Source organism: Pezoporus occidentalis, unplaced genomic scaffold (assembly GCF_034315485.1).
Source record: "Pezoporus occidentalis ecotype Australia unplaced genomic scaffold, CSIRO_AGI_Poc_V1 ctg130, whole genome shotgun sequence".
In the NCBI taxonomy this organism is placed as follows: domain Eukaryota; kingdom Metazoa; phylum Chordata; class Aves; order Psittaciformes; family Psittacidae; genus Pezoporus; species Pezoporus occidentalis.
The window spans coordinates 1,024,108-1,153,764 of record NW_026913104.1 but is presented as its reverse complement, the minus strand read 5'-3'; the positions used below and the strand labels follow the sequence as shown (position 1 = coordinate 1,153,764).

Here is a 129,657-nt window from a genome sequence, read left to right as displayed (position 1 = left end):
GACAAGAGAAAGCAGACTGCCAGACCTGAGAGCTTCTTGGAGGGATTTCTGCAGCCCTGTGTTCTCTCTCAGGGCTTGCTATGCCTGACTGGGATTCTTGGCTATGCTGTAGTGTTTGAGAGGCATTTTGCCTTTGCAGCCCTGTGTGGGGCATGCCCCTTCTCCCCGCTCACCATTCCAGCGCCATAGCAGTGTTTATAGAAACACCTCTCTCGGTGCTCTCTGGAGCAGGACTTAGTTGTTTGTTGCAGAGGCTCCTGGATGAGCCCGGCTTCACAAGCAGATTCATGTGATTCATTCGGTTACTCCAAAGCTTTTCTGTCACCCCAGTGATGCTCCTGGGTTCCCAACAGACCCTGCTGCTGCTGCCAGAAGAACAGAGATAGTAGCAAGATCTTCCTGTGCTTCTCCTTGCTACTTCTTCCCTCCATGCCACTCCGACCTATTCTTAGTTGTGGGGGTATCTTGTGTGTTCTGGTTTGACTGATGCTGCGTGGGTTTAACCTGGATAGAAGCTCTCCGAAGTGGTTTTCTCAAGCTAAATCTATATTTCAGAATAGCTTTTCATAATTCTGTAATCACAGTCAGCATGTTTATCTAAATAAGCAGGGACTGTGATTACAGTTAATTAAAATGTATAATTAGTTCATTAGATGCCATAATGTGGATTAAGAAATAGGCTGGATGAATGAGCTTCAAGGTTTTGGTTAACAGCACTGGCCATGATTTTGTGTCCCTCTGTTGTGAAGGGGAAGAAGGGAATGCTGAGCATACAGCCAGGAGGTGAGTATGGGGAAAATGATGCTGCTGGTTGGCATTTTATTTCTATTTAATGAGTTTATTTTTTATCTCCCTCCTAAGAAAGTCTGTTTTAGTAGCCTCTAATTCAAACATCTTGCAAGGCAAGGCGGGCATCATACCCACCTACTACTGGATACACCTTTTTCTTGCTGAGTGAGAAGCCGCTGAGCTGAGCAATGACACATTTACATGGAATACTGTCAAGTTAACTGAGCAGAAAAGGTGAAAGCTTCCCTTGAGTGCACAGAGTTAATTTTATCAGGTTCTCAGCGGGCTCTAATGAGAGCCAGGAGGCCCATATATCTTCACAGGTGGATAACTTTCTGGCAGGACCTCGATTGCAACTAGATTTTATACCTTCTAGAACCAAAGCCCTGCCAAGGATGTATCCCCAGGGAAGCACTCAATGCAAAAACATCCTGCAAATGCAACACTTCTCTCCTTTGTTAGAAAGAGCCAGAAACGGAAAATTCTGGACTTTCATGACCCCTCTGGGAGCTGAAGGGCAGAGCAGAGAGTGATTTTTCACAGCTATGTCCTGCAGATGCAGCCAGGAGCATCAGTAGCCTTTGTGGATGCTGCAGAGGCAGAGGTGGGCACAAGCCTGGCCATAATTGGGCAATGCTAGCTGTCTGCCTTAGAGATGCTGCATTTCAAACAGGCCCTGTTAGGGAGCTACTTGTAGAGGAAATCAGGAACTGCACTTGTGTTACTAATGTGGACTGTTGGGATAAAATCCTGGTAGAAACATCTCTGGAACAGAATGGAGGCAGGAGAGTAGGGGCCAGGGTTCAGTAAAAGCATCTGCTGGAACTGCAGGCTCTGACAGCTGATTAAGATCTTGCTGACCCTTGCCTCTCCCATGCCCCTTGGGGAGGAGAGGAGCTAATGGGGTGGAAGACTGTGGCAGAAGGCTGAGGGCTCTGCAGGTCAGGCGGATGCTTTGCTGCTGGATTTGTTCAGGCAGCAGAATTCCCTGCAGGAGGAGAGCATGTGGGCTGCAGAACTGAGAAGTATCTGCCTGGGCTAGCTGAGTCAGGCTTCCCCTGGCACCCTGCTTTGGGAGCACCTTCAGGCTGCAGGAATGAGCATCTCCTGTGCTGTAAGTGGTCACTGAAAGCATCACCCTTACCTTTCCCTCCTTCACTTTCAGTAGGTCCGATTTACTGTGTACTTGAGCCACTCTTCCTGCTCCTGCAGCTTCATGGGATGGCTTTGCTATGAAGGTGCACAGTGCTTTGCACAGCAACAAAACAAAGGGAAGAAAGGAGGAATAGGAAGAGTCATTCATGTTGGGATTGCTTTGAAAAACTAAAATCTGCTTATTGGTATGATGGTCTACATTTCTGAGAGCTGGAGAAATGAGTTTTGTTCATTAAAATGCAGTTATTTGGCAAAGGTAACTTTAGCCTGTTGACACTGAACTGCAACATCCTTTGCACTGATGTTTAGTCAGTTGCAGCCTGCAAATGTGCAGAGCAAATGGCACAGTAGGGATCATCAGCTTGAGAAAGAGAGGGGGAAGAGGTGAACAAAGATCCACTGAGTCTTTGTGCCCCTTATCTGCACTTGGGCGCCGAGCAAAAGCAGCAGCCCATAGAGAAATCTAACGGGGCTTGGCCAGAGACTGTCCTCTGCATCCACCATTTTCCCCCAGTCCCAAAGCAAGTTTGTCCCCTTTTTTGTTCATTCTTCAAAGCTTGGTCATGATCTTTCTGCTGGGGATGAACTTCCTGTGGAAAGGAAAGGGTGGAAACTCGCATTGGAGAATCGCTGTGGAAAAATGAACGCGGTGGTAAGGGCTGGACTCTGAAGGACTGCAGAATAAGTAGTTGTGTAATTGCACTGAACCAATCTGGCCCAAAAAGGGAGTTTTCAAAGCAAGTTTAACATATGGTGTCAGAGTCCAGGGGTACAATTTCCCAGATTACTGCACTCTCAAGTTTGTGAAGGGCATCACTTCCGCCGTTAAAGGGACAGCAGAGAAATTGGAGCAAGTTTAAGGGATTTAAAGGAATGCTAAATACTCCTCCTCCCCAAACAATGGAGCTTTTGGAAGGAATTAAGCTATTTACAAATCCTGATCAAATTTAAACCTAATTTTGGTTGAAGAAAAGAGAAGATCATGTATTTTGTGAGTAAATGAGGGCTCTCTGGATAAGAATAGAAGCACAATGGGCTGTGAAAAGTTGTAGCCAGCAAGGAGAGGCAGAAGATGTTAACAGCAACGATGGGTCCGATGGGTCCGTCGTTCATTCTGAAGACAGTGGGTTCGACCTGGAAAAGAAGGGTGGAGAATAATTTCCCCTAAGCCTCATGTAGCCTGTTTAAGTGTAAGGAAGGCTGGCAGGATTGCAGGTTATAGATGCATTTAGGACTAGGAGAACAAACTCCATAGAGAGGAAAAGCTGCTTGAAGGAAAAGGCTATGCTGACACAAGTAGACTCCAGTGTTAAGTGTATGTGAGAAGGAAATGAGGATATTACGAACCACCAGAACTCTGATGCTGTGCTGCTGCTTGGCAGCCTGGAGTCAGAAATCTGACAATGATGATACCTGAGAAAGGGGGAAGGGTGTTCTCTGCATTCCCAAATCATGCCAATATGCCATGCAGGTGGGTTGAAACTGCTTCTGCAGGATCCCAAGAGCCTAAATTACAGCATGCATGGGATATGTATATGGGGGGTGTGTGTATATGTATGCAATCCTGGTCCCAGCAGACAGTGTGTTTAAGGATATTTTTAGGATCCAGTTAAGTATACGTGATCGATTAGCTGCCCTCTCGTGGGATAGTAGCACATGTCCAAACGCACAACCCCATCCTGCTCCCTCATGGCTCTTAGTGCCATCTTATGACAGGGTTTATTAGTTACACATCTGGGTTTCCTCTTCCGTGGCTTTCTGCAAACCTTTCCGGGGCAGGATGTGAGGATTACTTGTCTTTTCTCCTGGTATATTTCAAGCCAAAGCCTATGAAATTGTTGAAGACTTCAGAGCTGGGTGTTTTCTGGCGGTTTGGGTTTGGTTTTGTTGTTGGATTGAAGAGGTTCAGCTCCCTGCTGCAAGCGAGGCGGTGATGCTGTGCTGCAGCAGGCAAGACCTGGCAGCCCTTTAGCCACTCTTACACATTACATCAGGCAGTGACTTCATCTGGGCTGCCAGAGGAGAGCAAGTGGGCACCATATTTCACAGCACGCGTGGCAGGCTGCCTGTCTGCAGCTGCTGGCTGGGACGCGAGGCCAGCCTGGGTCACTGCTTGTCTCTGCCAGGGTTCCTCTGGTCCTCTCTGTGTCATCTTCAGTGGCAAATGGCTGCAGCTTCCAAACGGAAAGTGTTGTGATGCTGGTAAGGGACTGTGAGAGAGCGTTCCCCTTGTGCCTTGCTGAGGCAAACAGCATAGGCTCCTTCAGCTGTGGTCTGAGGGACAGAGTTCCTATTGACAGGGCTTTCTACACTGTGCTGACATCCTGGTCCCTGTAGTGGTCATCATGCAAGGATCAGCCAAGAGTGCTGCGGGGTTTGTTCCATGCCCCAGACACTGACATGCTGACTGCCACCCATGGGGTAAGTTCCCTTGGGATGTACTAAGGCTGTGATTTACTGCAGTGTCTATGGGAACAACTGAGAGAGAAATGATATCGAGACTCCTGCAGGTGTCTTTCCCTCTTCCCTTCCCGGGATTTAGTAGGTCCTCAGCAACTTGCAAGGGCAAAGAGTCAGCTGCAAAGTGACAAAATGAACTGTGTTTGGAACAGAAAAGAATGAACATAATATTAATTGCTCCTTAACAATTGTTCTTCCTTGAGTCATCTCTGAGAAGAACTCCCTGAGGATCAGTTTGTGCTGGAACGTGATACAGCTAATGAAACCATTTTATCCCTGACGTCTTCAAACTCTGCATTTCCTGGGTGATTGATGAGAAACCAGAGCTCAGCCTCTTCTAGCTGCCAGGCCTCTGAAGAAGCACAAAGCCATAAGGACCAAACAGCGTTGCATCTTACAAGTCACCTGTGAGGATGGCAGTCATAAACTGAAGGTACAGAAGATGAAGATGTCCTGCTCAGGGTTAGCCTGAAGAGTTTCCCATCTCTTCTTATAGTTCCAGCATCCAGTAGAGTGAGGATACATTGCTCTCTGCAAGAGATAAAAACAGGCTGCAGAACTTACAGGCTTATTGCATTTCTATGCTGTCAGAGTACTTTCCCAAGCTTTAATTTAGCTCAGTCTCTGGCCTTTTGCTTTATAACCTCAGGATGTCTGATCTGATGTGGGAAGCACAGGGTGTCTGAGGAAATGACAGTCACAAGACCTCTTATTCCCTAAGATGTGGGAACCTGGGAGGGGGTTGAGGGGCGGAATCCTCACCCTTTCCATTAGAAATCTTGGTATTTGCTGATCTGGAGCAGGAGCCTTTGGTTTCCTCATCATGCAAGGCATGGCCTCTGCCCATGCGCCAGACCTGGGGAAGGCAGTGCAGTCTGCAGAGAATTGCCTCTAAATTGCGTCTGCTTCATGTGGTGCCAGCTGCTTTTTAAATAAGTGATTGTATCGGGTTATTATGATGGTCCCTTTGTTCAATTCCTTGTCCAGAGAAACTGGTTTTCCTGAAATTGCCTTCTCATCTCTAATCATTACATAGCAAATTGCCTTGGGAGGGAGGCTGGAACAGAGCAGGGTCCAGCTTCATGCAAATCCATGCTGAGCTGCCCCCAGGATGAGAGCTGCTGGTGTCCTGGGAGCAGCAGGCTGCAGCAGGGATGCTGTTCATGACTCCTGTTCATGCAGGACTATTCACTGTCTTTGGGATGATCACTTCAAGAATAGAGGATATGAAAGAAACCATTACCATGAGCAATATGGTGGCAATGTGTCAAGTTTAAAGGAACAAACTTTTACTCCATGGAAGTGTCCTAATAGGATTGTCAGTTTATATGAAATGTGGAATGACCTGTGGGTCCATTAAACAGGAGAAACACATACAGGGTATCAGTTATCTTCCTTCATGTCACTACAGCCCGCTGCCTGAGGTTCAAGAGTCTTAGTGAATAGTTCCCCACTATGAGGTTTGCCTTATCAGCCTCTTGTGGAACACGATGCAAGGTAAGAGGGATGGTTGCTCAGCTCTCATCTGGCAGGTGCTATTTCTTATGGTGACATGAGCGTGATGTTTTGCAAACCTCAGATGAAACACTGCCGTAAGTGCAACAGCAGGTCTAGGGCAAACTGCTTTACCCTTCTTCCAGAGATATCTAACTGGGAGTAAAAGGGGATCAGGACAGGCAGATAGTGGTGAAAAAGGCTTAGAAAGCACTTGTGGGGTGGGGGGGTTGGGAGGCTCTTTGGAGGTTATTATTAATTGTATTCTCGTGAGCACAGCGTCATTGCTGGGAAAACACACTCCTGACATCCAGGGCTCATTATCCATGATGAAATCTGGCAGGCTGCTTCCAGGATGAGGCAGGTTTTCAGCTGCTGCTTTTGGCCATTTCTCTCATTACAGGCTTACAGCAGCTCCCTTATCTTGCACAGAAGCATTTTTATTAGACAGGAGACTAAAGGGGAAAGAGAAGAAATGAGGTAAGGAAGGAAATAATCCAGCTGAGGGCAAAAGGCTCAGGCAAAGTGATGCTCTGGGGTGGTGGCCATGTTGCCTGTTCCCTCTCTACAGGTGAGAGCCCTGGAGAGCTCTGGGCACAGCCTGCTTAGGCCAAGGCAGGAGCTCACAGCTTAATGCCACTATTTCTACCAAGCAGGATGGATCAGGCAGGAAAACGCTGTGAAATCCAGCTCCTGGATTCAATAAATGATCATTTCTCATGTACTGCCCTCCTCAGCTCCCTGCCCCCAGCTATTGTGCGGCTTTCTGCTTTAGCAGACTCTGAGATTGGATGTGCTTTCGTTCTAGATGAAATGAATCCTGCCTCGCTCGATGTTTTCTTGGCTGCTTTTTATTGGGCCTTCTCTTGCTGAGTTCCTCTGGGATAAGTACTGAGCTTTTCCAGGCTTCCAGGGTTTTGCATTGGCAGTCTACAACTTCACACTTCGGCGCTTCATATGTAAGAACTTAAACGCTGGATCCCCCTCGGAGCACAGAACAGGAGCTCACATATTGTGTTTCAAAAGGCACCTGGTAAGCAGCAGACACTTGAGCTGGGCTGCAGTCTGAGGGACTGAATCCAACAAATATTGCTGGGAGCTCCCAGACCTAATTAAAACTGAAATACTGCTCTGCTCGTAGCAGGGCTGCCCAGCTGTGACAGCCTGAATGGGAGCGCTCAGGGACTGCAGGAAGGGGTTTTAAACATCTCCTTGAGACAAGAGGCAGAACCTGTGTCAGCGAGAGGGATGCTTTAAATCCTGATGAGTGAAACTCATTTTTGTTTGGGTTTTGTTTTTTTTTCCTCTTAGCACTGCAGGCTACATCCCAAAGGAAGAACTCAGCTTTTGCATGGGGAAGGATGGAGCTATCAGCACAGGCTAAAATGACAAATTGAAGTATGCGACATTCAGCAGCTGGCTGTTAAAGCTGCTTAGAAAACTCCAGGTATTGGGCATTAGGGCTAAATCTCACCCAGGGTGAAACCTTGTTGGGAGGAGCCTGGTTCTTGAGTCATTAATCCTGCACGGAACACAAAAGGGCAGTTTGTGATGGATGCTACTGCTCAACCACAGGCAGCAGTTGCAGTCCATACCCATAGAGCCGAAGAGCGGCAGCATCCAGGCACCCCCTTTTCCCAGGCACGTCTGTGGCTGGATAACAGATGGCTGTTGGGCAGCAGGCTGGGAGACCTGTGTAGCAGGGCACTTGATGAGTTGCTGGCTTGAAGAGCCAAGCTCTGGGCTTGTTCTAGATTCATATCCCAGCTTGGAAATGCCCGGCAGCATCTGAGCTGAGCTGGAGAAGAATGCGTGCGGGTCACGTTTAAGTGTGCAATTTTATGTGCCCATAAGTGACCCTTTCTTGTTAATCTCAGCAGAACTGAGTAACTGCAGAGAATTTTTCCTTGTTATTGCACAAGTTCAAAGTAAGTCATTTGATAAACCATAGGCCAGGTCTTCATGCTGCATATAGCTGTGACTTTATCATCTTTGGTGGTACAGCAGCATGAGCTAACATCTGGCTTGCTGCTCTGCAGCTCTGCTCTGCTCCCTATTCTCAGGTGGGAAAGGGAAGTCTATTTCAGTGGGAATAAGTTATAAAAATGACAAAGGAAATGTCTTGTGCTTCACAGTGTCTCTGCTACCTGTCAGGCATTCATGTAACCCAGGGGCATTTCAGTGGTTGTCAATGTCTGTAATCACTTCTGCTTCTTTTGTACTCTGTTTTTCTACAGAACCGCGGAAAAATGATGGAAACCAGGAGGAAAAAGCCACAATGCTCCTCTCCTCCCTACCTTTTACATTGCTGTGTCATTGTTTCATTTGGAAAACACTCTCATTTCAGTCACTGTTTTCTTATTGCAGGCAGGCAGAATTGATACAAATATTGATCTTCTTTTAATGAGTTTTCAGAGGGAAAAAACGAGCATGACTCAGTGGAGAAGTGCTATAGACTGACTGATTTGTCTTCTTTTTTACCTGCTGCTGATGTATATTTTGGGAAGCTGCTGTTTTGTCATTTTCCTTGCATAGCTTGATCCTTGCTTTGTGTTTTGCTGCTTGCAGTGAAGGTGTTTGCGTTTTGCTGACTGCTCACAGCCTGCATCTTCATTTAACTTCTGCAAAGGTCAGCTTACTGAGGCACAGGATGCTCAGAGGGGAGATGACCCGAACTGGTCCTGCAGTGACCTTGGGCTGGGGCTTGGCAGCAGGGAGGAGAAGCCAGGGTGAGTCCATCCTTTCCCCTGAGCCCCAGAACAGGGCACAGCGTTTCTGAGGCTGGTTTCTGCACACCTCGGCTCTTGCCTCACTGGTGCTCTCTGGTCCTCCAGCACCATCTACAGTCCTCTGTACACTGAGGAGATGCTCCAGTGCCACCAGGTACAGCCCAGCCGTGGCTCAGGCTACTGAGCCAAGGTGGTGATCGTGGGGGGATCTTTGCAGCCTTGTCCATTGCCTCTTGGCTTCCTGGACAATGAGATGGGGGTGGTTGCAAGGCACCAGGCTGTGAAGGGAGCCTGACCCAGGGAATGGTAACCCACCCCTCAGCACAGATCCTGAGCAGCGGTGCAGCATGCAGCTCCTGTGGCACTGTGTTTGCCCTCCAGGAGCTGACAGGCATCCCTGCTGCTCGGCACAGCTTGGATTTGTGGCACAACACATGTGATGCCTTTCATCGACAGCCTGAACCTGCGAGACGGGGCTACCATGAAATATTCATGGGAATTTCCTCGAGTAAATAGCATTAAAAATTCATTGATATTTTGAGCAACAAACCATCGGTTGCATCTCTCGGGGATGGGGAAGTGTGTAAATAACAGCAGCCTTTCTTTCACGAAGCAATGATTTACATGCGCTTCAACTACCTTTTGGGTTTGAGACTGAAACCTGTCTTTCCTCATCTTCTCCCAGCTTAGGACGTTTTGTTCCTCAGCTCCCCAGCTTGAGCAGCGTATTCCTGGGAGCAGAGGGACAGGGGAGGGCAGGAGAGGGGCCTGGAACAGGCTCCCTCCATTGTGGCCGCTGTGCAGGGCGCCTGCGCAGCCCCGTGCTGGAGCGTGCAGTGGGAAACCTGAGCTGCTTGGATGAGCCCCGTGGGCTCGGCTCCTGGGCCTCGGCAGCAGGACTTGCTCCAGGCTGTCATGGTGAGAAAGGCTCCCTCGCCTTGGCAGCGTGGACAGCAGGGTCGTGGCTTGTGCCCTGTGCCCTTCCATGAGCGCTGGGCTTTGCTGCTGGACCCCTCTCCAGGACTCTGCTCCTCTCCCTAGAGCCCAGCCTTAGCTGAGCAGTTTCCTGGCAGCCCACTTCACACTGAGGATGCTGTGCAAAGCTGGACCCCGGCAGCTGAGGCAAGGAGGGAAGAGAGGAGGACACAGGCCTCTCTGGGGCACGGTGGGTGAGCATTTATGGGCTTTGGGAGCAGGGGGGCCCTCGGAGTCTTGATCTTCTGCAGGATCCATGGCCTTAGCTCACCTCTTCCTAACATTACAGGCAAAGGATCAGGCAATTCCCAGAAACAGGTGTATAACATCTCAGGGGCTTGATAGTGCTGTGAGACAGGTGAGACCATGCTAATCCTCTCTCCATTTCTTTCTTAAAGGCTCTCCTCATGCATCTCTCCAGACTCTTTGCACCATCAGGAGGCTGTTCCTGCTGCTTGTGGTCACTGGGCTGCTAGGGGGGACAGCGGCTGGAGCATGGCTCCTAGGTCAGTGTCTTCTCCAGGGCAGCCTCATCCTGCAGCCAGAGCCCTGCCACAAAAGTGGCGATGCAAGCTTCTTGGTTGGTGAGCTGTGACTTGGGAGAGGGAGACGTGGCTGTGGTCCCAGCAGCAGGCTCATCAGCTCTGCCAAAGGGTAGTGCAGGATCATGTGCATCCTCGGATGCTGCACAGGCTGAGCGCATCTTCTCCTTCTTCTTTGTTTCCTGAAGTGAGATGCCTGAAGAAGCCTCAGCCAGACCATGGCTTCACCCTGCTGCAGGAGCCAGATGTGACCCCAGTGTGCAGTGATGGTGAAGAGGAAGACCCCGTGGTCCAGGGGGCTCACAGCAGAGGTTTACATCTTTGCTTGCTGCTACACAGGATGGGGAGAGAGAAGCAGCACGCAGGACAGTGCCTGCCAGGGCTAGCAAGGGCAGAAAATACACTATTATCAAGTATCTCCTGCTGATCCACGAGCTTCTTTCAACTGCATTTTGTGATTGATTTGCTCTGCTTTTAAGCCCTGCTGTGTTCCCCAACATTACAACTTCATTGCATGGAGGGATCCCACAGAAAAGGCAACTCTTGCTGGACTCCTCTGCATGTGATCACTCAGCAGAGCTGCCACACAGGCACTGAGAATGTGTGAATAGGTTCTGTAGAGTTTCTAATCGCTTCAAATAGCTTTTTGCTGGGATATTTTGTTTGGTGCTGGGTTTTTTGTTTGCTTGGTTTCCATTAGATGTGCATCCGCTGTGCTGGATTGTCTTTAATGGCATGGCTTTAGTGTCTTTCAGAATAAACATGGCAAACTCCTTACTGGAAGCACGAGTGGAAGGCCATCCCGGCTGGCTCCTGGCATGCCACGAACACTGGAGTCTCTCCCTGGGCACCCTGCTGTGCCAGCAGCTCGGCTATCTCAGGTGGGCATTGCAGAGGCAGCCACTTCCACCCCTATTCACCCTGGTCCAAGGGGGATGAGCTCAGCAAAGGAGGCTGAGGGGTTAGTCACAGCTGATGCAGGCCGGAAAGCAGGGCTCAGACTGGCACAGGAACCTGTGAGAGGAGCTGCAGATCTTTCCTGCCAGAGCAGCAGGGCTGTGGGCTGTTGTTCCTATGGCTGCATTAGAACCCTGATCCCCTAGCAGGTCCCCAGCCCTTTCCTGGGACAAATTACTGTTGCTTCTGCAGAATGGCCCATCAGAAAGGAGTGAACCTGATGGATGTCAAGGTGAATGACACACGGGAGTTTGTTCAGGTGAGAGCCCACCAGGAAGGCAGCCTGGAAGACCTGTGGCAGGTCAGGTAAGGGCAGCTCTGGGTGGAGCAGAGTTTGCTGGTGGGGCTGAACCAGACTATAGAAAACTGTCCTGGGGGTGTGCAGGAAGCGACCCCCGTGGGGACTGGGACAGCTGCCCTGGGGCTCCCTTGGGGCACCAGGGATTTTGGTCCATGTGCACTGTGCCCAGAGGCTTATCCTTATACAGGAGCAGCTGTGAATCAGGTCGAGTTGTGGCTCTGCAGTGCTCAGGTGAGTGGCCCATCCCCTCCTACATTGTGAGGGTCTGGTGCCTAAGCTTTGTCTATTACATGCTCTCCCCATCTCCCTTACAGAGTGTGGGCTGCACCCCAGTGCTGCTCGGGTGGTCGGGGGTGCGGATGTGCCCGCGGGGCGCTGGCCCTGGCAGGTCAGTGTGTACCACGGCTCCCAGCACCGCTGCGGAGGTTCTGTGCTGGCCCAGGAATGGATCATCACAGCAGCTCACTGCGTGCACAGGTACCTCCTTTGCCCAGCCTCGGGGTGCTGAGTGTCCGCTCTTACCCAGGCCTTGGTGCTTGCTGCCCTACAGCAAGAGGCACGCGGTGTCTCTGCTCAGTTACAGGCGGTTTCAGACCTCTGCCTGGCTGGTTTTTGCTGGCGTTGTCAACCACGGCTCCATCAAGCAGGAGGACGGGGTATCAGTAAGGAAAATAATTTACCACCCGCTTTATAACGACAACAGCCTTGACTACGACATTGCTCTGATGAAGCTCCAAGTCCCCTTGAATTTCTCAGGTAACGGGCTGCCGTGATGCTGGTGTGTCCTTCTGCCACCTGTGGGGTTGTCTGGTTTATCCCACAAGTAAGAGATAGCCAAACCCCAGCCTCCTCTCAATGTGCCATTTCAGAGCAGCCCAGTTGGGGTACCCAGCCTGGCACCTGGGAGACAGAATGCACAGCAGCAGGGTGTTTAACTGTGCCAGAGCTGTGAATCACTGGGAAGGTGGCTCTGGGAGCTGGTCTGGGAGCCTTTCACTTCATGTGCCGGACTGACAGCTCCACAGCCTCTCTCTGTGTCCCTGCTCAGCACAGCATGAAGCTGTCCCCACTGGCCTGGCACTTACCTTGTCACCTTCTCAGCAGATGCCATCCGTGCTGTGTGTCTGCCACCCTCACACTGGGACCTTTTCCAGGGCACGCAGTGCTGGGTCTCTGGCTGGGGTTATACCAGACCAGGCCAAGGTAAGCTCCCATCTTATTCCCACTGCTCAGAGGCTTTCCCCTTGCTCCCCACTGTCCCTGTCCTTCCCCTTCCATGCTGCATGTGATCTTGCAAATGGCACTTCCTGCCTTCATCCCACCCTTGCTCCAGCAGCTCTGCACCCCACAGCCATATCTCGGGGCCGGGGGCACTGACTGCTTTTAAACCCATGAAGTTTAAATCCCATCTTTCCCATCTGATAGATAGAGCCCCTCCTGCTCCCTGCAGGTGGAGTTTCCCTCTTGTCTTCTCTTTCTCCCTCTCCAGCCCAGGTTGCCAAGACCCTGAAGGAAGCACTTGTTCCATTGATTGGTACCAAGAGGTGCAATAGCTCATGCATGTACGCAGGCGAGCTCACTGCCAGGATGCTGTGTGCTGGCTATCTGCATGGGAGCGTAGATGCGTGCCAGGTAACAGGAGGGAGCAAATGATGCATGCAAGGTATGTGTAGCAGGTATGGAAAGGATGGGTATGTTGTATGTCTCCAGTAAGTGCTGGGATTTGTGGCAATAGCTTGCAGGAAGCAGTCTTGAGTGCGGTGCAGCGTGGAGCCCGCAGTGCTCTGGTCCATTGATGTCAGGCTGAGATTTAACTTATCTTTCTAGAAGGAAAATGGGAACCTTGCAGGGAGGCCAAGCACTACTTGTACCTGCACCTCAGCTTGCTGCATGGCTGATGAACAAAGCCATCTGGGAGAAGCCAGCCTGATCTGCACCCCAGCTGCCAGGAGGCAGAGCTGCTTCCTTAGTCCTTGCTTTGTCTTGCAGGGTGACAGCGGGGGCCCCCTGGTTTGCCAGGATGAATTCACGTGGCGCTTGGTGGGCATTGTGAGCTGGGGCCAGGGCTGTGCGGAACCCAACTACCCTGGGGTCTACACCAATGTGGCTCAGCTTCTGCCGTGGATTCATCACATCACTGAGGTAAGCTGGAGCAAGCAAAGGTGTGTTCAGCCGTGTGGGCTGCAAAGACAAACCCCAATGCAAGCATCCAATTCTAACTCTTCCCCTGTGCTCACGCTTAATGCATGAACCTCTAGAACAACCTCTTTTATGGTAGTGATTCTTTTCTCCTCCATTTTTTGACTAGGTGTACTAGAAACAAGGCATGGAAGAGACTTCACAGAGCAACCTTACCTTTTCCATGTAGCAAGCGGAGAATGGTCCATGGCTAATTTATCCTGTTACTATACCCGAAGGGAATCCCCAGATACCACCAGCAAAAGCTCTCAGTATAAACAGTTTATTAAAGAAAATAGCAAATTACATTTCTATGAACAATCCACACGAGACAAGTGTTGTTTTCCAAAAGATGTGGGGGTTTTTGGATTGCTGGGTGTAAAGGGGCAGGGATCCCACGAGACGCAAGTGCTCTGGGAACACTTCCAGCCTTTAGATAAATTACTTGGAGGAGAAGAAAAGAAAAAGCTCAAGTTCTAAGTAGCAGTCAGGTTTTGCTTCAGTATCTCCCTTCCTTGCTGCTTTCAGTCTGTCTGCCCACTTGACTGTATTTGTTCCCTCTCTGTGCCAGGTAAAGCCAGGAAGAGGAGGGTCTCCTGGCCACTGCTGTGCCTGGCACATCCAGCAGGCAGAAGGGCCATTCATTCTGCAATGGCTTAGTGCAACGTGGAAGGCAGCTGTGAGCCAGGTCCTGCACAAATGCTTGCAAATGCGAACCAAAGTCAGACAAGAGTGCGAATGAAAAGGATGCAACAGTAGGGAACAGATTAAAACATTAAGCTCTGTGACTAGAACTTTCATAAGTGGGTTGTAAGCACTATACAGTAGGAAACACTTTGTTTGTGTGCAGCAACTGCCCCATCTTGGCCTCCAGGCTATGTCGTAATGAATGCTCTTGGTGAGTTTTTGAACTAATAGAAATGTACCTTTCTCAGTCTTAAACACAGCCTTTTGTAACTTGAAAGATGATGCTATGAGTGCACACTTCACTCCCTTTTCATGTTCATTTACAGTTCTCTATTCTTAAAGGACTATGTACTACCTGAAACACAACAGCTAGGCCAGACCTGCCTAGTTCATACACAACAGAAAGGTAAGGGAAGGCGCTGAACTGGCTTCTGCAGTTGGTAAAGTGAGATAGAAAAATTCTCAGTCCGCTTTAAGACATTTTCCATGAGGAATTCTGCCACTTGTGCAAAACCCTGTGGCTTGATAAACTGTTCACTCAGAACAGGATCTCCTCTCCCCCACCTCCCCCTCCTTTTCCACTCCTGAGGCCTGCTCTTCAGAGAAACCTGAGGTGGGAAAGAGCAAAGTTTGGCACTTTAGCATTGTGTGGGTTTCATATGTAACTTGCATGGACAGAAGAGGTAAGACACAAAGGGGCTCCTGCCCCCGATGTAAAACTGCATAGATAAGGTTCACTATTGAGAAATAAAAATCCTTCTACAAGGCCCTTAAGCAAGCAAGCTTGAGATGATATTACACAGTGCCTTGCATGCAAGGCCCACCTGCCAGCAGTGCCTGATCTCACGAAGAGATGTCAGATACAAGAGTTATTTCCCTATGCTGTGCTTAATAGGAAGATGAAATCCGAGAGAATGGAAACTGGTGAACATCACACAGAGCAGCTCTTCTTCACCACGGACCACAGACCCACCAGTGCATGAAGCAAAACTTGGATCTGGGCAGAACACCTCTGGGGATCACGGCAGGAGATTGAACCTTCAAGGCCAAACTTTGTCTGCCTGGCAGATAGAGCATAAGAAGTTAATGCCCCTGTCTTACCCACCTTTGTTCTGGTCCCAGATGTACAGAACCATCCTCTCTGCCCCACAGACACTGTGCTAGAAAATGCTCAAGTCAAGCCCCCAGGGAAGCACTTAACCTAATCCTAAGGTTTTTTTTTATACCAGTACAAATAAGAACGGTCCAATCCAGAAAGTACTTGAAGACTCAGTTTCCTCTTGCTTTATCAGAAGCTGCAACGTGTAGGAGTGAAGGCAGAGTTACTTAATTTTGGCCAGTGCTGCTGCTCTCCTTTCTGTGTTCTGGAACAAGGCTCGGATCAGACTCTTCACTTCAGCTGCTGAGAATTCAGCTGCAAGAGGTCCCTTCCCATCCGCCCACCTACGTGGGAGAGAAAGAGCTTTATTTAACCAAACTGCACAGAAATGTCACGTTAAAACAAGCCTCCTGAGCACTCATTACAGTGGTAAGTTTGAAGGTAAAACCCACCCAGTTAGCAGCCTATTAGCTCTATGCAACTTGAGCCCAGAATTGTTTAGTGGGGTATATAAAGCAATGGTCTGTGGGGTGAGTTTTGCACTTGTTACAAACTGTACCTTTTCCTTTTCCAAAATAAGCCCAAAGCCCGTCCACAAACCTCCTATTCATCTCCTAAACAACAGGAGAAATAAGTGGTTTATGCCCAGGTGAAAATAGAGTTGGGGACTTTGGTGTCTACCATGGTTCCAACAGCAGCAATGAGGAGGGCAGAGGAAAGCAACTGCTTTCCCTGTGTGCTTTCTCCATGGCTGGTACCTTTTTCAGCTGAGCCTGCTGAGGACAGTATGTTTTCTGGCCATTCGGCTGTATGCATAAGGCAGCTATGAATAGGCAATGTCTGGCTTCCGACAACTCATGCCAACTGAAGTAATAGATGTAATTATGCAAATCCTCATGTATAATTCACATAAATCCTCCTTGTAAGTTAAAAGGAGCAAGAAACAGCATCGAAAAACCAGAGGCCAATCAAGTGGAATGACTGCAGCAGCAAGGCACAGCTAACATCAAAAGCAGCAGGCAAAATGCCAGGCTGCTTACTGTGAAACACTTCTCAGTTTGGAGAAGCCCAAGGGGATGCACAATCACTCTGTGGTTGCCTCTCTCATGCCACTTGTTTTTTACCGTTGCCTTTTCCTTGCAGGAAGTGGCCGAATGTATGAGCAAGCTTGAAATGGACAGTAACTGCTGCAGGGGCTCTTTCTTGGCTCTGTGTTTATCTGGTCCTTATTAACAGTGGTTGCCTTTCACCTGAACAGAGTGCCCTGCTGATGTCAGACATCTTCCCAGCTGCCTTGTATTGGGGTGACGAGCTAACTGGAAAGGAACAAAGGAAGACACCTACTGATCTACAATTTCTTGGAGGTTGGCTTGCAAGATGATCATCAGCTCTTTGAATGTCATCCACTTCTGCACGTAGACTGGAACTTCCTCTTGGTACTTCTTATTTTTGTCATCTTCAGGTAATGGGGTGAAAACTTGGGGTCCTTCCTCCACCATGGTCCTACAGAGGGAGTACAACCTATCTGCATCTTCTGCAGAGATATCCTAGAATAGATGTTAACAGGGGAGCAGTTAGGTGTTTTCTGGAGTGCCAAGAAATGAGTGAAATGAAAAAAGGTGCCTGTGAAGATGAAAGCAGGGGCTTCCATCATGTTTACTATTCTCAGGCTAACTTATCTCACAAGTAGCTATCTCAGCAAGCTCTCAGTGTCTGCCTCAGAACCAAGGCTGTGCTTCTAAGCAGCACATTTTGGTGCAAGAGCAAGCAGTTCACTGTGAAGCAGAGGTGTTGTGATGAAGGTCTGAAGAGTTCACAAGGAAACAGCTCAGGCATTGCCAGCCCAGTGGTGAAAGCCAAGCTTTCTGGCAGGCACAGCCTGAGCAAGTGTCTGTAAACTAGTTGTTAAGGGAATAGAGGACTTACTGGCCTAATGCAGTAGGAAGGCTGTTTACATGTAGACTACAACTAGAACAGATGCACTAATGTATTTCTAACATTTGCTGTGAAAACATACTTTAATTAAGAAATGCAATAGAACAGCTCTGCTCAATCCAAGGTAACCTGACAATCACCTAAACACACTACTGGGAGTTAAGTGGAGATTTAGACAGGTAGTAATTGCAGTTTGAAATGCCACAGGTATTTCAGCATCTAGTGCCTAGATAGGATGGAGGCATTTATTAGAGATGGACAGAGTGAATGGAAAGGGTTTGAGACAACACTTAGCTCCTGTGCCCTGAAAATAGTAAAAGAGATACAGTCACAGAAATGTTTCTAGAGGAATGACACCTAAATCCAAACCAAGACAAAAATCACAGCCACTTTCCTGACTCTCCCCTTGACCAGACCGTCATGGGATCTCTGTAAGAGGTCTCATCTGGATGGGAGTTATTGGTATCTTGAACATATCGGAGAGACAGGGCCACAATTATAAGTTCTGTGAAAGACAACTGCTCCTGGGAACTCCTGCTTCTGGCAAGAACTTCTAGAGGCTACAAATGCAGTTACCTCTAGGGCAGTGATCCTAGTGACAATCTCTGTGAGAGCTGTGTTCAGCAGAGTCCCCATAGCCTTGCAGTACACATTCACTGGGAGGACATCTTGCCAGACTTTTCCCAGTCTTTTCAGCTGATGTAATACCTGGAAGATAACAGCTATGTGTTACCTACGTGTTATCAACAGAACTCTGAGAGATATCAAATGATAAGGTGATTACATATGGTCAGTCTGAAAGAAGCCAAAGGCAATGAAGTGTGCAGCTATCACATGGAACAGACATTCCTGGGGAAGGGAATGCAACATTCTCAGTTTGCATTAAGGTTTATCAAAAGTGGAGCAGATCTTTTAATTGAAAATTATAGATGGACTATACACAGAAGTTCAAGATTAAGCAGCTTTTCCTTTCAACTTGGAGCCAGAGGGACTGAACTTGGCTCCAACTTTACAGCCCAGGGGACAAAATATCACGCCAGAAAACTGTTTAGAGAAGTGCACAGTTCTCAGGACTGAGATTACAAACTCTGCCTTCCCAAGGACAACACCTACAGCCAATGGGATACTTGGCTCTGACTGCCTCACTTACCTGCCTTATTGCTTTATTAGCTGCACAGTAATTTTCCTCATCATCCATATTAGAAAAATTCCTGGCACTTGACAGCCTCTCCAGGATTTCTCCTTTTTGCACTCGCATCTGGGCCAGAAAACACTCCATCCCTTTAGAAGCAAAAACAAGCACAGAGAAGCAATTAAGCAATCAATAAACATCTCGCTGGATAATCAAGTTCTTGGAACTATGTGCTACACAAGAAGAGCTGGGTGTCAAAGAGTTAAGCCTGAAGCAGCCATACTGTCTAGAGTTGCAATGCTCTGTCAAGACTTCCCAATCCAGAAAATGTCCTTGCTACTTGTCCAAAACCCTTAAATGACAATCCACTGCTCGAGTCAGTAGCCACAGTTACATGAAATCATTCAGCAGCAAACAGCAGGATCAATTACCACATCATCCATCAACAGATTTCAATAGTGAAAGGTAAAATTACCAAGTCTCCTAAAACCAGGCACCATGTCTACAAAAGTAGCTGCTCCGTCACACAGGATGTTAGTCAGGCGGTATCGGAACTGGTGTCCCAGGGTGAGCAGGTGGTGAGCAATATACATGCAGTTGTTGTGGTGAATAGCTGCCAGCTGGGGTAATTTCTGGAGGTTCTCCCTGTCCCAGCAAGGAGGCAGAGAAAAGGAAGAAATGTTTTTATTTAGATATAGCTGTGTTAAAAACCTGTCATGCCTATGCTGGAGAAACTCCTGGTCTGTCTCAGATGCTGCAAGTAACTGTGGGCAATGCCTGATAACGAGACCAGCTGGAATAGAAGCGTTTAAGAGTTTCATGACTAGTGAAATGGCAGTTTGGCATCTGAACCATGTGTTACATGCTCATTGTTTCTAGCAGCAGATTTTTGAACAGGAACATACTTTGTTATAGCAAAGTTCTGCTGAGAAAAAGAGAGCTAAGTCCCTTTCGGTAATCACCCCAGTGGTTTCTTACAGCAATGTATCACTTGCAATCTTCACTGCTGTCCTTTCTTTTACAGGGAAAACATCATGAAAAATCTGTGCATCACACCTCGCGTCAAATCAAACTGCCTACAATCAATCACAACTGTTTTAAGAACTGCAATCTATCTCCTTGGCCACAGGACTGCCAGCTCCAAACCTCTCAAGCACCTATTTCACAGCAGGTATGATTTACAAATAGATGAAGAGTACTAACTTCTTGCTGCTGGAGGAAGCCCTTACTAATCTGGGGACAAGTGGGGCTGTTTCAATAGCACTATTCTCTCTCCAAAACAGACACACACAGGCACTTACTTGTGGTATGTTGGCACTACATCATAGAACAGCTGGAATATATTCCGTACAGAATAGAAAAGCTGTATGCAGCTACAAGGCAAATAAGGTTCACATTAGTTTGTCAGTGGAATTAACATCTGGTTCACAAGTGACCCTCAACCTTTTCCAAAACAAGGTTTTGTTAGTAGTGAAGTACTGGCACAAAGAATAGATTGTCAGGACCAACTACAGCAATGTCAACAAAGGCAGCACTCTGGATAATTCACAAAGGCTGTGATGACCTTGCAAGTTCAGTGTGGAAAAGACAAGTTTCAGACCACATGTCAGAAGGGAGATATATGAAACCCTAGGAACAAAGGGGACAGTGTCTCTTCCCCACCAAGTGTGGGTTAAGAGTCATGCCATGGTACATTGAAGGGCATTCAGTATCTAGGCAACTCTCCTCCTCCAGGGCTGTGGTCTCCAGTTTTTAAAGCAGACTGTATGTGGTCCATTGTTTGAAGAGCCCTGACAGATGCAGAGCTGGAGCAAAAGCAAGCAGGAAGTCCTCTGAGAATGGGTGCCATCTTTATCATTTCATGGTTTTGATTTTTCTAAACAACTGACAGCTAACATACAACAAAACACTGAAGCAAATGCTATGGCAGTATTTTTCCCAACTAAAAGACTGAAGCCATGAACTACGTTGTGCACACTAGGGAGTCTGCCACATTTTCACTGATTTAATAGCTAAAATACAGTGAAGCGTAGCTGAGTGTTCCCTGGAAACAGTCCAAAAGGCTGTTTAACCCGAGTATTGCAGGGAACCCTGTCTGCAGCTGTTCAGGGATGCACCCCCCAGCCAAAACAGTAGCTTAAATGACTGATTCTAATTTGAAGGTATCTTTTGTTCAAGTCCTTTTAATCCACTAGCAGATGCTTGGTGTTGCCAAAGGCAGTAAGAATCTGACCTGGAAGAGTTATTTGCTGATACAGAATTCTTACCACGGATCTGTGCTGGAAGTAGCCTCCAACAGTGTCTGATAAGCCAACTCCATCAGTTTCTCCACTGAGGAACTGATGCGGCATGTGGGCAGAGAAAATGTGTACTGGCTCAGTTTAGTCTTATTCTCCAAATTCACCACGTCGTTGTGCAGAAGTTCAGAGGCTTTTGGCATTTTTGAGTGATCTCCTGCCCTGGGATCAGGAAGCTTTGGTAGGGTTACACAGGAATCAGGTGTGATCTAAGGGAAGGTGAGAGGTGTAATATCATTTAGAGCCACAGAAAGGAGACTGCAAGACTACGAAACACTGAATGACAGAAATTTAACACTCGAGATAAACACAAAGGTGCAGAAGTCCCCTAAGACTGCTCGAAGTCTCCTGGCTTATGAATGACACAGCAGGCCACAAAACAGTCCATGTCCTGTTGCATGCCTAGAATCAACTCTGTAAGTAATCTTCTATAATTTCTTATGCTTATTACACTAGCCAGCAAAGCCTATGCAAGCAAACTTCTAATATTTTAAGAAACATCCTGTTTGTCAAGATTCCTGAAGAATCAAAAGTATCTGGTGTGCCACAAACCCCCTCCTATTTGACTGTTCTAGACAAGCCTTCTTCAGGAGCTTTTTTTTTCCACATAAAGTGCACTGCATCAACAGTCACCTTTACAGTATTGTGTATTTCTGAGGTCATCAGGTTCCTGGCTGCCACAATCACATCCTGGCACTTCTTGTTAGCAAAGTGGGAGTTGACATTACGGGCATACTTCAGTAAATCGGTCGTGTCTCCTTTCAAAAACTGCATGTTCTTCAAGGCTTTTTCAAATTCCTCTGTGGATTTAATCACCTGAGAAGAGCAGACATGTATTCCAAATTAACACAGCTTCCTAAAACCAAAGATCAAAATCAAAGTTGGGTATAAACTCTTTCACTTGGCTGAAAGCAATGGATGAAACTGGGTCTTAGAGGGCACTAATGACCCAACAGCTTTTTAGCAATCCTTTGGAAAAAGCTGGCCCAGCTTTTTTCTTCAAGCTGGCAACCTGGCATTTCCTGCCAGGAAACTGCGTGGATCTGAAACAATCTTGAGACCTACCTCTATATACTGCTCTAGTTTGCTGCTATTGGTTGGGATTGAATTCACCAGACAGTTCTGAATGAGGCAGTCTGACAGTTCTTCCCATATCATGTCACCTAGCAGTTCTGCCAGTGTAATACCACAACCCTTTTTATCTTCCACAGGCTGCTCAAGAGGCACATCTGTATGCAAGAGAACAGAAAGGGATGTTAACACACCTGCTTTCTGGACCAGACCCTTTACCAGTTCATTTGATCCCCCCTGTCAGAACAGCATTCATCAACTGCTCCATAGTCTTACACTGGAGGTAAGCTCTTGTGCTGGGTCTATGGAACCACCCACCTGCCCAAAAGACACCTGAATTTGTGTGAACTGAGCCTGCTTTCCAGTGTGTTTGTTTCATGAAATGCTAGCAAAGCCCAGGCCAGTTTCTAGCCAATGTGACCAGCTAAGTCTGGTTTGACAAGGTGCCAAGCTGTCCAAGAGCACAGCATAGCAAGGTAACGTTAAAAGTTGCTTAGATGCTAAGCATAATTCAATATGCTTAACAACCAGATATCACATTAAACTTCACCTCCAATTACGTGAAGAAGACACTGATCTCAGTCTAATCCCGAAAGGCAGAAACTACCTACTCAGCAGGTATTTGTGGAGAACTTCAAAAATCAGCCTGATCTTGTCAAAAACCTCCATAGGAGAGGAATGATCCAAGCTAGGCTCCTCAGACTTAAAACGTAGGATGAACACATCGGACTGTTCCTCTGTGCATGGCTGAAGAGACGGGTATAAAATCAGAGGCTTGAGGATGTGCTTCAGCAACAGCTGGCCTGAGAAATAAAAAACCAAGATGTTTTCCAACAGCAGAAGGCAGGCAGTTTGCTCCAGTGAGGCCAAACCATAACTGCTTTGGATGCAGAGACTCTTTGCATGGTGTGGGAGAAACACTCTCTTGATTAGCTGTACTGGGGAACAGCAAATGAGGTAAAATGCTGGGTCTGGTTTCACTAGGACTTTGATATCTTCCTTACAAGTCTGAACTCACACCCACTGGGCTGTTTTATAGCTATATTCATCTGGATCCACAGTCTGTCTTACCAAAGATTTTAAGCTTGGTGTGCAGTTCTCCCAGGACAGCAAACGCCTGCAGCACAGAAGCAACAGGGGGGCCAGCAATCTCCTCCTCTTTTGATGATACCGTGTGCAAGTGCAATTCTGAATGCAGCACTGACTCCAGGCTGCTGCCTTCTAAAGAAAAACAATCATCATCTTACTGTCAAGAGTGTGGCCAGTGATACAGCACTGAAACAGAGAAACTACTGCATTCCTCTGGTGGCAGCTAAAGCAGTATTGTACTTCTCCCCATTTCCACAAAACACAGCTCTTGTAAAAGAGCATCAGAAGAGGGTAGAGAGTCCCTTGTGTAACAGTGCAGGACAACAGAATGAGAATCAATCTTACAATGATTCAGGTTTCTCATTTCAGTCACCTTGCAACTGAATGATGTTTAGTGACAATCTCTTCTTCCCATTTCAAGTCAAAGGCAAAGGTTTTTCTCCTTTACAGAGGAAAAGCTTGTACTTCAATGAAGGCAGCAATGTACAAACTTCTGCCTTTCTTACAATTAGTTTCTGATCTCTGCTTCAATGTTTTTAAGAAATATGATGGATGAGGCAGATGATTCTTCAAAACTCTGTTTAAAATTTGTGGGCTATATTGGACTGGCTCTGGTAGCACCTAAATGCTCCAGGAGTGATAGCCAAAGAACACTGGCACTCATCACTCACACTCATTAGTTTATATGAATGGCAGAACCAACCTTAGTCCAACAGCATTAACTGTATTTTCTATGTTGTAGGTGCTTGAAACCAGGCATTTCAAACAGCAAAGCAAAGAAAGTGAAACGTACTAGAACTGCGAGTACCTTTTGAAGGAGGAAGCTTCCATACAGCCAATTTCTGCCACTCTTCTCCCAGATGATAGAGCATGTTCTGAGTCTGCACTGTGAGCTCAGTGCCTAGTGCCTTCAGGATCTTCAGCTCAAAGCCCTTGCGGGATTCCAGCAATCTGAGGTTGCTTTGTGCCTGGTGGTAAACGCCAAACACGAAACACAGGTAAGTGTTGCCCCTGCTATTGAACAGCATCTTGTGAAACACACTGAGAGTATAGATGAACAATATTGTCATATGCTTCTGAAGGCATTATTACCGTTTCCAGGTGCTGAGCTGCTGCAACGTACTTCTTTTCCAGCAGGGCAGTATTGTAGTCTTTAATAGCAACATCAAACTGCAACAAGCAAATAGAGCCAATGTCACTGTGTAGCTGCTATTAGACTGCAATTTTTTAAACAGCATGGCTAGAAGCAGGGGAGCTATAGAGAGTGATTCAGGAGAGAGCCCAGGATAATGCCACAGACTGAGTGAGGAGCACAGAGGATGCCTCCCACAGCCCCTCCTCACCTCCTGCAGCTTTTTCAGGATGCTCAGAACCAGTGTGTCTTGCTCCAGCTGCTGCTTCAGCTCAGTAAACTCGGCAACCGCAACGTTCAGATCTCGCTGAACCTGAAATAACAAACTGTAGTTTGTTATTGAACTACAGAATGTAGTCCATTTACAGCAAGCAGAAGTTATCAGACACTTTTCCCCTTTAACATGACAACACCATGAGATTTAAAGTATTTCTGTTAATAGAGGAGGATGAGAGTTAATGAGGAGGAAGAAAGCTCCATCCGTTTTTTCCTTATCTTCTGCAAACACTTTTAAGCTAGTTTTATCTTTTAATACGTTACAGGTTTTATAAGGCACTGTAAGGAAATTTAGTGTCAAAAGGCAGTCAAGAGAACTTCAGTGCTCCTTTAACACAGTCATTTAAAAGGCAAGAATGCTTGAACTGAGCCAAAAGTTAATTCTCAATTAACGCAGCACCTAGGACCAAGGCTGGGCTGGCCCATGACAGCATCCCACTGTACTGCAATACCCAAGGGTGACCCTCCTCTTTCGGAAGGAGTCGTGTGCCACACCTTTCCCGCTGTACAAGGGAACGTGGCCAATCCCTTCATGACAGCCGCCTTACACACCCCAGTGTGACACACACCTCTGCAGGTGGCATCTAAAGGCACCTTCAGCAGCGGCATCATCCAGGCCACTCAAGGTGTGTGTATGGGGGGGGGGGAGTGGGCCCGGGTTCGGGCTGAAAGGGAGCGGCCTCTGCGCAAGGCCCGCGCCGTCACCTCGCTCTCGATGCCCGCCTTCAGGAGGTCGATGCTGCTGCACAGCCCCTCCACCTGCGCCGCCAGCCCCTCGGCGCTCTGCGCGCTGGGCAGGAACTCGTTGTACTTCTTGTTGATCACGTTGCACACCTCTCCCTAGGGAACAAGGCGCGTTGGGGCCCCGCCGCTCCCGGCCGGCAGCAGCCACAGCCCGGCGCCCCCCGCTGTCCCCGCAGACCTCCCCCTTCCGCCCCCGGCCCTGCCTTCAGCTCCTCCACGCGGCGGGACAGCCGCCCGATGCGGGTGCCCAGGTCCTCCTTGTCCAGGCGGCCCGAGTGCGCCAGCACGTCCGCCACCAGCGAGCCCGCCGGCGCCGCCATGCTCCCGCGCCCGCAGCGACACGGGGCGGTGCCGGCGCTACGGCGGCCGGTGAGCGACAGACTTGAGCGGGGAGTTTCTCGCTCCTGCTGGGGACCGCGGGGACGGGGCGGGATGCAGGGATGCTGCGGGATGATGTGGGCTCCCCGGCTGCTGCGGGGTGCCGTGGCTGCAGGGACGCCCTTGGCTGCTGGGGTCCGTGGCAGCGTGTGCGGGGACCACTGCTCTAGGAGGCTTCCCGGCTGCTCGGGGTCCCTGGATGCTGGAGCAGCCGCCGCTCAATGCCAGCCGTCGTTCTCTGTCACTCCATGGCTGGGGTGAGGAGGCAGGCACAGGGCACCTCAGGCATCCTTCAGCTGCCGTGCGAGGGAGGCTCCAGCCCCCGGCATCCGGTACCTGACAAAAGCGGGTGGTGCCTTTCCACGTCCTCCCCTCCGAGCAGGGGAAAGAGCCGCCACGGCTTGGTGCCATGCGGAGGGGAATGGCGCTGGGTGCTTGGGTGCTCCTGGCCAGCCTGGCCGGGGCCAGCTGGGGTGTCCGAGGTAAGTCCCAGCGTGCGGGTCGCTGCCCGCGGGCTGCTGCAGTGAGAGCTTTCCCTGCTCTGGACCATGCTGTGTATGGTATGGACCATGCTGGACCATTCTGGGGTAGCTCCAACCCGCCTTGCAGCAACAGAGCATGAGAAGTTGGGCTTGGCAGTATCACAGTGTTAGACCAAAGCCATGCGCTCTGTGCCCAGTTCAAGTGTGGAAGCTGGAGAGCCTCTATTCTGTACTCAGCAAACAAGACAGGGGACTTACTCTCCATTTAGAGACTGTTGCAACGTGTATGTGCCTCCTTGTTTGGGCTCAGCTCCTGTCTCTGCTGCTGGAAACACTTAACTTTTCTGTTCCTCTCTTGCTGCAGTTGTACTTCAACACCAATGCAGTCTGTATGCGGGTCACGCACATACAGTCTGAATGGAGACCGGGTGACTACCCTATTCCACTTAGTTCTCACTCTAAGAAGACTTGGATCTCTATAAACTCCTCAGAGCTGCATTCATGTAACCACTGGGCTGCTTTTCCACTGGGTTGTCTGCTGTTTCCAGAGTTCTTTTTGTTTGTGCTGTCCATTCCACTGCTCAGGACAGCCTAACGTGATGCTTCCTACACTAGCAATCTCCATCGATGACATCCCTGAGTTCTGCACCACTGTGAGGGTTGATAACGTGCCTGTGAAACACTCTATTTGTCTGCTTCTCACAGGACAGAAGATAACTGTGAAAGAAGCCAGCGGGAAGGTGTTCCTAGAGTGTCCAGTGGGCAGCAACACTCAAATTGTATGGTACAAAGATGGGAATTGGGTAGAAAACGCAACACAGCTGGATTTGGGTGCAATTTACGATGATCCCAGAGGTATCTATACATGTGAAGCAGACAAAGGAAAGAGAAGCCCTCCCTTCCAGGTGCACTACCGAAGTAAGTGTTGCAAACCTGGCTTCTACAGCTGGGACTGCTTGGAGTTTTCACCGGAGCAGATTTATGAGGGAGCTGCTCATTTCCCACAGTTTGCGGGTTGTTCCCCTGGTTTGCAGAAGCCCTGGTGGCTCCTGTGCTAGGTTGCCCTTGGGAACAGCCAAGCTGCATGTTCTGCATCTGGTGTCCCCATGAGAGCTATACATTCAGTGCCATAACCTGGCACTCATACTGGCCCAGGCTATGGCCAAGGGGCAGGCTTCTTGTCATGGCCCGGCTTTCAGTGTCTGTGTCTTTTTGGTTTCCAGTGTGCCAGAACTGCATCGAAGTGGATGCTGCCACCATCTCGGGGATCGTGGTGGCAGATGTCGTCGCCACCGTCTTCCTGGCGGTGGCTGTGTATTGTATCACTGGGCAGGACAAGGGACGCATGTCACGAGGTGAGGGGGCAGCGCACGGGTGGGGACAGGACGTGCCTGGGCATCTCTAGGGGCTGCGTGCCACCAAGGGACTTCCTATCACTGCTCACGGAGCCCAGTCACTGCCAGCAGGGTGTCTAGGGCAGGGACCTATGTGAGCTCTCCAGGTATCCTTACTGCCCCTAGCTCAGCTTCCCAGGAGAAGCCAGTGAATGCACAAGGTTAACCAAAACAGCATCCCAGGAGCAGCCACGGGTGACACAGGAACATCTGAGGCCTTGCAGGGACTTCCCGTCGAGCCTCCCAGAGGATGTAAAAGCATAGGGCTGGAAGCTGCTTGGGTTTGTTTGCTGATGTCCACTGCACTGCCCATGACTCCCCTGATCCTTGACCATCTTCTTTCTTCATTTAGCTTCTGACAGACAGAACCTGATTGCCAATGAGCAGCTCTACCAGGTAAGCTGGGCACTCTTGTGTGTCTGTGTGGGCATGCCTACGGGCTTCATCCCCTGTACCACCCATCCCAGGACTGGACAGGCACTGTTGCAGCCTGTCTCTCCTGTTTCTCCTCCTAGCCCCTTGGCGAGCGTGACAATGAGCAGTACAGCCAGCTGGTACCTGCCAAGGGCCGCAAGTGAAGTGGGAAGATGCTGGAGCCTGTGAGTCCTTCACACCAGGGGTGCCCAACAGCACTGGTACCCTGCCCTGGCACTGCCTTTGTAAGCTTCCTGCTGGCAGAAGACAGTGTGAGTTTTTCCCTGGAGAGCCCTGCAGCTCCTTGCTGGGATGTGCTGCTCACAGCACTCTTCCCTTCCCTTGACCTTGTGCATTTCTGTATCGCTCCTATTAAAGATGAGCCTATCCCCTTGTCTCCCTGCTCCATCAGTTCTGTTGAGGCCTGGGGAGCTGTGCAGTCACAGGGGAAGGTGCACACTGGGTGCTTGCAGAGCCATAGGGCTCCTGCCTGTCCCGATAGGACACTGCTCTGCCAGTGCAGGCAGGTGCTCGTGTCTGTGCCAGGAAGGAGGACAGAGGGATGTTTGCTCTGCATATGCAAGGTTTAGCATCTAAGCACAGTCTCCAAACCACAGAGGCTTGCCAGGACCCTAGCACACAGCCAGCCTATGACTCCCTCGGTGCTTAGGGGAGTGAAGCATGAGCAAAGAAGCAAACTGTGCTGGCTTCCCAGAAGAGTTTGTGGGGACCCAAAGAGGAAATGGGAACAGCAGAGAGGATGGAAACTGGAGCAGAGACCTTGCAAAACACATGGCAGAGGAGCTGGCCAGGCAGCAAAGGCCAGAGGCAGTCTCTGCTCCCTGCACCTCCAGTGTTCTTGGTAGCTCAGCAGCCCACCAGAGAGAGTCTGGCCTTTGTGACCAGGCACTGGCATCCCATATTACAGGCTGAGTGCAGGGTGCAGTGGAGCAAACTTCCAGAGCCTTTCCCAGCTCAACCACTGAGCAGCACTGGGTCTCTCCACCTCAACCCAGCTCCTTCTGGCAAAGTCTCCACTCCCCAGCTCTAGCAGAGACAGTTACTGTGGTCTGGGTATGGCTGATATGGGAGGCAGCTAACAGACAGGATCTGCCAGCAGTTAGAAACCTCAGAAACTAGGTCACCCCCCTTTTGCCCATCGCACACACATGTAGGTGTGGTTCCCTGCTCTTCTGAGAAGCTCTAAAGAGAGCATCAGGCTGTGAATTGCTTCTGACTCGGTGGCATCAGGTAAGGCAGGACTATGAAGACAGTGACCAGCAGACTGCCTTGTGCAAAGCATTTTCATCGACATCAGCTCTCAAAGTAACGAGCAAAGGTGGCTAACTACACCCACAGAGCAGGAGGAACCTGGGGCAGAGCGGCTGGCTATGGTCTGTACAAATCAAAGAGCCAGCAGAGGTAATGTTTACAACTTGTCTAGTCAAAGAAGGCATGACGAAGAAGCGTTTCTGTAGTGCAGCTAAGCACAGAGGCAGAGAGGTATCACTGGATGGGAGCTGATCCCACTGAGATAAGGGGAGCGTGGGATGGCACTGGTTGGGGCAAACATGCAGCCCCATACATGGCAGAAGCACTGGGGTGTAGCTTGAAGCAAAAGGTAGACCTTGTACACCCAGACAGCACTCAGAGTGCTCTGAATTTATCCCATCCCACTCATGGCAATGGGCTGCATGGCTGGGCTGAGCAAGCAGCCCTGCTGCAGTGATGTTTGGCAGAACCTGAGAATGTGGCCCAGGGTGGTTTTAGAGCTGCTGGGGGGTGGTGCTCTTTCTATCTTGCAATCTCCCTCCTAGGTACTTAGGGCCTTGTATGGTAAACCCAGCTGTGCTGCTTTAAAACCACATCCTGCAGGGTAAGCACAGCAATCTGGAGCATGAAGCTTGCTGGTGTTTACTTCTTCATGCTGAAACTCAAGGGTTAAACCACCCCCAGGCCCCATCACTGCTGCTGTTTCCTTTCTCCAGAGCTGTTGCTCTGAAGGGCTGGGGGATGGACAGGTAGGTTTGCATGTACTGGTAGAAATGTTACTCTTTTCTTTAATGAAAGCTGTTCTTTTTGACTGAAACATTTTCATTCAAAGCAGTGGCTTTCTATAAAAATGCATCATTTTGGTTTTAATATGCTGCCTGCCTCTGTCCCTTGTGTTATAATCCTGGGCAGCAAAACGAAGCTAGGCTATGAAGAACATGAGAGCAGGAGGCCAGTCACTCTGAGAAGGACCCACTCTATGCCCACTGGCTGCCCATGCTGGAGCCAGTGGAGGCACTGGGAGCAGAAATGAAATGGGTGAGAAAACCAGAGCATGCAACTAGAGCAGAGAGAGAAGTGTGAGGGGAAAGGAGGCCAGGAACCAGGAGTGAGGCTGCAGTCCTTTAATGAGGAGCAAAACTTCTCTTGCCAACGTGCTCATCAGTTTCTTTTCCCTTATGTCAAACTGAAGGTGGAAAGAACACAGGGTGGGACAGCGATGGCAGCAGACACCTGCCCTGTGTAGTAGCTGCCCTACTCCAAAATGCCAAGCTGGGCAGAAGCACTTAGCCCCTTTGCTGCTGTTTTCCAGCCTGGCGTCAGTGGGAATTTCAGAAGCCCCTGGATTCCAGGCCTGCATACACTTCCCGCTGGCCTTTCCGGATGGGCTGTGGGAAGACAGAAGTGTTAGTTTGGGGATCCTCATTAACACACCCTCAAACAGCACCACAGTTGGACTGGGTGGCTCTTCAAAGGAGTAAAATGCATAAATGCCACGGATTCCCAGCTATGGCTTTCCCCTTATCCCTCCCCAGCCAGCAAAGAGAGACAAAACACAGGTACTCCGTACCTCATAGTCTGGGTTTGGAACGGGGGGAGGACGCTGCATCTTCTGGCCTGCAACAAAGGCAAAGGGAAGTTATCCTTGGTGATAATTCATATAACACAACACAAGGGACTTTCACGGAGATGATCCAAAGGTAAGGCATATCATGGGTCAACTCCATGGCTTTATGATGAGCTTAGAGCTTCTTTAAAAGCAAGTGCTCCATTCAGTGCTTAGCAGACATCATGGAGAGCGGAGACGCCTGAAATGGCTCTTACCTCGTGGCCGACTGCCAGCACCAGCGCTCACGCTGCCTTTCCTGTCTTTGCTGAAGTAATAGACCAGAGTGAGTACCCCGAAGGTGATGAGAAGATCCGCACTGATGATCCCTGTCACTGCCAAGGCATCCAGCTCCGCACAGTTTGCGCACACTGCCGGGAGGAGACATGAGGGTGCTCAGAGGTGGGCACTCTTCCTTTCCAGCAAGCAAAGTCCAGGCCTCACTCATCTGCTTGGTGCTAGCTCCTAATATCCATCACTGAAATGTGCAGACTTTAACCCATACACTGAGTGTTGTTTCACTCACCTTTGGCATTCAGGTACATTTCATACTTCTTAGGACCTGATGAACAACTCACGCTGATGGGAGAGCTGTCGTGATTCTCTATAACGTACTTCTGTGCATCGCTGACTCCCTTTTTCCCACTTGAGTGCCAGGCTATGGTGCCTTCAGTCAAGGGACATGTGATTGTCACTGTGGTTCCAGAAATCTCCACCAGGAATCCTTTATTGGAAGATGGGTGAAGGAGAAAGGAAATCAGCATTACAAATGGCTTTTGAACAGGCTTCCCTGCCCACCCTCGCTCCCACCATGGCAGTTTGCTCTGCAAAGTCTTTGATTTCAGTGTAGATTCTCTGTGAGTGTGTCTTCTGCACACACATTTTCCTTTAGGTTTGTACACTTACTCTTTGCAATACTGAGTAGTCAGAGAGCCTGGCCTCCTGCCAGGCACTCTTCTGTTTATCCATATGCTTGCTGGTCTCTGCTAGGAGACCATTAACAGTAATTGGGGCAACTCATTATAGCTTATTTTTGTGATTGGTGATGGCTGCCTTTCAGTCCTCACCTGTGAGGCACCTGTAGTCTTCATAAAGTGCTAACTAGTTAAGATTATTGGTTAAAATACACTTACCCTCTTGTGCTTCCGTATCATCTGCAAAGGAGAGAATAATGTGTTACTGTTTGTTGCTGTTGGAAAATGCCTAACTCTGCTTGGGGATCACTAGCAATAATGAAGGGCATTCACAACAGGCAGCTGTTCCAAGTCAGTGAGATCAGTATCAATTAATGAACAGTGATGTTTTTCCTATCCTACAGTATTTGCAAAAATTCAGGTATTTCTATTGAAATTTTATTCCTCATTTGTGAAGCATAGTTGGTCTTTTGATCATCAGTAGGCAAGAATGCTGGTAAAATACACTTACCCTGCTGAGCTGTGGCGCCAGCTGCAAAAAGAAAGAATAATAGGTGTTAAGTAGTTCAGCTACTGATACCATGCACCTTTCCTACTTCAAGGAGAGCCCTTGTGAACCCAGCTGCTTGAAAGAGCTGCTTATACTCCTATAATTGTGCTAAAGGCATTAGAAGCATTCTGTTAAGAGAGGCAGGATGTTGTTTTGAAATGAAGTCTTTTCCTTTGGAAGCCATTTTTAACACAGCCTAATGCAGAATGGAAATCTGAGTTATTTGCTGACCCACTTTAGAAAAGGGTTGTTGGACGATGGGAACCCACAATTTTGCTTCATCATCATGGACCAAAGACTGCTGGAAAATCATGCCTGGTCTCTGCAGTAAGAACCCCTGTCCCCTGCAGGACTGTACTCTTTGGAGGATTGGACCCCAGTGCTTGATTTAACACTGAAATAGTTTACCGGTGTGATTTTTCTCTCTTGGTTGGAAACAAGTAGCTCCATTGAAGTCTCTGGAGTTGGAATATTATAGAAACAGTTTTTAGGAGGTGTTAATAAGACTTGTGTTTGCTTTAAAAGCATTTGTTGATATAAATTAAGTACAGGAATGACCTGATTCATGCGTTCACCACTGTTTCATGCCAGGTAATGTTTGCTTTATAATAGGAGTTACTTCTAACAGAGCTGTAGATTTGAAACTCCACAGGCATAGGACTTGCCTGGAGAGAAGGTGGTGTGGTGCTTTTTAGTTTAGATAACTTGAATTTAAAGTGGAAAAAAGAACAGACCATGGGTAAACCGAGTGTTTTCAGGCTTCTCAAAGACCAAGAGCTGGTCTTTGCAGCACATTAGCAGAATAGCTGTTGTTTGATTGTAGTATCTTTTAAGTGCCTTTCAAACTTATCTCTCATAGTTACCAGGTCTTTTATAGTCTTTAGAGGTACTTTGCATTTCGCCCTAGTCTGGCTTTCCAGATGCTAGTCAATTTAAACTGGTAAAGAGGATATTGCTACCACTGCCACGATCTCACAGTAAGTCTCAAGTTATTTACCCATGATCACAAAATGGTTTAGGAAGAGAGCTCGAATAAAATGTAAAAGTAAAATGTAAACCTCAGAACCTTCTGGTTTTCAGGGCAGCCACCCTTCTGGTCCCCATGGGCACCGGGCAGCCGTACTCACCCACACACAGCAGGAGTCCTCCCAGGAGAGGCAAGGACTGCTCCAACCTCATCCTTGTGTTCCTCCTTCTCTTGCTCTTCAATAGCACATCAGATGGGCATCACTGAGGCAGGCTGCGAGGGAAGAAAGCACACATTGGCTTTCCAAGGGCTCGCTTACAAGAAAGAGGCCCAAGCTGTTTTCCCAGAACTGTGACCCAAGTCGTGCAGAGGAGACTCACTGTTTCCACTGCAACCTGCAGGCAGCCACGGCGCAGAACGCGTGTGATGAAATGAGCCCATGTCAGGAAGTGTGGAGGTTCAAACCATCTTCATGGAACGTCACTGACAGCAAGGGGTGGCCGCTCTGCACCAGCCCACTTCAAGTCTCAGGAGTCCTGTTGTAAATGCCCTTGGAGCAGCAGGAGAGAGAAACAAGCCTGGATGCGACCTGCGGTCAGGACCTTCCTAACAACCCTTCACAGTGAGTGTTTCTGAAGTTCAAACTACTGCAAGCAACTTAACACAGCAGGGAAACCAAGGAAGCAGAAACACTTCAAAGAAGCTCAGCACCTAGAGGCACTGTATGGCTCACAGAAATGAGCCTGTAAGTGCCAGGCTGTAAAACCTGGGGGGTTTAGTCACTGATGACACTATCTGGACACAACTTTGGTTATTTTACTCTAATAAAACCCATTTATTCATGGTGCCTTTTCAAGAGTGGTGTTTGCCAGCTCTTCATCCGCACTCTCTTCAGTACACATACTGACAGGGAGGAGAGCAGCGAAGGCTGTGGCTAAGCACAGCGACTTCTGCGCTGCCAGCCTCTGACCTGCCTGCTCTCCGTGCCGTGCGCTGCTGTTAGGAGGAAGCTTGCTCACCTGAGTTGCCTTCTCTCTCCAGCTCTCTTCATGGGCCTGACTCCACTAGATGGGGCTCCAGCCCCGCTCCGGCACCTTCCCTACCCGGACTTGCGCTTGGGGTGGGCAGCAGCCTCCGCACCGCGTGGGACTGCGGCAGGGAGCTTTCCGGCTTTGCTTCCAGCCGGGGTGCTGGCACAGACGGAGGGGGAACACGCTGTCCTTCCATGGCTCTCTGCTGGAAGCCTGCAGAGGTGGCAGCGCTGTGCATACGGCTGTTGGGATTTCAGGGTATGCGTCTAAAGCACAGTGCAAAGCCAGCCACGGGTCCCTCCTTCCACAAGGACACTCTGTGTTTTTGCGCCTGCCACATACATCTCAAGGGACTCCTTTCCAGATGCCTGGAGCTGGCTTCTTGCTCCTTCCATGAGCTCAACACTTAGTGACATGGCTAATAATGGTATTTCATTGCTCTCTTTAGCTGCCAGATCTTTCTTTTATTTATTTCTGTTCCAAAATGAAACATCAGAGAGTTTGAGTTACTTATAAGGGTGCCGAGGACACGGTGCTCTCTTAACAGCTGGAGTCAGCAGGGTTTGAAACAAGATGTTGAAGGTTAATAAAAGAAGGGAGCCCTTCAGAACAGCCAGAGGTTAGGACATCCTTCCCATCCCTGCCTTGGCACCACTGCTGGGAAAATTAGCATCAGGCTATGTTTCAGTAGGATATTTCCATCCTCTGGACGTGTGCCCACACTGCTGCCACTGACTGGGTTGTTTGCAGGTTTTGGCCAAACAAATGGCCCTCATTCCTTCAAGCTCTCTATAAACACCTTCAGGCAAATCTTCTTTTGGGAGCAAATTTACCTCCCACAAGAAGGGAGTGGTTTCAGGTGGAAGCTGGGAGAAGGGATGATTGCAACACAAAAGAGCAAGGGAATATGGGAGGCAGAAGAAAATAATCTTACCTTGGAAGTCTCCCTGTTTTACCCGCAGAGGTGAGCTGTGCTGGCCGCACCTTGCCTTTCAGAGCAAGGCCAGGGAGTGCTCTCTGACTCAAGCAGGAGAGCGCTCACATCGCTTTGCAAGCCAAGCTGAGGGAAAGGAATTTGCTCGGCTGTGCTGGGAAGGCTTTGAGAACCTCGTCTTTCCTCCGGTTATTGAGAAACTGGAACAAGTTACCCATGGAGTACAAAGTTGTCTTCCCGATGCACGGCCCCAGCTGGCTGGGTGCTGTGCTCTTCCTTGGGGTCCAGCTCCGAGGTAAGGAAACCTGGTAATGTGTGGCCTCAGCTGCCATCTTGACTTTCCTCTTCTTGTCCCTTAATTATCATCCTCATTAAGGCAGTGACTTTGTAGGACGCTCGGATACTTGCTGTTGACGATTACTGCGATTCTTTCGGGTCTGGGTTCACTGCAAGTGACACCAAGTGATTGAGTTTCTTTGACAAACAGGTTTAAGTGTGTTCAAGCGGAAGAACAACACTGATCTCATTCTGAGCTCTGGTTACACGTCTTTTCCTCTCCTCCCAGGAACCTGGACTTTACTCCGTGGTGTTTTTTTTACCCTGTCTTTGTTACCAGACAGTCAGGGATTGTTAAGCAGCACTTGGCTTTAGATCCTTTACACAGCGATGACTCCAGACTGGCAATAACCTGGCTTGAATGTTTAGTGGTTTATAGCTGGATTCTAAGAACACCGTGTCCTCCTTTCCCAAACACACCAGCACATGGAAACGTTTCGGAATCTGTCTTGGAAAACGAATTTTAAACTCATTTCCCACAGTTGTTCTTTTGAAGGAGTTTAACATGAAAAGATTTGACACTGAATCTTTGGATGAGAGAGGGTGTCCGCCAGAGAAGTTTATCAATGTGGCCTCCTTCAATGTTTTGGTGTTTCAAGTATTTTCTCCTTTGAGAAAAGAAATTATTTGGCAAGGAAGTCCTGGGTTATAAATTATTTTCAAGTACAGGAAATGTATTGATTCTCTTTGTTATGAAGCTGGATTTTACAACCCCAGATAAATGTTTTTGGTTTTTTTTTCTCGAATCACCCTGGGGGGGTTAACTCATCTTCTTAAAGTGACAGGAGATTATGAATATCTTTCTTTTTTTTTTCGGCTGGGTTAGTTTGACCAATAAGGAAAAGCAAAGTCATGGGAGCACATGGTCAGGAACAGGGGGGGACTGTCCCTTTCAGCAGCAGCAAGCTATGTAGCACAGCACTGCCGTTTGGGGAAACTAACCCACTGAATTCAGGAGCTAAAGTGGGCAGGCGACAAAGAAAGCAGTTGAGGGGGGAAAAAGCAAGAGCCATGTGGGTAGCACGAATCTGCCAGTGATGAACCTGTCTGGAATGGCAGGGCAAGCCAGAAGACAAGGAGGACTCAGGCCTGAGAGGTATCTTCAAAAGCATCTTTCTTCTCTCTGTGTCTTGATGCTCTCTGTCTCACTGCTTGTCTCTCTCTCAGGGTATTATCGAGTTAGCTGTGCTGTCTTATTTTCAACGTGGTAGCTGTGGTGGTTTGGTTAGCAGAGGATGTTTCCTTGCCAAAAATATGCTTACAGATTTACCTTGAGGATTCCCTGCAGAGTGCCTCAGCCTGGCTGTATCTGACTGTAGCTGTCCAGCTGGGCGAACCTTTGAACAGGCACTGCTAACTTCAATAGGAGAAGTTTCCAGCATGGCACTCAGGCTGATAATACAAAGTGTATAAAGGAAAGCTCTAGCAACTGTTTACTGTGGTTCATCAGTCCTAATTTAAAGGGTGGGACTGCTTCTCTGAAGAAACCTGCTTGGGGAATTGAGTGCAGCAGAGTGCTGTCACTTGTGATAATGTGGCCAGGCCAAGCTCATGGAGAGTTATGCATGGTATCTTCAGTGCCAGTCAGGAGCAAGTACATGCTTAAGGAGGAGTGGCATTTACAACAACCTTGCACCTCCTAGATGTCAAGTTTACTCATGCCTGAAGAGAGACATTTCCAGTGAGAACAAAGTATTGTCCCTGTAGGTAAGTCCTTCTCAATGGTCCTCTCTCAACCAGTTGCCAGGTCTGTAAGTGCTTAACCGCAAAGCCACAAAGCTACAAGGAAAGCACTGTACCAGCAGTTCAGATGAAGGCAAACTCCCTTGAAAGCAGCACTGCCCAGCTTGCATATCGTATCAGCTGACAAAATCCATGAAGCCCAGGGATCTCTTGGATTCTGCATATGCAGGATCATCTCCTTCAGTAATTATATCTGTCTGCTTGAGACTAGCAGGTTAAACATTGACAGGGATAGATAAGGCAGGTTTTGCACAGGATAAATGCAGATAAGGAGAAGTGATGAGCTTACTGGTAGACAGTAGTTTGCCTTATCTCTAATGCCTGCTGTTTTCCCTGCAGCACTGTGGCCTGTGGCAGCCATGGAAGTTCACACTTCCAAGGAGGTGAATGCTGTGAACGGCACTAACCTGCGGTTGAAATGTACCTTTTCCAGCAGCAGCCCTATCAGCCAGCATCTGTCGGTGACCTGGAACTTCCAGCCTGAGGACCTGGGCTCTCATGAGCTAGTGAGTGGGACTATTATTGTCCATTTCATGGATGCACAGTTGCCCATGCCATGCCCAGTCCCAGCACTGGGTAATCCCAGTGGTTGCAACAGTTCCAGGTGTGGGTATGGGCAAGCATCCATCACAAAGCCCACACAGTGTGTTGGAATGACAGCTGCCTCTCTTTCCTGTAGGTATTGTATTACCTGCAGGAGCCCTACAATCTGCCTACTGGACGGTTTAAAGAGCGAGTCACCTGGGATGGGAATATTGAGCGTAATGATGTTTCCATCATGATCTGGAATTTGCAGCCCACTGACAACGGGACATTCACCTGCCAGGTGAAGAACCCCCCCGACGCTAATGGGGTGATTGGTGAAGTGCGACTCAGAGTTGTGCAGAAAGGTGAGAGGCCAAGAACCCACCGGAGGTCATGTGAATTTAGCAAGAATTCCCCCATGTCTGGGAGAAAATGTGGAAGAAAAGGGATTATAAAGAGAAAGCATGAGGGTAGTTAATGGGTACGGGGGAAAAGGAGCCTGAGGGAAGGTTATATTCACAGATACAGGTTCCCAGCCCCTGGAAGAGCTTCTTGTGTGTCCCTCTTGTTCATAGATGTGTTTCTCTCCATGCAGTGCACTTCTCAGAAATCCACTTCCTGGCTGTGGCCATTGCGTCTGCTTGTGTTCTGATGATCATTGTGGTGATGGTTGTGATTATCTGTCGACACCATCGGAAGAAAGCACAAGAGAAGAGGATCGAGGGGACAGGCACTGAACTGTAAGGACAGGGGGAGAGAGGGAAAGGCTTCTGGAATAGCTTTCCAAATGTATTTTCATAGCTCTTCTGAACTATTGGGCTTGGACCCTGTGCTGAGCATCTACAATGCAGAACTGCCAACTGCGTTATCGATAATTGTCTGCGTGCATGCAGTCAGAGCAGAGCCCAGGGACAAACAAGCTTTGGAGTCCTCTTTCTGCTCTTGTTCTTCACAGCAGCTCCTCACCCAGACAAGGGTCCATCTTGTTGTAGTGCTGGTTGGTAGACGACACTGTGGTCACCATGCATGTAGCAGGTTTACTGTCTCATCATGTAACCCTGTTATGTGTTACGTGTGCTATACATAACTCAGAACGTGACTGCTGCTCGGGATATGACACTGATTTGGGCTTTCTTTTCTTCCTCCCCTCTTCCTTTGTAACAGTAAAGAAAAGGAGAGTCTGAAGGCGAGAGAAGAAAAGGAAGACAGTCCATTAGAAGATTAGGGGTCTTTGATGGTATCCACTGCAGGTAGCCATTCAAACATTCTCTCATTAATGTCCTGGTGTTTCCGCAGGCCTTTGAAGGCAGTTTTACTTTGGTGTTTCACTTCTAGTCACAATAGCTGGTGCTAACCATAAGCAGAAACAACTGAGACCACAATCACACTGTGCTCCTGAGGAGCCTTCAGACTGACAACCGAACAGGGAGTGGAGACACAACTGCCTCTGTGCTGCAGCTGAGATTTCTCCTCCCTAGTGTTGATGCTTTCCATGCTGTGCCTGCTTTGTGGATAAGGAGTGAATTCATTTCCTTTCCCCAGTTTTGAGCCTGCTTTTGGATTCATTGGCTTTTTATTGGTTTAAAATTGCTACAGGGAGCCTGAGACTGTTTCCACATTTGCTGGCTTTGCGGCAACATTACAGCATGAGTTTTACCCACTCAGTTTCTGAGGTCAGCAGCTGCCTTTCCTGTTTTTGTTGTCTACAATAACCCTGAGCAAGGAATCTCCTTTGTTCTTATATTCTTTCTTCTTAGGTACTTCTAAGGCAGATGCAGAAACCTTGTAATTTCGGATGTTAGGACAAAGCTGAATTCCAGATGCCTCATGCTGGGAGCGTGGTGTCCCCGCTCAACCTGAAATTCTGGCAAGGAAAGAGAATGACATTAACACCAGTTGTAAAACTCCTCCATTGAAGCAAAGCAGGAGGAACTTGCTCCATGAACAAGGAACTTTTCTTCACCTTCACACCTGCAGAACGTGACCAAGTCTGCTCTGACAGAGTGCCACCAGATTGGAGCAGAATGCCGAGCTACCTGACTGAGCAGAGATGCTCGAAGTGCAGGCTCGCACCTTGGAAATCACAAGGTGCCTTTGTGTGCCCTGGTTTTCCTCCCTCAAAATCCTGTTTGACACAGTCTGTGTGAGGAGGAGCCGGTTGTACAGTGTAGTTTAAATCCCTTTGCCACTTCAGATGGGAAGCGTTACACTTTGGGAATGTATGGTGTTCTATTTAGGATAACATTTACTGGTTGGTGTGTGTTTTGCATCAATCTCTTACAGCTTCTGAGGTCACTGCTTTCTGCCAAAGCTCCAGCTGCAGAGCTCTTACAGGATTCCAACAGCACCAAGTCAAAACATCAGCCTGTTTGTTTTGAGAGTATCTTTATGACTTTATAACGCTGTCTGTAATGTGCTGGCCGCATTATCTGTCTGTACGTTGTCATTTTCAGTCTCCTGGGTTACCAATAAACTCGCTTTGTGGAGAGCAGTGATTGTGAGTAGAAGGGGATGTGACAGACGTGCAGGGGCGCGGGGGATGCCCGATAAGCGGGGCTTTGCTCTAAAAAGTACCCAAAACGCAGCCGCGTGGCTCACCCAGACCCGGTCCCCTTGAGCGGGCAGAGCCCGGCGCCCCGTCCCTTGGCCCGTGTGGGCGCGGGGAGCCGCGGTACCCGGGCCGGTCCCCTCCGCTCCCGGTCCGAGACGACCCGTCGCCATGGCGACCCGGGGCCGCCATCTTGGGCTGTCTCCGCCCTCACCTGCGCAGCGCAGGTGAGCAGCCATATTGCGGCCCAGAGCGGAGCCGGGATGCGGTGCGGCGAGGCGGGCGGTGGCTTCCTCCTTCCGCGGGGAGCCCTGCTGCTGCTCGGTAACGGCGCGCTGCGGGACGGGACGGGACGGGACGGGACGGGATCGGGTCTGATCGGGGGGAGCCGGCTCCGGGAGCGGCGGGCCCCGCAGGGAGGATGGTCAGCGGGGACGGGATGCGCTCGGAGGCTCCGGGAAGAGCCGTGCCGGAGCTGGGTGCGGCCGCGAAGCGCTGCGGGCCCCGGGGCCGCTGCGGAGCGGGGAGCGCTGGAAAGGGCAGGAGAACCGTGGGGGGAGCGAAGCCGCTGAGCAGGGCAGCGCAGGGCAGGCAGCGTTCAATGGCTCATGCTGCTGTGCCCCAAACGCGGTACCTTTGGCCTTCTCTGCTGTGCTGAGGTCTGGTCACTTTCACTCGGGATTCCAGGGCTTTCGGCTGGTACCGAAAGAAGCGTGAGTTGCCTTGGATTAGTCTAAAGCTGGCACTTGGCGACTCATCAGAGAGCCAGCTGATTCCATTTCTCGGCTCTTCACCACCCCAGATAAGTATCTGCAGGCTTTTAGTGGTGTTTTCCAGATAAATACTGTAATTTGGGCCAGTTCTGATCCCATAGGGAAATAGGTGAGCAGAGCTGTCTGCTTTTCTTTAAATGTCATTATGGGGAGGTAGTCATCACTGGGCTTCCGTCTTTAGGCTGCTTGACCTGCACATGCACCAGTGCCTTTGGGACACCATCGCTTCTGACAAGAAGCAAATCCTTGTCTTTTGTGCTTGTTCCACAGGGGCCTGCAGTGCTCTTTCCCTGGAAATAAAAGCCAGTGCTAGCGTGCGAGCTTATGTTGGTGAACAGGTAGCACTGAGATGCTCCTTCAAATCCAGTTTTCCCATCGCTGAGAGCCTGACGATAGACTGGACATACCGGCCCGTCACGGGTGGTCAGATGGAGACAGTAAGTGGGACGGCCTCTTTTTGTAGTGGAGACTGACCAGGCCTCTGTGCATAATGAGATTCTGAACATACTTGTTCTGTTTGCTGTGCTGCTTCATCCCTTTGGGTTTGGGACTGTCACTGTCACCTTCTTTCCCTTGTGAAATTGCTTTAGTGTTCTTTTGGTGAAAAATACTCTGCATATATGCATAATAGCATAATGATGATAAAGTAGATGAGGTTTGGGTGTTGACACCAGGGCTGTGTTGTGCACTGTAGCTATGTATAGAATAGAGTGTAAAGCATTTGATCGGAAGCTTTCTTGAAGGCAGCTGGACCCTTGTAGCTCTGTCATGCAGGCTATGGCTGATATTTCTTGGAGTGGCAAGCACATGTGAGTGGTGACAGTCTGAAGACGGTGATGATGACAGCCTCTAAAGTTTGAGGGCTTCTGCTTGCTGTTTTGTGAGCAGCAGTTTGAAACTTGAGTCTGAAAGCTCGCTGAAAATCTCTTCTTCAAGGTGGAAACAGAAAATGCACATCTTTACAGATGATCGGTGCCTTCTGTTGCCTGAAGAGTTTGAACTCTTAGGAGTATCCTTCTGTCTGGAACAATAGGGTGCTTCTTCTGTCAAGTGATGTCTGCTAAGCCTCTACTCATAAGACAGCAAGAGCAAAAGTGCAAGAAGCAAGCCTTCAAGAACTGCTGTGTTCTGTGTTGTATGAGGCAAGAAGCTCACTCTGCTTCTCAACTGAAGATCTGCAGAAGGGAAAAAGTTGGTTAGAATGGTGATGGTGACAGAGAGCTGAGGCTGGTAGATAAAAGCATTGGAGATGTAATGAAATGAGGCTGACTCAGAGTTATCATATGAGAACTTGACAAGGTCTCCTATACAAGAAGTGTTATTTCTCACTTTTAATATGTGTTCATTTCTGTTTGCAATCCGAAAAGTAGTTTGCTTTGCTTTCTTAGACAAGTGTTTTATTGTCTTTGCCTCCTTTTAGATTTTTCATTATCAGTCTGTTCCATACCCAACAACAGTGGGAAAGTTCAAAGACAGGATATCCTGGGTTGGGAATGTTGCCAAGGGCGATGCTTCCATTGCTATTGAAAGCCCATCAATGAGTGACAATGGGACGTTCATCTGCAGCGTGAAGAATCCTCCGGATGTGTACCATAACATTCCCCAAACGACCCTGGTAGTTACTGAGAGAGGTAAGGCTCCATGTCAGTGGCATGTCCTCATCCAGGTGCTACAGCTGCATTGCGGCTTTGTCAGGCTCTTGGAAGTCTGAGCATCACTCATGAAACAAGTTCCCTGGAGTTCCACATTAGAATTTCAGCAAGAGTTACCTCACCCCATCTTTCTGAGCCACAGACATTGAAAACTAGTGCATTTATTGGGGCAGGAAGGGACTGAGGGAGCTGTGATGGTAAAAGAAATCAAAAGCGTGCAATTGTTCAGGAGTTCGGCTCTCTGCATACTGCAGCAGTAGAACAAGTTTAATACTGGTCTAAAAATAAGAGTCGCATCACAAGTGCTGATTCTTAATGTTACTTAATTTCCTCATCTGCCTTGCGTGTGAGACCTGCCCCAATTTTGCAGTTTAGGCACACTGATAGAACTGTGTCGTGACCTGCCTTCCTTTGTAGCTTTCTGCAAATAAAGCACCTGTCTGTGCTGGATGCTTGACAGGAATCCTAGAGATTCAGTGACAAGCTGCTGCAGATCTGTCAGCTCTGTGCTTTGTACTGAAAGCCTCGCAACCTGTGCCATGGATGAACATTTTCCAGAGACTTAAAGGCAGCTGGGCTGCTGTTTGTCTTTTCTGCAGGCTTCTCCTTCCAGCTAACTTCAGCGGTGCTGCTGTCCATTTTAGTGTTTCTCCCTTCCATCATTGTGGTTGTTCTGCTGCTGGTAAGGATGGGAAGAAAATTTGCAGTGCAAAAGGAGAAAAAAAAGCCTGGCTATAAGAAATCCTCCATCGAAGTGTCTGATGAGTAAGTTTTCCTGCATCCTAAAACCTGTATTTCCACTCTGGCTTGTTGACACTGGCCAAAGGACAGTTTCTCCACTGTCCTTTGTTCTATAAGCTCTCAGCATCTGCAGGTCAGTCACTGAAACCTACTTCTCCACTAGCATGACTTGGCCAGCCTTCAGAAAGCTCTGGAAAATCCCCGTGTTTGAGCATAAACTAAGTGCTGTACATCCCCTTTTTGTGTCATTTCGTGCATGGCCATGGAACTGAAGCAGTTTAATGTTAGACGGTCTTTCACTTCTGTAACTGGATTTATTTCAGTCTGAATCAGCAAGATACTTTGCTTATGTCGGCTTTTTTTGGTGTGAAATACCCATAAACAACAAACCAAACTGAATGATGCTAACTGGTTCTCCTCTGATGGCTTGAGCAGAGATGCTAGGTACTGAATGAGCCTTGGAGGCTGAATTCCCTTCTGAAGTGCAGAGGGTTCTGTTCTGGAAAGGTTCAGGATTGAGAACAATCAGGTGATGTGCCTACTGCTGGAGCCATACCTGTTTTGCAATGAATTCAGTACTACAAGTTCTTGCAGAATGGGGTTTTTAATCTAATGTTCTGATTAGTGTTGTGAGATTTGCCAGATGGCAGCTCTTGTGTCCTTCATAGCACTTCAGTGACATATCTGCCTTCAGAGTAAGGGACCTGATCTTTGTTCTTTTTAGTTTTGCTGGGCAGAGTTAAAATGTGGTAGAACTAGAACTGACAGTCCACAGGACTTAGTATGTGTGTTGGGGGAAAGTCCAGCCTAATCCTGTGGTTTTTCTGCAGGTCTGAACATACAGGGACAGGCACCTGCTTGGGGAAACTCGGGGACCGGTGTCTGAACTGTGTGGTAAGTGAAAGCTGGTTTTCTCATAACTGGCTTTTGTCAACTTCGGGGCTCATAAGAGGTGCTGAGAGCAGCAGACAGAGCTTGTCATAACACCTCTGGATGTCAAAGAAGTGTCCCCAGATGACTAGGCGCAGAAGCTGCTCACACTGTGTTACTGGCAGGGGAAGTTGTCTTGAGAGCCACCAAGTTGGTTTTTCATTTGTCTCTGTTGAAATCAAAGCTGATACTTGAAGATGAAAAATGAGAACTTGAAGTGCTAGCTACTGTGTTGTGTAGTTTCTTTCAAGGCTCTGCAAAACTAGTTGGGATTTGCCAGTGCTGAGGTGAGGAGTGGAGGCATAGATCCCTCAATCCACTCTGTTTCTTGTAAAGATGGTAGTGTGTAACCTTGCTCTTTAGACTGGTTTTGTCACAAGGGAATCATGCTAAGCTCTTGATTTGTTTGTTTCATGAAGTGGTGGTTGTTTTCTTGCTACCCTGTCAGCAAGCTTCTGATGATCAGATGTCTTGTGTTGAAACTACTGAATGTGTTTGCCACCTGCTGTACTTGCTTTGTAAAATGGGCCTCAAGTTCTGTGTGCTGGCATTAGCAGCCGCAGCCATAACTGTGGCACATTCCAGAGTAAGCTCATTAATATGCCTAACTTGAGGGTGGTTTTGTTTTTCCCCTGATGTCCTATGGAGCCAGCTTACCTCAGTCACACGTTTACCTGTTTTATACATGGTCTGGAAGTATGTTAAGGAGGATTTAAATGTGTTGCTTGATGCACTATTATAATGCCAGTGATTTCAAGTGTACTAAATTCATGAGCCTTCAGACAAGTGTGTGCTGATGGTTTCTGTGCTTCATTAGATACAGAATAAGAAATGAGCAGTTATGCAAGTTACATGTGAAATGTTTGCAGTTCTGCATAAGACACAACAGTTACAACTCAGCAGTATTGGGAGCAAGAGTTTTAGGAGGTGCAGAAAGCAGAAAAAGCCATGGGACATGGAAAGGCTGCTGCAAGTGCAATGCTGGGCAGCAGGGAGGCACCACTGCTCCCCTTTGGGGGAGATGGGGAAGGATGGGAGGCCCACTTTGAAGAAACACATGGTTCAGACAGTTGGAGGTTTTAGAAATTGAAAAATGTCTTCTTATCCTTTGAGAGAAGGCAAATTTGAATGTTAAAGTCCTGCTGCTTTCATGCTGGGTGTTTTGTTATCTGTTTGACACTTTGCTCTCTGATACCAAAATACTTGGCTTACCAAGAACATCCTGTCTCGCTCCCTTTAATGATTCAATACTTTTGAGTTCTCTGCCCTGTACCTTTTCATGCTTTATGTGTTGCCAAATAATTAAAATTGCAAAGCCAGTGCAAATCTGTTTGGACTGGAAATGGCTGGCAAGTTAGTGAGTTTTCCCTTACAAAGAAGCTGTTACCTTTGAGTTTCTTTCAAGCTGAGAGCTGCAGAGCTGGATGGTGGGGACACCATCAAATGATTACTGTGGTTAAAAGATGAGACAATGGGGATCTGAAAGTGTGTCATTTGTTGTAGCTGAAAAACAACAACTGGACTTTCTTCATAGGGGTTGGAGGTGCTTTTTCAGGAGATGGCTGTCTGCACTTTGTGGTTTGTCTTTTGCTTGAGCTTTAGTTGCTACTTCTCTTAAAACACACTGTGCGTGTTGGTTATGCTGTGGCAATTTGGCTGTGTATCTGTGGTAAGTCAAACAGATTTAGCTGCAAGTGCTTAGAGACTACAAGTTCTAAGGTTTATTGAAGCACAGCAGCATCTTGGAAAGCATTTAAGCTCTTGTCAGAAGCCCAGCAGACTCAAAATCTTGTCAAACTCATAAAGCGGTTCATGTCTTCCTATACAGACTCAATTTCTCTCTCCCATTCTTCCTGTGTAGGACACGGATGAGGAGGATCCATACTGATGAAAGTCTAAAGCTATGGGTAAAGAACAAAATGACAGCACTGAAAATCATGGCTAGATGAGTACGAAGGCTGCTGGATAACCAGTGCAGATTGAAGGACCTGCTCTAATCTTTGTAGATTGGAAGAATAATGCCGATGGGATAGTTCACTTTAAGCACAAAACAATGATTTTTGACATCTTTCTGATTTAGTGGAAAACCAAAACTCTTTTAACCTCATTTCTCCAGTGCCTGCAGAAACCTTGGTGCCTACAGCTGTACAGCCTGTTCCCTACCAGCAGCCTGCCAATGCAGTTTCTCAGTTTACTTGCAGATTCGCTGCCTTTATTATTGTGACATCCCTCCTTTCCTGTGCCCTTGAATCTGAATTGCCTGAAGCACAGGCTGCTCCAGACTGCTGTCAGCTCTCTAAGGTGATAATCATTGGACATTGACAACAATTTCTTCTCCATTTTTGGGGAAGTATTTGCTAAGGATTGAAAACAGTCTTAAGTTGGTACCTGGCGTCCTTTGTCTTGGAGCAAGAGAACCTGCTGCTTTTAACTGTTTCTTGGTTTAATATGCCACTGTTTTGTTCCTATTGTTTTCTGATTCTGTTTTTAAGTCACCAGCTGCAAAGTAATGTTACCTTTATATTGTTGAGTTTTCCCTTTCCTTTTTATTTGTGAGTATTTGTCCAGGGCTGCATTAGTAGGTTCATCTCCTACTTGTAGAAGTGAAGCACAATTCATATAATCCAATTTTTAAAAATCAGAAATGCAAATGGGGACTCTGTATCTGGGGAAACATAACCCCATCTACCTCAACCATTGACTGAAGCAATGTCCAAAGGAATCTTCTGTGTTCAGAAGAAGAGACGTGTTCCTCCTCTCTTCTTCTAGGTGCCTTTTGAGGGTAACGGCCAAACATGCATCATTACTGCCCTCTGAGAGAGAGTACGTCCTCTCTCACCAGCCTTCTCCGGTAATGGATCACAGAGAGCAGTGGAATTCATGTCTGCTTAGCACCTAAACAGTTGCTGGTTTCAGCTTCCTTTCTGTATGCGGCATTGGTCAAATAGCCTCCTTTTACATGTGTATTTAAGTTTACTGTTTGTGCCATTACCAATAAATTGCTTTGTTTCATTCTGGGCTGTGGTTTCCTTCATTTGGCTAAATATAGAGAAATATAGTTGAACTCCTAAAACTGCCAGCCTCAGCTGTTGCTTAGCTATAGCGATTGCCAGATGATGATGGGTAAGAGGTGTTTAGGTGACAGATTTACCCCACTAAAGAATATGGACCAAGTCCCCCCTTAGCAGCTCTCTGATGGCTGCCCACTGCAGGTAGGCTGAAGTTCCCGACTGTGGGGCAGGTAACTGTAGAGCCGTGTCTCCAGATCAAGAAATAGATTTTTCTCCTATTATAAACTAACATATGAAAAGCTGTGCTGGGTGATGAGACAGTGTCTCTCCCAGCTGAGACTTTCCTGAGAAAGGATGTTGGTGGGATATGCAGCCTAGGGGAAGTGGCTTTGTTGTTCCACTTTCAGCAGTACTCGAGTTCCCTGTGAACATGAATGACTCTTGTTTTCTGCAGACTGTTTGCCTTCAATTGCACTCCTTTGCAACTGTGGGCTAGATGAAGGGCAAATCATTCTGGTGCAAAGCTAAACTGCCACCTTGAAGCCAAAGAGACTTTCTCTGTTAGCTGTATGGAAGTTGCTCTGTGTACCATTTAACATGCTGATGGAGAACAGTAATTGCTGTGGTACTCCAGAGGAAGAGGAAGGATGAAAAAGCACTTTCAAAGTGATTGGGGTGTGGGTGTGCAGTGGACTGAAAGCAGTCCATGCTCTGTGTTGGGGTTTAATCCCAGCTGGCAGCTAAGTGCCATGTGGCCATTCTGTCCTTCCCCTCAACGGGATGGGGAGGACAATTGGGGGTTAAAAAAGGTACAGCTGTGGCTTGAGATAAGAACTCAGTGCCTGCTAAAACCAGGGCTGTGTCTTGTATGTGGTTCAAAAGGGAGCAGCTGTCTATGGTGTGAAAAGCATGTTGAGAGTGGCTCTTCTGCCCAGAAGATGCCTGCTAACCTGTGGTCCCCAGCAGCACCAGTACCGAGGCATGGCAAAGCCACCCAGTGTTCCCTGCTGCCTATGCCTCACCAGGGCAAGAGCCAGTCTGCAAGCGTAGAGGTTCTTTAACCAGCTCTGGGCCTTAAAAAATGAGCTAAGGGGGAGCACAGGCTGCAAAAGGGTTTCTTGCCAGGATTCTCTCTGCTCTTGACTTCTCATTTAATGACTGATCAGATCTCTTTGCTGCAATGCAAAGCGTGGGACTGAGCCATGTCTTGCACCCCCGAGGTGTCTTCTCCTTACCAAGCTGTGTTCCCATCACTGGTTCTAAGGCGTATGCATCTATAATCCTCCTTGCCTCTCCTAACAGTTCCTTTTGCGTGCTGGTTTGTCAGTACCTCAGTATAGCTCTTAACTTCCTCTTGCAAGTTGAAAGTGACCACCAAAGTGAACCTGAAATAAGAGACTCGGAAATAAAGACTGGCATACAAGATAAATATCTTGCATGCACAACTTCAAAGACGATTCAGCAACTGATCCTTTCAGGTACCCCAAATTAGTTACTGAGGGTTGATTTGTCCAAGAGAAACTGACTGCCCCAAACCACTCCAGGTGAGTACTTTTTGCCATTGTGTTTGTTAGCTGGTTGTTCTTCCTGAGAAGAGAGCTAGGGGAGCGCAGAAGTGCTGAGGATCCAGGTACCTGTACAAAAGTAGGAAACTCTGAAGGCAGTATGGTTTCCGTGTATTCCCCCCCCTCCCCGTCTGTTTAATAGCAACTCTCCTGTGGAAGGATTTGGAGATGTCAGCACTGTGATTTATATAACAGCCTGGGGGAGTGGGTGCTGCCTTCAGCTGGTGCACGCACAGCACCCACTTGCTCTGCGTGTCACAGAGGGGGAACCTGTACAAATGTGTTCCCATATAGGACTGGAATTTATTCTTAGATATAGGGTAATAAATGCAGGAAGGATTGGATGGAAGTAAGGACCAGAGCCTCAGTCACTCAGCTGCAGAGAACTTGTGAAGTTCTGCATGTAGATATCCCAGCGTGCAGCCTGCTGTGTGCTGAGGACTCCTTTTTAAGCTAGCTCCTATTTTGGTCCCTGTGTGGGGGTGATCCTGGGCAAGCGTAGCTCTGCTTGAGCTCTATGGCTTTTGGCAGCATAGCTGGGAAGTAGGAGGCTTTGGCCTGCTGTGCTGGGAGATGCTGCACCCGCTGAGAGCTTTGGAGCTGAGCGTGAGTTTGCTGTGTTTGCAGGTTATGTGTGCACAAGCAAACGGTGCTGGGGCAGAGTTGCAGACAGCACACTCAAACTGCACAGCTCTCCCCTCCAGCCACAAAAAACCAACCCCCAACCAGGTCGTGTTCTTTGCAGAGCAGATTGGAGAGAATTCCAGAAGGCTTTCTGCCACTTTCTGGGATCATGTTTGTGGAAAGGGGAGAGTGATGAAGGGCAGAGGTGGTTTTACATCCCTGACTGCAGGCAGAACACCATGCACTGACTGGAAAGCTGTGGTGACTGTTTTTCAGCCTAGAACACACTGTTGGTCACCCAGCAGCTAATTCTGGCTCTGCAATCCCTATTTGAACCCATCGTAGGGTGTTTCTGAGCTCCCTTTGCTGAGAAAATGCATTTGGAAAGAAAAACGAATCATCAAATGTCTGTGGCCATGTAAAGAGATGGAAGCTTTCTTAGGGGCTCATTCTTTCCCACTGCAGAAGCTGTTCCTGCTGCTCCGTGTGTGTGCATGGAGCTGCACGTCCCCTCTCATCCCCCCTCACTTTTGAACAGGTGTAGCTTTGAATCATGGAGCAGAGGCACAGCAAGCAGGGTACTGACTTTTGCCTCCCTGTGAACCACGTGTGAACACTGGCTGGCATGTTCCTGACAATGACAGCCAGTCCTTCCTAGGGTGCAGGAGACGTCTGCTATGAGTGGAAGGATGATGTTGGCTTTGTTTGGAGAGATGTGCTGCAGGTCATAGCGAATACAGAGACCAAACATGGCACTGGCTGAACACTTCTCACCATGTGCAGCATGCAGTAAGGGGTCTGTGTTGTTAGGACCAAACATCTCTGAGTACGTAGCAGAAGAATCTCCCCGTTGCTCTCTGAGCAGGGTTAAGGTTTACGAACATCTCAGTTCAGATGCGAGACTCGACCCCCAAACCACCGGAAAGATTCATTACTTGGGGGAAACACAAAAGGGTTTCAGGCTGGGCCCTCCCCCCCAGCTTGCTCTCTTCCTTCCCAGGGCTCAGTCTCAAACCAGTGACATCTGTGCTTCACTCACTCAGCTGGGGCTGACCTGAGCATCCAGGCAGCAAACATCATACCCCTGTCTGAGGACCTGAAGGAAGTCTCTTTGTGACTAGGGTCCAGTTGCACGCTGCTGCTCTCCTGCCCCAGGGGAGGCTGATGCATGTGTCACCTCTGCTGCTCTTTCTAGAAGAAGATGAAGGTGTTGCTGAGGCTGACTCTGGCGCTGACATGGCTGGGTAAGCTGTAAGTCACTCTGGTGGGTTTACTGACCTTCTGCCTTTGCTAACAGACCCACAGGTTCCTCTCTTCCTGCAGCGAGAACCTCTTGGGCTCCTGGGTACCAGTGACTCTGGTCTCTGGGTGCTGCGTATTGCCTTCTGCAGAGCTCACATATGTATAGGCTTCAAATTGCAATGGCATCCCTGGACAGAGTCCCGTGCTTATTCTGCCAGGCTCCAAGGCTTTGAAAGAAGTAGAACTGCTTTGTCGAGTCTAAATACAGGGAAAGCTTTCCAAGGTATTGATTTTGGCTCTGCCAGAGGCAACTGGCTCCCTTGGTCTTCTCTGCTGGCAAATATTTGTCATTTTCAGCCCCACAGCTGGTCAAGACCAGAAGAAACCTGTTTGGGAAGCTGTAGCACTTTGCATTTATTATTCACAGGGCATCAGGCAAGCACTTGGTGCTTGGCCAGAGCCCAGCCCTCGGTGGCTTTGCACACACTGAGGACAAAGCCTACCTGCCTGAGCAGCTCCCCATGGAATCAGCTCACCTAGATCCTGGCAAACAAGTGCCGGAGCCTCAGCCGCTCTGCTTGCAGGGTGCTGCCAGGGCAGGCAGGGTTTGTCTTGACAAGCTCCAGTGGCATTTGCTGCCCCGCTTGTTTCCCCTTCCTGCTGCACGCTTTGCAGCCCGACGTGTCGGCATCTGCTTCGTGAGGCTTATATCAGCCCTGTGCTCTTTGATGTTCCTCTGGTTTGTTTTTGTTTCCCTGTTGTCCGGCTGCTGCAGGAGCCCTAACCAGTAGTTACATGGCCAGACAAGTCCAGGCCCAGGTCTGGAGCCTGTGAGCAAGGGGGAAAGAAGCCAAATGGGCAGGTTGTGAAAGAGGAACTGAGCTGCGTGCGGAGCAGTTGAATTGCCCCTGGCCTGGTACGGATGAGAGCGGCACTGGTTCTCCCAGCCCGTGACTCAGTGGAACAGCCCTGCAGCCGCTGCAGGCTCTGGCTCGGAGACGCAGAGGGCTGGGGTTGTGCTTCCCCACTTCCCTTCGCGTGGGGTGTTCAGTGAGCGCAGCAGCCCCTGCTCCGGTGGCTGGGAGGATGTGCTGCCCCGCATCCCGGGCACGCCGAGAGCAGGGGTCAGGGAGAGCCTTTGCCTGCACGGGCAGCAAAGCCTCCCTGTTGCGCTCTGGGCTGGTCGGTGCCGTTAGCCCCAGGCTCACCTGCAGAGGAGATATCTATGAGGACAGGCAGGCTGCATCTGGCCGTCCTCCCTGGACTCATCCTGCTGTCCTTGTCCCTGGCAGAGCGATGCAGCGGGTCAGCTGGATGGGTGTTCATGGAGCCGCAGCTTCGAGCCAGTGCTGGGGACTCTGTGCTGCTGCAGTGCCTCTTCCTAGACCCGCTGGCCAAGGGCTGGACCATGGCCAAAGTGGACTGGCTGCGCCTGGCAGGAGCTGGCACGCACAAGGTGGGTTGGGATCAGGGGATGGGTGCTGGAGCAGGGAATGGGGCAGGGAGAAGGGGAAGGTGAGCAAGGCAGCTTGCAGGAGCTGTGGGGAATGGCCCAGTCCACAAGAGGAATGTTCCCCTGCATGGCAATGGGGACCTCCACCTTTCCCCGTGGCCCTGCACTGCAGGGAACCATGGTGCCTGGTGCTGCGTCCTGCGGCTTTCCAAGAGAGCTGGGAGCAAACTGGGCTCTTGCGCATGGCAAACACTCCATGGGGAGAGGGAGAGAGCATGGACCTGAGGGCTGTCAAGCAGGGAAGGCGGACAGTGCAGTGCCCTTCCACTGCGCTCCTTTCATCCAGCGCTGTCTGTGCCCCAGCAGGAGGAGATGGTGTTTTATTACTACAGCAACCATAGCATCCCTGTGGGCCGTTTTCGGGAGCGGGTGCAGTGGCAGGGGGACGTGTCCCGCTGGGATGGTTCCATCCAGCTGCAGGATGTGCAGGTGAACGACAGCGGCACGTACGTGTGTGAGGTCCGGCTGCTCCAGCGCAGCAGCATCTTCAAGAACCACACGGTGCTGCACGTCAGCCCCACAGAACAGAGAGGTGCGTGCCCTGTGCCTGCTCCCCTCTCCCATCACCCTGCTCAACCCCATGCAGAGGGGCTCTGGAGGCTCTCAGCCCCTGCCACCATGGCTCTGCATCAGGGTCCCTGTGTGTACCATCCCCTGCACTGATGTCTCCCTAGCAGGACGCGGAGCAGCAGGCGCCCAGGATGCTGCAGCCCTAGGAGACACTGGGTCTTGGCCTCTGGCTGTGGGCTGTGGCTGTGTGGCCGTTGTGCTGGCTTTCCTGGCCGGGCTCTGCCTGAGGAAGAGGTACCAACGCTGGCTTTGGGTTTATGGGGCTGAGCAGAGCACCTCCTTGCAGACCTCCTGCACTGTTCTCCCTGGCCAAGCACTATCCTCACTGCCACAAGCAGGGCTGGAGGGAGGGAACTGGAGGGTTCATCTCTGGGGTGTTGCGCTGCCTGCAGTGGGGTGCAGGCTCCTGCTGCCCTCTAGTGCCACACTGCCCTGCCCGGTCCCCCCCTTTGCTACCAGATCTTATGGGTTCCTGACACTCCAACAGCAGGGACAGCCTGGCCAAGGCATGCACATCCCAGTGTACTGGGAGAGGGCAGGCAGGGCAGGAGGAGCAGGCGATGCTTCTTGCTTGAGGTGACAACACCATTGCCTTCCCTCAAGGTCTGCAACCAACATGGCCCTGGAGAGGACTGGGAATGGTGGCAGCAAGAACAGAGCAGAGGTGAGAGCTGGGGCTGAGCTATGTGCAGGGGAGCGTGAGCCTGCCCTCCCTGGGGTGCAGCCACATCCTGCTGTGGTGGGAGGTGGGAGAGGGGGAGTGATGGGGTGCAGAGGGCTGCAGGCCAGCCACCCCCAGTGAGGGATAAGGCAGCCCTCTTGTACTTGGGGGACCACTCGGCCCCAAGCATCCTGATCTCCCTCTCACAGGAAGCACTGTATTCCTCGATCCCTGGAGCTGAGGTACCCAAGGCTGAACAGGGTGCAGGGAAGAAGAAGAGACCTGAGGAGACCTACATAACCATGGTGAGGAGGAGCTGTGGCAGGCATGGGCAGCGAGTGCAGCTGTAGGGCTGATGACCCCCTCATCACTGCCCCCTCTTGCAGGGTGATAGCATCCAGGCCCTGGCCCCTCACTCCCCGCACTACACAGCAGCATCCTCTGCCTCCTGCCCACTCCAAATGGGCCCCATAACTGCAGCAAGTCTCATGCCCTGTCCTTTGCTTCTTGCAGCACCCATCTCGCTTCCAGGAGAACGGTGTCTACGTGGAGCTGGCCAGGAGGGTGATCCCAGCTGAATGGATGAAAGAAGGGAGACAAGGTGATGGACAAGGCAAGGAACCCTACAGCAGACCAGAGGTGACACTTCCCAGGGCTCCAGAGCAGGAGAAATAGCTGTGCTGGGGGATGTAAGCCCTTAGCCAGCAGGTGTGTGCAAGGCATCTCTGTTCCTCTGGGCAGGCAGCGTTCTGCTGCTGTCAGCCCTTCCTCTAACAAGTGGTGCCACTTCACCGTGTGCCCCGTGCCAGAGTCATTGCTGGAGCACATCCCACCCAGGATGCCTGTGGGGACCAGGGAAGCTGCGTCTCTCTGGCTCTCATCTCCTGGTCTCTGGAGGGGGGAACAGTGGGCACAGCCCCCCCACTGTAGCTTTTGATGCTGGTCCATGCAGCTCCGGGTCCCGAGATAACCATGTCTGAGGAGAGCCTGGCAGAGAGGGGATAGGGGCGGTGCAGCAGGAGCAGTGCGGGCATGCCAATGGTATCTTCCAAAGATAATAAAACTCAGGGAGTCTTCCCTGTTCCTGGCTTACTTTTACCTCCTGCTTAATCGTGTGATGTCCAAGTGTGCCAAAAACTGCCTGGCCCAGAGCCTGCGAGCCCCTGCACCCATGTGCAGCCCCACACATGGCACCCATGGCTCTAGCACAGCCAAATGGGCAGCAAAGGGAGTCCCTTTGCCTGGGCTCTGCAGGGGATAGAGGGGGCAGTGGGTCCCCACGTGTGCGTGCCCACATGCATCTCCATGCAGCATCCACTGCTATGGGTGAGCAGCCCTACGTGCACCCTATACCTGCGGCTCGCTGCCCTGGCCGAGGAGCCCGGGACCCCCCCCATGGCCTCCAGGGCAGCGTCTCGGAGGCGCTGGCTCCTCTCTTGCTCTATATATAGATGTTTGACACCTCCAGGTGCCGAGCATGGGACCACCTCCCACCGGCGCTGCGGATGGGAGACTGCAGCGCAGCCTGCTCCGCTGCAGCCCTTGGTTTCACGTTGACACCCTCCTCTCTTTTCCTGCACGATGGGATTACAGGGGGATCCAGCAAACGGGTCTGGGTTTGGGGCATCAGGGGGTTACATATGACCTCTGCTGTCTTTGCAGGGTTATGGGAGCAGAGCAGAGCCGTGTCTGCCTGCCCAGCGCAGTAAGAAATCTGTGCTGTGTGTGCAGTGAGTGTTTGCTGAGCAGGTTTCCTGTGTTCACCCTGGCACTCCTCTAATGCCTTCTCTCCTGGCTGCCCCGTTTCCCCTCCTGAAGCTGGCCAGGTGGTAGAGCACCTCTGCATCCCTCCCCGTTGCCCTCCCCATCGCCCCATCCCTGCCTTCCCAAAGCTCTGGTGCACAGGGGATGAGATGTGCCCTGGCTCCAGGACATCTCTCAACTTTCTACTCACTAATGCTGCAGCAGCAAACCCCACCATCGTGTGTCCCAGGGCACAAGAACAGGGTGGCTGAGCAGCTGCTGTCCCTGGCTTCATGAAGCAATGTGTTGTCTCCTTCCTGCACCCCTCTCTGCAGCCTGAATCCAGGCTTGGAGTCCTTGAGCAATGGTGCAAAGGGGACAGCAGACTTTTCCCAGCCCTCTTACTGCTGGGCAGGGCCTCCGCATCCCAAGGTCTGGATGAGGAGAGGGCATTTCCCTGGGATAGCATCCTGCAGGAGGAGGTGCCAGCAGTCTGGCACCCCTGGGAAATGAGGGGGCTGCCCTCGCATCAGCATTGGGAGCTCTTCTACCCACTGCCTCCTCCCGGGCACGCTGTGCAGGCAGGGACCCTCTGCTCTCTGCCTGGCATCAAGGGCAATTTCTGATGGTCCTGGGCCCAGCTGGGCTGTCCAGAATGGGAACTGCTGCTGCGAATGGTGCAAGCAGGGCTGGTTGCAGCCTCCAGCCGGACAGAGGTGGCACATCTGCACCTCCCCACTGAAATCAGGGGGCTGCAGGGACCATGGGAGCCCTCTGGGCTGCGAGGCACTGGCCAAGTCCTGGGATGCCGGTCTCCTGTGGGGAAGAGGAGCCCGGAGCGCTGCTTGCTCCAGCGTCAAGTTTGCACTGAATCCCACCAGGAATCTGCTCCTTGGCTCCCCTGTGCTCCGCACACTGCAGGAGATGCTCAGTGACACAGCCCATGGGCAGACCCCTGCGCGCCAGTGCCAGCAGTGCTCTCCTTCTGTTCAGGGGAAAATTTTTCTGCCCTCCCACTTGTGCTGCTGAAATCCACCAACCACAGGATTTACTGGTTTTCGGCTCTAGCACGGCTCCAGCCATATTGGGCTGTAGAAATAAAGCAGCTCTAATGTTATATGTCACCTGCACATAACCCGGGCGTTCGAAAAAAGCCAAACCACCACAACCCACACCACCATCACGTCCTCTCCATACACAAAACTCCATCAAAATGAGCCTGGAAGCCTGGCTCCCGCAGCCCACCTTGTTCCTCACTGGCCTCAGCTTGCTCCTCTCGCTGGGTAAGTGTCATCTCGACCCTTGCATGCACACGGCTGCCAGGGGACAGCACCCAGGCTGGGGAGAAACAACCCTCTGTGGCCAGGAGCCCCCTCCCCGCATCCCAGCCCCTTCCGACAGCGGGGATGCAGCGAGAAGCGCTGTGCCGCAGGGATGGGGATGGAGGTGGTCCGAAGGGCAGCCTGCTCAAACCCACCAGCCAGGGCGACCTGAGGCAGGATGGGGGCATGCTGCGGCTGTATCTTATCCTAAAAGCATGGTGTATCCTGCTTGCTGAGGTTTGTCCAAGCGCAGGGCTCTCTGCATGCCAGCAGGGGTGAGGGCTGCAGTGGGGGTATGGGGCACCTCTGGCTTTGCCTCGCTGGGAAGGACGTGGCTGGTGGGCTATGGGTGGCTTGTGACTGTCCTTTGGTTTGTGCTTTGCGGGCTCTGGGCTGATGGTGCTGCATGGGGTGGGGGGGGGGAACCGTGGTCTCTGCATTTCTGTCCTGCCCCGGAGCCAGCAGCGTGTGTCAGCAGGTTTGGGTCCACAGGGACTGGGAAGAGGAACACATCACTTTGAGGTGCTGTTTGCACTGTCCTGGAGCTCCCGGTGGGCTGCCTTGGGAAATGGAGGGTAAAAAGCCCAGTGAGCACCGCTTTTAGAGCCTGCGTGTCATTTTACCTCCCGAGCCCTGGGTGCAGGGTATAGTGTGACAGAGCATTTGGGAGCCTGCGCAGCACCAAAGGACACAGCCTGGATGGTGGCCTCTAGGGGGGTTAGCGGTGTCTTTCCCCACCTCTGCTGTCCCTTGGTGCTAGATGCCCTGTCCATGGCAGGGTTTGGACCTGCACATGTAGGTGCTCCCCAGGCACGTGCCCGTGGCGTGCTGGCTGCCTGCGAGGACCGTCTGGCATAGGGCAAAGCCCTGTTACTGCAGAGCCTGGGGTGCCCCCAGGACACAGCACAAGGCCACCCAATGCAGACACACAGGGCACAATGTGAGGGCTGACGGGCGCTCGAGCCCATGACCCTGTGCAGGGAGCCCTGCAACCAGGCCTGCGCTGGGAAGGGACCTCCAGGGACAAGCAGGCTCTTCTGTCCCGCCCTGGGCTGCGATGGGGCAGCGAGGCTGGGACACCAGCCTGGACACTTCCTCCTTCCTTGGCTGCTGTGGCTTGTCCCCACGCACCAGCTCTCCCCATCCCCGTGCCCTGTGCAGAGGCTGGATGGAGGGTGCTCAGCTCAGCATGAGCAGGGAGGGAGCCATCCCCAGGGGCTTGGCCATACCTGAGGGCATCCCTCAGGTGGTTTCCGGTTGCTGCTGATTTGCACCCCCCAGGTGCAGCTCAAAACAGCCTTATCTGCACCTTGGGAAAGCCGCTTTTCCCTGGCTGCAGAGCCTGGCCCCTTTCCTGCCCTGCTTGCAGATGGAGCGGATTAGCCAGCAGAGCAGCCTTGACGTGCACCCAGCTTGGCCGCAGGGCTGGACTCAGGAGCACCTCAGGAAGAAGGTTTGAGCAAAGAGCAGCAGCCAAAGGGGAGAGGTGAGGTGATGGGAAAAGCTCCTGCTGCCGGTGTCACTGCCCCTGCCTATGGGGTGCCATAGCCCCCATTTGCAGTCTCATCCATCTGGGGCTCTCTGTCCCTGTGCTTTTAATGGCTCAGCCTTACAGTTTGCAGTAGTTGGTTGCACAGGAGCCTGCCTCAGGCCTTCACAGGCTGGGAAGAACATGCTGGATGCAGGCACTGGGGTTCTGGTGCTGCTGCAGCACCCAGAAGGAAAGGAGCACAAACACCCCATCCCTGCCCAGGCCCTGTCCTGCCCTGTGAGCTGCACCAGGTACTGCCCCTGTTTCCCTGCTACAGCAGGGCCAGGGTGCAGGGACTGGCCTTGCGCCCCCAGCAGTGACTGAGGTCTTGACACGGGCATTCCCAGCTGGAGAATCCTTGTGCAAGCTCCCCTGGGAGGTAGGGGAGCATCTGCATTTCCCCTGCAGCTCCAGGGGCCGGTCCTGGCAGATCCCAGACCTTGCTGCTGTAGAGCATCCTGCTGGGAATGAAATCTGATGAGCACAGCCATAAAGTGCTCCGTGTAAGTGGCGCTGAGCCCCGTGTGCTGATGCTGCATCCAGCCCTTTGTGTTATCGATCCTGCAGCAGGAGAGCCTCTGCTAAGTGCAAGGAGCAGGGCTTGCCTGGCGTCAGCAGAAGTCAGCCAAGCCACGCAAGGGGTCACCAGAGGGCTGATGCTCCTTCAGCTCAGCCAAGGGATGGTGCCAGGGCTGGGGATGCTCCCTCCTTGTCCCCAGTCACTGCTGTGGAGGGAAACCCCGGTCCTGGCTGGATGTGCCTGGGAGGCAATCCCAGGCCCCAGGGTGAGCTCTGCCAGCAGGATGGATGCTTGTGCCCCTTTTCTAACTCCACATTTCTGCCTTTGCTCTGCTCGCTGCAGCACCCACAGGATTGGGGATGGAGGTCATGGCTCCTGCCACCATCAATGCCTTGAATGGCTCCTCTGTGAAGCTCTCCTGCACCTTCAACTCCTGCTACAAGGTGGAGAACAAGCAGTTCTCCCTCAACTGGACATACCAGGAGTGCAGGAACTGCTCTGAGGAGCTGGTGAGTCCTGCTGGGGCTGGGGCTGTGCTGAGAGAGCGGTCCAGGATCAGCTTGAAGCAGTCGTGTGCATTCCTTGGGGTCCTTACGTGTGCTCCTGCTACCCAGCCCTTTGCCACAGGGAAAAATAGCAAGTGATGGTGTAAGAACAGTGGCAGCAGAGGTGCCATGAGGAGGGGCTGTTGCGGTGGGAGCATGCAGCAATACACGCAGGGCAGAGGGATGCCTGGCACGCTCACGTAGCCTGTACCAAACAGCATCCTACCTCCTCCTCCCACCCAGTTCCTGCAGTTCCGGACGAAGATCATGAACAAGCAGCTGGACCGCTTTGGGAACCGCGTGGAGTTCACGGGGAACCCCGCCAAGTACGACGTGTCCTTCACCCTCAAAAACGTGCAGCTGGAGGACGAGGGCACCTACAACTGCTACGTCCTGAACCCCCCGGACCGGCACCGCGGCCACGCCAGCATCAGCCTCAAGGTGCTCACCAAAGGTCAGTGATCCCCTCTGCTGCTCTGTGCTCTGTCCTGTGCCCTGCCTTCACCCTGGCAGTGGGAGCGAGGGCCCTGCCTGTTCCCAGTCGCTCCCGCTGGCTGCTCCAGCTCATTCCCTGAGCCCTGTCTCCGCAGAGCCTCCAAAGCATGACTCGACGGTGGCTGTCATCGTGGGCGCTTCTGTAGGCGGCTTCTTGGCCGTCGTGATCCTGGTACTGATGGTGGTGAAATGTGTGCGCCGGAAAAAGCAGCAGAGGCTGAACACAGACGACCAGAAGACGGAGGAGGAAGGGAAGACAGACGGAGAAGGCAACCCAGACGAGGGCACCAAGTAACACCCCCCGTCCCTCCCTCCCTCTTCACCCCTGTACAGCGTGACCCCCTTGATGTGCTTCCCCAGGCAAGGATTTCTGTCTCCCCAGAGCATCCCTCCTTCCATCTAAACACCCAACCCAGCCTGGAGCAGGGCGCGGAGAGCAGGTCCCTGGAGCCCGGCCACAGCGGGCAGGGCTGGGGATGGTGGCTGAAGCACACTGGGGCTGCCCCTGTGGCTCTGAGTGCCAGAGCATTGCGTGTGCCCGTGAGGAAGTGCTGGGGACGGGGTGGCATGGGGCAGGGGGGATGAGCACGGCCCTCCTGCATGGAGGGGATGGAGCAGCAGGTGCCAGCAGGGGCAGAGAGGGGCTGGGCAGCCCCGTGCCTTGATGTCTGCACCCTGTCCTGCTAGAAGAAGAGAGAAGGAGCCAGGGTCCAGCACCATCTGCCCTCGGGGTCACGTCTCACCCCCAAGATGCTCCTGCTGTTCCCAGGGCACAGGCACCAATGCGCCTGTCCCTAAGGGATCCCAATAGCTGTCCATCTCCTCCTTGCGAGTCCTGTGTGCCAGTGCTGAGGGTGCTGTGACAAGAAGCCTGTGCTCCTCAGGGACTGTCCCAGCCTGCTCAGAAGCTGGATAATGACCATTAGCTCACAAGGTGTCTCTGAGCTTTGCTGCTTTTTGGAGCCACTAATGGCTCCTGGTTTGTAACGGATGTACCCTTCTGCTTCCCGGGCTATTTTTGGGTCTGAGCATCTCAGCCAGAGGTGCTGGGCTGACTTTTTTGTGCTCGTTTCCTTCTTAGGGAGGGTAAATCTAATGGAAAATGCTCTACTGATGTGCCAAATCGAGGTGGTGGGGAGTGGCGGGGTGTGACTGCTAGGGACAAATCGCTGCTGGGAAGCGGAGGAGGTTTGGGGCGCTTGATGGGAAGGATTGGGTGCAGATGCAGGACCCTCGAGGGACCCTGTGATGCTGAGATTGCCTCCTGCAGCCTCCCTGCACAGCACTGCACAACCTGTAACTGCCATGGCAAAGCACTGCCAGCCCGGCCAGCCCCGGGCCCCGCAGTGCCGGCTGCTCCTGCCTCAGCCCCATCCATGGTCCAGCTCTTGCCTGCTTTGGCAGCTCCCTCATGCGCACCAAGAGCTGCCCCGTGTGCTCTGCAGTTTGTTATTAGCGGTGGCCCGGGCAGCTCATGGGGGACAGGGCATGAGTGAGCAGTGATCCTGACTGGTCCCATCCTGCGGTGGTGCAGGGGGATGCAGTGAGCCCAGGCTTGGGACTGGAGATGCTGCCTGCCTTGAGCAAGCCCCTGGGCTCCTGTGCAGGACCTGGTGGGTGAGCTGTGCTGGATGGAGCACATGGGGAGCTCGTCCTGGGGCTTCTTGTGTCAGACAGGCAAGTGTCCCCTGCCACACCGTGCCTGGGCTTTCCTTCTCCTACGGCAGACAAGACATGGAGCAGGAGAGGGGCAGTGCATGGACACCACAGGCCAAGTGACAGAGGTCCTGTCACCTATTAGCAATACTGCCAGGGGAGAAGGGAGACTTTCCCCACAGCACCCAGTGCTGCTGCACCCCAGTGTGGTGCTGTCCCAGCAGTGCTGTGGGCAATGCCTCCCTGGGGAGGAAGGGATGTCCATGGGCTCCCTGCTCTACCCCCATCGCTTCCTGCCCCGGCCCCGTCTGCCCTCCCCACCCCGCTCAACCTCGCTGGGCTCTGCACCGCTCCCCTTCCCATCTGCAGCAGGAATGTGCCGTGTCTCCATGTGGCTTCCCTGTCTCCCGTGGGATTTCCTGCCCCGGGGAGAGTCGGGATGAGGCTGCCTGCCCCTCGCACCCCCACGCCGGGTGGCTTTCCCTGCACAGTGCCAGTGGGGAGCCAGCTGCCAGGCTGGCTCCCTGGGACTGTATCCTGCTCGGAGCCAGGATGTGAGCGGCTCCACACAGGATTGAGCTGGCAACTCTGCGGCCAAAGGCCTCTGACTGTTGCACATGAGCAGTCTTGCATCTGCCTTTCCATTTCTTTCATGCACTATCCTTGGATTGCAACTTGCCAATGCATTTGTATGTACATAGCTGTACACACCAGAGAGAATCTCTACAAATATATATATATATACACACACAGAGGAGGTGCTGGTATCGGCTGTGACTGTAGTTTTGGGCTTGCGCCTTCTGATGGGTTCGTTTTGCACTCTGCTGAGTGTAGGATGTTTTTCTTGCTCTTTGTACACTTAAACAAAAGAACAACAAAACACAAAGTTTGCACTCGATGCTTTTGTGCTGGAGGGGCAGGACAGGGTCCCTCATCTCTGCTTCTGTCCAGAGGGACGGGAAGGTTCCTGCGTTCGTGCCAGGGCATGGCTCCACAGGGAGCGCTGCTCAGGGCACGGCAGGTAAGGCTCAGCAGGCTCCAATGGAACCCAGGGCACACATGGGGTGATGGGCACCCATAGCCAGGCTGCTTTCCAATTTAGCAACCCAGCAATGCCACTGAGAGGTGCAGCAGGGCGCAGTAACAGGCACATCCATCAACCTACCTCTGTGCAGACACAAGGGTGAGTGTGAGGGAGCTCCGACAGCTCTCCTCAGTCCTGCCTCCCCCACCTGCCCTTCAGCTGGGGCTGCCGAATGCCTGCACATCCCAAGTCGCACACCAGGACAGCCCCTACACACCTATGCCTACCTCAGTGGTGACAGTGAGTGGCATCAGCAGTCTGCTCTTCCCACTGCTGCCTGCTCACCTTGCTGTGTGCCCGCTGGGTTAACTCCGCAGAGAGCTCCCAGCTCCATCCCAGCAGGAAGGGCACCAAAATCACCTCTAATGCACCTCAGCTGACTTGGTCCTATAGCACTGGGCTGGTGCTGGAGGTACAGCCCTGCCAGCAGCAATGAGTCCCTGGCCTGCACCTTCAGAGGGGCAACTACAGCCAAGGGGGCAGGGGCACCTCTGCCAGAGCCTCATGAGGAAGGCAGGCGCTGTGGGATCAGGGAGGAGAGCCCCGTGGGACATGCCAAGGGTGAGTTCTCATCGCTGTGAGGAACCAAGGGCACTGACTGCACCCTCCTGCAGTGCTGTGGCTTCACAGGTTCTCCAGAGCTGGGGACATTCCGTTTTACAGACTGCATCCGTTTCCTTGGACCAGGTGGGATTAGAGGTGTTGAAGAGCAAGTTGGGAGATAGCAGGGACCTCGGCTCAGTGCTCTGCAAAGCCTTGGGGCTCTGCTGGGTGCTTGGTAGGAGTGCAGAGCCGCTGTCCCTGCGATGCTGCCTGCAGCCTGTCAGTGGGGCTGGGAACTACTGAGGAAGAGCCTGGAAAAGAGGACATCCTGGGGCAGGGAATCCCAGGAGCTGAGGGGTGTGGAGGGCAGCGCTGGAGCTGGGGAGGGTCCAGGGGAAGTGCTGGGTCAGGAAGGAACTTTTTCCTGGGACACAGGGCAGTGTCTCTTGCAGATTCCTCTGCAGAGGCTGCCTGGAGACCTTGCTCCTCTTCCCCTGCTTGTATTAAAGGGCCCATAAAAGGGGGCGAGGAACCTGCCGACCCCGAGGGCAGGCTGCTCTGCTGGTGAACGCGGAGGAAGCAGCAGGCGGGACGGCCCTGCACTGAAAGAAGGAGGCAGGGAGAGGGGAGAGCATCGCTCCGAGGGAGAGCCGCAAGCGAAGGAGCTCTGAGAATGACAAAGGCAGCCGAGCACTCACCCGCACTCCGCGCTCCCGGGACCTCCCGCTCAGCTCCAGCCCAGGCTGGTCCTGCGGTGTCTGATCACTGCGGGCGCCTCCTGCCCAGCACGTCCCGGGCTGCCAGGCCAGCTTGTCTTTTAAAGGTCACAGCCAGAGGACCTTGCAGCAAACATAAGGTGCTGATGGGAAGCTCTGTTCCAGCGTTGCCACCTCCTCCTCCTCCCTGCTCCTGGCCCGGGAGCCCAGCATCCCCTGGCTGTGGGAGGGATGGGGCTGTCCTCCGGCTGCTGCTGGGAGTGCGGATGGGACAGGATGCTCCAGGGCAGCCGGGGCCGGTGCTGCGCCTGCTGCATAGAGCTGGAAGGCTGCAGCCCAACTGCTCTGCTCAGCCCTACCCAGGTACCCACGTGGAGGGAAACAGGAGCCCTCCTCGGAGAGCAGCCTGGCACTTTAACCCTCCCCACTCCATTAGTGCGAGGTGGGAGGGAGAGAGGGGTACCCAGGGGCCTCACAGCCACTCTGATCCCTCTGCAGGCTGTAAGCCAGCTGGCAGGACCCCTGCACCTTTCTTCCTGTCCCCCCCCAGAGGTGACAGTGTCCGAGCATGGTGCTCGCCCTCCTTGAAACCGGACACAGCAGCTTTGTGCTGGACTCAGCAAAACAAGTTCCGCTGAGCCACAGTATCCCTGCTCCCATGCCGGACATCTCAGTATCATGCTAAAACCCCAGGGCCAGCTGCTCTGTGCTTCCTTCCTGGCCACAGCAGACACCATTCACTGAGGTCAGGCTGCGGGACAGCAGAGCCTTTCCCAGGCCTGTGGCAGCAGCACATGTCTCAGGAGAGCAGTCAGCCGAGGAGACTGGCCAGAGCTGCCAAGTGTGACAGCTCCATCAGGCTCCTGTGACAGGCAGCATCCCTCTCCGAGCCCCAGGCTGCATGGCCAGGAGAGCACGGCACCAGGCTCAGAACCCTCCTTCTCCAGAGATGTCAGCGGGGACATAATGGGCAGCAAACAGGAAGAAGTTCATGTGTAACGGCCTTTCCCTTACCCAAGGGTATGGGTGCTACTCTTTCATGTCCCCAGTGCTGCAGGTCTCTCTGGTCCTGCTTGCTGGATGCTGGAGGGTCCAGCCTCAGCCTCATCTGCCCCCTGCTTCAGCATCGGTGCCTGTGGTCCTAGCAGCATCATGCACCCTTGCAGGACAACAGCTAGCTGTATCCATCACCTAGCCGTATCCATCACCTAGCTGTACATATCACCTTAGCTATATCCATCACCTAGCTGTACACATCACCTTAGCTATATCCATCACCTAGCTGTACACATCACCTTAGCTGTATCCATCATCTAGCTGTACACGTCACCTTAGCTATACCCATCACCTAGCTGTACACATCACCTTAGCTATATCCATCACCTAGCTGTACACATCACCTTAGCTGTATCCATCACCTAGCCATATCCATCACCTAGCTGTACGCACCACCTAGCCGTATCCATCACAGCCGCCTGCCAACACACCTTCTGCTGCATCAGCAGTTCTCTCCACACTGCTCCTGCAGCACCGACTGCCAGCGCTCCCCAGCCTGCTCTGCCTGTACTTTTCCTGTCTCCATTGCCAGCACTGCAGCTCTAACTCCTCAACCCACAGGCACTGCTGGCATCCTCTGATGGTCCCCTGGGATGCCCCTGTGCCCTGCAAAGCATCCTGCTTCCCCTCTTCCCTCCTGCTTCAGGTGGGAAGGAGAATGAGCTGCAAAGAAGGCTGGAGTGGGGCTGAGGAGTCTCTCAAAACAGCCTGGAGCTGATGGGCCACAGCATCACAGACATGAAGGCAGGGCCCTGTGGAAGAGCTGCTCTCACACCTGAAAAGAAGTAATCCTATTCTGGGAAGCTGTGCTGTAGAGCTGTGCCCAGCAAACAATGTACGGCCTTACCCGGTCCCTGGACACATGCCTTGTGGCAGCAAGGACTCCAGCCTGGAGAAACAGTCAGTCCTGTTCCTGCACTGTGAGCACAGCATCACCTCCTCCTGCTTCTTGCCATGCCTGTTATCAGGATGCATCACCTCCAAATCACTGCTCTGCACAGGGCTCTGGCCGTCTAATGGATGTGGGCTCAAAGGTAATGCTCTATCTTTGCACACTGTGCTGATGGAGGCCTCCATTAGGAGGGCCTTTTTGGATGTGGTCTGCTGGAGGTTAGCTCTAATGGATGTGGCAGTGCGGGGAAGGTGCTTGAGACGTAAACTCGTGCAGCCAATTATCCCGGAACAAACCCACAGTGAGAAAACTAAGTTTGCCAAGCGCTCCCTTTGGCGCTGGGCGGATTCCCTTGCACCCGACTTTGTGTCCCCCTCTGCCATCGGGGATGCTGGTAGCTCCATGGGGACAGCGGGCAGGGAGACCGGTGGTGCCACGCTCCTGAGGTGCACCGAGCGAGCGCTGACCCCAGCAGGGGCAGGGGAAGCCGCAGCCTCAGCGGCACCTTGTCCCCTTCCAGGGTGGCCCCAGGGCATCCCGGCGGGAGCCTTCCCCTGACCCCCGGTGCGGGCGGTGCGGCGGGAGGATGCGCGGCGCGGAGGAGGGCGCAGCGCAGCGCGGCCCCGCCCGGCCCGGCCCCGCCTGCCCGCAGCGGGGGTGCCAGAGCCGGGCCAGCACGGACCGCGCCGCAGCCATGGCCCGGGGCTCTCCCGCCGCCCGCCGCCGCCCCGCGCCGCGCCTGCTCGCAGCGCTCCTGGGTAAGGGGCTGCGGGGGGCTGCGGGACCCGCTCCGCCCCGCGCAGCGCCCGCATCCCCCGGGAGCGCCGCGGCTGCATCCCGCTTCCAGCCGCTCCCCTGCGCCTTCCCGAGGCGGGGGGACCCTCGCTTCGCGCTCAGCTGCTTTGCATCCGGATTGCCCGCACCGCCAGGGATCGGACGCTGCTGCTCGGATGGATTTCCCCTGCGCGGGCGCTAATGCAATGATCTCTGCTCTGCAGACGGCGAATCCGAAGCACTGAGGATAAGTGACTTGTCCAAGGTGACTTCGCAGCCGAGTCCGAGAGCGGACTCTGAAGTCCTGCCTCCAGCCCCCTGCCCTGCCTGCACCATCGCCAGAGCTTCCTCCTGCGAGCACTGCGGCTGCATCCCGCTTTGCCCTGCTCCGCTCTGCTGCTCTGTGAGCAGGGACCGCGGCTACCTGCCTGCAAACGTGAACCGGGGGAATAGCCGTAGGGAAGCGGTGCACTGCTTCAGCGTAGCCGCCAGCACGCCCGCCGACAGGTCATTGTCTTTACAGTTCGTTTTAAGACCCCATTTGCATGCGCTTCTCCGCGGCGCGGGGACGAGCCCACACTGCAGGGCTCGGAGCATGATGCCCAGGCCTGTGTCCAGGGATGCCCGAGCTCCCCGGGTGCAGGGTGCAGGAGGGAGTTTGCAGCTGTCCCCTCCCCGCTGCAGCTCCTGGGGCTGGTTCCAAGCCACCTGCATCAGCCCTTACGCTCGTGTAGGTCACCCTTGTGTCCACGGCCACAGAGAGCCTGAAAGCAAGGGCTGCCTTTGCAGCACTTGCTGTTGGGAAGCTCCTTTGAGAGGCGTTTTAGAGGGCATAGTTCTTAAGTTTGCTTTAAGTGAGCTGGAGACACGAAAGGACATGTAAGTACCTGGCTCCCTGCAAGATTTGGGTGCTGGTTGAAAGTGCCTCCGCCGATAGAAGCAGTGCAAGCTGCTTGCGGCACAGGGGTGGCAGTGGGGTGGTAGGAGAGACTCGGAGATGCTGCTGACAGGGCACTCGGGGTTTGAGGTCCAGGGTGTTGAGATGGGAGCCTGGTCCTACAGGTCACCCAGGTGGGCTGGGAGCCTGGAGAGGTGGGAAGAGGAGAGCGTCTGGGCAGGAATCCGTGTCTGTGTGTTTTGGGATGCTGTGCTTTCCAGGGAGCAGTCGTGGGCTCCTGGCTGCACCAGGGAGCTGGAGCACATCTTCTGTCCTCAGCGCTCATGGGAAGGGGCAGCCCGTGTGTCCTGTCCCAGAGCACACAGGGCTCAGGCTGGCTTGACAGTTCCTTGCTTCTAACCTGGGTGGAGAGGAGCCTGGCCATCCCACCAGGCATGGTTTGCTGTGTGTGCTGGGAGCTCACATGGATTTTCATGGGCAAGGAAAGTTTTTATAGAGGTGTTTTCTTGCAGATAGTGGAGGTGTCCCATGGCTTTTCAGGTGAATCATAGAATCATAGAATAGTTAGGGTTCGAAAGCAACTAAAGATCACATCTGGTTCCAACCCCATGTGCCTTTTCCATTCGGGCAGTGATTCCCAGACCAGGTTCATGATGGGCTGCAGGAAAAGCAGACAGCTATGGGGGAAAGTCTTGCTCCGGGTCCCTGCCCAGGCTGGAGCACTATTGCTGCTGCTGCTGGGGCTGGGTCCCACGATGCTGCACTAAGCACGTAGCTCAGTGCCTCTGCGACCCTCTGTGAGGCTTGCCCCAGAGGCTTACCCTTAGCAAGAGGCTCTGGCAGCAGCAAGTGCCTGCTCCCCGGTGCCCCTTCGTTATCGCTTGGTGAAAGCTGGTCCCTACAGGCATGGGAAGTGGCCTGGAGCCCATGGAGGGGCTTGCCCTGTGTGCTGAAGGCTGGGGCTCACGTGGTGGGAAGTGCAGCGGCTTTGGGCACATGGACATAGGGCAGCTGGTGTGACAGGTCCAGTCAGCAACCCCCTGGCCTCCCGACGTCTTTTCCTCTGCGCTTTATTTAGAGGTAACATATCAATTCTGTCTTCCTGAGACCACAGCATGACAGGAAGAAGATCAGCCTCCGCTTACCCCACGCATTCAATTCAGATTGCATTCGTGACGTTGTAACGGTGGCAGACAGGATTAAAAGTGTCACAAGCTGCAAGGAATCGTCTTTCCTGTAAGTAACTGCCAGCTTGCAGCACCCTGCCTGCTCAGGCGTACCTGCAGAGCCAGGCATCCCTCTGCTAAGTCTCACTCCAGGTAGCAGCATGGTTCCCCAGGGATGCTCCTGGCTGTGAAGTCCCTCTGTAGCATCCACAGGGCTGGTCTCTGAGCCTGACAACTGCAGGCGACCTCCTGGTGGGAACCACCCCCTGATGGTAGCTAAAGCCTCTGGAGGGGAATGAGAAGTGCTTCTTTGTAAAGTTAAGTAACTCCTTGCCTGCAATGCTTGCAATGCAGCACTGCAGCAGGACCAGAAGCCCAGGATGCAGGGCTCGGGCTTGGCTTGGGCTGTGATGTGCCTGGAGAGTTGTTAGCACAGGCGTGTGTGGGAGAGCAAATCAGCAGCTGAAGCAGCTTCAGAGAGACGGGAATCTGAAGCTGAGGGCAGCGTATCCAAGTTAGGGTGTTAGTGGAGCTGCGGACCAGCTTACAGCTGCAGGGAGAGCTGTCCCCAGTGTGTTTCGGTTATCCAAGTGCCCAGGGAAAGCTTTGTAAAGGTGGCTGAGGTCTGGGAAAGGGCAGGACAATGCTTGCTGGGTTGTACCACAGCTTGGCCGTACCACATCATACAAGCTGAACGGGGCTCTGGTGTGATGGGGAATGAGGCTGCCCTGGAGCAGAGCATCCCGTGCCCCCTGGAAAGGGTTTGTGTGGACACTGCTGCCCAGCCTGGTGTGCATGGGAGCAGTGCATGGTGCCTTGCATGGGACCTGGAGCTTTGAGGCACAGTTGGGCTGGTACCTGCTCCTGGATGCCTTTCTCCTGCTGATGGGAGGAGAGGAGAGGCAGAGCTGCATTCTGTAGCTTGAAGGTCATCCCTCTTTACCACGGGAGATAGGCTCTGCACGGCGGGCTGAGGGGTCCGAGGGCCGCACAGGCTGCGAGGAGCTGTGCTGCACAGCAATGCTAACCAGTGCTCCAGCTCCCAGCTTGAAGAACACAGAGCTCTGCTTGCTTTGGGCACTTCTCTCCCCCTTGAAGGTTTAGCTGGAGGCCTATGGATAACATGCAAATCAGGGCTTTCATTTGCATACTTCATTCGTGGTGGTATTATGGTTCCCTTTGAATCCGTACTGCCTCTGTGGGTTCTTCAGGAACAAGTCCCCTGTCTCTGCCTAAAGCTGGGACAGGCACGTTTGGTCCTGCCATGCCAAAAGCAAATGAGGGGTGACGAACCCATCCCTGGGCTCTGGGAGGGGAGCTGAGCTCATGCCCCTCATGCTGAGGCTGTGGGGAGCAGGAGGAGGATGCCGTAGGTCCCTGGTGCAGCTGGGAGCAGGACCTAAGGGGTGATGGCTGCATCCCACTGCCCGCCATGTGCTCCCTGGGAAGGGATCCCCACTGTGACTGGTGCTCCAGCAGAGGCCAGGCTGCAGGGGGGGAGCAGTTGTCCCTCCCATGTGCCTTTCTCCTCCCTGCCCCATCTTTCCCCAGGTACACGTCCGCAGCAAAGCCCAGCAGAGGCTGGGCTGCACCTCGGTTCCCGACGCAGCAGGCTGGACTCCACACTGGTGCCGTGCCCTCACTGTCTCCTCCCCTCTCCCTGCCAGGTTTGCATGTCTTTGCCCTTGCCTTCGCCTTGGAGGTGTCAGTGGGGAAGACCAACACTGTGATGGCTCTGAATAACTCCAATGTCCTGCTGCCCTGCACCTTCACCACCTGCATAGGCTTCCAGGACCTGGTCTTCACGTGGTATTTCAACTCAACAGAGATGGTGGGTGGCTCGCTGGGCTTTGCCTCTGCTTTATAGGCAGGTTCTTTTGTAATTCCCGGTTCTTGCAGAGTTCCCTTTCTCCTCTCCCAGGATGCCCATTCCTCCAGCTCTGGGGGGACAGGGCTGTGCCAACAGGGTGACTCAAACACCTTGGCACATCTGTGCTTTTGGCACAAAGCTGTTCTGCTGCCCGCAGGCTCATCTCTTAACGTACATTGACTGGTCACGTGCAAGTCTGCCCTTTGGGCAAAATAGGGCTGGTTTTCTCTTCCTGCACTTGCTCTGCGGTACTACAGGGTCTGGATTTGCTCTTCAACTCCTTATCAGGAGGGCTCGCTTAGAGCAGGTCCTGCAGCCCTGTCTATCCCTACAGCAAGGGGGTTCTCTGCCTTGGGGTTCTCCCGTTCTTTGCATGGTCTGTAACACCACTGCTTCCACAGCACTGTGGGCTGTGTGTCAGGCTCCTCTCCACAGCCATTCCTGCTTTACTGGGGCGTGCAGGAACACTGCCATGTGCGTCTGTGTGCGCAGAGCACTGGCAGGAGACCTTGGGCCTTTCCCTCACTTGGGATTGTTGGCATCCCATCTGATCCCACATCCTGCATCCCTGCCCCTGCAGATTTACCACGGCAAGATAAAGAGCAAAGCCTCGGAGCCCTTGCTGGTGGCACGCAACCCACGAGTCGAGTTTGTCGGCTCGACGACCAAGAAGGACAACAACATCTCCATTCTCCTGAAGAACGTGGACTTCAGCGATGCTGGGAAATACACGTGCCACGTCAAGAACCCCAAGGAGAAGAACGCGCAGCACAACGCCACCATCTTCCTCACGGTGGTCCAGAAGAGTAAGTGCTGGCCAGGGCTCCGGTGCCCCACGACTGGCACTGGGACAGTGGGGATGCAGACCCGCACTGACCCCATCCTGGTTGTGGAGGTGCATGGGGTGTCCTGGCTTCTTGGAGGTAGCTGGCATCCCTGCAGGGTAAAGGTTGGCCTCGTGCCCCTCTGTGTGGGTCCGTAGTTGCTTTGTGCAGGTGGGGGGGGATTGTGCAGTTGGGAGCTCCCTGCTCCCATCCTGAGGCCCCACAGCACGTTCTCTCCTGCAGTGGTGGAGGCAGACAACACTGTGACGCTCATCATCGTGGGCGTTGTGGGGGGGCTCATCGGCCTCCTCATCCTCTTCATGCTCATCAAGAGGGTTGTCCTGTTCATCATCAAGAAGACTCAGGATGGGAAGTGAGTGCGGGTCCTGGCACCCTTTGTTGGGTGCTGCCGTGGGGCAGGGCTGCCGTGGGTCGTGGTGAGAGGGGCTGGGGGGGCAGGAGTTGTGAGCTGCCTGTGTGCCCTTCCCCAGGAAGGAATGCCTCGTGAGCTCCTCGGGCAACGACAACACGGAGAACGGCTTGGCTGGCTCCAAGGCGGAACAAAAAGCACCACCAAAGGCATGAAGCAGCGGCACCTAACCCCGGCCCGCCCCGCAGCGGGGACAGGGGCAGGGGGCCAAGCCTTTCCCTTTTGTTTTCTTTCCAAACTGCCAATGCTTGAGACATGTTTCTATTACACACGTGCCTGCAACCTGCACTGCTTCTCGGAAAAGACTTGGGCTGCCGCGGGGACTGGGAGCTTCTTGTGGACTCGGACTGGGATGCTGCCAGGATGGAGGGAGCTGCCTGCTCTGCAATGAGCGAAGGCAAGAGGGTGCTGGGCAGGCAGGGAAGGGGCTGGGGAGTACTGTGGGTGCTGTGCTGCTTGCGGGGTGGTGGATGGTGAGCAGGGGTCCCGGCGTGCCTGGGGGTAGAGGCTGCGAGGAGCTTGGGGTGTCTTTGTGTGAGTGGCAATGCTGAGCTGGGGCAGGCAGGAGCTGCCTGCCTTGCACAGAGGGTGTCTGGAGCAGAGCAAAGGTGCACAATGCTCACCATAGAGGCAGAGGCTCCTGCCTTTGCTGCATTTCCTATGGGTCCGGCACAGGAGGAAGGGGGGAAGCAGGGCTGATGCGGCAGGGCTTGGCTTCAGCTCTTGTAAGCACACTTGAGAACCAAATCAGTGACCGTCAGGGCTGTCATCTCATCCCTGCAGGGGCTGGGTGCCGTGCTCCTGCCATGGGCCGGGCTGGTTCCTCCTATGCAGGGCTGTGGGGACCAGCGGCTGGGGCTGGCCACGTCATGGGGTCACTGCTGGCTGCAGTGGGGTGAAGGTCCATGTTTCACACCCTGTGTAGGGCCATACCCCAGGGGCAGCGGGGGCATTCCCGGGGGTGCTCCCTGGGTTTGTGCTGCTGCTCCTGCTCCTCCTCCCCTCTTTAAAGCCCATCACTCAGCATGCTCAGGGCAGTGATGCTGCTGACGCTGCCTCGCCAAGGCTCAACTTGTTACGCAGAGGTTTTTTATATCAGACTCCAGTGGGAACGCAGCTGACGGCATTCCCCCATCACCCAATGAAACCTGTGGCACTCCATCTGCGACGCAGGGAGGAGGGAACACAGTGGAGCCCTGGCGAGGGGAGCAATGCTAGGGCTGTGCCAGCCCACTCCTGGGCCTGCCACTGGCCCACGGGGTGACCTTGGGCAAGTCACTCTGCCTCTCCATGCCTCAGTTTCCCCATCTGTAAAATGGGGGTAATAACACTGCTCTACCTCACAGGGGTGGTTGTGAGGCTTCCTTGGCTACCATTTGTAAAGTGCTTTGAGAGCCTCGGGTGAGGGGGGCCACAGAAAGCCAAAAGGGTACCTGCAGTGGGGACTCAGGCAACGCAGCCCCCTTCCTAAGGGCTGTACTGGGACATGAGACATGAAGAATGAGCTGCTCCTACAGGCGAAGGTGGCAATGTCCTTTGCAATGCAATTTGTTCCCTCTTCCTCTTTTATTTGTGGGTGGCTGTTGGTGAAGCTGCAGGGCAGGCAGCTCCCCCATCCCCACTTGATATTGGGAATCACGGCCAAGCCATGCCCCCGGCTGCAGGTGCCCTGACAGAGGTGCTGGAGAGGAAGGTGGGTGAGGATTCGGTGGGCAAGGCAAACAAGGTGCTACCTTCTCTGGTGACTGTTGTGGGGAGGTGAGGCCTGCTTATGGGGTGGGGGCACAGGGAGCACCCTGCAGCCTTCACCATGGGGCACCCACCTGTTAAAGCGGGGACGGTAAATCTGACCTACCTCACAGGAGGTGTGAGGCTGCCTGCATGGCTTTGCAAAGTGCTCCGGGATCCTAGGGCGAAAGGCACTCTGTAAATGCAAAGTATTGTTACTGCACCATGGTCATGCATGAGAGTCTGGGCAGCAAGGCTGAGACCTCCCAGCTGCCCCAAGAGAGCCCCAGCCCATCCTTGGAGGAGACCTTCTGTGGGGGAGGACACTGAGGGGAGGAAAGGACTTTTTTAAGGACCTATTTTTAGCTGTCCCAACCTGTTGGCCTTTTTTAGCTGGTATCTGGACACAGTTCCACTTACCACAGGATATGCAATGCTGTTCTATGCATGGATTACTCCTCTGGCTTGATGGAAACAGTCAACATAAGCACTTCTTGACACGTAACTCTATCTGCATATGTGTGCGGGTGCTGTCCACAGCGTGGGGGGCTCCGGGCTGCTTTGGGTGCCAGCTCCTGTGGGGCTCCTGCTGTCACAAGGGCTTTTGGGGGGGGGGGGGGGGGGGTGGATGGGGGAGAGGGCCCTGCTGGAGGTGTGTGCTGCAACAGACACGAACGTGTATCAGCATATCTAAATCCATGTAGGAGATGCCTGTGAGTAAACACAGGGTGTGTATGACATGCTGGGTGGTGACAGCACATTTTTGCACTGTAGAGGTTTAGCTAGCTTTGCCTTGAATGAAATAAACTTTATGTTTAATAGAGAAACTAGAGGCTGGGTTGCTGGATGTGTTTAGGCTCCCTCGGGGCACGCTGCATTGCAGGCCCTGCACCGAGGCAGAGCAGCAGCGATTCCCTTGCCTGCTGAGCACTGGCCGTGTTTAGAGGGTGCTTGGGGGTATTTCCCAGCGAAAAAGGCTCTGAGCGCAGCTGCCTGGAAAGCAGGATCCCTCCCTACCATGTTGCATGGGAACGGTCCCTATTTCTGTGCTAGAAAGAGTTGATTTAAAGGAATGCCCGATGTCCATGTTTGTTTCCAGTAATTTCAACTGGCCCCATTCTGACCAGCCTGAGCGGCCGGGGTCTGTGTGCAGGAACAGGTTCTTCACCAGAGTCAGCAAATAAAACCCTGCCCTGCTCTGGGAAAGCAGCTCCTGCGGAGCACTGGGTGCTGTCAGAAACACCCTCGCAAGCAAGAGGGCCGGAGCCTTCAGAGGCTGCGTGAAAAAAACAAACACTCTCCTTTAATGGGGTTGTTCCATAGCACAAACATCATTTCTCTCCGTAGAACAGTAGTAAGCAAAGAGCAGCCTCGCCCCGCAGGAGCCTTCCTGCCACAGCAGGGTCAGCACCGGGTAATAAATTAATCCTTCTGCAGAAGGAGCTTGAGCTGCTCAGATTCCTCCATGGTATCAGTGGACGTGGCTCCGAGCCGCCCTTTGCCTCCTTGGCTGGCCTCTGGTGTGCTAAATCACAGCCCGGCAGTGAGGGCTCGGGAGGCACCGCTCACCTTTTGATGCTGGAGCTGCTGCAGCTAAGTGCGTAGGGATGGGGAGGGAGGCGTGAGGGGAGGGGAAGGACCTGTCCCAGCAGGTCTCAGAGCTCCGACTGGAATGAGAGAGAGAAGAAATGGTGAGATTTGAAAGGACATCTGAAACCAGGAGCACAGAATCACATCCTTAAGGAGCTGGCTCCGCTCCATGCAGAGCCCAAGGGTGCCCTTCCCCAGCATCCCCCAAACCCCCTGTGCTAGAGCAGCCGCAGGCAGCGGTGCAGCACTGACCCTCCGCACGGCGTAGATCCAGTTGAGGTAGGCACGGACGCTGGTGTAGACTCCGGGCATGCTGGGGGTGCCACAGCCCTCGCCCCAGCTCACAATGCCCACCACTTGCCAGTGCTTGCCTGAGTAGAGCAGGGGCCCTCCGCTGTCTCCCTGCAAAGGATAAACCATCAAAAGGAAGAGCCCCCATTCCCAGCACACTGGGTACCAGTGCTCATGGCTGCGGCTTTCCCAGCCCTGGAAGAGGCTATTTCCTCAATCGGAACCAACCTGGCACGTGTCCACCCCGCCTTGGGGCAGGCCAGCACACAGCATCTTCTCGGTGACCTCGCCATGGTAGGCACCGACGTTGCAGCTCTCCTCATCAATGAGTTTCACCTCCGCCTGCTGCAGGACCTCAGACAGTTTGCCTGCACACAATGTGGTGCCTCAGAGGGGACCCTGTAGGGAGCCCACCGGCCCCCTTCCTGCGAGTGGTGCTGGGGGGGACTGTCCCACTCACCGCGCTTCTGTGTGTAGCCCCAGCCTATCACCCACAGGGGTGTGCCTGGCACCAGCTCCTCGTCGAAATAGGGCAGGCAGATGGCCTTGCTGCTGTCTGGAATGGAGACAGGAAAGGCAGGAGGTGACTGAGAGTGGCTGTGGGGAAGTGGGTTGTGACCATGCACCACTGGGCACCCAGCTGCCCCCTCATGTGTGTCCCTCTGCACTGCTGCTTGATGCCCACTGAGCTCCTCGCCTGCTCGTGGGGCTCTTGCTCCGAGGAGGTACGTGCCATAACTCACCTGAGATGTGCAGGGGAGACTGCAGCTTCACCAGAGCAATGTCATTGTCCTTGGGAGACGTGGGCATCTCCCCAGCCAGGAAGACCTTCTCCACAGCAAGGGTGCTGGTGCCTGAGAGGAGGTTGGAGCCGGCCTTCACACGCCAGCTCTGAACAATGGGGTTGTTCCTGTGCACAGACATGTCTGTTATTGCTCCCCTCTTCCCTCCCGCTGCAGGGTCAAGCAGCAGAGCCTTGCCTACACTGCGCCCTGCTCAGCATCATTGTACCAAGGGGCACAAAGCCATGTTAACTACAGGACCACCCGGCTTAAACCCAGGCATTGAGGAGCCGACTCACTTGAAGCAGTGTGCTGCCGTCAGGATCCAGCTGCGGTCGATGATGCTGCCCCCACAGATGTGCTCCTTCTTGTACTGCAGGCTGACCTGCCACGGCCAAGCCTCGATGGTGGCTGCGCTCCCCCCCAGCACACGCGGGGTCCTTATGCTCTCCCCACAGCCTTCTGCCGGGCGGCAGAGCCACAAAGCAACAGGTCAGCTGCAGCGGTGGGGAGGGAGAGCGCATTGCTCTGCCCTCCTCTGTCCTCAGGTAAGTGGGGACAGAGGCTCCTTAGAGCCTCCTGACACTGCCACCCCTTTGTGGGCCACTCAGCACACCCCCTTTTGTTCTCTGCCTGCACATCATCCCTGGGCTTGGTTCACCTGTTCCTTGCCTTCTCCAGCCCACCGAGCAGATTAGTTTAATCAGGATAATTCAGCAGCAAAAGCAGACCCATCCCAGCAGCTGGTTAAGCCTCTCTTAGGTGTTCCATGTCTGGGAGGTTTACATTGGCTTAGCAAGGAGGTTAGCAGTAATGAAATCCAACTTTTCTCATGCAAATCCTCACTGTGGGAATCAGGGAGGGCCAGGGCTTGGGCCATAGCTGAGCTCTTGCAGCCGCAGCGCAGCACACGGGGACGTGCCAGGAATGGGGAGGTGGAGTGGCACGAGGTGCAAACAGTGCCACGATACTTACTGGAACAGAAGAGCGAAACAACCGCTCCAGAGAGGCATTTCCTGGGAGAGGGAGGGAAAGGGCTGGCGTCAGTGGCGGAGAGGCTCCGGCTCAGCAGCAGGATGAGGGGCACGGTGACCACCTCCTGCACAGCCCCGTCACTCACCGGCCTGGCTCGGGCATCTGGAGGCTGCCGTTCCTCAGCACGACCTCGCGGGGAGGCAGGGGCTGCCCGGTGCCTGCTTCCACCGCTGCGAACGTGGGGTTGCTGAAAGACACGGGGGTGGGCCAGGTGAGCCAGCACAGCGGGTGCACGGTCCCAGCACAGCACCGGTGTGCACTGCACAGGCACCTCCGGGAGCGTGGACACCCAGCGGGTTGGGCTCACGCTGAGCCACAGGTGGCCTAACCCAACCTTCACAAATAGGTCCTAAATGTTTGCCTATGGCTCCAACAAAGAGCTGGTGAGCAAGAGAGGAAGCAGGAGTGTAGGAAGGGAATGCAGGCCCTGTGCCAGTGAGCAAAGGAAAGACTCATAGAAAATGGAGGTTCTGGGGACAGGGACACGGGGATGCCAAAAGAGGCATCCCTGAAGGGCCAGGGCAGGGTGTGGAGACCTGGCACTGATATCAGGACCAGGGACAAGAGCGCACTGGAGGAGTCACAGAATGGTTTGGGTGGGAAGGGATCATCCAGTTCCAGGCCCCTGCCATGGACAGGGACACCTTCCACTAGACCAGGAGTACCCAGATCTCAGCTGTAACCTGCTTTAGGTGAATGCAGCACTCCAAGCTTGCTGCTAGCTCAGGGCAGCGCAGAGGCAGATACAGGTGTGTTTATGGAGCTTAATTGCAATACAAGGACCCAGCCCTGCCCTCCCACACCCCAGCCAAGTGCTGCTCTCATGGGGCTTTTAAAAGGGAGAGTAGGGAAGTGAGTTTCCCCCCCCTGGGATGGGTTCTGTATGTACTGCAGGAGGGGCTGCTTTGGTGAGGTGAGTGCTTGCCATGGGTACCCGCAAGGAGGTGGGGTGAGGAGTAGGAAGAGGGCAGGGGATGGAGCAGTGGTACTGGGAATGGTGCTATGTTTGTGTGGGAAGCTACCAGGGCTTCTATCACAGAGACCAGCCAGCTCTGAGCACCCTGTGTCCTGGGGATGGGCTGAAACCATTAGTGCAGGGCTCTGAGTGCTTTATGTGTAAATAGAGCCCCACTCAAAAAGAGCTTTTATGGGAGAGGGATGGATAGAGCAGTGAGAGAGGTGTGGAGAAAGCAGCCATGTACCTCCTGTAGCCCATTTGCTCGCAGGCTGCTTTTGCCAGCATCAGGTTGAAGTGGTCATGGCAGATGCAGAACCAGTCTCCAGTGTCCCTGTTAAGCACCTGCAGGATGGATCTGTCTTTGGAAACACGGGCTGGAGACAGACACAAAGGCAGCTTTGTCACAGGTGACTCTGGCAGGCAGCAGCCATGCCTCTTTGGAGCCCAAGCAGGGTGTCCTGGACTCACCCCCGGCTAGTGGCTCCTCAGGGACCCACTGGGGACAGTTGGCCTCATCCTCGCCCTGCAGACAGTCCACCTGCCCATCACAGACTTGCTGCAGCGGCACCAGCTTCAGGGGCTGTTTGCAGAAGAAGTAGTGTTGGTCCAGGTAAACCTTGACTGCGAGAAAGGGGGGTGTCAGCAGGAAGGTCCCAGCCAAGCCCTGGGTCCAGAGCTGTGTTTGCTGTGCAAAAGGAGCAGGGAGAGGAGAGCTGGAGCCATACCCAGGAACCCGACTGCAACCAGGCAGGCGAGGGTGAGCACCACTGCCAGGACCAGGATGCCGATCCGCTTGAAGGACTGCAGGGATGTGGAGCCTTTGCGTCTCGGGCTGGGACCTGCAACACAAAGGAGCGTGGCCCTGCGTCGCCTGCCCCAGCCCGTCAGCACTCGTGCCCCCAGCTCCCACAGGTATTACCTCTGCCATTGAGCCGCTCGGAGGCTAAATCCTGCAAACCAGAGGGGGAAAGCAGTTATCGAGCTGGAACTTCAGCAAGAAGCAGTTGGTGGATGGGCAGGGTCTGTAGGAGCGTGGCTAGCTGGTCCCATGGCAGTTCCCATGCCGAGTGCAGAGCTAACAGGATCAGCCACCCCAGAGAAAGCAGAGGATCAGCTAAGCAGGCACAGAGGCTGCTGTGTCTCTGGGTTGCTCAAGGTCCCTGAGGAGGATTAGCAGGGGAAATGCTTCAGCCTACATCGGAGCTTGTTTTAGAGCTGCTGAAGATGGAGGTGGCAGCAGGCGGGTGGCATGTCCTGGTGCAACACTTGGCTCTGTTGCCGCCCAGCATCACCAGCTGTGTTGCTCCTTTGAACACTATCTGTGCAATTCCAGTAACTGGTTATTAAAGTTATAGAATTACTGTCATTAATGCACCAGGGGCTTAAAAAGTCATAGTTGTTATGAAAGCACTTTCTGATGTGCCAAGAGGCTCCGAGTCAAAACAGAAGTGGTGGCACCCAGACGTGTCACCATGGGGGGTTATATTCTCTGACCAGCGCAATGTGGGGTCAGAAACTGAGTGGCACAGCCCGCGTCCTCCCTGGCACGCTGCTGGAGAAACCAGCCTGGCCCATGGGAGGGAAGCTGTGCTGCTGCTAGGACACGCAGCAAACACAGCCTGGGAGCAGTCGGCGCAGGAGGAAGTGGTGAAAGAGGCATTGATCCCACTTGATCTCTTCAAAATCGTTTTCTTGTAAGAGCTTCTCATGTGGGAGATGCCCAGCTGCAGTAGGAGAGGTCCTGTGAGCTGCACCAGCCAAACGCTGCCTCTCATCCTTGGGGGGTTGGTGCTAGGCAAAGATGAGAGCCCCTTTGGGCTGTTGTTTCTGTATGTTTCTGTTGCCTTGTTTTGCAGCTATGCTTGTGCCATGCTGTTGAGCTGCTCCCTGACAGCCTGTGCTTTCCCCTGAATGCCCTTCCAGCCCTGAGAGAGCTCTTCTCCTCTGCTCTGGACTCTACCACACAGGTAAGAGGAGCTGCTGTGCTTCGAGAGCACACGCTTGTCTCTGGGCTGGAGCCAAGTGTGTTTGTTGTCTCAAATGAGAGCAGTGGCCCCTGTGCCACTGCAGGGTTTCAAGGTTGGGGCTTTGAAGAACAGTGGTGCCATCAGACCAGGGATGCAGAGAGGCTCCAGCCCAAGGCAGGTGGGAGGGAGTGATGGAGCCCTCCCTCTGGTCACTGTGTTTGGGCATGTTTAGTCATGCACAAAGACTTTGTTAGCAGGATTTAACAGGTGAGTGACAAGCGATTATTTGTGGGTTAACGTACAGAGATAGCTTGGATTTGATGTGCTGCTAGCCCAGCCATCGCTGCCTCTCCATCGCAGCCCTGCTGCATGGCTTGGGCTTCCAGTTTTGGCTGCTCCCCAGCCTGGGAACAAGAAGTGCAGGGGAGGACTGGATCCAGCCTGTGCTGACAGGGCTGTGGGCATGTGGCTGAGCCTCAGCATGGAGCCATCTGGCTCTTCAGGAGGTGCCAGGGGCCTTGCTCCAAAGAGCCGGGCTCATCTGGCACTGATGCTGAGCATGGGCAAGTCATGCCAAGCACCCAGCTCTGGATGCACACAGCACCTTGGCTCCTCTTGGTCCCTGTGAGGATGCTTGTGTGCTATTAGCGGTCGTAGCTGCTGGGATGTGGAGCCCAGCTCTGTGTAGGGAGCAAGAGAGCAGGGTGGGAAGGTGAGGGTGTCTCCTGGGCCTCCCATCTTATCTGCCCTTCCCAAGCTGCTGACCTGCAGCACCTGGTGCCTGTGGGAGTTTGGTGATGTGGCTCAGCTTGCTCCCAAACACCACCTACGTCCTCCCGTGCATCCAGCCAGGGCACGTGGGGCTGCTCCTTCCTCGTGCTGACCTCTCATGTCACCGTGAGCCTGGACCATGGGATCCTAACGGTTCCTGTGGGACCGGTCCCAGGACCATGGCCACGATGGCTCCTCCAGGCTCCACAGCATGGCTGGGGCTGAGAGTCACTGCAGCAGCTCTGCTGCCCCTGCCTGCCCACAAGTTGCCCCTTCCTGTGCCCATCACATCACCTGGTATCAAGCTCCTTTCCCTGTGCAGGTCTGGACACAGGTGGGAGGGATGATGCTGTGGTGCTGGCCACTTCCCACCTGCAGAAGTCATTGCCTGGTGTTGATTTCATTTCCTAATGTGTTTTCTTCCATCCATGAAATTCCTCAGTTTCAAACAGATTTGCAGCTCGGGAGCTGCCCCAGGGGCTGCCTCTCCATCACTGCCCACTTGCTCCCAAAACCACGCTACGGCAAGAGCTGCACTGGTTAGATTCCAAGGAAGGCAAGAGCTGTGCCAGCTCCTTGTGGAGTGGAAGCACATGATTTCCTGGAGAAGTCAAGGCTGCCGTAACTAATTGAGCTCCATTGCTGTATTCACGTTAATGCCTCTATGGCCAGTCTACACTCCAGCTCTGCAAGCACCATCCCATGAGCCATGGTGAACTTCTGCACTCTCTTCTGAGGAGGCTTGGATATCCAGGGGTGCAGCCAGGCTCTTGCTGCTTTTCCTCCACACTGTGTGGCTGCAAGGTGCTGCAATGCACTGAATAGCTGCTCCCGAATGTGGTGGAATGTTCAGTGCAAACCCCAGCTCCAAAGGCTGCAGGGTGCTCGGATCCAGGGCTAGCTCCTTGGCTGCAGGAGATTTAATCCGTGGGGTCATGTAGCCACTGATGCCATGCAGGTGAGCGAGTTCCCTACCCTGGAGGGATTGATGTCCTGATATGTTGCTGGTGGAGGGGTTTATGCTGCCCTGCGAGCTGGGCTGTACGTGCCTGCCCTCTGTTAAGGAAGGCTTTTCCTCCTAGGGAGGGACTGCATGCCAGGCTGGGGTTTGGTGGTACTGGCTTTGCTTGCTAAAGGCACTGCAAGAAGCCAAGCCGAGCACGTCCCTTGTCCTGAGCAGAGGGACTGGCAGTCCTGTGGTGGAAGCACTGGGGGACAGGGGACTGGGCTCCTTCCCTGGCATTGCCTAAGTACCAGCCCCTTCTCAGGGCAAGGAGGGGGATAACAAGATGCTTCCGAGTGCAGGAGAGGGCCAAGCAAGGCACAGAGAAATGCGGGAGTGAGGGCGAAGCACTGTGTCCAGCAGCCATGGTGCAGTGTTGAGACACAGGTAGAATCATTGTCTGTTGGGATGCTGCGGGGGGCTGGGACCAGGGAGCAGCAGCTCTTTGGAGCCTGGGCTGCCCCATCACCAGTGAACTGCTGCGGGCAGACCTGGTCTGCGAGTGCAGGAGCCACGGGGAGTGCGGGGCCTGGGGGCTGCCATGCAGAGAGGGGCAGAGCGGTGGGCGAAGCTGTTGGTAACTCACCATGTTCGTCCAGCTCCGACGCTGTCTTCAGCCTGCAGAAACCCAGCCAATATCCTCCAGCTGGGACACGGGGAGGCTGGGGGTGCCCCGATGCCCAGGGAGCTGGGCCAGCGATGCTCCCACCACCCCTGTGCCTGTGCTGCTCTGCCCACACGTTAACACTGGGGCAGGACCGCCCCAGCACTCCTTAAAACCCACGGCAGGAGTTGTGAAACAGGAATTGTGATCTGTATGGTAATACAACACCAGTCTATCAGCAGCTCCGGCGCCTGCAGTAATCTCCTGAGCATCTGCCTCTGGAGGTGACTCACCTGCAGATCTGTCACAAAATAGCTTATCAGGAGTGAACTGACTGGATTTTTCCTGCTCTCCAGCTGATGATAAGAGGAACCACGGCTGTCCCGCTCTCCATCCGCATCACACTGGGCTGTTTTCAAACAGAGGTGTTAGTAGGTGGAGGAGGAAAGGAGTTTACGCGTGAGGTTATGGGGCCATTGTACCCTCTCGGGTCACTCAGTCTGCCTGTCCCTGTGCAGCCCCAGCTTGTGGCTGACACAGGCAGGCACCTCGGAAGGAAAGCGAGTGGGTGCCCATGCGTTGGATGAGCTCACTGGTGTTGCACAAGGTGTGGCTGGCAGGGCTGGGTGCGGAGAGGGGCTCTTACAGCCCCCAAGTTTCGGTGCCATGCCCGTAGGCTGGTGCTGAGGCTGCTCATGGAGCTGCGCAGCACTGGTGCAAAGCTGGGTTATGTGTCCAGGAATGATGGCTTGGGATGGGGAGCAGTTTGCTTACCCTGCTGCTGAGCAGGATGGGCTGTCGGGATTAGGTATCAGGAGCTGTGGTCAGCTGGCTGGAAAGGCTCGTGCGGGTCATGCAGGAGGTGGTGCAGGATGAACCAAGCAGCTCATTATCCTCTCCTTTTGTAATGAAGCTCTACCAGTGGTCAAGCAGAGCTGCTGCTGCCATGTGTGCGCACTGAGCCGGTGGAGAGCCCGTGGAGCATCCCGACCTGCAGCTCCTCAGCCGGGGAGCTGTGCCATCGCTGTGCCAGCTCAGCCTGCCGCAGCAAGGGGTCTGGAGAGAGCAGGCAGTGCATCCCACGAGCCTGACCAGGGATCCTGGCATCTACGTGTGGCTCTGCAGGTAAGGATGCCCTCCCCACTCACTGCAAGAGCAGCTCGACACATGGGTGCTGCAGGGATCAGGCAGAGGCTCTGGAGTGAGCTCAGTCCCGTGCATCCAGCGCGTCCTGTGTGGCCTGTGCCGGGCCACAGGGCATGGGCAGCGCTCCCGGAGCATCGCAGTGCCAGCCCCACACACCCCATGGCTTGGCCTCAATGCTGTGGAAGGAAGAGCAGCCCGGGAACATCCCTGGGGTGGGAGCTGACGCAGTGGGGAGCAGCTCTTCCTCCTTGGAGGTTAAGTGAGGGTTTTGAGGAAGCAGCTCTGTTTCAGGTGTTATGTCACGGCTCCGTGCGCCTTCGGGGCTTTGCTTCCTGGAGTGCGGCTGCATTTCCAGCCCATTGCCCTCCCCTGGCCTCTTGCACCCAGAACCCCAGCATGACACAGGCTTCCGAGCACCTTGGCTCTGACTGGGGTCAGGCAGAGGCCAGGCAGGGCTGGCCCAGGGGTAAGCAGAGTGCATCACCCCTCTGCATCCCGGCCAGCATCCCCACAGGTCCCAGGCATCACCCCTGGATCTCAATGCTGAGATGGTTGCCCTGTGGGGGGGCTGTACAGGGGCTTGGCTTTGCTATGGTGTAGTTGGAGCCTGTGCACTAAGGTGGGAGGGAATTTTCCCCTGGCTGCCCCGTTTCCAAGCTGTTAATGCTTGTCCCTGTTTGTTACCTTCTACCTGCAGCTGCCAGAGATGGTTTCCCTCTCTACCTGCAAGCAGGCAGTGATTGCCACCTAACCCTGTGGCTTGGCAAGAACATGATCGAACAGACCCGTAAGTGCATCACACTGTGACTGAGGGAAGCTGGTGGGGTATGCCCTGTCACCCTGAGTCCTGCCCTCACCCTGTACAGGGCCATAACCTTTGCTGGCATTCCTGAACGCCCAAGGCCAGGGCTTTGTGTGGAACCTGCTCCCCTCCTGGCTGCTGTTCTTCACCAGGAGGTGGCAGTTGGAGGATGCAGCAACTTAGACACCCCTGTGTCCATCCCTTGGACCCCAGCACTACCCTCTGCCAGGGTCCCTGTCCCTGCCAGCAGCAGGAGGGCATACCCCAAGCATGTGGGGAGCTGCGCTGGGAGCAGCCATGTGGGGCTGGGGCACAGGCAGCGTGCATCCATCGCGTGAGGAGCGATGTCTGCTCGAGCTCCTCCGCTTTCTCTCCTAGGAACCAGTTGAACGAGCGGGCGAGGAGCGGTGCCCAACCTCGCTGCAGTGCAGGGGTTGAGGTGGCTGTGTCACTGGGAGAAGAGGGGACAAGCAGGACGTGCCAGGCTCCAGCGGCTCCCAGCCTGGACAAGCCGTGAGCAGCTCCTGTGGCGCAGCACCGGGTGCCAGGACATGGACCAGCAGGTGGGTGAGTACATGGCCTTCCCTCCCCTTAAGGAGCAGAGGTGGGGATGGTTTGTGGCACAGCAGCGGCTCGGTAACCTGCTCCTCTCTGCTGTGAGCCGGGGCTTGACCGCTGGTGTGGCTCTGAATCCAGCAGCGCTGCTTGGAGGCATCTTGGGATGTGAGGAGGTCTGCTCCCGAGGGTTTCGGGGCAGGGGCTGCTTCCCACACATGGCACGGGGCAGGGGCTGGGCATGAAGCCGTCATGCTCCCACCAGTGGTAGGTGTGGGGACAGGGCAGTTTCGGCAGCGGGGTGATTCAGGGAGGCTCTTGCATCATGCTCCTCCTGCCCCAGCTCCTCTGTGTGAGTCACTCCTGCAGCAGACTCCTGACCTCACCCCTGCCATCCCATGCTGGGATGTGAGGTCCCTGGGGTCCCAGCTCAGCAGCAGCAGGGTGCATTGGTTGCCCACCTCTCCTGGCCCCCTGAGCCCGGCCCCTAGAGCCCAGCAGAAGGGAAGGGCAGGCCGGTCCTGCTTGTCTGCGGTGCTTGGGAGCTGGTGTTGCGGTGCTCAGCGGCTCCTGGGCGCTTGCCAGATCCCGTCAGGTAGAGCAAGTGCTGTGGGTTACGGGATGCCCTGGCTCACTGTGTAAACACTGTGACCACAGGGGAAGTGTTCTCACTGCACCGGCATCTGGCTAAATTTAGCTGCTGTGAGGTCATCCTCACCCCTGGTGCTGGGGGCACAGCACCTGGTGCTCTTGCCCCTGTGCAGGCTCTGGGGCAGTGGCCAAACCCTGCAGCCCCCGAGCAGTGCCCATCACCACCCCTGCCTGTGTTCTGCTGATGGGCCCCACTGGGACTGACTGGGCAGCTCCTTGGTCAGGGATGCTGGGGTGACAGGGGCTGTACTCCTGTGAGACGTGCTCACGCTGGAGCCTGCTGTGACAGTGGGGAAGGGTCTAGGGTGGTGTTTGGGATGCGCAGGGGTTTGAGTAAGCAGGAGCTGACAGCAGCTAGAGAGAGGTGTGATTAGCACCCTGGTGCTGTAGGTTAGACAAGATTTGCTCCGTGCAGCATGCAACCTATTGTCAGCAGAGAAGTGGACGTCCACCAGCGGTGCTGTGCCTGGGTACCTCGCTGTCCCTTTGACAGTGGTGGAGAGTTGGCTGTGGATGCAGCGCGGATGGGAGGGATGAGGGAGGTCCTGCACAGCCCCATCATCCTCCTGTCCCAGCCCCGTGCTGGCAGCAGAGCCTGCTCGCCCTAACAAACACATCCTCTAGAGGGAACTGCCTGTCCAGAAATGGGTCTGTGCAGCTGCACAGGGACACTGCCGGCACCGACCAGGGTATGGCACCGCATGGCTGCGGGAGCACTGGGACAGCACCAGTGCCACCGCTGTGCCAGCAGCTCCAAGGAGGTGCTTCCCCCCAGGAGAGCGTGTGTGGGACCAGGATTGGGGATGCAGGCGTGGTCGGGGTGGGCAGCTCCTGCTCCCAGCACAATGGGATGGGTTTGGGCACGGCTCCTGGCAGTGGAGCGCAGTCCCTCCAGTTTGGATGTTCAGAACCCCCGGTCTCCCAGAGGCATTTGTCTGCAGAGCCCCTTCTCCCTTACAGGGCAAGAGCCCATGAAGGTGCTCGGAGTGATCTTGGGTGTCGGGCTGGCCTTGCTGATCCTGGTGGGCTTTGGCTACAACTTCATCCGGTGGTACCAGAGGGGCCAGTGCTGGTGCCGTGAGTATGGGCAGTGTGGGGCTGGGATGTGGGAAGCATCCCTGACATTGGCTGGTCCCTGGGGAAGCCCACATGCAGGGTGGCTCTGGGGCAAGCTGGGGGCACACAGAGACTGAGGAGGGGGTGCACAGTGGTGTCCTGGTGCTGCCGGCTACCCCAGGGGCTGTCCTGCCCTTTCCCATCCTGCTGCACAGATCCGTGGCAAAGCAAAGGCTCTGACACTTCTCCTCCTCACCTCCCCAGGGCCTGACTTCATTTTCAACCTCTACCACACCTGGTGAGTGAAGCCATGCGGGGCCTTGGGGCAGGCTGGGTGCTCCCTTTGCATGGTGCTGAGATGTCTCAAGCCCTCGCTAGTCCCAACCCCACTGAGCTCTGCCCTGGGGCAGATGCCCTGGGCAGCCCTGGCTGCAGGGCAGGCTTCCCTGCAGTGGGTCGGTGGCGGTGGAGCTGGTGCCCCCATTCAGCATCAGCGGCTCGCTCAGCGAGGCAGGGAGCAGCTACGCGCCTTTCCACAACCAGGGACCATGAGCAGGGGCCGGGATGTGCAGGTAGGGTGTTCCCTGCTCCTCCCCGACTGGTGGTGGTGAGGGGGTCCCTGGAGTTATGTGCCCGGGAGAAGCTGGTATTTGGGGTGGCTGGAGCAGTGGGTCTGTGCCCCAGAGCATCCGTGCCTCCTCGGAGCTCTTGGTCATCGCAGCTTTCCCTGGGATAATCCCAAGGCTTTTCCTGTGCAAGTCCTCTTCACGCCTGTGGGGCATCAGGGGCTTTCCCTGAGCTCTGGTTCTGTGTGGGTGTCCCAGCGCAGGCTTTGGTTTGCATTTCCTTCCCCATGCCCTCTGTCCTCAGCCTGGGATGGGACACGAGGCTGGGAGCGATGGCTGCGTAGAGGCTGTGTGCTCACTGTGCAGCTTCCCCATGCTGCCTCACGGCCACCTCCCAGCACCCACAGAAAGAGCAACCAAAATCAGCTTAGGGGAATTCCTGTGTTCTTTCTTCTTTAAAACACAGCCCCTCAATGTGCTGGGTTTCCACTGAAACCACCGGTGCAGTTTCTGTGTTTTACAAGAGCTTCTCCATCTGCTTCCCACAGCTGCATTCCCCTTTTGGCCCTCCTTGAGCATGGGAAGGTGCCCGGGGCCGGCTGCCATCCCCATGCACTGCCACAGCCTCCCCTTGCTTGGGCTGGAGGAAGAGGGAGCTGCCTTATCCCAGGCTTCCTCACTGTGCATCCCATGACCCAGAGACACCCCATCCCTCAGGACCAGCCAGCCCCATGTCCAGGAGACCTTGGGCCAAGGCTGTTGGTGAACAGGGCTGTGTGAGATTTGGGGAACCAGCTAAAAAGGGTGGTAATGAGCCACAGAACTGGATGGCTGCTTTTGTGCAATAGAGGAAAATCTCATAAGGAAATGAGACTGCTTCAGACTTCCCTCCTCAGTGAAATATTGGTACCAGTGTGGAAATTTGTCTCCTGCACTGACAGTGCAAACACCTCAGAAAGCCCCTGTGGGCCCACAAGTGCTGGCAAGGAACAGGGGCTTTAGGGCTGTTTCTTCATAAACTGCTTTCTCAGAAGGAAAATGAAGAGAAACCTGGGAGACAGCGTTGCTGCGTGTAGAGAAACTGGTGAGGATGGAGCAGAGCGCCCCATCCTGCATCCCATTCCCTTCTCCTTACCATGCCCACTGTGCTGCTCCCCGCGGGGTCTGTGCAGTGCTGGGGGGGAAAGGTGCTGGGACAGTGCTGGGACAGCCACAGTGGGGTGCTCCCCATTGCGCAGAGAGCTGCTTGCAGGAGGAGTCAGAGCTGAGCATCCTCCTGCGTCAGGCTGGAAAATGTGAGCCTCTGGGACTTCCAGGGAACTGGAGGCACCTTCTCTGCTCCCGCCTGTCGGAGCCAAAGCGCTGCTCTGCGGTTTTCTGGCAAACTCATCCGGCTTCCACTGAAGCACTGCCTCTCGCTGCCCCTTGCATGGAGTCTTGCATGGTGAGCAGGGACCGGCAGCACCCAGCACTGCACAGGATGCGGATGCAGGCTGATGTCGGGAGCGTTTGAAATGAAAACAAGCTGTGCTGCCTTTTGGTGACCCCCATTTCCAGAGGAAGTCGAAAACAGAGAAAGTGAAAAGGAAATATGCAGAGGCAGAAGAGATGGGGGCAACAGGAGGGCAGAGGATGCCCTGCCTGGCACTGGTGGTGCTGCTGCTGTGGGCGCCCACTGCCTTTTGCCTGACACAGGCAGTGTGTCTCAATGCGAGCAGTGCTACGTCAGATGTAAGAGCAGGAAGCAGCAACGCATCAACCACCCTCCCGACAGCAGTGATTCATGTGTTCACCTGACAAAAGTACTCCCCCAGCTGGGTTTCCAGCAGCGCTTTAATGGGACTATCCCACCATGGAGGTTCTTGGAAACCAAGTGACTTTAGGAAAAGCTCTCCTGTGACTACAGTCAAACCCATGGTAAGTCCTTCCCATCTCACGCTTGTTTCCATTCTGACAGGAACTATTCTCCCCCATCCCCTTGTTTTGACTGGTTCTGCTCTGCTCCTCTTTTTCCCTGGTGCACGGTCCCCAGGCTGCTGCCCCATGGGACGTGCTGCATCACCACAAGCTGCCCCGGTCCCTTCCCTGCTGCTCCTTTGGTGTGTGTTCCCACCACACAACTCTCACCTCTGACATCTACCCTGGTCCTTAGATGAGAGTGAAGTTGTGATGTGCATACGCTCTTCCCCATGTGAGACCCTGCCCTTTGCTGTGGAGGAAAGCCCATATCTGGAAACAGCAAACACAGCTTGACCTTGGGGGAGGATGTGCAGATGAATAGACAAAATAGCTTTGGATGGACCACATCCTTTCTGTATTTACAAATTAAATAGAATAAATAATGTCTGTACACAACAGTGGCAGAACATGGACCATAGTGTGGGCAGGGCTGCCCTGGCTCATGCTGGGCTCATAGGGTGGCTGCTGCACACATCCTGCATCCTGTTGGAGGTAGCCAGCGCTCAGGTCTCTGTCATAGGGGCTGGATGCTGAAAGATCTCTGTAGGGTCAGGAAAATCCCCGTCTCCCTCCAAGTAAAGCCAGCCAGGGTGGGAGCTCCGTGCTGCCTGCGGCAGGATGCCTGACGTCAGGCTGCTGCTGGGGTCTGTTGTGAAAGGTTTGGACAGCATCAGCACTGCGGATGTCAGATGGAGGAGCCCAGCACTCGCCTATGAAAGGGGGAAGGGGAGAGGGAAATCACAGGCTCTCGAGGATGCCCTGCGCTGGGCAGAGGAGGCAGGATTGCGCCTTGGGAACATCCTGGTGTGTATCCTTGGGCTTGGTGGCTGGAGGAGACAGGGATGAGCCCTTCCAGCATAGCCTGTCCCTGTGTTTCCTTAGCTTTGTACCAGAGGGAAGGTGCACGATGGCTGGGGGCTGGCCACAGCAGTGCCAGGGCCAAAGCAGCCCCAGAAATCGTTAGACTGATGCTTCTCCAGTGACTCTTCACCAGGTCACTGCTCAGTTTGATGTGCTGGCATCCAGGGGTTGGCGGTAGCTTATCAGAGTATCTTCTCCTGTGGGCAGTGGCTAGAAGAGGTAGTTGGGTCAGCATGTGGGGATGCTCACAGGCAGCTGTCTTTGCTGTCCCCATTGAGCAGGCTCAAGGGGCTGATTTGCAGCATGAGCCACTTGTTGGTGCTGAGGCTGGAGACAAGGGGCAGCGTCCCCATGAGGTCAGTGTTGAAAATGCTCAGGTCAAAGGGAGCTTTCAGCCGCTCAGGGTGGGCTCTGGAGGCCAGGGGAGCACCTGGAGCCTCATAGCTCAGCAGACCTTGGGGTCCTGCCTGGCTGGAAATATCCCAGACAGCAGGCTCCTGAGTCACTCTCCATGGGGCAAGGTCCTGTGTGTGGCTGTGGGGACGCTCAGGAGAGGACTGCTTCAAATACCCTTTGACCACAGCCAGCTCGGAGCACTCTGTATCCAGCGCAATGTCAGTGCTGCCCGGGCCCTGCAGGGATGCTGCACAGACTGAGAAGGGCATCCCCTTGGCTGGGTCCTGCCTTGGCTCCACTGTGCCCTTGGACTGCTGCAGGTACCCACGGAACTCCACACCTTGCTGGCTGGTGTCAGGGGGGATGCTGAGCTCTCCGCTGCAGGGCTGCCTGTCCTCCATCGGGATGGTGTTCCCAGAGGAGCATGGGGGGCGAGGGCAGGAGCTCTCCAAGCCCATGCCGCTGTCATCACTATTGGGAAGCTGCCTCTTGTATCCCTGGGGCTCGGTGCCCGAGGAGCAGCTCAGTTCCAAGGAGGAGGTGCGCAGGCAAATGCCGCTGTCGGTGCTGGTGCCGCTGCTGTCTCTGCTCCTCATGGTCCCTGGCCCCAGCAGGCACACCTTGTCCTCAGGCCATGCTGGGAGCCTCCAGCCCTTCTCCGTGGGCAGCTGGGCTGCGCTGGTGCTGCTGATGGGGACACTGTCCTCATGGGGTTCCTTCTGGCACAGGAATAGCTGCTGGATGGGGTCTGCATCGGGGCTGCTCGAGGACGAGGGCTCCTGCTCTGCCCAGAACGAGCTCTGCTTTATGAAAGACTTCTGGGAGGGAAAGGAAAGAGGGGTGTGAGCCGTGCTTCACCCCTGCCTCTCCCCTGCCTCTCCCAAGAGCTCCCCAAGCCTGCACACTCGCACCAGTGGCAAAAGGTGCCATGCCTCAGACTCCCTTACCAGGACGGACGGCGGCCTCATGGGTCTCTTTATGTAGGTGCACACTAGCAAAGCCCCCAGGAGCCCCAAGAGCAAAAAGGTGACGAAGGAGGAGCTGACGGCACTCAGGACAAGCTCTTCGCTCCCTGCAAGAGAGGACATGGCAGAGTCTTCAGTGCACATAGCACGAGGGCCAGGAGGCTGAGGAGGATCCGTATCCCATGCACGGGGACCCCCCTTCCCTGGCTCCCCAGAACTCACTGTCCCTGTGGCCGATGGTGACGCACTGCTCGTCGGTGCGCGCGGTGCCGCTGTGCCGGCTGGCCACGCTGGGCTCCACGCTGATGCAGTACTCTGTGTCCCAGAAGAGGTTGCTGATGTTGAACTCCGGGGAGGTCTCCATCACTTCATACTGCAACGACCAGAGCGTGGGCTGGTACCTGAGAGCCCCCAGATCCTGCAGGAGTGCTGGCTTTGTGTGTTCCTCCCTCCTCCCCTCTTCCCTTGGGGTGCTACCAGCTAGACCCAAGCTCCCAGTGAGAAGTGGGGAGCCCACAGCAATAAGTCGTGCAGAGAAATCTTTGCAATGCTGTGGCAAAGCTCTATATTAAGTTTTACAGAAGCCTATACTTCAAAATGTGATTTCAACTTGAGCAGCACTGCATGTGGCAGATGGGGACAGCACAGGACCAGCAGTTCATCTCACCGTCCGATTGTCCTGTGCCCTCCTGATGTACACCCGGTATCGCCTCGCGTGCTTCTGGATGTCATCGTACTTCACAGTGAGGTTCCCCGTCCGGAGCAGGAGCTGCAGCTGCACGTGGATGGTGTTGCCCATCACAGAGAGGCTCTGGCCTGACAGGCGCAGACTGGCTGGAAACGGGTCAGTTGGAAGAGCACATCAGGGCTTTGTGCTGCTTGCAGCTCTAAAAGCTCTTTGCAGCGGTGGACTGAGCCGTGACTGTTGCCTACAGCCAGCACTGGATGTCCATGCTTTGTCTCATCCCATCCCACAGCCCGGCTGCCCTCCAGGTAGGTTTGAAAAGAGAGAAATCCCCGCTCCCGAAGTTCTTCCCAAGCCTGGGAAGACCTCTGCCATCCTTGCAGCCCCTGGCCATACAGTGGAGGCAGACACTCAACCTACCTTCTTGCGGGGAGAAAGAGTTGGTCCTTTGCCATGGGGATGTGTGGTTTCCAGACACAGCCCTGACCCGCGCGTAGTAGCGGTGAGCAGAGTCCAGGGTGTAGTACGTGAGGTCACAGGAGTGCCCTGGGATCCTCATGCAGTTCGGGATGGCCGTCCAGGATTGATTCGTGCCATAGCTGCAGGGAGAAGCGCCTGGGTGAGAGCAGTGCGGGCAGGACTCTGCTGTCACCGCTGCCAGTATCAGACCCCAGGCAGGGGCTGAGTCCCCTCGCACCCCATCCCTGTACTCACACTTTGTGCTCCACTTCATAGAGGATGCTGCTGGGGGGGTTGTGGCCCGGCTCCCACCGCAGCAGATGATGGGCTATCTCCGCAGCAAAGCGCACCCGTGTTGGCCTCGCCAGCCTCTCACCTGCAGGACAGGAGGGCATTAAGTGATGATGCATGGTTCCTATCCCACTGGTGCCCTCAGGAGCTGGGCAGAGCTCCTTGGGGTTACCTGGAGCTTGACCCCTGTGGTCAGCAGTGACCAGCCACCTACACCAGAAGCACAAGGGTTTCCTGTCCCACTTCCAAGTTTCAGTGTGTGCTCAGCCCCCTCTTTCCCTTCCTCGCTTCTGGGGAGAGCCCAGCTAAGAGGATCTGGGTGCTTTTCTGGTCTAAGAGCAGAGCCTGCTCTATTTGCATCCCTGACCACCCCTGCCATCTGCTAGCAGCTTGCTCTGGATTCAGCTTTCTTGTTTTGCTTCTCTGCTGTCTGACAGAAATAGACTTTTTCACACCTCCTGGCTCAGTTTTGGTATTGTCACCTTGCAGCAGAGCATTGCTCGATAACATCTGCCCCTCTCTCTATGCTTGTTTCCCCAGCAGCCGCTGTCTGCTCCTGAGCCCCAAGCCTGCCTGGGGAGGATGGCTGTCAGCAGAGCACCGTGCCAGCCACCTGCGTTCACTGCAATACAAGGTGCTGTGGTCACACCGGTGGGGATAAGCCAGGCTGATGCCTCAGAACTTCACCCACAGTCGTTCTAACTGCCCAAACAGCGACGGCAAGTGGTGAGCGGGGAGCCCTGCCTCTGGGCACCACCAGCCTGTGCTGCCCAGCCAGCAGCGGTATCCGAGCAGCCCCACTCACCGCCTGCCTGCGAGCCTTCCCCCATGCCAGTCCCCATCCCGTGCTGGGATGCCGGGAGCGGAGCAGCCTGCCGGGACCGCGGGGCTCAAACACAGCGCGCCGGGAGCTGCGGGCAAGAGACTCACCGAGTGTCGGCTGGGCGAGGAGCAGCGCTGCGCACAGCGCCAGGGCTGTGCCGAGGGGGTCCATGCCGGCTCAGCATCCTCTGTGCGCCCTGCGCCGGGGGAGCGGGTGCTGAGCGCTGCCCCGCGGGCTGCGTGCGCTTGTTTTTCCCCTGGAGGCTGGCCCGGTGACGTCTCGGAGGCGTTAGCGCAGCGGGAGGAAAGGAGCTGCGCAGCGGCTTCCACTTCTCTTCGCTGTCCTCCCACTCACCGCAGCTCATCTGGGCCCAGGCTGGGCATTTCCTACAAGCAGCCTTAAAGGAAAAGTTGGGGGGGGCTTTTCTCTCACTGCTGAGAGACACTGCTGTGTCTGCCTCTGCCGGCTTCATTGTCTAGTGAGGAGGTAAAAGCACAGCACAGAGGTGAGCTTAGCGCTTAGGGTGACCGACGACAGGGTGCTGAGCACAGCAGTGTCACCTTGTGCCAATGTCCTGTGCCTAAAGCCAGCCAGGTCATAGCCAGCCCTGGAGCCCCAGGACACTGGAATCCCCTTTCCTGCTTTCCCTTCCTTTGGGCTCAGGCCATATTCTCCTGCTTCAGTCTTCAAAGAGGGGCTGTAAACTGTCCTCAGGTCAACCAGACCGACCTGGGTCCTGGGACAGCAGTGATGCACATTACTGCAGGGATCCAGCCCCACGATGATGTCCTGCCCTCTGATGCCCCCCTCAGGTTCTAGGACCTGAATTGCCATCGACCAGACTGGGAGTCCTCTGGTTTGCCTTCTGTCAGTCTGAATTACAGCACAGGGCTTGAGGGCTTTCCTAGGGGCTGTGCAAACGCAGGGGCCCTCATGTGGTAAAGAACAATTTGTCTCAAAAAGAGGAATTTCCCACTGGGGAATTAGGGGGAAGGACACAGATAAGAAGAGCAAGAGAAACTGAGAGTGCGCCTGACAGCCTCAAAAAGCTGAAGAGCAGTGCCTGTCTTGGCAGGCATAGAGGCACGGGACCTTGGGTCCTTCTGTGCGGCAGAGGGGATTCAAGGAGCCCTCTGAAATGCCTCAAGGGGAAGATTTCTGGTTTGGTTTTCTCCTGGCCCCTGACTCATGCTCCCCGCTGAAGCCCAGGGGCTTCCATGAACTCGCAGCCTTGTCAGAGCCCCAGCAAACGGGTCAGGATGGGTCCAGCGGTGCCACTGGGCAGCAGGGTGTCAGGCACGGCACGGTGGCACAGCTGGCTCTTGCGGCACCCAGGGACAAGCAGGCTTCAGCTCCGCTCTGCTGGGGCTATGGGGAATGAGGGCATGTGGTGGTTGTGGTGCTGGATGCTTGGCACAAGAAGAGGCTCTCCCTTGGCAATTCCTCTGCTGAGCACCAGCCATGGGGATGGGCAGGGAGGACTGCTCCAGCAGCAGATCCCTCCCTGGTTTCACCCTAGCTTGGCTTTATTCCTCCCTCTTTGCGAGCGATCTGATGTGCTGTCACTCTTCTATCAGCTCGTGAGTCAGAGCTGGCAACCGCTGACTTCGGAGTTCTGAGGTGAAGCACAGCCCATCCCACACAAAACCACAGCTCATCTTTTGTGTAAGGACACCAAAATCAAAAGCAACGGGACCAAAAATGCGGAAGGAGGGAGCCTTGTGGAAAGACACCGTGGGGCTGATGCTGCGGGTGAGCGGTGCAGAGGCTGAGGAGGAACGGTTGGCAATTTAGAGGAAAATGAAACAAGCAGAGGAGAAATGACAGTTCTGCTGAACACTTGGATCGTGAGCAGCAGAGCCACCCGTGATGCTTGTACTGCAGGGTGCCACGGGAGGAGCTGGTGCTGGACACAGCAGTGCCTGCCTGCTCCATAGCTCAAGGTGTAGCTGCTTCCCAGCATCCCTATCTTGTCACTGCTTTGCCCTCATTCTCCATGAAATACACTTGAGGCTGCAGGATGGTGCTACCTTTGCTGCCACCGGCTCCGCTAAGAGGGACTACAGGGAAAACAGGGCAGACCCATCTTCCCAACCAGAGGCAGGTAAGCACAGCATCCCCTGCCCAGCATGCCGCTGTGTCCTGTGCAGTCCCTGCAGCCCCAGCACAAGGACCTGGTGATACACACAGACATCAGGCGTTGCTGACCACCTAAAACACCTCAAAGCATCACTAAGAAGAGCAGCCCTGCATGTCAGCAGGAGAGGTTTTGAGCTCATGGATCAACAGCCCTAGAGAAAGCCGCCAAGTTTCCTTTTCATCTTAAAAATAACTGACTCATCTGTGCATAGGAATACCCATGGGTTTAGTAACCTGGAAATCACCTCAGTCCAACAGCACAGCAGGTCTTTCACCAGAGCCTCTGCAGCTCCTCTCTGGCACAGCAAGGGCTGGGGCTGCAGCAGCCCCACTAGGCCTGGGCACCCGCTTAGCCAAGGGGCTGCCCAGGTCCATGGGGCAGTGCATGGAGCTGGAGGGCTGCTTCTGCATGGGCACAGCCCTGCCGCAGGACAAAGCGCTTTGCCTGGGAGAGCAGAGTTATCCTTTCACCATTCCCTCATGCCTGGAGGTCAGAGCAGAGTGTGGAAGAGCTGCTGGGCTTTCCCAGGCTCTGTGTGCTATTAGCACCTCGTTTGGCTAGCTGGGAGGGCAGGAGTGTGCAGCAGGGCTCCTGGAGCAGTTACCAGCAAGCAGGATTTCATGCGGGAGGTGTTGTGCGCGCTGTGACATTTAACATCAGGTTGCTGGGGTCAAGCCCAGACGCAGGGCTCTCTGTAACTCACTCTCTGTAGGTGGTTTTGCAGAAACACCAACAAGCAAATCATTCCTGGAGCTGCCTCTTGGAGCTGCTCTCTGAGAACCCCGTTTCAGAAGAGGATGTGCCAGCTAGCACAGGCACGCAGGCAAGGCCAGCTCAGGGCAACCCCAGCCAAAACCCTCTTGTGAGCCCTTGCATCCCGGCGGGACAGAGCCCTCTATATGCTGTTAGGCCTCTGTGTGAAAACTAGAGGTGAAGGGCATGAACTGATCCCTCTGGGAAGGGATGGGACGGAGAATCCTGGGGCAGTGGGACCCATCCTGGGCTTTTTAGCCTTGAAATCAAGGGGGCTTTGAAGCAAGTTTCCTTCAAGTTCGAATGGCGCTGCTGCCTCCTGCCCTTCGGATGAACAGGTGTGGGTGGGGAGCAGATGAATAAGGGACTTATGCTATGATTAATGCCAACAGAAATGTGCCTGGAAAACAGTGTCAGGATGGGGCTCACAGGAGGCATCATGCTACCAAACAGAGCCTCCTGGAACCAGGCCATTGGAGAGGTTTCCTTCCTCCTTGCCGAGCCACACGAGGATGTTCTGGACTTCTCAGGCCCCTGGGGTTCACAGGATGGTTTAGCTGGTTTGGACACGGCTGCGCATCCCTTCGTCTCCCTCGGATGGAGCAGGAGATGTGCTGAGTGGGCACACAGAGGAGAAGGAGAACCTTGAGAGCAGTGAAGGGACCCCAGTGCCCAGGATGCTGCTCATCCCCAGAGCCAGCCCTCCTCTGCTCCCATAGCCAAGGCTCCTGCTCCATGGCCTGGCTGGGGGAGCCGGCAGCAGAGGCAGGTGTTTTGCAGGCTGTGCCTGGAGCAGTTGGGAAACGGGCTGGTCGAACTGGTTTCCCTCCGCACCCGGCGCTGGCACTGACGTACGCGCCCGCTCGCCAAACACATTCTGCCCCGTCCCCACGGACCTGACTTGGCTCCGCACGGCGAAGGATGGCTGTGCCGGAGCTGTGAGCACAGCACAGCCCTGCACTGGCCCATGGACCTGAAACCATCTCTGGTAAGGCACGGGCAGCTCCGACCCGGCTCTGTATCCGTATGGACCCGCTTTCCTTAGGGGTTGGTGAAGGGCCCAGTGTCTCCTCCTGCTCTCTGGGGCGTTCCCTTCATAGCCTATTGCTGCCAGAGGGGAGAAGGACCTGGATTGAGCTGCCTATGGGGCTGCTGCCTCCTGCCCCCCTCGGCACATGGAGGGAGGAGGAATGCCGCCAGCATTCCCAGTGTCAGCAGAGGAGGCCTTAGGGCCCCTGGCACAGCTGCTCTTCCACACTGGAGTGAGTTTCGAACCAGGGGGACGGGCTGGTGGCAGCCAGTGCCGCTTGGCACCCATGGGAGCTGCACCGCTGACATTCCCACAGCAGGTCAGTAGCAGTGGCAGCACACTGGTGCTCTCCTTTCCCACTCTCCTGGCAGTTTTCCCTGTGCTCTTTTGGGGCTGGGTTGCCCAGGGCCTGCTCGGTCTCAGCTGAGCATCCTGTCATGGGGAAAACATCCATCCCCAGCCGGGCACTGGGCTCAGCCCGCCCGGGCGAGGCGGTGGGTAATTACTGCACCACCCGGAACGTGCAGAGCCGGCAGTGACGGGGTGGATGGGGCTCGATGGGCTGGCCTGCCCCCAGCACTGCTGAGCAGCACGATCCCAGCCCTGGGTACCACCAAAAGCAGGCAGCAGCGTTGTGGCTTGGTGAGATGGGGGCAGGAACTGGCATGCCCACGTATGGAGGCAATTACCTGATACTGGATACTCACACTGGGCCACCCTGGGTTTGTCACCTGGTTTAAATGGTCCATTAGGAGTCTCAGGTGCCACCCTCATCTCCTCATCTTTCTGTGCCTTGGTTGGCCTGTCTGTGCCTTACTCACCCCCTAGAACATTTTCTGATCTCTCTGCCTGAAGAGCTGCTCACACAGGCATAGACCAAGCTGTCCCTGGCTATTGGGGATGACTCAGTCAATGGCACTTGTCATCTGCACTTGAAAATATCCCTTATGTGCTTTGGGATTTCACTTCCCTGTGTGTCGCCCCTATACGGCATCTAACAGGAGCACCCTCCTGCAGCTCCTGCCTGATTTGTCCCTGAGGATGGGGATCTGCCCCTTGAAGGGAGGCTCCATAGGATGGGTATCACCAAGAGGGAACAGGAGCTTTCCCAGGCTAGGGAGGGTTTTGTGTCAGGTGAGTGCGAGGACAATGTCACTACTGTGTGCTTGCTGAGCACGGTCTGCTCTCTACAGCCATGTTAACAGATGATTCTCTACCTGAACAATAGCAGCTGCTGGCACAGGAGACGGAGGGAAGTTATCAGGTGCCCTGCACAGCCCTAATAATACCGGGTGCTACAGAGTGGCTGCAGCTGCCGCGATGGATCTCTGCCGATAAGAAAGGGGCCAGCTATTTAAACTCACCTGCCTCTTTCTCCGCTTGATGCTCCAAGCCTTGGGTGGCTGCTGAGCCCAGAGCTGGGTGCCGGCTCTGGTTGCAACACCTCAGGTCTTGCCTGGCTTCCATGCTCCCTCCCACTCTCAAACTGGCTGCTGGCTGGTTTCCCTGCCTTTCCTCCCATCAGGCATAGATGCTGAGCCTCCAGCCAGCACCGTCCTGCCCCTGGTGATTGCCTTCTGCTGCGGATTTGGTGGCCAGTGAGTCCAGATTCATGGAGGGTGGGCAGTGCAAGTGGTAGTTCAAGGTGCAAAGGGGGTGGGCTTACTGTGGTGCTGCTGTCTGTGGCATAGGTGCTCTGCCCAGCTCTGCTCAAAGCCTTATAGCAGAGAAAGTGTGATGGTTTTTTGTTCATGACAGGTATAGCAAGGGGCTCAGCCAAAAGACAGGCACTGTCTGCTCATCCCCCAGGCCCAGGAGCGAGACAGAGTCCCCCTGCATCCCCAGCGTCCCTGTTCCCGGCTGTTGGAAGGTCAGCCCTGCCATGGGAAGGAGCTGGTTGTGCCTCCCTCCCCCATGCCTGGCTTTCAGACACCAGCCACAGCAGCACATAACGCTCTGGTGGAGCGTTTGTAGGGAGGATGCTCAGAACAAGGCTCAAACCACAGCCACGCGTGCAAGATAAGGCATGGCTCCACGTCTGACTTTTACTCAAAAGCCAGCAAAGGATGAGTAAAGGGTTTGTGGGCAGAAGTTGCTGCTCACTCACCAGGGCAATGCACGTTCCTTAACAGAAGTCTCTGTGTGAAGCCACTGCAGTTTGTTCTGTGCTCCAGTAGCTGTGCAACAGCAACCAGTTCTACTGGTTACCAGTGGCCTGTGGTAAAAGTTTTGTGAGCTTCTGTGATAGATCTGAAATAAAAACCACTTGGACTTTAGCCTTTGGAGGAAATAAGTAGCTAATAGGTCACCTGTGTTTCCTGCTAAGGAGTGTTGAGAGCAATGTAACCTATACCATAGTTAGGTGTTGATTTCAAACCTATGCACACTGGAGATGGCAATGCTCTAGCATCCACCGCCACTGGCTTACTGATGGAGCTGGAAAGATTTGCCCTCTATAGCACTAATTCTGCTCATCTGTTAGCTGAAGGGTTACACTTGCTGCAGGATGGGGCATGGGAAACACAAGATGTGGACATAGGGTACAAATGGCAGTGTGAATGGTACTGTGTGGGTATTGACAAAAACCTCACTGATTCTTAGAAGGGAGATGTTCTTTTCCTAGGAAGGCTTCCTGGCATCCATACATTGCTTTGTTTCTACAGAGGAGCAGCACCTGCTGCAGCTCTGGCTCTTTTGCTGATTGCATCCCCTTTCTAACAAGGCACTAAGGTTACCCAGGGAGGTTTCATGGCATGAAGAACTCGAATCCCACTGGCACGACTGTTTAAGCTTATTAGGGGAGGACACTGCAGGCATTCTGCAGCCCTGCCGTGCCAGCCCAACCTCAGAGCACCAAGGAGCTCCCCAGCACCTTTGGGAGAGCCGTGAGAAGCCAAGCCTGCAGCAGGGATGTCCTGAGCTGGCCCACATGGAACTCGGGTGTAGGGAAACTGATCTTTGGCTCCAGGCTGAGCAAATTCAGGCTTGTTACTGCTGCTGATGGTAAGGGATGAGGAAGAGTGGGCGATGCTGTGAAACAAACATGCTCTCATTGCATGCAGGAGACCAGAGAGCTGCTGGGATCCCCTGATGGGATGGGGAGGTGGCTCTTGGCGGCTAGGAGACATTAGTGGTGGCCATGCCCAGGGCCCGCAGGCAGCAGAAGGAGCTGAAGCCCGTGGTGCTGTGCCTGCGGCTCCACGGCTGATGCTCCCGGCTGCGAGCAGCTCCTGAGGCACAGCAGAGGCGCTGGATGTGTCCTGTGTCCTGTGATGCTCAGCGCGGGCCGAGGCGGGCTCTGTGCAGGGCGCTCGTGGCCACGCCGGGTGCGTGACTCAGGGGATAATGCCCAGGAAGTTACACCACTGCATTGCGAGAGAGGGCACAGCCCGATTCACAAGGCACGAGCCTGAGCAGGCTCCCTACTCCCAGCAGGAAACACGGGAGTAGAGGAAACCCAGCTGGTAGGGGGTGACTTGGCGGCAGTCCTCCCGCTCTGCCCAGCATCCCCATCCTCTCTGCCCATCCCAGAGGCAGGCACCATCCCGCGTGCTGCTCGCCGGCTTGGCAGGGAAAAGGGATGCCTCTGGTCACCTGGAAATGTCACCTCTAGCAACTGCAGGGCCAAAACCCAGGCACGGGCTTCCAGAGGGACGTGTCTGAGCCAACCGCTGGCTGGTAAGAGCTCCCTGGGAGGTGGGGCTGGGAGTGGGTACCAAGCTGCGCTCTGCTGCCAAAGGATGCAGGGACTTCTTTAGGGTTGGATGTAGCCCGAATCAGACTGGCTTCCCTTGAGCAGGCTGGTGTAAAGGTGGTTTGTTGTGGCTGTGTGGTGCTGGGAGACGGGCTGAGGAGCGAGGCAGTTGGGTGACCTGCTGAGGATGAAGCCCAGGAGGGGCTGTCAGTGCTGTGTGCTGGCTGGTGATGGCCTTGCCATCCTTCTAAGGCACGCAGCCATTTCTTATTGCTAGAGATGTATCTGAGATGTTACAAGGGGCAGAGGAAACAGCATTTGGCTTGGGCTTTGTACGCAGTTTGTTTCTGAAGGAAAATGAGAGGCTCTTGCTTCAGCAGCTGATGGAGCACTTGGAAGAGTGCATCTTAAGGAAAGGAAACAAATACGTGTTCTTTTAGAAATTCGTGGATCAGGAGTGACACAACTGCAGAGCAGCATTCCAGGATGCAGGATGTTTCAGGGCTTGGAAAACACTGATTATTAAGTCTTACTAAATAACAACTGGAAATTGCCACGTATTTTTCAGATGGCTAATTAAGGACAGATACATAAATTGGGGCACTAGCCTCATGGAACTGGGCCACAGTGTGACTGACCTGATGCCAAGTGCTCAGCTGATCACTCTCATCAAAGTGATCAGTTTGGGAGATTTGGCCAGCAGCTTTGTGACAAAGAGGTTTTCAGCTGTCCCACATGGGGTACAGCTCCGGCTTCCTGTACAGAAAGAGGCAGTAACAGCAGTAACCATCCATGTGGCTCGTGGTGCTGTGGAGGAATAGGCACCACATTGGATGCCCATGCTGGGGAGCTTGGTCCATGTCCTGGGCAGCAGGGTGGCAGCTCTGGTGCGCATCAGTCATTGCTAGTAAGGGTGTCCTGTGCCTGCAGACCACTGCATCGCCCGGCAGTGCGCCTCCCAGCCTCCATGCCTCTGCACCCCGCAACATCTTCGGTTCCCGACCCCTGAGGCCTAAAGAAAACGTGCTCTGCACCAGCTTCAAGCCCTACAGCCCAGAGTCCAGCCCAGCCCCGGCGCCCTGCACGGCCTGTGAGAGCACACGTAAGAGCATGGTGCCGAGGGGGGGCTCTGGCCTCCCTGGCCCTAGGGTGGGCAGGGATGGAGGGAGGCGGGAGTGGGTGTCTGTGCCCACTGCTGGCACAAGCCTCAGCCACAGGATGGTGTTTCGAGGGGTGTGAAGCGTGCTGGGGGAAAGAGGACAGGGACCATGGCAGGATGGGGGAATGCTATGGGGCAGTGTGGGGTGTGCGTGGCCCTGCTCTCCCATGTCTTATGGGTCCTCTGAGCAGTGTGCATGGGGAACTGGGGAGCTCCTGGCATGGACTGGTGGGCAGCAGGGTCTGGGCACCCTGGGGACACAGAGGCTCCCCCTGACCCTGCCTCTGCCCTCCTGCCAGGATCCTCCATGTTCAGAGCTCCCTGCATGAGCCAGCGACGGCTTGCACTCATCTTCTGTGTTTCCATCCTCATCGTGCTGCTCATCGCCCTCATCCTCCTGTGTGAGTGGGGTCCCAGCCTGGGGTGGTGCAGGGCTGCCTGGGGGTCAGCAGAAGGTGGGACATCTACGCTGGGAAGTGCCATAGGGAAACCCCGGGGCCGGGAGGCAGCAGGCAGAGAAGCGCCCTTCCCATTCCCTGAGCGTTCCTGACATCTGGTGGACACGCAGGAGCAGGATTGCCAGGGAAAGGGGATCCGCCTCTTGGGCTTGCTCCAGTTGGCACCCCCAGCAGCATCCCCATTCGCCCTCCCTGAGACAGAGGGTTAGCAGGCAGGACCTGTCAGACAAAGTGCAGTCCATAGCTAGAACGGGAACACGCACTGGGGAATTCAATCCTTGTAACATCTTGCTGCTGGTGGGCTTGATGCATCTTTCTGCAGGATCAAGCTAGGACTGGGTTAAGGGAGGGGTTAAGTGAGAGGTTAAGTGGGGTTAATGATGCTGGGCTGGCATAGGGATGCTCAGAGTGGTCCACTCCTCCTGCAGCATTTCAGCCTGGCCTCAAAGCCAGTGCTGCACCCAGCTCACACCTTGTGTATGGGGGTGCCCCATGCACCGAGACCTCCTCCAGACTCCCATCCGGGGGGCTCACAGCACCCTTGCCAGCAGCAAGCCCCTGCTCACCCCAGCGTTCATTGCTTTCAGTTATGTTCTGGCGGTCACAGACGGGCATCGTGTACAAGGAACCTGCCGAGAGCTGCAAGGACAACCCCGTGCGCTGCAACGGCGTCGTCGACTGCTCCCAAAGGAGCGATGAGCTGGGCTGTGGTGAGGCACCGGGAGCTGGGTGGTGGGAGCGAGGGGAGCCCCTGTGCTCGGGGTACCACTGACCCGCCTGCTCCATCCCACAGTGCGCTTTGCATCCGAAGAGTCCTTGCTCCAAGTGTATTCCAGCTCGGAGAACCAGTGGCTGCCGGTGTGCAGCAGTGCCTGGGACGATTCCTTCTCCAGAAAGACCTGCCAGCAGCTGGGATTTCAGAAGTAATTCCCTGAGGATGGGTTGTTATCCTGGGCAGTGGAGCCCTGCCAACCCCATGGGCACTGGCTGGGCGCATGGTCTGCTGTGCTCTCTCCCCAGCACTGCACTTTTCTGCTGGAAGGCTGTGTCTGGTGCTGCTCTGGGTGTTTCACTCTGTCCCCCTTTGAGTGTGTAGGGACTGGGTGGTCAATGCCTCGCCAGGGCAGGCTCACTGCTCTCTCCTCTCACCTCCCAGTGCCTCGCAGACCGAATACGTTCCCCTGCACATCTCTGGCAAGAGCCTCACGGTGACCAACGAGCATGAGACCATCCAGCAGAGCCTCAACAGGTACCCGGCAGCGCTGCCTCCTGCCCCTGCCCTGCTGTCGTGGGGCTGTGTCTGAGGCTCTGTTCCCCCTTCTCTCCTGCAGCTCGCAGTGTCTCACGGGAAAGTTCGTCTCCCTGCGATGCACAAGTAAGGGGCTGGCTGGCAGGGCAATGGCCAAGGGTAGGAGCTGCTTTCCTCCCTTCTTTGCACAGGGCTGGGCAAATAGGGAATGTTTCCCAGCAAATCTTCTGGGTAATAGAAAGCTATGATTGCATTCCCGGGGTGTCCACCGGCCCCTATGGCCGTAACTGAGCACTGCCGGTGCCTACGGGTGGTGGGGATGCCTTGCACACCCCCCTCCAGGCTTTGCCTTCTCTCTGGGCCCTTCTCTCAGCCTTGCTCTTCCCTCCAGCCTGTGGGCAGAGGATTTCTGGCCGCATCATTGGAGGAAAGGAGACCTCTGTGAGCAAATGGCCCTGGCAAGTCAGCGTGCAGTACGGGCCAGTCCACATCTGCGGTGGCACCATCATCGACGCGCAGTGGGTCCTCACTGCAGCCCACTGCTTCTTCATGTGAGTGCTGCTGCAGTGCTGCTGTTTAACCACTGCTGAGTGCCCTCGCTCAGGCACTCAGCCCGGGCCCACGTCTCACTCCTTGCTGCCTCCACCTCTCCCTGCAGGAACAGCATGAAGATCCTCGATGACTGGAAGGTGTACGGTGGGGTCTCAGACCTCAAGCAGCAAGCAGAGGCCATCCCCGTCTCCCAGGTCATCATCAACTCCAACTACAGTGATGATCACGATGACTACGACATCGCTCTCATGAAGCTCTCCAGGCCGCTGACACTCTCAGGTGAGGCCTCTCAGCTTGTTTTTGCTGTGGGGCTGCTGCTCAGGGGGGAATGGAGAGATTCTGGCAGTGGGCAGGAGCAAGAGGCAGCTCTGTCCCCTCATGAGGAACCATTCCCTGGGCTGCTGCCAGCTGGAGCATCCTGCTCTGCTGTGCCCATGCTACTTTCCCATGGCTGGGCACCATCCCATCCTGCCCTGGCAGGTCCTGGTGCTCACACTGCCATGGGCTGCGGGTCCAGCAGAGACCCTGCCCGGGTGGGCACTGGGGGGGAGTGCTCCCTGCGCACCGTGCTCCTCCCTGGCCACAGGGCTGGTGACCACAGCAGGAGCTCTGCTCCCTTGGTGACTCATTCCTTCCTTCTCACCCGGTTTTCATCCCGTCTCGCTCCAGCTCAGGTTCGCCCAGCCTGCCTCCCCATGTACGGCCAGCGATTCCAGACCGGCAGGTCCTGCTTCATCACCGGCTTCGGGAAGACCAGGGAGAACGAAGGTGAGGGAGGATGCAGGCTCTCCTGCATGCTGCAGCGTGCAAGAGGAGCCAGCCTGGCTCTGCTGTGGTATTCAAGGGCTGTTCCCACAGTGCAAGAAACCAGCTTCTTCCCTCACTGCTGCAGAAACGCTGGTGCTGGGAGGGTCTCGGGTGTGTTGGGGGCACAAGGCCCACCCTGCCCCACAGCTCCTCCTGCCTTGCAGATAACACATCCCCGAAGCTGCGGGAGGCCGAGGTGAAGCTGATCGACTACAAGATCTGCAACAGCGACAAGGTGTACGAGGGGTACCTGACCCCACGGATGATGTGTGCCGGGTACCTGCAGGGAGGGAAGGATGCGTGCCAGGTGAGCTGTGGGGGTCCCACAGGGCGAGGTGGGACGATGGTGTCCTTTGGCTGAGTACCAGCAGAGGAGCATTTCCCATATCTGCTGTGACAGGGTGACAGTGGAGGACCCCTGGTCTGCGAGGACAACGGCCGCTGGTATGTGGCTGGGGTGACGAGCTGGGGAACAGGATGTGGCCAGAAGAACAAGCCCGGCGTCTACACACGTGTGACAAAGCTCCTCAACTGGATACACAGCAAAATGGAGGTGAGGTGATGTGTCAGGGCTGGGGGGCTCGTCAGGTGCATCGGGGTGCATTGAGAGGGGCTGTTTCCCCCCAGCCCAGCCCCTCACCCTTGCTATTCCCTCTCCATTGCAGAGCGAGAATGACTAACACCGGGATGGACGCTTGCCTGGGCTGTGCTCTCAGGCCAGCACAAGCCCCTGCCCTTGGCTGCTCCTAGGGCACGATGCTACCAACAGATCCCCCCACCTCTCTCTGGACTGTGCCTGCAGCCAGGGCCCTGCTGCTGTGCCCAGTCTCTGCACATACAGCACCTGCAAAGCGACTCTGCCCTCGAGCCGTGCAAGGGGGCTGGTGGCAAAGCACGCACCCAACCCTGGTCCCGCAACGGCTTTCTGGTGCTTCTCATGTAAATAGATGTGTCCGGACTGGGGTGTCCTGAGTGCTTCCTGGCAGGATCAGCGGGTGAGGGGCTGCTGGCATTGCCTGCCGATCCCATGGAGGTGGTGGATGGAAGTGAGGAGCAGGAATGCCATGGGATGCCTGTGGCTGGTCACAGTTGTGCTGCTCTGGGGTGCAGCATGGTGCTGCCCACACCACAGGCCATGCTCCCTGTTCTCTCCATGGGAGGCAAGCAAAAGGGAGCCCCGAGGAGCAGTAGCTGCTCACGTTGGCAGGTAGGTTTAGGAAGTGCCTGTAAGAGAAAACCCTGTCTGTGCATTTCCCGTGCTGTGGATAGGGTCTGAGCTCTCGCTCCAGGACTGCGTGCGGCTGGGCTCTGTTTCTGCCTGCTCGAGGAGGATGCCAGCAGCAGCACGGGGCAGGTCTGCTCTCTGGGCTGTCACAGAGGCCAGCAGCAGCCAGAGGCTGAGGTGGAGTGCGATGCAGATCAGCAACCTCCGGGGCAGAGCCAACCCTGGACCTCGCTCTTAGCGCATTGACCACTGTGGATGTCTTTCGTTACCTCCCTGTTCACGCCAGAGAGGGGACACATTAACCCCAAGGAAACAAGTGCCAGCATCTCCCTGTGGAAGCTATGGGAGACCTCCAGGTTGGCTGTGCGAGTGCCTGTTGGGTGAGAAGAGGCTGCTGCCCTTGCTGAGGCTCCTGTCCCAGATGTGTGGTCAGCAGCAGAGGGGTCCTGGGGTGCTTGGCCACTGCACTCAATAAACGTTTTGGTAGTGCCCTGTGTGGAGATGGCTCTTTTGGAGTGCCCAGATGCTGTGGGAGCTGCAGGAAGGGCTCTGTGGATGCTGTGGATGCAGGATGAAACACTTCCCTGAGGAGGCTGCACAACCTCTGCAATTGGCCTGTGTCAGAGGACTGGCAGTAATGAGCATTTAGCATTGAATCCTCCTTGGGAGGAGGAAAGGTTGCTTGTGCTGGTTCTTTGTAACCCATCTTCTTGCAGCTGGAAACTTTAAAGGAGGGACTGGTGCTCTGGGGAGCTCACTTTGAAGTAGTTGAAAGCTGCTTCACAAGCCTGTCTGCACCAGCTCCAGCTGCAGCGGTCCCTTCCCTCCCCTGCATGGGAGTGTGATGTCCACCTCTGTTTCCCGGCTTCTGACCTGCATTCCTTAGTGTGGCCATTGGAACTAGATGATGTTAAGGTCCTTTCCAACCTGAACCATTCCGTGATTCACTGGGCTCTTTGTGGCCTGGGAGGGCTCACTTCTCATAAGCATGCTGGAGATGTAAAGATGGGAAATCTTGGGGTGCTGCATGGGCTGCTGTAGGCACATCCCCATCTCACCTCCTGGGAGCATCCCCTGGGTTCCTAGAACCGGCTGCCTGCCGTGGAAAAGGTTAGCTGCAGGCAGGGTGCTGTGGTTTGCATTTCAGCGTTGGGATAGCAGGTCCAGCCCGGATCTGTGTGTGCAGAAAGCACCCAACCCTCCCTGGGACTTGGAGCAGGCCCCAGTGTGCAGGGAGGTGCTTGTCGGCTGCCCTAGACCTGGCCCCAGACAATGAGAGCTGCTGCCTTTTGGGAAGCACTGAGTCAGCCTGACCTCAAAGCTGCTTGTCAGAGCAGCAGCACAGAAACCTCCCACGGCATGTGTGAGCCTCCAGCACAGGACAAGGGGCTGTTCTCACATTATAATGCCTCTGCTGCTCAGTCAGCTGGGGAGGAAGAACCTGCTACTGGCAACAAGCTGCCCATAGCTCAGGCCGGAGAGGGATGCTCCTGGTAATGGTGCTGTTTCAGCACATGGAGGGACCTGCTCCTCTGCTGTGAATCTCATAGGTTATTGCTCTTCTGCTCTCTGAAATAGTCTCTCAAAGCAGAAAAATTATTTCAGCCCTTATAATTTAATTCTTCTAAACACCAATGGTGTTTCCTGCTGTGTTTTCCCGAGGGATGAAGGTTTCTAGACAGTGATCAGTTTCTCATAAAGCTGCTCTGGGGCATCTTCTGAGATGAGGGGCCCTGAGCGTGGCCCCACATCTGCCTGTTTCCAGCCCTGTGTGCTTTGGAAATCACAGGCCAGTGTTCCCAAGGACTGTGAATGCCAAAAACGCAGTCTGGCGGGCACCATGTGAATTACCGCCCATTAGCAGCCCTTCTTCCCAATCCCTCCTTTTATAGCGCTTTGTTCTGTTGTGTCAAACTGCTCTGTTTATAGCGTTTCAGAGATGATGTTTCTCTACAAAAATGTTTTTTTCCATAGTTTCGCCTTGGTTCCCTTCCACAGGCAGTAACATCATCACTTGGCACGGAGTCGCTGGACTTCCAGCTTGTGCAACACCCACCCTGGCTGTGCTGGCCTAAGGAACACAGCCCTCAGCAGCTCCAGCACGGTCTGGTGCTTTGCTGGTGGTTGTTCCGAGTACAGGCAATGACTTAGGCTGATGCAAAACGATGTTATTGGGTTAAACGCAGCCATATGGCTACACACAACTTTTGGCAGTGCTCAGTTCTCCTGACCAGGCTCAGGGCTGCATTGCCACAGTTTTGCAAGCTTGGTGTTAGAAGGGAAAGACCTTAAAACTGGAGGGGAAAGCTCTGGAGAGCAAGAGTCTCTTTTCCCTATTTCCTGCCAGGCATCACTGCACTGCAGGGGGGAGATGCCTGCTCCATGGCTCCTATTGACACAAATAGTATGAGGAGCTCAGCCCAGCATCATCTGCCTGGCCTCGGGGCTGTTAGCCCACATTACACCAGAAAAGATATGGCCCAATTTTGCCGGTAAATGAACGATGGCTTGGTACAGTTCTCTCTCTGCAGATGAGATGTCTGCCATTAGCAACTGCTGGAGCTGCTGTCCCTCCATGGGAGCAGCACAGAGGACCCATCACTTCCTACCTTCACCCTGGGGTCTCTATTTCAACAACAGCTGAGGAGCAGGTAAGGTCAGAGAAGCCCGAAACTTGATTATAACTGCCTGATCCCTGCCTCGCTCCCTGCAGGATAACGAACAGCCTTATGTTATCCTTACGTATTAAAGGAGACTTGACATTGTCCAGCTCCTCTCTGTTGCTCTGTATCTCTTCACCCTTCTGAATAATTGCCTTGAAATGCCAGTGCTGGTTTATTTTCCTTTTATATTTTACTGGAAACAGGGAAATAAATGTACAATGGACTCCGTGACATTATTGCCTGATTCCTATCTAAGATGCATTTGAGTTATTAAGGAATGAACCAGCTCAGTGATGAGAGCATCGCTAAGGTGTTTTTACAAGAAGAAATGGCTCTCCAGGGCAGCAGCAGGAGCCAAGCAGACAGGGTGTGCCAGCCTGGCTCAACAGGAGCAGTGTCCCCCATAGCACTCTGCCATGCCCACCAGTGCCCTCAGTTGCCCCTCTGACACGGTGCCCAAGCCCTTGTTTTGGTGCTGTGGTCAGCAGCAGGGCAGGGCTCAGCAAACTGTGCTCCTGCTGCAGATGCCCATAGCCACATCTGGCCCTGGCCAAAGCCTGTGAGTGCCTCGGTGGCTCCAAGCAGGGCCAGGACCAGGGCTCCCCTCCCTGCTGTGGCTGGCCAGGCACATGCATTCCCTCTGGGGACTGTGCAGGGCTATATTAAACACATCTCCTTCCCGGATCTTGCTCCTCCCAACGTACCCAGCTGTCCCATGGGAATAAACTGGCGGGTTTCCACTGAGCTCCGTGACAGCTGCACTGGGTCCAGCCCTTGCTCTCTCTTGGTGTTTTGTCTTCACTGAAGTATCTGCTGCTTCCTGACCTGCTCTGGCTGAGCCCCAAAGGGTCTGGTTTTCTGCAGCTGGATCTGGTGGAGCCAATGCAGGTCCTAAGCTCACCTGAAGCCAAACCAGGTTCTAGCACCACCGAGCCAGGCCCAGCTGCCCGCTGCCCAGCAGGTCTGGCAAGGGTGACCCTAAAATGTGGCTGAGCAACATGACTTAAGCCCTGTGAACTGGCCACATGGTTTGGAAGTGTGGAGCCCTTTCCCAGCAACACCCTTCTGCTCCTGAAGCAAGAAAGAGAAGTTCCTGCACCATGTTTACCAGTTGATCTACACAAGCTTTCTATCAACCTCACTGAAGCTCTGGCAGCCTGTTGCTCAGCTGCCTCCATACCAGATGCTCAACGCGGGCTGAGTCCAGCTCTCGGGTGCGGACACGGATGTTCCCCACCCTGACGAGCGTTTCCCCTCCCGCCTGCGCCCCGCACGCCCTTCCTGCGGGCCCCACGCACCCCGACTGCAGCGAGGCACGTCCCGCCCGCCCCGACCCCCGTCTCTGGCGGCGTCCGGCTCCGGGGCTGCCCCCGTTCTGCTATGGGGGCACCGCGGCCCCATCCCCGCTCTCCCGGGGGGGCCGTGCCGGGCTGACCGCGCCCCCCCGCCGGCGGCAGGCACCGCCTCGTCCCGCCCCGCTCCCCTTTGTGCAGCAGCCCCGCTCTGCGCACACGCTGCCCGCTCCGCTTCGCTCCCACCCGGCACCGCCCGGAGCACCGGGCCGTGATAGCCCAGCCCGGTCCTGCCCGGCCCGACGCTGCCGCCCGCTCCAGCCCGGAGAGCTCAGGTGGGTCCGGCCGCTGCCGTTGCTCCCGGGAGAGGACGGCTCCTCGGTAGCGGGCGGCACGGGGTGGGTCGGGAGCCCTGCAGCGGTGAACCCGGCCCGGGGGCGGGCGGCTCGGGGGGCCGCGGCTGTTGGGGGCACGGCCCGGTGCCCCCGGGGCATCGCCCTGCGCCCGGGGCCGCCCGCAGCCCCCGCCCAGGCGGCTGCCATGGCAACACCGGGTACCATGGTTTTCCTCATCCCACCGTTGCCTGGTTACCAGCCCCCCCGTGCTGGGTGGATGCCCCGGCCGACCAGCGGTCCCCACCGGAGACCACGGTGGGTGGGAGAGCCCGGGTGTGCTCTGCCCTGGTGCTCCCGGGCTGGCCGGGCTCTGTGGCGCGCAGGGATGTCGCGGAGCAGGGAGGTAACCCTCCTCCCCAGGCTTTTGGCAGCGTTCTGGCTTGTGTTGTTAAATATTTTAGTAGCACCGTAGCAATACATAAACAGTCGAGTGCTTTATCCCAGGAAGGCTTACGAGAGGGAAGGAAGAGCGTGTCTCTCAGGGTGTGTAATTAATGCTGCCTGAAGAAACAGATAGCAGAGTCCATGTGGTGGAATCTCTGATCTTACAGGAATATTTCTGTGGGAGGGAAAGTGACAGGTGGTTTGTGTGGATGTGAACACGCTTTGCAGCACGAAAGAGCAGCGTCCCTGGAAAAGCCATGTATGGATTAGGACTTGAAGCAGTCCGCTGCACCCATTTCAGGGAGCTGCTGTTGGGTCCTGTTGGGATTTTCAGTCCCTTTGGGTATTTTCACTTCCCATTTCAAATGAAGACAAGCCCAGAGAGTCCCTGTTTGCATGCAGCCCGAGCATGGTTCCGAGGCAGAGAGATGGAATTGCTGCCAGTGAAGTGCGGGCGCTGCAGAGCCCAACAACCACTTGTTGGAGCATAGAAAATGCCCCTGCATGTGGGGCTGGCTTTGCTATCCTCTGTGTGCCACACTCACCTTGGAGTTTTAGCTACCTCCTTGAAACTTACCCATTCAGGTAAAGTGGCATGGAGAGTCACGGGTTTGCCAGGAGTTTAGACCTTGGTGCTGAGCAGAGCTCTCCAGCACAGCGAGCTGGCATCTCCGGGTCAGGCTGCTCCTCTGTGTTTGCTTTTCACGCTGGTTGTGTGTTTCCAAAGTGCAAAGAGGCTGCTGAGCTCCACAGCTGTTGTGTCACCCGAGCGCAGGGAAAGCACCACTCCCACTGGGCAGCACGGAGCCATCCTGCTGATGGGCTCTGCCACCGCAGTGGTGCTGGCACAGACAGCGGCCGTGCCTGGCAGGGAGCTGAGTTTCCTCCTGCTCAGCAGTGGTCATGACTGATGGCAACAGCAGAGAATGGAGAACATGTCTGCTCCTTGAGGCTCTGCTGAGCGTGGCAGTTCTGTGGTACCCCAGGACACACAGGAGCTTGAAGCAGCTTCTCTTCCACTGCTAGTTCAGTGTTCTCTGGTGATCTGGATTTCTCTCACTGCCAGGTAACCTCTGTGTGTGCCTGACCTGTTTGATTCCTGTTGTGCTGATACTGGGCAGGTTTACAGCATCCAGTTATCATTCAGCAAACAAGGAGAGAGCAGGAGCAGCAGAGCCCTGACGGGAGGTGGTGTTTTCTGCTTCCCTGGAGCCAAGGGCTGGGTTCCCAGCCTGCTCTCCTGATGCTGCACTGCCAGGCAGCCATCAGCTCCGCTATCATGGTTTGTCTCTAATGAAGTTCTGTGCCTGTTGTGTCTCACTTGGGGTGAGCTGGGGACTGTGCGTGAGCCAGATGCAGACGGGCAGCTTTGGCTATGGCTTCTTCATGTTCTAGGGCCAGTTGCCCGGTGCTGGAAGAAGCCCTGCAAGAGGCAAGCGTAATGCTGGGGCACAGGTGAGGGATGCAGCGCTTAGAGCCTCCTGTAGCCATGTTCAGTGATTCCCTGTGATCTTGTGTTCTTGTAAGCATTGACCCCGTCAGGGCTGGTCCACGGGGATCCACATTCAGTGAGTCTCATTCAGCAGAAGCAGGGCTAAAGTCTGAGTTCTTAGGGCTCCTGGACAGGGTTTCTGTTGAGTAACCTCTGCTTTGGGAGGTTACCTCAAACCTGCAAGAGACAATAAAGGCAGTTTTGTGTCTTCCATCTGGTCAGCCTTCAAATCAGCACCAAATCTGGGGAGTGCCATCCATATCGGAATGGCGAGGGCTGGAAATCTCTCTTCTCTCTCATGTAGGACCACGGAGCTCAACAACAGGCACATTAATAGTCAGATTGATGCTGACGTGAAATGGCAGAAGAGCACATCTCTGCATAGCTGGAAATGTCCATTCACACATGCACACCCTCAAATGCTCCAGGCAACCAAGCACTGCTGTCACGGCCTTGGGGGCTTTGCACTGAAACCAGAGATTGTAACTAGGTCTGATCTTTGGGAGATGCCCTGAGGACTCCTGGCGGAGGGAGGAGGCTGCCTGGCTTTGTGCTGTGATGGTTGAGACTTGACAGGGCAGATCTATGCAGTGCAATGAAAGGAAAAGGGGATGTCGAGACTCAGCGCTGTTACAGATTTACCTGCCTTGCTCTGGTATGATTTGCCATGCTATGGAGAGCTGATTGGTGGGCAGGAGACACTGAGTCTGTCTGCTTGGATTTCCCCTGCTCCTCTGTCTCGCACGCACACACGCTAACCCAGTGGCATGCGGAATGGCAGGGATGGATTAGCCAGAAGGAAGAGGCTGAGAGAGAGCTGTGACTGTGCCTTGCATGGAGCAAAGCATGTTGTCCATCAGCTTGGCACGGGGCAGCAGAGCAGTGAATCATCTGGCTCCAGTGCATGGGGATTCGTGGCTCCCAGCTCCGGCTGCCTGAAGCCCAAGCTCCATGCAGGCAGGGAGTGGTGAGGATGGCCATGGTGGTGCCCTTCAGCCCTGGTCTCATCTGCATCCTACGAGAGAGGCAGGATGTGACAGCACAGGCCAGCCCCCAGACAGCAAACTCCACGTGTACTCCCTTGGTCTGTGTTACTGCTTCCTTCCCTGGGGCCCTCTCCCAAGTGCCTGATACCTTCTACCTGGCACTCGCTCTCACTCAGCCATGCAGATAGGGATGGGGGTTAAATACTTGGTTTTCCCTCGTAAAACTTGAGGTTGGGTCGAGGCGAGAGGGAAGCAGAGCTCTGGGAGAGCCCCGCTTCCTGTGCAGCTCTGCCTCTCTCTGTGTTTAGGCAGGTCTTGCAGTTTCAACAGGAAAAAAACATGTTTTGATTCAAGTCACATGCGATGTGCACTGCGCTGCCTGCTCCCTGCGGTCTGTATGGGCGTGTGGCTCCTCAGCTGGGTAACGGACTGCAAACTTTGGGTGGCTCACGGGGAGAAAACGGTTTTGTGCTGAGCAGAGCGGTGTGGGGAGGAGTGGGCTCATGGGGCTGGTTTTGCACTGCCTTTGTGCAGGGGCACAGCTGGATTCGGGGTGAGAGGAGCCCTCAGCGCTGCGGTCTGCAGGCACAAGCGGGGAGCACCACAACCCCTTCGCAGTGTTTGCTCCTCTCACCCGATTTCAGCTTCATGAAAAGTGGGTGGGCCAGCTTGAAACAACCCAAAAGCCTGTGGTGCTTCACAAGACATGTGCTGCTGAGAGGAGAGGCGGGCTGGTTTGCGCTCCAGAATGCTGTGTTTGTTTTGCGAGCAAGGACGCTGCCAGCCCTGATGGTTAACTCGTGCAGAGAGGAGTTTCAGCGAGCGGAAGTGTGTGGATTTTAGGAACTGAGTTAGAAAAACAAAGAACATGTGTGTGGTATGTGCTGTGTGCTGTGAGCTCTGTGCTATGTGCTGTGCGCTCTGCGTTGGGCTTGGCATAAAAGTGAGCTCTGCCGCACCAAGTGCAAGAAGCCAAAAGCTTCCGGAGGCCTGGAAGCAGCATCTGTGGCTGAGCAGGGCCCCAGCACTGGCCCCTTCCTTGGGCGCTGCAGAGAGCAGTGGTGAAGCCATGGGCTGGTTGTGGAGCTGGGAGATGTTAGAGCTGGCAAAACACACCCAGGCAGTTGGCAGCACGGCTCCTGTGCTGGGAAGCATCTTTCAGGTGTCAGCGGGAGCATCCCGAAACAAGAGGTGCTTGTTTGGGTGCATGGCTCTGTGTGATGAGTGGCTTGGGATGCAGGGTGATGGGTGAGAACTGCTGCCTCCAGGAGAGCCAGGGCTGCCCTGCACTTGCACCTTGCAGGCAGGAGGGCTCATCCCATGGGAGAGGGAATGTGGTGGGGTTCAGGGCAGGGCGTTGTGCATAATGCAAACCCCCCCCCCCCCCAGTGTGTTCTCCAGGGGGTGTCACCGAGCTGCCGCTACAATAGCTGTCAAATAGCCAAATAAACTGTAAAGCTCTGATGAATGGTTTGTTCAAAACATAAAGGCATCGCTAATATGCTACAAGAGCCAATTAATACCGTTCATCTGGCAGCGGCACGTGCTGCATTGCATCTCGTTGTGCGCGTACAACACCCCGCTATCGGGTAATGACACTGATTTTGCACTGGCAGCCTCGGCAGTAAATAGATAAAGGACGTGAGATAAAGGACGCAGGGAAATGTGCAGCTAGAAGTTACAGTACCGGCAGCTGCTGGGTGCTTTGTACGTGTTTCTAAGGCCTGGTAATTACCCAGAATTAGGTGCCTCGGCTAACGAGGGGGCTTGTCTGGGTGCGGGAGCCAGCGGCACGCTCCAGCGCGGCCCCGCGCCGCACAATGGCAGCGGCAGCTGCAGGCAAGGGAAATTAAACCCTCCAGCGTGCAGATAAAACACCCTGACTTCCAAATGACAGGACATGGGAGGGGAGGGAGGGACGGGGATTATCACGGGACGCAACTTGTTATGATGAATAAATCAGGTTCTGGAAGCGTAGGGCTGGAGGCTGCTTCCTCCGCAGGCACAATGGGAGCTGGCTCCTGAGGGTAGCGCTGGAGAACAGCCATGGAGCAAAGCGCTGCTGGGGCCGCTGGGGCAGGGTGGTGGGTGCTCCTCCGTGCGTGTGGTTCCTGGGCACCTTCACAGCATGAACTGGGGCAAGGAGCCGTGTCAGGATGGACCCGGTGCCCTGAGGAGCCGGCTGCTGGGGTGAGCTGGGATGGAGGCTGCATCCAAATCAGGTCAGGCTCCGGAGGGGCTGAGTAGCAGCACGCCAGGGATCTGCATCCGTCAGCGAGCTGAATTCCTGCTCTGCTGAGGGCCCCCTCCTTATCGGCACGGATCCAGCGCGGCAGCTACAGCCGCTCCCTAGCACTCGGTGCTATCAGGGCTGTGCAGGGCGCCCGATAACCCCCCTCCATCTCCTGTGCCAGCAGCGAGACCTCTTGGTGCTCCCGCACCATGTATGGCCGCGAGCCATGCTGTCGGGTGCTGGGTGGCTGCCTGGGAGCAGCGCAGGGACACACTGCAGGAGGCAGAGCTCAACCAGATCCATGCTTCAGAGCCCCCTGCTTGCTCCCTTAAAGGAGATGCTCCTGCCAAACCCTGTCCTCCCAGCAAGGTGTGTGCTGCACGCAGCCAGCACCAGGACCAGAGCAGCCAGCCCTGCCTGTCCCCTCAGCAGGAGGAGAGAGGGCCAGTTAACAGGTACGGTGTGTGCTGGCAGGGCCCTTCCATTGCAGAGCAGCGGTGCCTGGTGGTGACCAGTCCCGGCAGAGAGGGTGCCCATCCCAAATGGGTCAGCGGCTTGGGGTGTGGAGACGTGAATCACAGCCTGGTCACAGTGCTGTTGTACCAGGCTGGCATCCCCTGGGGAAAGGTCCATGCCCTCTGGTGCCCCTGTGCAAGAGCAGTGTGTTGGTGCCGGTGAAGGGACAAGCTCAGCTCTGCTCCAGGTGAGTGTGAGGAGCCGAGGGGCAAGTGTGGCTGTGAGCTCATGTCCCATCAGGGCCAGTGGCCTCATTGTAGGAATGTGCTGTAATTGCTATGCTAACTGGGACAAATTAAAGTATGCTCTGGGTGAAGGGCACAGTATTGACGTTGATTGAGAGATCACAGCCCTGGTGTTGGCCCCATTGCCTGCACTGCAACCTTGAGACTGCACCGAGGAGCAGAGCCAGCGGTGCAGAGGTGCTTGAAAACACGCCACAGAACCCCACAGGACATGTCTGCCTGCTCCTACCCTTCCCCTCCTTTGTGCCTGTGAGCCACCATGTTCCCCAAGGCTGGGCACAGGGATGGCACCAGGTATCCTGGCCGGGCTCCTGGTGTTTCCAGGGCCAGCCTGGCTCCTTATCCCATGGCGTGGGCTGCAAGGGTTTGCCTGCAGTCCCCCGCCATGCACCCAGCCCCATCGTGGTACCCTCCAACAGCCGTCCCTGTGCTGAATCCTGCTTCCCTCTCTCACAGCAGCCATGGAGGCAGTGCTCATCTTCCTGTGCTCCCTGCTGGTGCCGGCGGCCGTGGCAGATGGTAGGTGCCAAGTGCTTCCCTCATGCTGGAGGTGGCAGGGGCATGTGAAGAAGCTGCAGGCATCTGGAGGACAATGGCCCCTCTGACCCAAGGGGTTGGAGCTGGGCATTGGGCAGCAGCCCTGTGGGGAGCAGGGTGCCTGCACTGGCTGGGGGGCTTTTGGGGCTGCAGGGGTTCAGCCAGGACAAGCATTCACCTCCCACCCCTTGTCTGCTTCTTTCAGTGGCCACCCAAGAGAAGGAGGAGGACCCGTTTAACTATGGTGAGCATCACTGTGCATGAGGATGGGTGTGCTGGCCAGTGTGATGGGGAGCAAAAGACTGTCCTATCCCTGAACCCAGCAGGAGCAAGCCCCTGTGTCTTCTCCCCCAGATTACCAGAGCCTGAGGATCGGGGGGCTGGTGTTTGCCGTGGTCCTGTTCACTGTGGGCATTCTCCTTATACTCAGTAAGTTGGGGACCAGGGGATGCTGGGCTTGCAGGCTGGGGCAGTGGGAGCCCTTATAGGGAGTGGCCATGGGGAAAGGCTTTGTTCTGTTCCCATTTTGGCCGTGCTCATGGTGTTTCTCTCTCCTTGCAGGCAGGAGATGCAGGTGCAGTTTCAACCAGAAGCCCAGGTGAGTGAGGGCAGCCTGGAAGGGCACATATTCCTTGGTGAACCTCTCTGCCCAGTGCTCAGCTCCTCCTGGCTCCCTCCCAGAGCTGGCAGGGTGGCTCTGTCCTCTGAGCATCCCTTTCGGGTGCCTGGTACCCAAACCTCTGCTGCAATGCTGCTGGGTGGCAGATCAATTCTGCACATTCCAGGGCTCCTTCCTCGTCATGCCCCTACACTGCTGGGCATCCCACCCCTAGGAAAGGGGTGCAGGTCCCGCCTCTCACTGCGCTCCTCTTCTTGCAGAGCTCCAGGGGACGAAGAGGCTCAGGCTGAGAACCTGATCACCTCAAACGGTAAGGCCGCCCGTCCTGTGCATGCTCTGCTGCAGCTGCACTGCACCCATGCCCTCAGAGCACCCAAACCACTCTGCTCTTCCCTTTGCAGCAACGGGAGCACCGAAGGCGGACAACTGAGCAGAGCCATGCGGTGAGTCCTGGCCCTGGGCAGCCTGTGTGCGGTGGCACTGGGGCTGTCACTGCCTCGATGCGGGGAAGGAAGGGAGGAGCAGCTGGGGCTCAGCACACCCCAGGCAAAGCCCCAGGCAGCCCAGCAGGAAAGGGAAACATCTGCCCAGGTTTTCCTTTGCATTGCACTTCCTTCCCCTGTGCTCCTCCACCCAAAGCGGGTTTATTTTTAGGGCCTCTGGAGAGAGCTGAGTGCGAGTCCCTGGGGCATCTCGCTCCTTGATGCATCAAGGCTCCCCCAAGCCTGCAGCAGGGCAGCCTGGAGCCGGCGCTGGTGGAAGCATGGTTTGTGCTGCTGGTGCTGCTCCCAGCCTGACTCACTGCTCTCCTTCCCACGCAGACCCAGAGACCCGAGGACAGATGCTTGGACTGCAGATGCCAGTGGCCTGCGAGGAAACTGAAACCACAGCAGCAGGTCCCTCTAAGGGGATGCGAAGCTGCTGTGTCTGTGTTACCCTCTGTACTTCAGCACCGGTTCTCTGTTTACTAACCCGACTAAACTCACCGTCCTCTCTGCCTCCAGTGGTGTGTAATGTTGATGTGAGATGATCATGACCTCTAGGGCTAGTCGTTGCTGATGTTGTAATAGTGACTTTCTCTTCACCTTTCTCGTGCTGTGCGTGTGGCTCGGGCTGTGTAGGACTGGCAGGCGCTGCCCAAGGGGAGCCCTGTGTCCCCCTGCCCATAGCTGGGGGTGCTTGGTGCAGCCCGCACAGTGCTGTCTGTGCCAGGCAGCACTCGGGGTTCACCCCGCTGGCTCTGGGCAGGGCTTGGGGACCAGTCCTGCAGTGGGTCAGGGTCCTGCCCAGCGAGGCTCTGGACCACGCGCTGCTGTTTCAGCAATAACCCTCCGGCCCCAAGGCAGCCGCAGTGGAGTCAGGCAGGGACATCCCACAGCTCCCCTGGGCTCTCCCTGAAGGGAGCTCCCCTGTCTCTGCTTGGCACTCCTCGTTTCTGTCCCCGGCTGAAGCCAAGCCATCAGTGTGGGACACTGCTCTAAGCGTGAGGAAGCGCTGTGGTGGCAGAGAAGCCCGTGGCGTCCCCCCGCCAGCACGGTGACACTGTGAAAGAGGGCGGCTGCTCAGCGATGACCCTGCTACCAGCACAACCCAGCTCCCTGCCAGCGCCCTGCCTGTCCACCCGACGGAGCTGGGCAGGTTAAACAGTCTCTGAGGGCTAAAGAGAAACACAGACTGAAATCAGGAGCCTGCTCTTGTCTGTCTCCGGCAGGGAAGGGGCAGCCGTGCTTCCTCCAGGTGCTCCCTGCCCTTCCTGATGCCTTGTCACTGTGTGCCATGGCCCAGGACATGGCCACCCGTGTCAGTGCTGCGTGTCGTCCTGTGGCAGTTATGTGTTGTCATCACTCTGATGCCGACAGCCCCTTCTCCCCATGGAGCAAGCATCAGTGGGCGATGCTCAGGGGCTTTGCATGCCTGAGGTTGCACAGTGGGGATGGAGGGGCTGAGCCATTGTCACCTTGTGTCTGCTTGAGGGTCCCAGCAGGCGAATCTGTGTCAGGCCCCTTCCCCAAGCCCATGGGCATGGAAATCACAGCCTCAGCTGTGGCTGGGCACTGCTGGCTTGGCTGTGGGTGCTTGCCAAGCAGGGGCAGCCTGGGTATCAGTGCTTTCCATGCGCCAGGAAGGGGTTCTTGGCTGCCAAGATGGTTTTGAGAGGGGTTTCTGCTGTGCCCACCCCACTGCGGTGGCCCTGCCTGCAGGGTGGGCTGTCCCTTCCCTTGCTCCTGGCCACTGCAGAGTCCTGCCTCTGTGCAGCCTCGGGCAGGGCAGAGCAGAGCCCGCGCAGCCCAGCCCTGTCAGCAGTGCCCGTGCTGTCTGTGGTGTGCCGTCGGTGTTAACACGGAACAAAGCAATCCCTGTGGTGTGTAGAAATGGCAAAATCCTGACTGTGTACAATAAATCGAGCTATTGTGTTTCCTTTTAAATAGGCGAGTGTGCTGCTGGGGTGAAGGGCTGGGGTGCTCAGTGCCGTGACCCAGGGGTGGGGAAGGGAATAAATACCCTTTCTATCGGTGCCTGGCTGCGGCGTCTCAAGGGCTCTGCTGTTCTCCAGGGGAGCAGGGCAGGGGCTGAGGGTCCGGCCCTGTGGAGAGCGGGTGGGCAGCTTCCCTTTGTGCTGGGCAGAGGGAGCAGTGGGAGCGGAGAGGGCTTTGTGCTAGCAGCGGCAGGCTGGCTGCTCCTTCCTGCAGCCAGGGACCGTGTGATGGGAGCGCATGAGCCCCACAGAGCTGCCTTGTCCCTCGGCCTTCGGGAGCTTCTGGCTGCCGGACTGCAGATCCAGGGGGATGCTGAGCACTGCTTGGGCTCTGGAACACGAGGGCTGCTCGCACGGCCCCACACATCACCCTCCTGGGGGTTGGCTTCACCCCATGGTGCCGGAGCTGAGGTGTTGTCTGGGCGCGTGATTCCTGCTCACTGATGGTGAGATTAGAGCGAACCAGATTGAACAGCCCACCTGGCAGTTGGCCTCGCTGCCAGGGCTGGCACAGCCCCGAGGGGCGCAGCATCCTGGTACCCACTGCTGCGCAGGGATGCAGCACACTGCGCTGGGGTGCTAAGGGCACCCGGGGTGGCTCAGATGCTGTGCTGGGAGGCATTGACCTGGCTGTCACAGGGACCTTCAATGCCAGGCTGCAGGGACAGGGTGTGCTGCCCACTTCTCCCTAGCAAAAGGCAGGCACAGCCCGTACCTGTGCCCATCCCTCTGCTCTCCACAGCCGGAGGTGAAGCGGGCTCCTGATGTTCCGAAGGCAATGGAAGGTGTGTTTCGATGGGGACACCCATGGCTCCAGGGTGCCCGGTCCTCCCACTGCTGGCCCTCCCCTCCCGGGCCTCCTTCCCAAAGGCGGGCAGGAGCCCTGTGCCTCCCCTCGTGACTGTGATAAACATTACACCGAGGCCATTAATGTTTAATGAGGTTTGCCTCCCAATTAATGTGCTTTCCCGTGGGCGCCCACTCGCAGAGCGAGGCACCCGCTGGACGCACGACACGATGGGTGACGGTAAGAGAGCTGCAGGGAGCACCCACCCAAAGGGCTGCCATGGGAGGGGAGATGCCTTTACTGGGGCATCTCTGCACAGGGAGCAGGGCTGGTGCCTCCTGCCATGCAGAAGCCTGCGCAGGGGAAGCCGCTGTGGGGGATTCAAGGGAGACACAGGGATGAATCCCTGGAGCTCGGAAGCCAACTGGCACATCAGTGCTGGCTGGTGTTCGGATTCTCAGGGGGATTTCTCCTTCCACTGGCTCCTGGCAGAGGGATGCGCACTCAGGTAAGGTGGCTCCAGCGGTGGCACGCAGCCATTGGATGGCTGGCATGGTGTGGGGGCTTCTTGTAAATGCATCCTGTGGATGGGCTTTAAACTCCCTGGGGTGAAACCCAGGAATCTGGGACTCCTTCACTGGCCCAGCTGGACCTTGAGGAAGTTGGAAAGCTCTTGCTTGCACTCCTCACCTTTCCCATGTCACCTCCCCATCACGGGCCCAGCGCCCAGCCCTGGCTCTCACTGGGGTTTCTCCTCTTTTCCAGAGCAAGTCCCCGAGCAGGGCCTGGACAGGTTCAGCTACGGTGAGTGCACGGCCCGTGCAGGGCAGCCCATTCCCACCCTGCCCATGGGCTCAACCCCAACTGATGCCTGCTCCCTTTCTCCCCAGACTATGAGAGCATCCGCAACGGGGGGCTCATCTTTGCCATCGTGGCTTTTGTCATGGGGCTCCTCATCATCCTCAGTAAGTGCCTCGGGTGGGCTGGGCTCCCCTTGGCTCTGACCCCATCTCCCTCCTCACCCTGTGCCAGGTGCAGGAGGGGCAGGGGGCCATGGGTCCTGCCCCACCATGGAGGGGACGGCATTGCCTGCAGCCTGGGGAATTCCAGCCAGGCAAGCTCCCAGCAGAACACGAGTTGGGAAGGAGAGCCCATAAAGATTGAGCGTTTCCCTGCCAGCGCCGGGGCTTCACAGGGAAGGTCACCCATTAAAAATAGCAGGGCAAGCTCTGACATTTCCACAGCGAGACGCCAGCGTTCCCAGAGCCCTCAGACCTTGGCAGCTCCCAGAGAGACCTGATGCCGAGCGCAGCCCCACGCACAGGCAGTGCCTGCCTCACCGCGCGGGGCAGGGGCAGCAGCAGCATCGCAGCCGCAGCACTGACGTGGCTCAGTGGTTTGGGGGAGAAAGATAAGGAAACCACCAGCGTTTGCTATCGTGGCTGGCAGCGTGGGGCGAAAGAGATCCGAGAGAGCTCTTGTGGCTGGGGCTTTGCAGTGCAGGGCAGCACAGGGGGGTCCACGTCTCCCTGCCAGCCCTGAAGGGAGATGGGTGGGCTCAGGGCATCCTGCAGAGCCAAACCCGGTGGTCCCCAGCAAGGGGACAAGCCCTGAGCAGGACTTGCTTCACTGGAGTGCAGCACCATGGGTGAGATGGGATGGGGGGGAAGGCTCCAGGCACAAGAGGTCTCAGTTGTGCCTCTTGCCCCCAGGCCAGCGGCTTCACTGCGGAGGGAAGAAGAAGAGGAGGTGGGTATTGCATGGCTTCAAGGCAGCATCATCTCTCCTCCCTGTCCTAGTCTTACCTGCTGAAAGGGCTGGGGTCTCTGCTCCTCCTCCCTCCCACCTCGGCCGTGTTGCCCAGTGTAACACACCTCCCCTTGCTATTTGCTCCACAGGCAAGGGAACGAGGAAGAGCTGTAGCTGCAGGTAGGTTGCAGGAGGATGCACCCCGCTGACAGCTGAGCTCCCTGGGTCTGCTTGTGCTGGGCAGCGATGGTTGGAGGCCTCTGTGCTGCGTAACCTGCCTGCTCTGTCTGGTTTCAGAGCTGCAGTGCCACCGTGGACGCAGAGCTTCATCCAAAGCAGGAAAGTCCTTGCCAAGGGCCACTCCTTACCCCGCTCCAGTGGATCCATTACCCTGCTCACCCCGGACGGGGCTGGAACGCAAATTGCCCTCGTGCTTTCCCCTCTGTTAGATGCAGCGCGTTTCTTGGCTAATAAAGTGCAAGCTGAGCGAGGTTAAACTTTGCGCCTGAGGCATTTCAATGGGCTCTCTCCTGGCCCCGCACCAGTGACTTTTCTGCCCTGCAGACATCTTCCAACACAGTCCCAGGAGCCGTTCCTGCCGGCTTCTGCGCACACATGGAGCAGCAGAATGGATGACTCCATTCTGGGTTTGCAGAGTGGGGGACATTCCTGCTTCCAGCCGTCCCTGCTGCTTAGAAGGATCTCCCCTCTTGCTAGCATGAGCGCTGGCTGTGGGTACCCAAATTATGCGGCACGTGCTTCCCTTGGGATGCACAGTGAGGGCTGTGCAGGCTGTGGACCACGTTGGATGTAGAAGCAGGCACGTGTGGGGCTGCTTGTGCACTTGTTTTCTTGGAGTGCTCGATCTTGGCATCCTTTGTGGGCAAGAATAGGGCTGAGATGGTGCATCCAGCCTGGGTTCCTGCTGCAGGAGGAGGTGGTGTCACAGCCTTCTGCAAGCCCGGTCACCCTGGCGCTGCTGGTGGACTTGAAGCCAGCTCGCCTGGTCCATTTGGGCTTTGATTGAGGTCAGACATTGACAGTAAAACAGGATTAACTGGGGAGAGGTTATTAGACCAAATCCATGCAATTTGTCTAATCTGAGGTGCTTATTTAACACCCTAAGGAGATTATCTCGAAATATGATTTTGACTTGACACTGACCCACTCATGAAGACTTGTTGCAGCTTTGCACAGACCTTTGGTGGGGGGAGAAAAGTGCCTGTCTAACAGCACACACCAGTGAGGTGTGCTGTCTGTGGCTGTGTCCTCTAAAGAAGGAGCCAGGGAAGCAGGCGCCATGGGGAATGAGCCCATCCTCAGCAGGGTCTCACCACCCTGCAGCCCAGGGCTCCCCGTCTTCCCCAGGGCACAGGGATGCCCTTCAGGCTGTGCACCCTGGCACCAGCCCCCCAAGAACCCCGCAGGCAGAGCCCCGTGTCCAAGGGAGGAGATTAAGGGGTGGACAAGCCGTGTCTGGCTCCCTGCACAAGAGATCTCTGTCTCGGCACCAGATGGCATTAATAGCATTATTCTGCAAGGCTTGTGGACACCCACATGTGCACACACGCACAGCCCCTCGCACCCCTGGCTGGGGCTGGGGCACTGTGCCATGGGCTGGGGACACGGGCAGCGTGTGCAGTGGCACAGCAGGACAGCGCCAGCACCTCAACACTTGCTCTGGGGGTTGCATTTGGAGGCCAGGCTGTCACTTGAGCTAATTTTAGAGCAGCCTTTGCTGTGTGCCCCTCCAGGATGGAGCCAGGGAACCACAGCAGGGGAAAGGCATAAGCAAATTCTATGGTGCATGGGAAATGTGGCCTCCCTGTGCCAGGGGCAGGGGTGCTGCCAGCAGCACAGGGGTGTGAGCCAGCACAGGGCTCCCTGCCCCTCTCCCTGTTTCCTGTGCTTTGGACATTGAGCCCAGGAGTGGGAAGCAGGGAAGACACAGGGAAAGGCCACCCTGTGTCTGCTTGGCTGCAAGGACCTGGGCAAGGAGGGTCATGGGCCCTATCTGAGGGTGCCCCATGGGACAAGCCCCTGTGCCCGCAGCCCCATGGGTCAGCTGGGAGCCATGGCTTCATGGAGGTGTTCATCTTCTCCCCCAAACCAGGCAATCTTGGAGGATTTCTCTCACAGTCCCTTGAGCCTTTAATCTTCTCAAAGTAAATCTTTTCTGTGACACAAAGGGGATTGGGTCAATAATATGGTGCAGAACTGGAGTGTCCTTTTCCTCTGGGAAGAATTCCAGTTCTGAACAGCTTCCCTTTGGCACTGGCTATTCCCCGCTTGCTTTGCCAGTCTCTGGACAGACAGGTGCAAGGGAGAGGGGCTCTGGCTGGCTGTGCCTTGGCCTTTCTTGTGCTTAATCCATGACTGAACAGGAGGAGATGAGGAACAGGAGGAGCAGGGAGGCCGCTGGAGCCCGCCAGCGCTGCTCCGCCATCTCCACGATGCCAGGGATGCGTTTGGCCCCAGAGGAAACGTGAATGCAAAATGTCTCCTCATTAGTTAAAACAGGAGAGCAGCAAATGGTGACTAATGGAGCCAAAGAGGAACACTTGACGACGTGGAGAGATGGGGCCGGGCTGGCGGGGAGCCAGCCACACGCCTCCTTCTCCCTTTGTTCTGCTCCCGAAAAGGCAGCGCATCCATCAGCAGCCACGTCTGCCAAAACAGCAGCGCTCCGCGCTCCTCAATTACCCTCGCAGCCCGAGTAAATAACGCTTGAGCCCTCATTTCCATGTCGCACACGCCCCAGAGCGGCGGCTGTTAGGCACTGAGTGTTCACACTGAGGTAGATGGACGGCCGCAGTGACGCCGTGTGAGCGCATCCCTCGGTGGCCGCGGGATGAAGGCTCCGAGAGCAGCCGAGTCGCGGCCCGCTCCGCACTACCGCGCTGCACCACTGGAGGGAAGCACAGATCCAGCTTCTCGCCTGGGAGCAGCTTTTCCCGGGAAGCGGAGCGCGGCGGGTCCCGCAGCATCCCGGCTGCCGGTCCTGCTGCTGCCGCCTCGGGAGGCCCCGGCCCTGCTGCTGCCGCCTCGGGAGGCCCCGGCCCTGGGGGGTCCCTTATGGGAACCCTTGAAGCTGCTCGAACCCAGGGGATTTAAGTGGGATCGTGTTTTGGGGCACATCAACCTGTTGGCATCTGCCTGGCCGGGGGCTGCCAGCCCCCTTCACCTGGGTACCAGCCCCCTGCCACCTCCAGGACATTTATCCTCCCACTGCCCCATGTGGCAACCGGTTCCTTCTGCTACTGGGGAAACTGAGGCACAGATGCGGGAAGGCTGCGACATGTCCACAGGCGAGCTAGGGCACCTTACTCCTGTCACCGCCCGGGCAGCACCCGTACAGGGCCAGATTTGGGGCTGCTGCCCCTTGGCTGGGCTGAGAAGGGTGCAGGAATGGGATGGAACTGGTCTGTGTTGGTGTTGCTGGGGGTGACTGTGTCCAGGGAGACGGGCGCCGAAGGGAACAGCCCTTTCACAGCCAGGTGTGCCTGGTGGTGTGATAATTGCTGAGCCCAGCTGCAGCCCAGCCTGCAATTACCACCTTCTTCTTCCCCCACCTTCGAGTGCTGGGCTGCAGAAGTGGCTCTGTGGAGTTTGGGATTGTTATGGAGGATATCTCTTGTGCTGTGCCCTCTGTGGAGCAGGGGACTTGATCAGGGGTCATGGGAGGATGGATCTGCTTCCTGCAAGGTCCTGTTGGGTGAAGCTTTGGATGTGTGGGAAGCGCCTTGTGGCAATCGGCGCCGCAGGGTAAGTAGCCCTCTTGTTTTAATGACTGCTTCCTCCGGGGGATTTGTCTGGGAGGGTGGCTGAGGACATGGGGTTAGGACCGGTGGGAGGCCAGGCATGCACTGGCTGGAGGGATGCTGGGGTGAGAGCTGTTCCCCACAGCGCTGTGTGCCCCTCTGCAGTGCCTCTGTGCTGGCACATAGCAAAGCCTTGGCCTGCAAGTGATCATAGTAGCTGAGGGGTGCCTCTCAGGCCCCTCCTTTGGCTGCTCTCCCCAGGGACCTGCTGTGTGCTTGTATGGAAAGTGGTTTTTGCACATTGGTGAAAGAGCTATCCTTAGGGAAAGCATCTGGCTGGCAAACAGGGTATTGTGAGCATGGGGCGCCCCTGCAACCCCAGAACTCTGGGGAGTCCTGGATCCGAGGGTAAATGGTGCCTGGAGCCAAACCGAATGCAGGGAGGGGGAAGGTGAAAGGAGGCTGGCTGGGTCAAGGGGGTTGTGGCAGCACTCGACCTCTCCCCCTCTGTCCTTGGGCACGGCTTTTGCGGGAAGGACCCTGCTATGCATGCTGAAGGGCAGGGAGGCCCTTCTCTCCATGGGGGAAGCCTGTTGGGGCTCAGGGCTGCACACGTTTGTGTAGCTGGAGTTTCGCCTGTGTATATTGTAGTGTTTGGGCCAGGGCACGAATTCCTTAGTAGCAGCTTCCCCTCTGCAGCGAGGCTTGCTGCTGCTCTGGTGGGTTGCTTGCTCGCTGTTAGCGGGTCAGTGAGACGCGCATCTCCCAGCGTTAGGGCTGCCCTTGCTTTCTGGGAGCCACAAGTGCAACTCATTGCTGCCTAAATAATTAACGTGATGGCTTTCAGCCCTTCCCAATCAGAGCCGCACGAAGCCGGGCGCCCCCCAGCCTGTGCACGGGGTCGCTCACGCAAAGGCGATGGGCAAACGCTTCCAGTGCCTATTCAAATACCGGGAGGCTGATGGCCCTAAATGGTCCCCAGGAAGCGCCTGGCCGCCTGCCCTCTGCTGCCGGACCCGCTTGTGCTTCCGGGCTGAACAGTCAATGGAGGGGCGAATGGGGCTGTGATGGGGGGCACAAGCAGCTCGGGCGTGCCGTGGCTCTCTGAGCGTGACCTGGGGCTGGTGGTTCAGCCTGACGGCATTTGGTTGCCTCTCTTGGTGCTGCTTCTCCTCTCGCCAGCTGATGCTGTCCTGTCCTGATGAAGGAGCTTTTGGCAGGGGGAGGTTAGTGCTCTCGGTAGAGGCTGATGCTCTGAGCTAGGGCTGATGAGGAAGCTCACAGGAGATGCTGAGCAGCCAAGGGAGCTAAAAATGAGCTGGTGAGTAGCGTTTACTCCCCTGCACATGTGCCTCCAACAGATCTGTGAGGCTCTGCGGGCGCTGTGCCAGTGAGTGCCCCGCCAGCCCCCGCACCCCGCTTTCATTCACTCCCGAGTGTAGGAGGGTAGAACTGCACCTGAGCCCAACACACAGCGTGCTGGGGAGTGAAATGCTGTAGCAGTTTTGGTGGCAGGAAGATCCCTGCTAGCAGCCTGGCCTGTGCTGCCATGCTGCAGCAGCTGCTGGGGAGGAAAGGGGGCAGATGCCTGGCATGTGCCTGGGGCTCCCCAGAGCCCAGGATCTGCTTGTTGCCTTGGGTATGCGCCTGAATACCTATTTCCTTGCTATGTTTCGGCTAACATCTGTATATGGATGTAGGTGGCGATTGAAATGCACCTCAGTTCCTAGAGGGATGTGATGTGTGGGCAGCGGGTGTGCATCAGCTGCTGCTTCATCGCCTCTCGGGATGCTGATGGCCCGGCCGGGGGTACGAGTGAGCAGCAGTGACAGTGTGGGGCTGGGGAGGAGCACGTGTGGCAGGGCTGTGTGCCAGGACACCCACATGCTGCGTGGTGACAGTGCTGGGGTGGCCTGGGAATGGGCTGAACAGGAGGTGGTGATGGAGCGATGGAGCCTGGCAGCATGGAGGAAGGGGAAGCATCTCTTTGGAGAAGAGGAGGAGGAAGGGATGCGGTACATGAGGCCCTCATAGCATGGGCAGTGTTTGCTCCCACCTTTGCTGTTGGCTTTTGGGTACTGATGTCTGGGCAGGTGCATGTATATGGGTTAGGTGATTGCTGCTTATGAAACTGAGGGTATCTGGTGTGGGTGGCCTGGAATAGGGAGGGGATGGGGACGTGGGGTGGGTGTGCAGGATCTTTGCATAGTCCTGCCAGATTCTGTGTCCTCTGATTGTGTCCCTCCTCTGCAAAACAGGAGCTGCTCCCCCACGCTGTGAAAGTACCACCTCGGTGGTGGGGGTGAGCTCTCTGGTTCTTCCGGGGAACTCCCAAGAGTGAGGAATTGCAGTGAACCAATGTGGGTTGAAAATGGCCAAGGAGTCGTGTTCCTAATTCTTTAACTGGGTGGTGATGGTTTTCCAATGAAGCAAAACAGTGCTGTTTTGTTAAAAAAAAAAAAAGGAAAAATCGGTACATAATGTTTTCTCTACTCATTGTTTTGCTTGAAATCAGAATGCTTCAATCTTTGCTTATTTTCCAACAAATTGGGATTGGAAAGGCTGTTTTGGAAAGCAGAGAGAATCTCTTATAATCACTTCAAGAGAGCACATTCTGAGCTGCTCTAATGGTCCAAACTGGCTCTGGTGTGTCTGTCTTGGGGAGTAAGATCCTAGGTTTGAGCCTCACATAAATCGCCCCCGAAGTAAAGCATTAACTAGTGTTTATTTGTTGTTTGCTGACTCGAGGGACGAATGTGTAATCAAGTCCCTAGGCCCTATCCTGCTTGTGTCCGTGCGGTGGAAGCAGCTTGGGATCGCGGTGGGAAAGCCCCATTCGTGTCCTCTGGAAAGCGCCCGGGAGACTCGGGGAGGAGGAGAGCTGCCCTGTGTCCTGGCTGAGCCCCGACGCGCATCCAGGCTGCTGTGCGGGCAGCACACGCTCCCCGCGGGGATGAGCCGCCCTCCCGTAGGCGGTCTGCAGGGGCCGGCTGCTGCCTCCGCTGCGTGTGCTCCAGCCCCGAGGGCT

General features: G+C 54.8%; 14 protein-coding genes and 2 long non-coding RNA genes across 34 annotated transcripts; 12 read left to right on the top strand and 4 right to left on the bottom strand.

Annotated features, from left to right (window-relative positions):
- Nucleotides 1-9,673: 9,673 nt before the first annotated feature.
- On the top strand, nucleotides 9,674-13,719 carry TMPRSS5 (transmembrane serine protease 5). Its single transcript, XM_062608497.1, has 12 exons — nucleotides 9,674-9,792; nucleotides 10,001-10,108; nucleotides 10,333-10,455; nucleotides 10,890-11,025; nucleotides 11,294-11,407; nucleotides 11,590-11,633; nucleotides 11,717-11,879; nucleotides 11,980-12,158; nucleotides 12,507-12,605; nucleotides 12,892-13,034; nucleotides 13,392-13,544; nucleotides 13,711-13,719. The coding sequence occupies exons 4-12, from the start codon at nucleotides 10,907-10,909 to the stop codon at nucleotides 13,717-13,719; spliced, it is 1,023 nt and encodes a 340-aa protein (XP_062464481.1). The 5' UTR covers nucleotides 9,674-9,792; nucleotides 10,001-10,108; nucleotides 10,333-10,455; nucleotides 10,890-10,906.
- Nucleotides 13,720-13,849: 130 nt separating this feature from the next.
- Nucleotides 13,850-25,391, bottom strand: ZW10 (zw10 kinetochore protein). The gene is made up of 16 exons (XM_062608646.1): nucleotides 25,246-25,391; nucleotides 25,004-25,138; nucleotides 24,234-24,335; nucleotides 23,983-24,060; nucleotides 23,699-23,858; nucleotides 22,873-23,022; nucleotides 22,413-22,604; nucleotides 21,796-21,959; nucleotides 21,364-21,546; nucleotides 20,701-20,939; nucleotides 19,735-19,806; nucleotides 18,909-19,078; nucleotides 18,452-18,582; nucleotides 17,878-18,009; nucleotides 16,711-16,913; nucleotides 13,850-15,710 (listed from the first exon to the last, which is right to left on the bottom strand). Exons 1-16 carry the CDS (start codon nucleotides 25,360-25,362, stop codon nucleotides 15,590-15,592), a joined length of 2,349 nt encoding a protein of 782 aa, XP_062464630.1. The 5' UTR covers nucleotides 25,363-25,391; the 3' UTR covers nucleotides 13,850-15,589.
- A 148-nt stretch (nucleotides 25,392-25,539) lies between these two features.
- Nucleotides 25,540-27,913, top strand: LOC134158573 (T-cell surface glycoprotein CD3 delta chain). The gene is made up of 5 exons (XM_062608645.1): nucleotides 25,540-25,902; nucleotides 26,608-26,820; nucleotides 27,126-27,257; nucleotides 27,649-27,692; nucleotides 27,812-27,913. The coding sequence occupies exons 1-5, from the start codon at nucleotides 25,830-25,832 to the stop codon at nucleotides 27,872-27,874; spliced, it is 525 nt and encodes a 174-aa protein (XP_062464629.1). The 5' UTR covers nucleotides 25,540-25,829; the 3' UTR covers nucleotides 27,875-27,913.
- Nucleotides 27,914-30,091: 2,178 nt separating this feature from the next.
- On the bottom strand, nucleotides 30,092-33,569 carry LOC134158572 (T-cell surface glycoprotein CD3 epsilon chain). Its single transcript, XM_062608644.1, has 8 exons — nucleotides 33,400-33,569; nucleotides 33,180-33,292; nucleotides 32,014-32,034; nucleotides 31,722-31,742; nucleotides 31,115-31,312; nucleotides 30,807-30,959; nucleotides 30,553-30,599; nucleotides 30,092-30,370 (listed from the first exon to the last, which is right to left on the bottom strand). Exons 2-8 carry the CDS (start codon nucleotides 33,229-33,231, stop codon nucleotides 30,314-30,316), a joined length of 549 nt encoding a protein of 182 aa, XP_062464628.1. The 5' UTR covers nucleotides 33,232-33,292; nucleotides 33,400-33,569; the 3' UTR covers nucleotides 30,092-30,313.
- Nucleotides 33,570-34,588: 1,019 nt separating this feature from the next.
- On the top strand, nucleotides 34,589-40,077 carry MPZL2 (myelin protein zero like 2). The gene is made up of 5 exons (XM_062608643.1): nucleotides 34,589-35,279; nucleotides 37,403-37,569; nucleotides 37,743-37,953; nucleotides 38,184-38,328; nucleotides 38,753-40,077. The coding sequence occupies exons 1-5, from the start codon at nucleotides 35,201-35,203 to the stop codon at nucleotides 38,811-38,813; spliced, it is 663 nt and encodes a 220-aa protein (XP_062464627.1). The 5' UTR covers nucleotides 34,589-35,200; the 3' UTR covers nucleotides 38,814-40,077.
- Nucleotides 40,078-40,315: 238 nt separating this feature from the next.
- MPZL3 (myelin protein zero like 3) lies at nucleotides 40,316-47,244 on the top strand. Its single transcript, XM_062608641.1, has 6 exons — nucleotides 40,316-40,460; nucleotides 41,180-41,346; nucleotides 42,330-42,540; nucleotides 43,161-43,326; nucleotides 44,133-44,196; nucleotides 46,094-47,244. Exons 1-6 carry the CDS (start codon nucleotides 40,400-40,402, stop codon nucleotides 46,118-46,120), a joined length of 696 nt encoding a protein of 231 aa, XP_062464625.1. The 5' UTR covers nucleotides 40,316-40,399; the 3' UTR covers nucleotides 46,121-47,244.
- Nucleotides 47,245-48,539: 1,295 nt separating this feature from the next.
- On the top strand, nucleotides 48,540-54,516 carry LOC134158569 (junctional adhesion molecule-like). Of its 6 annotated transcripts, none has more exons than XM_062608639.1 (8): nucleotides 48,540-48,787; nucleotides 50,628-50,676; nucleotides 51,967-52,130; nucleotides 52,491-52,719; nucleotides 52,862-52,991; nucleotides 53,361-53,421; nucleotides 53,628-53,723; nucleotides 53,932-54,516. In XM_062608639.1, the coding sequence occupies exons 2-8, from the start codon at nucleotides 50,634-50,636 to the stop codon at nucleotides 54,091-54,093; spliced, it is 885 nt and encodes a 294-aa protein (XP_062464623.1). In that variant the 5' UTR covers nucleotides 48,540-48,787; nucleotides 50,628-50,633; the 3' UTR covers nucleotides 54,094-54,516. The 6 variants fall into 6 exon arrangements, with proteins under 6 accessions (XP_062464623.1, XP_062464622.1, XP_062464624.1 ...); XM_062608638.1 differs by having other exon boundaries at nucleotides 48,543-48,787; nucleotides 50,476-50,676; XM_062608640.1 differs by having other exon boundaries at nucleotides 48,545-48,787; nucleotides 50,476-50,683.
- A 1,694-nt stretch (nucleotides 54,517-56,210) lies between these two features.
- Nucleotides 56,211-61,984, top strand: SCN2B (sodium voltage-gated channel beta subunit 2). Of its 2 annotated transcripts, none has more exons than XM_062608633.1 (4): nucleotides 56,211-56,444; nucleotides 58,877-59,043; nucleotides 59,323-59,533; nucleotides 59,670-61,984. In XM_062608633.1, exons 1-4 carry the CDS (start codon nucleotides 56,375-56,377, stop codon nucleotides 59,867-59,869), a joined length of 648 nt encoding a protein of 215 aa, XP_062464617.1. In that variant the 5' UTR covers nucleotides 56,211-56,374; the 3' UTR covers nucleotides 59,870-61,984. The 2 variants fall into 2 exon arrangements, with proteins under 2 accessions (XP_062464617.1, XP_062464618.1); XM_062608634.1 differs by lacking the exon at nucleotides 56,211-56,444 and adding an exon at nucleotides 56,477-57,969.
- Nucleotides 61,985-62,813: 829 nt separating this feature from the next.
- On the top strand, nucleotides 62,814-64,717 carry LOC134158567 (uncharacterized). The gene is made up of 3 exons (XR_009962818.1): nucleotides 62,814-63,055; nucleotides 63,097-63,136; nucleotides 63,293-64,717. It is a non-coding gene; the product is annotated as an uncharacterized LOC134158567 (long non-coding RNA).
- Nucleotides 64,718-65,476: 759 nt separating this feature from the next.
- On the top strand, nucleotides 65,477-72,826 carry SCN4B (sodium voltage-gated channel beta subunit 4). Of its 5 annotated transcripts, none has more exons than XM_062608626.1 (5): nucleotides 65,477-65,663; nucleotides 70,027-70,190; nucleotides 70,810-71,035; nucleotides 71,297-71,426; nucleotides 71,545-72,826. In XM_062608626.1, the coding sequence occupies exons 1-5, from the start codon at nucleotides 65,492-65,494 to the stop codon at nucleotides 71,636-71,638; spliced, it is 786 nt and encodes a 261-aa protein (XP_062464610.1). In that variant the 5' UTR covers nucleotides 65,477-65,491; the 3' UTR covers nucleotides 71,639-72,826. The 5 variants fall into 5 exon arrangements, with proteins under 5 accessions (XP_062464610.1, XP_062464612.1, XP_062464614.1 ...); XM_062608628.1 differs by lacking the exon at nucleotides 65,477-65,663 and adding an exon at nucleotides 66,161-66,279; XM_062608630.1 differs by lacking the exon at nucleotides 65,477-65,663 and adding an exon at nucleotides 67,025-67,174.
- Nucleotides 72,827-74,492: 1,666 nt separating this feature from the next.
- On the bottom strand, nucleotides 74,493-82,340 carry TMPRSS4 (transmembrane serine protease 4). 3 transcript variants are annotated; one of them, XM_062608622.1, is made up of 13 exons: nucleotides 82,195-82,340; nucleotides 78,787-78,817; nucleotides 78,593-78,706; nucleotides 78,336-78,488; nucleotides 78,112-78,241; nucleotides 76,995-77,096; nucleotides 76,850-76,890; nucleotides 76,174-76,336; nucleotides 75,836-76,002; nucleotides 75,553-75,648; nucleotides 75,321-75,460; nucleotides 75,054-75,203; nucleotides 74,493-74,878 (listed from the first exon to the last, which is right to left on the bottom strand). In XM_062608622.1, the coding sequence occupies exons 1-13, from the start codon at nucleotides 82,195-82,197 to the stop codon at nucleotides 74,867-74,869; spliced, it is 1,302 nt and encodes a 433-aa protein (XP_062464606.1). In that variant the 5' UTR covers nucleotides 82,198-82,340; the 3' UTR covers nucleotides 74,493-74,866. The 3 variants fall into 3 exon arrangements, with proteins under 3 accessions (XP_062464606.1, XP_062464607.1, XP_062464608.1); XM_062608623.1 differs by having other exon boundaries at nucleotides 78,336-78,447; nucleotides 82,195-82,332; XM_062608624.1 differs by lacking the exon at nucleotides 78,787-78,817 and having other exon boundaries at nucleotides 78,336-78,447; nucleotides 82,195-82,335.
- SMIM35 (small integral membrane protein 35) lies at nucleotides 80,968-88,100 on the top strand. Of its 4 annotated transcripts, none has more exons than XR_009962815.1 (5): nucleotides 80,968-81,563; nucleotides 83,126-83,337; nucleotides 84,539-84,727; nucleotides 86,327-86,720; nucleotides 86,875-88,100. XR_009962815.1 is itself a non-coding variant. In XM_062608631.1 (5 exons), exons 2-5 carry the CDS (start codon nucleotides 84,712-84,714, stop codon nucleotides 86,972-86,974), a joined length of 267 nt encoding a protein of 88 aa, XP_062464615.1. In that variant the 5' UTR covers nucleotides 82,602-83,337; nucleotides 84,539-84,711; the 3' UTR covers nucleotides 86,975-88,100. The 4 variants fall into 4 exon arrangements, 1 of the variants encoding a protein (XP_062464615.1); XR_009962817.1 differs by lacking the exon at nucleotides 80,968-81,563 and having other exon boundaries at nucleotides 82,602-83,337; nucleotides 86,875-86,994; nucleotides 87,537-88,100; XM_062608631.1 differs by lacking the exon at nucleotides 80,968-81,563 and having other exon boundaries at nucleotides 82,602-83,337; nucleotides 86,327-86,443; nucleotides 86,687-86,720.
- Nucleotides 88,101-88,416: 316 nt separating this feature from the next.
- On the top strand, nucleotides 88,417-89,343 carry LOC134158563 (uncharacterized). Its single transcript, XR_009962814.1, has 2 exons — nucleotides 88,417-88,909; nucleotides 89,021-89,343. It is a non-coding gene; the product is annotated as an uncharacterized LOC134158563 (long non-coding RNA).
- Nucleotides 89,344-89,707: 364 nt separating this feature from the next.
- Nucleotides 89,708-93,676, bottom strand: IL10RA (interleukin 10 receptor subunit alpha). Its single transcript, XM_062608621.1, has 7 exons — nucleotides 93,535-93,676; nucleotides 92,569-92,689; nucleotides 92,275-92,453; nucleotides 91,837-92,003; nucleotides 91,392-91,542; nucleotides 91,152-91,276; nucleotides 89,708-91,022 (listed from the first exon to the last, which is right to left on the bottom strand). The coding sequence occupies exons 1-7, from the start codon at nucleotides 93,596-93,598 to the stop codon at nucleotides 90,054-90,056; spliced, it is 1,776 nt and encodes a 591-aa protein (XP_062464605.1). The 5' UTR covers nucleotides 93,599-93,676; the 3' UTR covers nucleotides 89,708-90,053.
- Nucleotides 93,677-97,082: 3,406 nt separating this feature from the next.
- Nucleotides 97,083-106,982, top strand: TMPRSS13 (transmembrane serine protease 13). Of its 4 annotated transcripts, none has more exons than XM_062608619.1 (13): nucleotides 97,083-97,308; nucleotides 101,975-102,146; nucleotides 102,503-102,604; nucleotides 103,249-103,371; nucleotides 103,455-103,584; nucleotides 103,818-103,910; nucleotides 103,993-104,069; nucleotides 104,302-104,461; nucleotides 104,569-104,741; nucleotides 105,132-105,230; nucleotides 105,434-105,576; nucleotides 105,670-105,822; nucleotides 105,935-106,982. In XM_062608619.1, exons 1-13 carry the CDS (start codon nucleotides 97,288-97,290, stop codon nucleotides 105,947-105,949), a joined length of 1,461 nt encoding a protein of 486 aa, XP_062464603.1. In that variant the 5' UTR covers nucleotides 97,083-97,287; the 3' UTR covers nucleotides 105,950-106,982. The 4 variants fall into 4 exon arrangements, with proteins under 4 accessions (XP_062464603.1, XP_062464604.1, XP_062464601.1 ...); XM_062608617.1 differs by lacking the exon at nucleotides 97,083-97,308 and adding an exon at nucleotides 97,428-97,582; XM_062608618.1 differs by lacking the exon at nucleotides 97,083-97,308 and adding an exon at nucleotides 97,431-97,582 and having other exon boundaries at nucleotides 103,993-104,036.
- Nucleotides 106,983-117,156: 10,174 nt separating this feature from the next.
- On the top strand, nucleotides 117,157-123,365 carry FXYD6 (FXYD domain containing ion transport regulator 6). The gene is made up of 13 exons (XM_062608495.1): nucleotides 117,157-117,219; nucleotides 117,443-117,481; nucleotides 117,592-117,666; nucleotides 117,799-117,835; nucleotides 118,117-118,166; nucleotides 118,258-118,274; nucleotides 120,058-120,184; nucleotides 121,108-121,359; nucleotides 121,885-121,923; nucleotides 122,010-122,084; nucleotides 122,832-122,868; nucleotides 123,018-123,048; nucleotides 123,166-123,365. The coding sequence occupies exons 1-12, from the start codon at nucleotides 117,162-117,164 to the stop codon at nucleotides 123,040-123,042; spliced, it is 831 nt and encodes a 276-aa protein (XP_062464479.1). The 5' UTR covers nucleotides 117,157-117,161; the 3' UTR covers nucleotides 123,043-123,048; nucleotides 123,166-123,365.
- The last annotated feature ends 6,292 nt before the right edge of the window (nucleotides 123,366-129,657 follow it).

What these genes read in the sequence shown, in the direction of transcription:
- TMPRSS5 (XM_062608497.1), top strand. Translation starts at nt 10,907, where the DNA reads ATGGCAAACTCCTTACTGGAAGCACGAGTGGAAGGCCATCCCGGCTGG. An exon ending in GAAGACCTGTGGCAGGTCAG is followed by an intron (nt 11,408 to 11,589) that starts GTAAGGGCAGCT and finishes ATCCTTATACAG; the next exon opens with GAGCAGCTGTGAATCAGGTC. An exon ending in AGTCCCCTTGAATTTCTCAG is followed by an intron (nt 12,159 to 12,506) that starts GTAACGGGCTGC and finishes CCTTCTCAGCAG; the next exon opens with ATGCCATCCGTGCTGTGTGT.
- ZW10 (XM_062608646.1), bottom strand. Translation starts at nt 25,362, where the DNA reads ATGGCGGCGCCGGCGGGCTCGCTGGTGGCGGACGTGCTGGCGCACTCG. An exon ending in CACCAAGCTTAAAATCTTTG is followed by an intron (nt 22,605 to 22,872) that starts GTAAGACAGACT and finishes TTTATTTCTCAG; the next exon opens with GCCAGCTGTTGCTGAAGCAC. An exon ending in CTAATAAAGCAATAAGGCAG is followed by an intron (nt 18,010 to 18,451) that starts GTAAGTGAGGCA and finishes GTTATCTTCCAG; the next exon opens with GTATTACATCAGCTGAAAAG.
- LOC134158573 (XM_062608645.1), top strand. Translation starts at nt 25,830, where the DNA reads ATGCGGAGGGGAATGGCGCTGGGTGCTTGGGTGCTCCTGGCCAGCCTG. An exon ending in CTTCCAGGTGCACTACCGAA is followed by an intron (nt 26,821 to 27,125) that starts GTAAGTGTTGCA and finishes TTTGGTTTCCAG; the next exon opens with TGTGCCAGAACTGCATCGAA. An exon ending in CCAATGAGCAGCTCTACCAG is followed by an intron (nt 27,693 to 27,811) that starts GTAAGCTGGGCA and finishes TTCTCCTCCTAG; the next exon opens with CCCCTTGGCGAGCGTGACAA.
- LOC134158572 (XM_062608644.1), bottom strand. Translation starts at nt 33,231, where the DNA reads ATGAGGTTGGAGCAGTCCTTGCCTCTCCTGGGAGGACTCCTGCTGTGT. An exon ending in TGGCGCCACAGCTCAGCAGG is followed by an intron (nt 31,743 to 32,013) that starts GTAAGTGTATTT and finishes TCTCCTTTGCAG; the next exon opens with ATGATACGGAAGCACAAGAG. An exon ending in TGCTGGCAGTCGGCCACGAG is followed by an intron (nt 30,600 to 30,806) that starts GTAAGAGCCATT and finishes CCTTTGTTGCAG; the next exon opens with GCCAGAAGATGCAGCGTCCT.
- MPZL2 (XM_062608643.1), top strand. Translation starts at nt 35,201, where the DNA reads ATGGAGTACAAAGTTGTCTTCCCGATGCACGGCCCCAGCTGGCTGGGT. An exon ending in CCTTGGGGTCCAGCTCCGAG is followed by an intron (nt 35,280 to 37,402) that starts GTAAGGAAACCT and finishes TTTTCCCTGCAG; the next exon opens with CACTGTGGCCTGTGGCAGCC. An exon ending in ACTCAGAGTTGTGCAGAAAG is followed by an intron (nt 37,954 to 38,183) that starts GTGAGAGGCCAA and finishes CTCTCCATGCAG; the next exon opens with TGCACTTCTCAGAAATCCAC.
- MPZL3 (XM_062608641.1), top strand. Translation starts at nt 40,400, where the DNA reads ATGCGGTGCGGCGAGGCGGGCGGTGGCTTCCTCCTTCCGCGGGGAGCC. An exon ending in TCCATCGAAGTGTCTGATGA is followed by an intron (nt 43,327 to 44,132) that starts GTAAGTTTTCCT and finishes GTTTTTCTGCAG; the next exon opens with GTCTGAACATACAGGGACAG. An exon ending in ACCGGTGTCTGAACTGTGTG is followed by an intron (nt 44,197 to 46,093) that starts GTAAGTGAAAGC and finishes CTTCCTGTGTAG; the next exon opens with GACACGGATGAGGAGGATCC.
- LOC134158569 (XM_062608635.1), top strand. Translation starts at nt 51,900, where the DNA reads ATGAGGACAGGCAGGCTGCATCTGGCCGTCCTCCCTGGACTCATCCTG. An exon ending in CAGGAGCTGGCACGCACAAG is followed by an intron (nt 52,131 to 52,490) that starts GTGGGTTGGGAT and finishes TCTGTGCCCCAG; the next exon opens with CAGGAGGAGATGGTGTTTTA. An exon ending in GCAGCAAGAACAGAGCAGAG is followed by an intron (nt 53,422 to 53,627) that starts GTGAGAGCTGGG and finishes TCCCTCTCACAG; the next exon opens with GAAGCACTGTATTCCTCGAT.
- SCN2B (XM_062608633.1), top strand. Translation starts at nt 56,375, where the DNA reads ATGAGCCTGGAAGCCTGGCTCCCGCAGCCCACCTTGTTCCTCACTGGC. An exon ending in GGAACTGCTCTGAGGAGCTG is followed by an intron (nt 59,044 to 59,322) that starts GTGAGTCCTGCT and finishes CCTCCCACCCAG; the next exon opens with TTCCTGCAGTTCCGGACGAA. An exon ending in CCTCAAGGTGCTCACCAAAG is followed by an intron (nt 59,534 to 59,669) that starts GTCAGTGATCCC and finishes CTGTCTCCGCAG; the next exon opens with AGCCTCCAAAGCATGACTCG.
- SCN4B (XM_062608626.1), top strand. Translation starts at nt 65,492, where the DNA reads ATGCCTTGTGGCAGCAAGGACTCCAGCCTGGAGAAACAGTCAGTCCTG. An exon ending in ATTTCAACTCAACAGAGATG is followed by an intron (nt 70,191 to 70,809) that starts GTGGGTGGCTCG and finishes CTGCCCCTGCAG; the next exon opens with ATTTACCACGGCAAGATAAA. An exon ending in CCTCACGGTGGTCCAGAAGA is followed by an intron (nt 71,036 to 71,296) that starts GTAAGTGCTGGC and finishes TCTCTCCTGCAG; the next exon opens with TGGTGGAGGCAGACAACACT.
- TMPRSS4 (XM_062608622.1), bottom strand. An exon ending in CAGATGCCCGAGCCAGGCCG is followed by an intron (nt 76,891 to 76,994) that starts GTGAGTGACGGG and finishes TCCCTCTCCCAG; the next exon opens with GAAATGCCTCTCTGGAGCGG. An exon ending in ACGGCAGCACACTGCTTCAA is followed by an intron (nt 76,003 to 76,173) that starts GTGAGTCGGCTC and finishes GTCTGTGCACAG; the next exon opens with GAACAACCCCATTGTTCAGA.
- SMIM35 (XM_062608631.1), top strand. An exon ending in GAGGGGCCAGTGCTGGTGCC is followed by an intron (nt 86,444 to 86,686) that starts GTGAGTATGGGC and finishes TCACCTCCCCAG; the next exon opens with GGCCTGACTTCATTTTCAAC. An exon ending in TTCAACCTCTACCACACCTG is followed by an intron (nt 86,721 to 86,874) that starts GTGAGTGAAGCC and finishes GCTTCCCTGCAG; the next exon opens with TGGGTCGGTGGCGGTGGAGC.
- IL10RA (XM_062608621.1), bottom strand. Translation starts at nt 93,598, where the DNA reads ATGGACCCCCTCGGCACAGCCCTGGCGCTGTGCGCAGCGCTGCTCCTC. An exon ending in GGGCACAGGACAATCGGACG is followed by an intron (nt 91,543 to 91,836) that starts GTGAGATGAACT and finishes TGGTCGTTGCAG; the next exon opens with TATGAAGTGATGGAGACCTC. An exon ending in TGAGGCCGCCGTCCGTCCTG is followed by an intron (nt 91,023 to 91,151) that starts GTAAGGGAGTCT and finishes TTTCCCTCCCAG; the next exon opens with AAGTCTTTCATAAAGCAGAG.
- TMPRSS13 (XM_062608617.1), top strand. Translation starts at nt 97,496, where the DNA reads ATGGAGGGAGGAGGAATGCCGCCAGCATTCCCAGTGTCAGCAGAGGAG. An exon ending in GAAGACCAGGGAGAACGAAG is followed by an intron (nt 105,231 to 105,433) that starts GTGAGGGAGGAT and finishes CCTGCCTTGCAG; the next exon opens with ATAACACATCCCCGAAGCTG. An exon ending in GAGGGAAGGATGCGTGCCAG is followed by an intron (nt 105,577 to 105,669) that starts GTGAGCTGTGGG and finishes CTGCTGTGACAG; the next exon opens with GGTGACAGTGGAGGACCCCT.
- FXYD6 (XM_062608495.1), top strand. Translation starts at nt 117,162, where the DNA reads ATGGAGGCAGTGCTCATCTTCCTGTGCTCCCTGCTGGTGCCGGCGGCC. An exon ending in AGTTTCAACCAGAAGCCCAG is followed by an intron (nt 117,836 to 118,116) that starts GTGAGTGAGGGC and finishes CTCTTCTTGCAG; the next exon opens with AGCTCCAGGGGACGAAGAGG. An exon ending in GGAGGGAAGAAGAAGAGGAG is followed by an intron (nt 122,869 to 123,017) that starts GTGGGTATTGCA and finishes TTTGCTCCACAG; the next exon opens with GCAAGGGAACGAGGAAGAGC.